Genomic DNA, 121,896 nt, shown 5'->3' with positions numbered 1-121,896 from the left:
TTTTTTGATAATGTGACACAAATTTTTCCAAACTGGTGTTATATCAGGTCAGGTCCTGTGCTCGTAACCAGCTGTTCACTGTCTATGCCCGACGTCTGTGTTGGGGAAATGTGTCTTTCTATTCGAATCTTCCGAGTTCTGCCTGGGTCATCCGAGCTGTGCAAGGCCAAGCATTGTCACGAAGGAAGAGAAATTTGCGAGACACAAGTCCAGGGCATTTTCTTTAGATAACAGCTCACAGATTCATCAACACATTACAGTACCTATCTGCATTCATTACGGTGCTGCAAGGCAGGTAGTGAAGAAGCGAAATCCTTGATAGATGCAAAAGAGGGTTGCCATTACTTTCCCTGCCAAGGGTGTGACCTTTACACTTTCATCGGCATTCTTCCACAATATGCACCAAACATTTTGTCTCAGAAAGTGTATGATGGATGCAGGTCTCATCCTTAGGGACAAGCTGCTTGAAGAGCACATCTTCCTCTCTCTGACATATTTCCAGAAACATTCTGACTGAATCCATTTGTTGCTGCTTGTGCACATCACTTAGCAACAATGACATCCATCTTGCAGAGACTGTGCTGTGATAAAGATGGTTCGCCAGGACCTTTGTAATGGATACACATCCAATTGTAGCCTCAGGAGGTAGCTACATTAGGATGCTGTCAACGGTAATGTGACACTCTTCCTCCACAGTATTGCAAATTACAATAATGGCAACATCTCATGTCATTATAGTGTAACCCCCCACTCTTTGTGCCATTCGTCATCCACATCTTCGTACCCATTCACAAAACCATTTAAATGGTCATGCAGCCTTCCTCGTAAATCGAAGTTAACTCCTGACGGATATCAACAGCAGATAGTTGTTGAGTGCAGATTACAAATGGACACGCTTTCCAGTGATAACTCCATGCTAGCTGGCAGCATACAGATAAGATGCTGCAGTATGCATCATAAGCAGGTATTTGTGTTCTCAAGACATACCAGGCAAACTCGCCAGCTGTTACATGTCAGGGGCAAGTTCATTTTGCAGAGAAATAATACAGGGGAACTTACTTATTGGACAACCCTTGTAGCTCTTGTGGCCAGTGCTGTAATTATCCTTAACACTCTTCTTATTCAGGTGTTAAATAATTACACTATTTGAAAATTATGCTTCCATAAAAATATATAATTGCAAATATTATTTTAGACAAAATATCAATACAAGTTTTTACTACAAAAGACACGACAAAACTGTTTCACGAAGCACTCTTTCTATACAAGACAATTTCTGACACGGTAAATAACTGACGGTAAAAATTTGTACTCTAGCAAATTAAACAGTTTCAGTGTTTCCGCTTGCCTCGGACAAACCTCTTAGCCTCCTTTTCCATTCTCTTCAAATCCTGCTCTTCTTCACCCTCGGATGCGGAGGCATCGGAACCGGAATCGGTAGGTTCGTAATCGTCTGAGCTGGCATCGTTCAAGAATGGGTCGTCATAGTCGTATTCATCTTCTTCTGAATTCTCATCAGCATCTTTTGGAGCTAAAAGTGGTATAATCTATGTAACTACTTTAGAGACAATATAATTAAATGATACTACAACTAAATTACATCTATAAAACAAGAGAACAGTTGCTGAAATATGGGAGGAGAAATAATCATGGAATTCATTGGCTTGATAACCTACTGAGAACCAACAATGCCCTTTCTATCTTACATAGACGTACTTAATTTCCTCATAAGCATTTAACACAAATACCTCATTTTGTTATCAGCAATCTGGAAATGTTAAGAGAGGAGGCATGGGGTTACAGGCAGGCACAATAAAAAATACTGCTAGAAATAGTCAGCTTTCAGATTAAGTCCTTCATCACACAAAGAGAACACACACAGATTCACACAAGCACAACTCACACACACTTGCTAAGTAACAATCTATCCTTTCCACATTGTTATTCCACCCTAGATTTCCATTGCTTCATTTTGTTATCAAACATGTAAATTTTCTTCTATTTATTACTTGTATTCAGCTCACTGCTAAAGTGCTAGAGTCATTTTATTTCATTACTACTGAGGATAATTTGTTTATTTCTGACAACAGTGCAATTTTCACTGGAAACTTGACTGTGTAGGGATATGAAGCCTTCAAGGGAGAGAAGCTAGAGGCAGGTATTTTCTTCAAAAATTCCTATCTGTTAACGGAGATATGAAATACAAAAGCCGAAACTTCAAGAGTCAAGATCGATAATTATAGTTTCAGTTACAATGACCAGTGTCGGCAAATCTAAGTTGCCATTATTGGATCTGTATAGCATGTAGACTGAAAATACAAGCATAATGATGTCAGGTATAACAGGGTGGGGTACACATTTGCACAACATGGACATATACAACTTATCTTGTGCAAATATATTTTAATAAAACTCCATCATGTGTGCAGTACATAGAGACAAGTCATAACACGGCATTGCAGGAACATGAAGAAAGTGATACATTAGAATGTCAAAAACACAACAAGATTTACATAAAATATTATCCATGTTGCAATGACTGCACATGCTCATATTCACACAACAGATGAAAGACAAGTGAGAATCAAAAGTCAAAGGCAAAGGCAAAAATGTTATAAACTATCAGCAGATGGCATTGCAGTAGTGAACATACAGAAATACAATCCTAACATATACAGCATAAGGAAGGAGTTACATCCAAGGAGCACACAAAAAAATGCAATATACAGAATTTTGTATGTAATTATATAAACCACGTAATCCAAACAAGAATGTACTGGAACAGCAAAACTCATTTTATAGTTTTTTAATTTTTTTAAACAAAAATACTTCATTCTTAAAATACCATATACAAATCATAGTATTGTAGATCAACAACTGTACAACACATGGTCAAGATGCTACAATAATGTGATGGTTGAGGTCTACTCTTGGTGCAATAAACTAATAGTAAGACTAGAAATTAAGTAATGAGTAAGTGTATACAAATAATTATATGGTATTTTAAGAATGCAATATTTGTTCCCTTTTATTACCTACATACAACATGCCATGTACTTTGTTCATTCTTTCTGTACCCTCATCATTTGAATGTTGATTGCACTTACCTTATGGATGTTTTGACTATATATGCAGTAGGGTAGTATAGTTGATGAACATTACCTCCTCTTAAATTGTTATAAAAATTGTAAATCTAAAATGAAAGCACTTTTTAAAACATTAACTTTTTTTATAAAACAAATTTTGTCATTCCAGTATACAACAGTCTGGATTATGCAGCTCATGTAACTCCATACAAAACTGTGTACACTATCAGTCAAGAGTTTTCAATCACCCATGGCAGAAACTTTGTATGATAAGTTTGTTCATTGAAATAAAGTAAATCAAACAGACCAACAAAATAAATGTTTTCTCTCTCTATCATTAAATACAATAAACATGTTTTAGAATTTAGCCTCTTCAAAGGATCCAGCCTTTGCATTCAGAACAGCTGCACAAATTCTTGGCATTCTGTAAGAGTTTGTAGTGTTTTTGCTCATATTGCAGACCAAAACCGTAAATTATTCCATACATCTTCAACATTAGATGACTTCAGTTTTCTGACATTCCTGTTGAGTTCACAGCGATTTAAATCAGATGACTGACTTGGCCAAATCACATTTCTTGGTTTGCCATATTTCTCTTTTCTACTGACACACCTTTTGCACAATTTAGAAGCATGTTTGAGATGATTGCCCTTCTGCAGAGCAAACCTACAATGAACATAAGCCTCCTGCCAGATGTAAGTGCACTGTTGATCAGTATCCTGTGACATCCTTCCTTCTTCTGGCACTGATGACCTTGCTGTTTGGTCCCCATCCCCCAAGCAGCCATCCTTTCTTCTTTAATGTTCCATTAATTCTCAACTGATCACCAACTTTATCACCCATGAACCACTACCACACCGTGGCTGGCAATCCAGCATGCTTCACCGTTGGTGTTACACATTGACTCTTCATATGTTCTCCACAGAGTCAACAATCAAACATATACGTGGCTTCCAAACACTTCAAACATAAGATTCATCTGTGAATAACATTTTCGACCATTGCTGCACACTACAATTTTTATATTGCTGTGTCCATCGCAATTTTTTCACTTTGTTTGTGTAATAAAGGTTTTTTGGCCGCTATTCACCTCTTTAAACCTTGTTCATGAAGACGGCATTGCATGTTGAGACAGAGATTGCACCAGCTCACATACTATTTACTTCCTCATGAGTTGCAGGCGGAGTACACATCCTCTGACATTTACTCAGTACACGTATGAACCTATCTTCCTGGTATGGTGTTACTCAGGTTCTTCCAAATCACAAAACACTTGCATTGGCACTCGTTTCCTCGAACTACTGCAATAGATACACCACTGTAGATGTGACTATGCAAACTTTTGTTGCTATTATCCCACTAGAATAACATTTCGATGAAGGACTACAATTACAGCAAGTTTTCCAATTCCAATCCCCTGCTTCTGTCCTGTTAGGAGGTAATATGGTATGAACCTGATCAGGTATACAAACACACTGCTAGACAATCACAATATACTGCAAACTGATGCAAACCGATTGACTACACAGACAGTCAAAAGTAATAGACATATTCAAATGCAACCATCTTATGTAAAGGCATGTCAGTGTTGTCGTGGACACTCATCAACACTCATCTATGTGAAAAACCAGCCAAATACAGAACAGAGGTGGTTAGTCTTTACATCTTTATACTTACTTCATTCCCAGACAGGGGATATGATAGAATATTCGGAACTAAATCTGCTTTAATCACAGATCCATTGTTGTGATGGGTGATCAAATGGCTTGGATCTAAGCACTATGGGACTTAACATCTGAGGTCATCAGTCCCTTATAGGTGATCAAAAACTTCTGACCAGTAGTGTATATTGCATTGTTTCGTGTACTCCGTAGATGTAACTTCTTCCTTATGCTTTATATGTTACGATTGTATTTCTGTATGTTTACTACCGCCATGCCACCTGCTGGTAGTTCATAAAATCTTTCTGTTTGACTTGTGATTCTGTCATCTTTAATCTGTTGTGTGAATATCAGCTTGTGCAATTGGTATAACGTGCATGATATTTTATGTGAATGTTATTGTATTACTGCCTGCTGATTTATCACTTTCTTCATGTTCCTGGAATGGTGTGTTACATCTTGACACTACATATTACACATATGATGGACATTTATTCAGCTGTATTTGCATAAAGTATGTTCTTTATACCCATCTTGGGTAAATTTGTGCCCCAGCCTATTATACCCAACCTGATTACGCTTGTATTTTTGACCTGTATGTTTTACAGAGCCAATGATGGCAACTTAGATTTACCAAAACTGGTCATCAAAAATAAAATTGCAGGGTGTTTCAACATGAACATACGGGTTTTAAAGTTTTGTAGCACATATTACATTCACCTCACAATTATAAATAATACACCAAATGAAAGAGAAACACAAACAGTTTTTCTTACAATTATTCAGTGTGAACACTAATGACACATAGTGTTGACAGGTGAGTTGTTCCAAAACCTTGCTCTTTTGTCAGAAGTAACTGTTGCAATAACATTGTTTCTAAAGTAGGATAGATCAGCTGGTATCGGAGGCCATTACACATGATCACGTCAGATCGTGTGTGAATGTGGAGGTCACAAATAAAATGCTGTGTCAACTGGCCCCCTTGCACCCAATCCACTGGTTGCATACAATGTTGTTTAACCAGTCACATACCGAGTTATGCCAGTGAGGCGCTGCACCATCTTGCTCTCAAATAAAGATGTGTTGTTCAGCTTCTTCCTATTGTGGCACGGGCCATAGCTGTAGCACATCAAAATAAGAAACATCAGTTACAGTTGATTCAGCAAAAAAGAAAGGCCCATACACTTTATACAGGTATATTTCTTGGGGCTAAGCGTGAAAGACTCACACTCATTCAACACGTTTTTTCAGTCACTCTTTGTCATTACATACTCTTCCCACTGCGCACAGGTATACAAACAAAACTGTTTGAGTTGCTCTTTCATTTGGTGTATTATTTACAATTGTAAGTTGAAGGTAATAAATGCTACAATGCCTTAAAACCAGTATGTTCATTTTGAAACACCCTGCATAATTAGTGATCTTGACTGCTGAAGTATGTATTTCTGCATTTCATATTACTCTAGATTGTCCCCATACTTGAGTGATGTCAAGCATATATAATATAAGAAAGCATAAGGATAGGACAGGCAACGGCCATGCCGCAGTGGATACACCAGTTCCCATGAGACCACCGAAGTTAAGCGCTGTTGGGGTGGTCGGCACTTGAACGGGTGACCATCCACGCCGCCATGCACTGTTGCCATTTTTCGGGGTGCACTCAGCCTCGTGATGCCAATTGAGGAGCTACTCGACCAAATAGTAGCAGCTTCGGTCAAGAATACCATCATAACAACCGGGAGAGTGGTGTGCTGATCCCACGCCCCTCCTATCTGCATCCTCCAGTGAGGATGACATGGCGGTCGGATGGTCCTGGTAGGCCACTCGTGGCCTGAAGATGGAGTGCTATAAGGATAGGACATTAAATAACAGAAATTTTACTAGAACTCTTGTACAAAGATACTTAAGCAAGTGATTGTTACTTTGCTTTACAGCATGTTTTTTTCCATCTGTACATGAGGGTGAGGATACCAGACAAGGGGGGACGGGGTGCAGAAAAGTGTGACACAGGTCACATCTATATTTTCACAGCTTTCATGAGCTTAAAAGAACATCTAACAACACAAATATTCTTAAAAAAGATCCAAGCAAACGACAATCTGATGGCACCAGTTCTAAGCTCTGCAACTGGTATTTTAACACATTAAGTTTCAAATAATGAGGTGTATTCTTCTTATACAGAGCTGTGTGGCAGTCTGTGTTGTCACAGAGCAGTAATATTTTATTTGAGAGAAGTGCCAAGTGCTTCGTTCATAGGAAAAGTTTGAGCTGCCTTCTGAATGTGTCACTGTAACAAGCATTATCCCATTTCAACTGCCTTCTTTTCTGGTTCATAACGGTGCACTCTCTCATTTCTACTGAAGAAAAGCACCAACATATAACAGCTGAACTGCTCCCAAGACACTGTCTGTTGCACAGGGTCATTAAACAGCAAGTTCCAGTAGTTAAGTCCGTTACAGATTTTACTATACATAGGTCCAAGATTAGTATAGAAATCCGCAGCAACACACTCGGTGGGCCATCCACTGTTTCACTGTCTCAATTTGCAGACATACCGCTTCTCCAATGTTCTTTGCTGACCTTGTGCATACCATGAATGACAGTAGTAGGCAGTCATATTCAGTTTAACACAACTCTACTTACACTGTGTATATGTGCGGTGTTCATTCTGTCTGTCAGAGATTACTTTGTGTTTCACAAAATACAACTGAGAAAATGTAAAGAATCAGCATTTTAAGCTGACTGCAGAATGATTCATCTGCTGTCAATGTACATTTCATGTAAAGATCGTGAAAATAAGATAAGAGAAATTAGGGCTCATACAGAGGTATGTCAACAGCTGTTTTTCCCTCGCTCTATTTGCGAGCGGAACAGGAAAGGAAGTGATTGGTAGTGGTACAAGGTACCCTTCTCCATGTACCTCAAGGTGGCTTGTGGAGTGAGTATGTGTGTATGTATATATGTATGTAGATGTAGGTGTGGATTATTGTAAAATTTGTAAACTACAAAGAGCCAAAACAAAGATAAAAGTAAACCTTCCAGTTTTTATTTTTTTTTCCTCCCCGGGTGCAAAATTTTTGTAAGTGGCTGAACCTCAGAGTCTTAAAAGAAGTTTCTAGTGTGATCAGAATGAAAGCAATTTCAAGCAACTATGTGCTATTTTATTTTTATAACAACTTTGACTACAGCACAAGTGAAACATTTGCGATACTCCAGCAGTCACATGAAGATAAAGGTTCATACAGTTCCAGTTTTCAGATGCTTGGATGTATTTTCATATGTTTATGAACCAGTAAGAAATAAAACTCTCAAAAGATGATAATCAAAATCAAAAGAAAGGAATACTAGAGTTTAACACCTACTGATGATGAGGTCATTATGACAGAGCACGATCTCTGACTGGGGAAGGAAATTGGCCATGCCCTTACTGAGAAATGGTGCTGACATTCCTTCAGTGTTTAAGGGAAGTTGCAGACCAGTGTCTTACTGCTATTCAACATCATTTGGTATCAATACACTGACAGAGGCAACAATCTTATATTGCCTAACAGCAAAAATGATGGGAAGAAGAAGGTGAAAGAAGATTAGGGTCTACGGCCAACAGTGAATGTGCAAGGGCGCACAGACAGATTCGGTGCAGTAAGTTATGGAGAAAGAAATCAGACGTGGCGTATTATAACAGTCCGTCATAATTTTTGCCACATTGGTTTATGGATAGCACAAGACACCTCAGCCTATACGGCTGGACTCCACTGACACTAATCCTATACCGCCATCTCAACCATTGCCTTTCATCTTACCATATAGTGGAGATGCTGAGTCACAGATAGGCACAACAAAAAGACTCTCACAATTATAGCTTTCAGCCATTAAGGCCTTCTTCAACAACACACACACACACACACACACACACACACACACACACACACACACACACACACACGACTGCCAGTCATTTGTGTGAGTTGCGCGCGCATATGTGTGTGTGTGTGTGTGTGTGTGTGTGTGTGTGTGTGTGTGTGTGTGTGTGTGTGTGTGTGGTGTTAAAGTTAAAGAAGGCCTTAATGGTCGAAAGCTATAATTGCGAGAGTCTTTTTGTTGTGCCTATCTGTGACTCAGCAACTTTTCTTCTCATAATACTTTTACATTCCATCCTGGCTTTTCCATTGTTTGATCATTTTCTTACATCTCTGGGTCAAAATCATTGCAGAGTGGATCAATTTAACCAACACTGCCACGAGTACATGAACTGCAAATGAGAAAAGATTGTGCAAAAATTGGTTGCAAAACACCTATCTCAGAGGCTGAATGACTGTAATGTGGAAGGGGTTCTCCTTTTTTCGAGACAACTTAAAGATGAACCTGACTGTTCTCTCAGGTTTTCTCAGTGCAATCAATTAATAGCGCACTTTCAGGTGTTCCGTCAAGCTTTTGATATCATTTCGATTACTGACCCAGCCAACAGAATAGAATCACACCGTTAATCAATCACGCCCAGAAAACCTGAGAAATCACATGAGATGTTCCACAATGCACCCAAATTGAACAATCTCCACCCAAAAGGTCAACTTCTCAGTGTGCTCAACTCATATTTTTAATATCTGAAGAAGATGACTGGGTCAGCCATCAAAATGGAATCAACGATTCAGCTGAACACCCGAAAGCAGACATTTAGTGAACCTTGTTTCCATAACATGTAATTGCTGGTAATAAAAAAGAAATTTTCAAAAAGGAGATCCTTTAATAAATTTCTGAGGGTGAGAAACATCTCCACACTACATCAGTGCCCTTTATTGTCCAGAACTTGTCCTTAAACTTTCCTTCTATTCCACAGACTGAAAGAGCAGCATTTTGAGAAAATAGAGAACAGTATAGAAGGTGTAACCAACCAACAGAGAGGTAGTCCATGGTCGAAGTACCGCCACTGCAATGAAGTGTGGTTTTCCAATGGCACTGCTTTAAAGGCTCTAATATGAATTTATGGCGCAGCTGGTCAACATCTTGTTTACATTCTGGGTTCCACAGTGGAGTAAAAGATTCCTGTACAAAGTCAGTCACATTAATTGTGATTCCACAGATGTACTGAGCAACTGGATGCAGCTAAGGGAGTGCTTACTGTGGAAGACATTGCTGACAAGAAGGAAAAATTTGTCACCAGAATGCATCACAAGTTATGAGCCAAGCTCTGTAAACAAATACAAAAAATTTAAAAGTAAATTAAAAGACACGCTGACGCAGTGTAATTACACACTGATTGGAACTACCAGGCTCTTCCATCTACATGCTGTTTGCTTTCGGCTAGACTACATCTATTCTCTTTCTTTTGTAACAAATAATTGTTCATTTGGTTCACTGGTAGGCTGCTGGGACTTCAGTCATTTATAAAGAACAGTTTAAGATTTAAAGTAAACATTGTGGTAATATCAGAATTACAGCCACAATGAACGCCAGTAAAACAGATGGGATTCTTGTTACTGGCATGTGGGAATTAGGAATTCACATAAATTTCCATTAGTTCCTAAAAACTTATACCTTTACAAGAATTATTCTCTCATTAAGGTTTGCACAGCTGCAAACCATAAACAAAAAGGTGATTAACAGCACTGTAGCAAAGCATCCAATATAAGAACTTTATAGTTCATAGTACCTACAAAGTGCTTTAAATAGCAACCATTTTTATGAGATGCACAAAAATTGGTGCAATACTGAAATCATCACTAATCCATTTAATTTTTTATAAGAAATAAAATATGATCTGAAACTGCCAATTAGGGTACCTATTCTGGAGAAGTAATTGTAGTTAAACACTATGTAAGTTTTAAAAAATATGCATATTTGTTAGAACAGACTTTAAGTACAATACCTTTTTAAAGAGGGCTTTCATAAATGCCTCCACTTTGTCTAAATACGTTTCTATTGCAACATTTTAAATGAAACTAAATACATAATTATAATTTAAAAAAATGGTGCTACAAAACTACCAGGCTACATTTTGACAATACTGAGTTTCAGAGAGTTTAAAATTTATGATGTATTACATGATAAAAGAAAAAGAAATTTGAATATGTCATTTCACTTAATATCAGGAGTGCTACCAGCATGCTACACTTCACACTGAACATTCCAATAGTAAAAAAGAAACAAATGACAGTTGTAACATACTCCGTACATTGTCATTAACCAACAAGAACCAGGCCCTATAACACAACAGTTTCTTAGCAAAGACAACAACTCTAGCAAGAAACTACGAGACTTGGGAAATGGAGAGCCGAAAATCTAAGGCCCATAGGCACATCATCTCACTAAAAAAGGGAATGACTCTGGATAAGCAGTGTGCAAAATGCTGAACCAATGTCAGACCAGAGTCTCATGTTGTGAGGCAATGCTACCTGAATGAGGAAAATGTCATACACTTCTGCAGAGGAACCCAGCAGTTGCCAATGTGTACAAATGTGCCCTTCAGAATAGAGGATCTCAGCTAAATACTGGATGAGCATAGACTTAATCTCCATTAACACGTCTTCCTCTCTCCTTTCTCACCCTGTTCTAATTCTTAACTGCACCATTCATCTCTCTTCCCCCTAATCTGTCTTTACTTTTCACTCTATCCTTGTCACCTCTGGACTGAAGCCCTTTTAGTGCTTACCAACGTGCCTCCGTTGACCTACCATCCCTGGTGGCTCCCCCTGCAGTTCTGTCTACCCTCATCCTCACTACAGGTGGCTCCCTCTCACACTGGGGCCGACAAGGAGAAGACTTCTTGAAACCATCTATACCGTTATGTAGCTTAAGATCCCAGGTATTGCGGTCATTCACCCTGGTGGGCCCACATTTGCATGTCACTGACGAAAAAAAATTTGGAATTTTGTGTGAGGCTCAATAGTGTTAAATAGTTGAACCAAGGAGTCTGGTTGCATGGTGTAATAGATTGGATACCAGCTTTGCATGTAAAAGATTGTGGGTTTGAATCTCACCAGGTGCAGTAATTATTTTTAATCATTATCAAAATGACTTTGATCATTATTTTTATTCAATCAATTGAGTCAAATGTAACTTTTTATTTCCATCCCTTTGTCACATCATTTTAATCATAATATCAACTTCTTCATTTGCTCTCATTTTTCTTCTTAACATTCTTTTCCCACTTGGAATATTCGTTCATGTGTTTTTAATTAATTTTATGTGTTCATTTTGATTTAATTTCTTTTCTTTCATCGCCCTGTTTTTTTCATACACATTATAGTGTTCGTTATATCTATTTCTCATTTTGTTTGAATTTCATTATATCTATAAACCCTTCCTTCATATAAATCTTCATCTATGTTATTTTGTACATAGTACAATAGGTATTTAGGGAATGACTTAAAATGTTTATATGAGATTACCATGCAAAACAATGCACATCTGTTAACAAAAGATACACACCATTACATGGTTAATATATGTAGGTTATTTGGTATTTTGTTTTTTCAGTGATAGATTGTAATTTTCAAATAAGTGAATATTATAAAAGATAAATATAATTGAATTCATATTCACAAAAAATCCTATTCAAAAAAGGATGAAATAAAGAAAAAATGAAACAAGTGAAAAAAGTTCATATGGTAATTAAAATAATGTGACAAAGGAATAGAAAGAAAAATTTATATTTAAATCAATTAACTGAATAAAAATAACTGTAAAAGTCATTTTGATAACGATTTAACAAAATACTGCACCTTGTGAGATTCGAACCCACAGTCTCTTGCATGCAAATCTCTTATCCTGTCTATTACACTACGTAACCAGATTATTTGGTTCAACTGTTTAATGCTATTGAGCCCCACATAAAATTCCAAATTTTTTTTTGGTCTATTAGTGCAACGAGGGCTCACTGGGGCGAACGGCTGCAAGGTGTGATACCTGGGATCTTAACCTACATCATCCAACGTTTGGTTTCAAAAAGTTGATCCCACCCTGAGGACCCTCTCCTTTGTGAGTGGCCTGCCATTCCTTTTCAAACTATCCCTCACTTTTGTCTAAGGAAGGAAGTAATAGTTCTGAAAACTAGGAATTGTGTCAGTTTTACTTTTTTGTGTGTCTATCAGCAGTATTAAACATTTCACCCCCTCCCCCTCCCTCCCGAGGTTAAGTACTGGAGAGTAACACTGTCTCATATTTATTAGACATTAGCGATCCACCCCGGCTTTGCACGGGTAGCACTGACGAGGAAACGACACCAACTTGATGTCATATTTTACGGAGACAAAAGCAAACATGCATGAGATCAGCACCAGCAATCACTCCTACGAGAATATTTGAGTCATAATTCTAACCGTACACAGTTATGACCTTCTTAAAGAACAGCTTCCGAACTTTTGCACGCAATAGTTTTCTGTCACTCGGTCCACCCCATTGCCGTCCCCTAACGCCAGAACATGTAGTACTGAACAATGGAGTGACAACCAAAGCCCTCCTATTTGTGGGGGTGTTGAAGGCGATAGAAAAGGAGTGATGAGGTAGATACATTTGCACAACGTGCTCTGAAATCTAGTTTGAGGACATGTTATTCTACACAGAAAATGTATGTCAGCGTCACATACATATTTGTTCAATAGTACTTTAAGAATTTTCTTGTACTGATATGCTGCAGCTTTATGCACACCTCAAAATAAAAATGAATAAAACTAAAGAATTATAACAAAATGAAATTAACAATTTACAATTTACAATTTAATCGTGCTAATCCCATTGAAGAATATCATATCTCCTCCAAATGTACTTCTTCAACAGTATCAGCTTTAAAAACCAAAGAAATAATGCACAACAGAGATGTTAATAACTTCATAGCACTACACTAGTTCTCTAATGGTACACTAATTTGTTTCATTCACTGTGAACAGCAACATAAAAGAGTTCAAAGTATAGTGATCTCTAACACCAGCTGCAGGTTAGAAACTGCACACTTTGGCAAAATGAATAAAGCATGTCAACAGTGTGAAAAGAGAATTCACACTCCAGACATTAGGCGGCTGCAGTGGGGTGAAGTGAGTGACAAACATCCGATGTGAACCAAAGTTTAAAAACTATATCTCCAGAATGTCTTGATTGCATTTTATTACAATTAGTAGTTCCAGAGAAAGAAAGAAAGAAAGAGAGAGAGAAGAAAGAGAAAGAGAGAGAGAGAGAGAGAGAGAGAGAGAGAGAGAGAGAGAGATAGATTCTGGTAATAATAATTTCATGTGGCTCAATGTCCTGGTGCAGGCGTTACAACCTATAGTTTAGCATGGAAACTGAAAGACTTTATAAAAAACAACAAAGACAACGATTCACTGCTAGATCATCAAACCCAACTTTGATTCTGCTCTGAGAAAATGAGACCTACAATTTAATCTCATTGAGAGGTGAATGCTAGGTTGGAAACACAGTGATCCTGTGCCCTTTCAGTTTTCAAGCACACACTAGACCATAAGGCATGAATAGGATTCTGCTCATGCTTCACAGCAGTTCAGAGTTGCGGTTACTGTACTGCTACACGGCTAGATGGTAATGCCATTGTTTACACAGTGGCGGTGGACTTAAGTTCATCATAGTTCAGCTAATTTCCGTGAAATAAATTATATACATGAACCTTCTTCTTCAATCATTCTGTCTATTAGTCAAAACCAGATAAAAATTCTTACAGTAGTTCCTGAGATTAGTCCGTAAATACGAAGAGTGTCTGGAGAATAAGTACCGTTTTGTTCTACCACCACCACAGCACTACTATTGCAGTTCCCACACATTTGCACTCCTCTCTCTGGCTCACTGTCTTTCCACTAATGCTATTACAGCCAGACTGCATTGTGTTAGCATTAATTCATGACTGTTCAAAACGTTTAAGACAATCTCTGAGTCTACTGAGTGTGAAATGTTTTCTGTAATACGGTTCTTGAACACAAAGAATGTTAAACCAGCTGAAATTCATTGTCAGCTTTTAGAAGTTAGTGGTGAAAATATAATGACTGATGAAACTGTGAGAAAGTGAGTGAGACAATTCAATGTCAGACGAATGAATGTTCTTAACGTTGCGAGTGGTCTTCCGATGTCAGTGATGGTTTAGTTGAGAAAGTAAATCAGAAAATTTGTGAAAACAGATGGTTCTCTGTAAGAATGCTTTGCAATGAGTTTCCACAAATTTCAAAATCTGTTTTGCATGAAATTGTCACACATCACAAATTTTCACATGTTTTCTCGTTGCAGTCCGAAAATGCCTACCAATGTCCACCAAACAAAGTAACTTGCCAGTGCTTTGGCATTTCTTACCTGGCATAGTCATGAGGGAGATGAATTCTTAAACAGAATTGTGACTGGTGATAAAACTTGGTTTGTCATGTCGCTCCACAATCAAAACAAAAGTCAATGGAGTGGAGGCACTGGCAATTTCCCCCAAAATAATGATAATGATAATAATAATAATTTCAAAATAACATTGTCAGCACAAAAAAATCATGTACACTGTGTTCTGGGACAGGCTGGGGATTCTGCTTAGAGTTCCTTCCCAGAGGTGAAGTGTCAATATGGTACAATATTGTGAAGCACTGATGAAACTTTAGCACGTAATTCAAAACAAAAGAAGTCCCCATTTTGCAGGGGGTCACTCAAAATCGTATCCAACAATTTGGTTGGGAGCAGTTCGAGCACTTCCTGTACAGCGCCAATCATGCACTTTCTGACTCCCACTTTTTCTTGAACTTGAAGTGTGATTTTGGAAGAAGGTTCTCTGACAGTGATGATGGAATTCATCAGTGGCTGCCTTAACTAATGACTTCTTCCTACAAAGAGGAATAGCAAAGTTGGTTTCCCAATATGACAAATGTCTGAACAATGGCAGCAGCTTTGTAGAAAAATAGTTTAAGAAATGCTCTTTCTTGTAAAAATAACTTTTGGTTTGGAAAAAATGCTTTTTATGGACTTTTTCAAAACAGTTCTTACTTTCCATACAAGCCTGGCTCAAACAAGAGCGAGCACGGAACGAGAGAGAGAGAGAGAGAGAGAGAGAGAGATTAGAGTGTAGAGTGGCAAATTTGAAAGTAAGCTATATGACTCACCGCCTTTCTTCACCCTCTGCCTCTTCTTTGGTGGCTTCTTTGTATGCTTGTAGGTCTGTCTGTGGAGTGGATTTTTTGTGTAGCATTCTGTTCCATAACGACATTCTGGTCGGTCATCTTTATAATCAGGATCGCCAGGGTGGCTGAACTCGGTGAAATGCTGAGGGTTTTTCCTAAACAATGATACAGATCTTTCAGTCTCCTAAGATGATGGAAAACTTATAAACAGCCTGCAAGAAGATACAGTTCTAGGTTTCATATTGCATGCTAACAACAACAAAATTGACAAAATTAACACACACACACACACACACACACACACACACACACACACACACAGATATGTTACAAGCTTACTGGACAAACTATTAGTCTCCCTTAATAGTGTGTGTCCATGTCTTCCGGCCCGACCTTTCTCTTCAGGTGGTGTGAGTTTTGCTGTTATGTGCACTTGCTACCTGGATTTCAATCAGAGTGTGAACTGTTGTTGATCCCACACCATTACTTATAGCTGAGTTCATATTGTGCACAAAATGGAAATAATGACCCAGCAGAACCCATGGAAGCACACTATTAACCAATTGTGCCGAGAGGAAATGAGAGATCATATTAGTTACTCTGTAAAAGAGCACAATGGTCACTTTGAAGTGCTGTAGAACTGGTACCAGGGGGGTCGTGTGACCCTCTACCACATACAGTGTCTGCAATAAAAGTATCGGGAACAAAATATTCCTGACGTGACTTAAGTCACACTGTGCACGCACCATGGATGCTTGATGGTGGGAGGGGGCTGGGGTGGGCCTTCAATGTGCAGAGAATGGTCAAACAGCAGTACACCATCAAATTTTGTGTTGGACTGGGAAAACCGGGTATGGAGACTTGAGTTGTGATTCAGTAACTGTTCGATGATGAATGCATGTCACAAACTGCAGTTTTTAAGTGATACACGTTTTCAAAGGGGGGCTGAGAAAGTGTGAAGAATGAGCCCTACACTGGACTGTGCTGCTGATGTTAAGAACCAATGACTACGTGAAACACATGCATGAAGTGTTGAATTCAGACTGTCTGTTACATGTGCACACGGTTGCAGATGCAACTGACATTGATAAGATAACACTGCACATCATTATCAGTGAACATTTGGCAATGCACATTATCTGCACTAAATCTATCCCGAGGATACAGACGAGCAACCTAAAGCAGAGGCGAGCATCTGCTTGCAAAGACCTTCTGCAACATGTTGAAGAAGACTACAGCTTTTTTGGCACCATCATCATGGGAGATGAAACTTGGATATTAGAATACAATCCAGAAACAAAGTGACAAAGTTCTGAACGATACAATGCAGCATCACCTTGTCCAAAAATGACTAAATGAGCAAGCCCACAGAGAAAGTCATCCTTCAACATCAAGAAGGAAATTTACAAATTTATACCTGAATGTTGCTTTTTATCTGGAAGTGCTAAGAAGACTGAAGAGAAGGGTCAATCGAGTGAGGCCAGCTATTGCTGGAAATCAGACATTATGATACGCCAGCCCCAAGTGCTCCAAGATCATCGACTACCTGATGATAAATGGCATCGCGATGATCCCCCCAACCCCCTTACAGTCTCAATTTGGCACCAGCAGGCTATTTGCTATTGCAAAAAATCCTTCCTCAAAGGATTCTACCATGGAACTGTAAGTGTTGTCATATAAGCTTGCATGTGTACCGTTAAGGTCCTTCCTGAATCCATCTACCACAGAGACTTCAAATTGTGGAAAAGCTTCCGGCGAAAGTGTGTTGATGCTCGAGTACTATACTTTGAAGAATTTCCCAAAATACTCTGTATGTAATTGGTAGCGGTGATGTTTTGCGGTGTATATGAGTCGCTTGGCTGTATGGAATCAGGGAAGTAAAATGGGTCAACATGGAGACATGACAGAATGGCAAAAATAAGCGGTCATGTGTGGACTTACATAAGGTCACACTGTGAATGAAGTTGTCCGATTTGCTGGTGCATCATCACTGACTGTACAGTGTGTCTATGAAGAGTGGTGTATCATCTGCAGCCATTTAATATGGCAAAAGAACAGTGGTTGTAAAAATATCCTAAGGGGGAACTGTAAAAAGTGTCACACTTTGTCATTGGTTTCAGACCCAACAGCAATTATTGATATTGTTGAATGTGGTTTTCAGTAGGCCAAACAATAACACAGAAACTAGGACAACAGATAACTGGAGGCACACAGCACAGTCTGACAAATCACAATTTTGCACCTTCTATAATTATGGACGCCGCTGAGTTGAAATGTAGCTGAATGTGGTCACACAAAAATAATCTATCGATGCCCCTTGCAATTGAAAATTACAATACCTGAAGCATGTATTTTGATTACTCATCCGAGATAACTTTTCTTTTCATTTATGACTTGTGCTTTTTAAGTAAGTACCATTCTGACATAAAAATGAAACAAGCAGGCTTTCCCTAGCAATTTTATATCTACTTTTCTACATAATTCTGATCAATATTTAGTGTTTTTACATTTGTTAGTAGTGTATGAAGTGCATCCTCTGGTTGAGAATCCCACCAACTATGAAATACGTGTTGTGATTTGTTTTCTTAGTGCTGAAGCCTTAAAGTGCTGAAATTCATCAGATCAGTGGCGAATGTGGAGAAAACATTATGAGTGATGAGATGGCATGGAAATGAGTGAGGGCTTTTAAAGATGGCTGTATAAATCAGCACAATGAGGAACAAACTGGGTGACCTTCAATCATTACTGACAATTTGGTGCACAAAGTTGATGAAAAAGTGAGAGATATCAAATGCTTTATGGTTTCGATGCTACGTGATGAGCTTTTACAAGTGTCTAGAAGTGCACTTAATTCAGCAGGCAGCAGATTTCTAAAACGATGGTATTCAAAAGTTGGTTGTATGGTACAATAAGTGCATTAACATTGGCGGGAATTGTGTTGACAAGTATATTACAGTACAGGCTTTCAAGCAAAAATAACTCTACTTGTTTTATTTTTATTTCAAAGTGGTTCTTACTTAAAAGGCATGCCTCATACATATGTATAGTTCACAGTAGAATGCCTATACTCATAAAAATTGTAATTAAACTATTTAGTGATGCAAATGATGAAATATTCATGAAAGCATCCAACTGAAAAATGTTTCATCACTGTCACAACATAAACAAATTGGAGACTCAATATATAATGATTTTTGTGAATAAAAATGTTTGGTTCAGTAAAAAGTATTCATTGTAAAATAGCAGAGAATATGTTGGCAATGTTTTGTTTACAGTGAAATCATTGTAATTCATATTTTTATACCTGTCATTATTGTACTTCATGTAATTATGTAATCAAGCATCACAACATCAATGCATACACGAAATTATCATCCTGCAAAGAACTTTGGAAACTATCAATTATTTCTTCATCTCGAAATTCATTAATTACCGATAATGTAATTTTTTTGATGTCTAATTCCATTGGGAACCGTGTGCACAAGGTCCGAATATTTCGCACTGAGGTGGTCATACAGTGACCGAATTTGATCTGTTAAATAAAGGTTTTCAGTATTTATGACCAATGCTGCCACTTATCCAAAATCCTTACTGTAATTGTATCTACATGAAAAGTATGAAATTTAAAAAATGTAAACATTTGTAAAGCATTACTTTAATATTATTTAAGAAATGCAGTTGATGCCACATCAGTGGCAGTATCAGTTCAGTTTCCAGAGGCGAAGTCTGTAACGTTTGGCTGAGTAAATTGTCTCAGAAAATATAACTATTCTCAGAATTCCAAGTCTTGTGTCCAGCCTGATTCTTTCACTAGATACGATCCTGCAGCAGCACAAAGAATCTGTGCAAATTGAGATTTCTGCAGCATAGAAAATGAGTAAATGCATAGTAAATGACTTACAGGCACATGTGTACATGATGAAATCCAGTCACAAAGTTAAGTGTGTCAATTGCGGTTGTTTTTTAAGAGTGCACAGGCAGCCCAATGAGGTGATTAACCTGGAGTGTGCAAAGGGTGTAGTTCGGGCTGGAGGTGATTCTGTGATGTTTTGGAGGTGGTTCTGAGAAGTTTTGGGAATATTTTTCCTGGAAGTGGTTCCATGAAGTTTTGGAGATGCTTTTCATGCCATGACTTGGACCTACTCATTCTCAACAGCCACGTCTTGAGTTTTATTTTACATCTTCATTACAATATGTTGTAGGCACAGCAATGTTCACCACACACACACTTCTAGGTGAAAACCACTGTGAAGTCCACAATAGAGAGTAAGTCCCATTGCACTAGTTATTAGGGCTTCTTCCCATTCCATTCCAGTATTAAGCATAGGAAAAATGATTGTCTAAATGCCTCTTTGTGCACTGTAATTAATCTAATCTTGTTCTCATGATCATTGTGTGAATGATATGTAGGAGTTATAGTATATCCCTACAATCATTATACAAAGTTGGTTCTTGAGATTTTGTAAGTAGAAGTTCTGAATATAGTTTATGTCTATCTTCAAGAGTCTGCCAGTTCAGTTTCTTCATTATCTCTGTGATGCACTATCATGGGTCAAACAAACCTGTGACCATACGTGCTGTCCTTCTCTGTACATGTTCAATATCTTATGTTAGTCCTATTTGGTACGGGTGGCACACATATGAGCAATATTCCAGATAGGATTGCACTAGTGATTCCTAATCAATTTCCTTTATACACTGATTGCATTTTCGCAGTATTCTACCAATAAATCGAAGTCTACCCTGCTTCGCGAACAAATAAGTCCATGTGATCACTGCTTCTCATATTCCTACAAAGTCTTGCACCCAGGTATTTGTAGGAACTGGTTGATTCCAACTGTGGTTCACTGATATTATGGCCATAGGATTCTATGGTTTTCTGTTTTGTGAAGTGCAAAATTGTACATTTCTGAATGTTTAAAGCACGTTGGCAATTTTTGTATCACTTTGAAATATTATCAAGATCTGATGTATGCAGCTTCTTTCAGACAGTACTTCACTATACATAACTGCAAAATTAGGAAAAAGTTCGAGGTCACTGTTAATATTGTCTGCAACATCATTAATGTACAACATGAACAGTAAGGGTCCTGACACTCTTCCCCGAGGCATATTCAAAGTTATTTCTACGTCTTGCAATGGCACTCCACTCAAGAAAACATGTTGCATTCTTCCTACCAGAAGGTCCTCAATCCAGTCACAAATTTCACTTGATACGCCATATGATAATACTTTTGACAGGAAGTGTAGGTGTGGTTCTGAGTCAAATACTTTTCGGAAATCAAGAAATGGGGTATCTACCTGATTGCCTTGATCCAAAGCTTACAGTATACCACATGAGAAAAATGCAAGTTGGATTTCACATCATCGACATTTTCAAAATCCGTGCTGATTAGCTTTGAGGAAGCCATTCTATTCAAGATACATCATTATGTTTGAGCTCAGAATATGTTCTAAGATTTTACAACAAATCAACATCAAGGATACTGGATGGTAGTTTTGTGCATCACTTCCACTACCCCTCTTGTAGAAAGTTGTGGCTCATGCTTTCTTCCAGCTACTGGGCACAGTTTTATGTTCGAGGGATCTATGATAGATTATAGTTAGAAGAAGAGCTAACTTGGCTGCAAAATCAGTATAAAATCTGAAATGGATTCCATTGGGCTCTGGAGCTTTGTTTATTTTTAACAATTTCAGCTATTTCTCCACACCACTGACACTAAAGCTTACTTCATTCATCTTTTCATTGGTTTGAGGATTAAACTTGGGCAATTCTCCTGGGTTTTCCTTTGTAGAGGAACATTTGAAAAAAGGAGTTAAGCATTACAGCTTCCACTGTGTTACCTTCAGTTTCAGTTCCTGTCTCATTCACTACGGACTGGACCGTATCTTTGGTGCCATTAACAGCCTTTACATATGAGCAGAATTCCTTTGGGTATTGTGACAGATCACTTGACAATATTATGCTACAGTAGTCATTGAAGGCATCACACAGCCAAAAGCATTTCATTCAGCATCTCTCTATCTATAGCCCTATGCTTTGTTTTACACCTATTATGCTGTGATCTCTGTTTCTTTAGAACTTTCTTCACAGTGACTGTATACCATGGAGTGTCCCTCACCAAGACTCGGTCACCCTATTGCACCTAGACTGGATCGGATGAAACATAGCAAATCAATATCCTCACGATTTGGTAGTTCTACTGGATCTAATAATTAATGAGGGGCATTAGCTGGTGATGGCATAACCAAAGATAATTGTGGATTCTCTTCCTCACCAAACTGAGGCCACTGCTCTGTCTAGATTGAATGTTACATGGTACTAGTGTCATGTCTCTCAGTATTTACTAATATTTTGCTTGGTGAGCTTATTGAGAGTGTAAATGATAACAGTTTCAATGTACCACAGTGGTGTATGAAACAAACAATTTGATATGGAACATTTGTAGTCTATCGAGCTGAGAAACAGTCCAAATTGATTTTATGTATATAGACTGCAGCTGCGAGTGAAAATTTGTACCAAGACTGGGAATCAAATCCTGGTCTCCTGCTTATTAGGCAGGTGCACTAGCCACTAAGTCACCTCAGCGCAGCGGTCACACAATTGCAAGGATTATGCAGGCATGCTCCCTCCTCGATCCAATTTCTCATTGCCGCCCCAGTCTACTTTCAGTTCCACCTTAAACATGAATATAATTGCCAATGCTCCCCATGTTCTGGAATAGCACCTCAGCATTGAATGTAAACGCGGGACTCAAGCTGAAATCCAGGTGGAGGTTCTTGTACAAATGAAATGACACAATTGCAGAAACTTGACTGGTCTGATACAGGTATAATTTTATTTATATATACAGCAGTGGTGAGTGAAAATTTATACCATTCTGGGAATAAAACCTGGGCCTCCTGCTTACTTGGCAGGTGTGCTAGACACTATACCACCCTGGCACAGCAGTTCACACAACTGCATCGATCGCCCCGGCACACCTCCCTCCTTGATCCAAATTCTCACTGCCGACCCGTCTACTTTAAATTCCCCCTTCAGTCCATATACATAAAATCATATCCGTATGAGACCAGTAAATTTTCTGTAGTTGTGTCATTTCATTTGTATAAGTCTCAAAATGGGCTACACAATTTGCCTAAGCTATAGCACATGGGACAGGCGAAATTCCCTCAGACTTCAAGAAGAATATAATAATTCCAATCCCAAAAAAAGGGGGCGTTGACAGGTGTGAAAATTACCGAACTATCAGTTTAATAAGTCACAGCTGCAAAATACTAATGCAAATTCTTTACAAACGAATGGAAAAACTGGTAGAAGCCGACCTCGGGGAAGATCAGTTTGGTTTCGTAGAAATGTTGGAACACGTGAGGCAATACTGACCCTACGACTTCATAGATTTAGATTAAGGAAGGGCAAACCTACATTTCTAGCATTTGTAGACTTAGAGAAAGCTTTTGACAATGTTGACTGGAATACTCTCTTTCAAATTCTGACGGTGGCAGGGGTAAAATACAGGGAGCGAAAGGCTATTTACAATTTGTACAGAAACCAGATGGCAGTTATAAGAGTCGAGGGGTATGAAAGGGAGTGAGACAGGATTGTAGCCTATCCCCGATGCTATTCAATCTGTACATTGAGCAAGTAGTAAAGGAAACAAATGAAAAATTCGGAGTAGGTATTAAAATCCATGGAAAAGAAATAAAAACTTTGAGGTTCGCCAATGACATTGTAATTCAGTCAGAGACAGCAAAGGACTTGGAAGAGCAGTTGAACGGAATGGACAGTGTCTTAAGAGGAGGGTATAAGATGAACATCAACAAAAGCAAAACGAGGATAATGGAATGTAGTCAAATTAAATCGGGTGATGCTGCGGGAATTAGATTAGGAAATGAGACACTTAACGAAGTAAAGGAGTTTCTGTTTGGGGAGCAAAATAACTGATGATGGTCAAAGTAGAGAGGATATAAAATGTAGACTGGCAACGGCAAGGAAAGCGTTTCTGAAGAAGAGAAATTTGTTAACATCGAGTACGGATTTAAGTGTCAGGAAGTTGTTTCTGAAAGTATTTGTACGGAGCGTAGCCATGTATGGAAGTGAAACGTGGATGATAAATAGCTTGGACAAGAAGAGAATAGAAGCTTTCCAAATGTGGTGCTACAAAAGAATGCTGAAGATTAGATGTGTAGATCACATAACTAATGAGGAGGTATTGAATAGAATTGGGGAGAAAGGAGTTTGTGGCACAACTTGACAAGAAGAAGGGATTGGTTGGTAGGACATGTTCTGAGGCATCAAGGTATCACCAATTTAGTACTGGGGGGTAAAAATCATAGAGGGAGACCAAGAGATGAATACACTAAGCAGATTCAGAAGAATGTAGGCTGCAGTAGGTACTGGGAGATGAAAAGGCTTGCACGGGATAGAGTAGCATGGAGAGCTGCATCAAACCAGTCTCAGGACTGAAGACCACCACAACAACAAAAACAACAACATAGCACATGGGCACCGTACTAGATATTCAATATTCTCTTGCTCTCTCACACTATCAGCTTTGTTAGCTATTTTATTAACATTATTAACTTAAACTTTCTTGTGAAGGTAATGAAAGAAAAAAAAAGGTTTTGTAAATGTGCACAATCTAATTATTTTTACTACTTAGTTTAATCTTAACCCTTACAGGCATAGTACTTTCACAGTAAGAAGGCCAGACAAATAGACTGATTTTACTGTTAATTCTATGCTGTTAAAATTCACAGTGTTTTGAGATAAATTTTGAACAAATGCCAATTTCATATTTTGTAAGTGCATGAACCCTGTAAGTGCATGAACCCTCCCCCCATGAACCATGGACCTTGCCGTTGGTGGGGAGGCTTGCGTGCCTCAGCGATACAGATAGCCGTACCATAGGTTCAACCACAACGGAGGGGTATCTGTTGAGAGGCCAGACAAATGTGTGGTTCCTGAAGAGGGGCAGCAGCCTTTTCAGTAGTTGCAGGGGCAACAGTCTGGATGATTGACTGATCTGGCCTTGTAACAATAACCAAAACGGACTTGCTGTGCTGGTACTGCGAACGGCTGAAAGCAAGGGGAAACTACGGCCGTAATTTTTCCCGAGGGCATGCAGCTTTACTGTATGATTAAATGATGATGGCGTCCTCTTGGGTAAAATATTCCGGAGGTAAAATAGTCCCCCGTTTGGATCTCCGGGCGGGGACTACTCAAGAGGATATCGTTATCAGGAGAAAGAAAACTGGCATTCTACGGATCAGAGCGTGGAATGTCAGATCCCTTAATCGGGCAGGTAGATTAGAAAATTTAAAAAGGGAAATGGATAGGTTAAAGTTAGATATAGTGGGAATTAGTGAAGTTTGGTGGCAGGAGGAACAAGACTTCTGGTCAGGTGACTACAGGGTTATAAACACAAAATCAAATAGGTGTAATGCAGGAGTAGGTTTAATAATGAATAGGAAAATAGGAATGCGGGTAAGCTACTACAAACAGCACAGTGAACGCATTATTGTGACCAAGATAGATACGAAGCCCACACCTACTACAGTAGTACAAGTTTATATGCCAACTAGCTCTGCAGATGATGAAGAAATTGATGAAATGTATGATCAAATCAAAGAAATTATTCAGATAGTGAAGGGAGATGAAAATTTAATAGTCATGGGTGACTGGAATTCGGTAGTAGGAAAAGGGAGAGAAGGAAACATAGTAGGTGAATATGGACTGGGGCAAAGAAATGAAAGAGGAAGCCGCCTGGTAGAATTTTGCACAGAGCGCAACTTAATCATACGTAACACTTGGTTCAAGAATCATAAAAGAAGGCTGTATACATGGAAGAAGACTGGAGATACTGACAGGTTTCAGATAGATTATATAATGGTAAGACAGAGATTTAGGAACCAGGTTTTAAATTGCAAGACATTTCCAGGGGCAGATGTGGACTCTGACCACAATCTATTGGTTATGACCTGTAGATTTAAACTGAAGAAACTGCAAAAAGGTGGAAATTTAAGGAGATGGGACCTGGATAAACTGAAAGAACCAGAGGTTGTACAGAGTTTCAGAGAGAGCATAAGGGAGCAATTGACAGGAATGGGGGAAAGAAATACAGTAGAAGAAGAATGGGTAGCTTTGAGGGATGAAGTAGTGAAGGCAGCAGAGGAACAAGTAGGTAAAAAGATGAGGGCTAGTAGAAATCCTTGGGTAACAGAAGAAATATTGAATTTAATTGAGAAAGGAGAAAATATAAAAATGCAGTAAATGAAGCAGTCAAAAAGGAATACAGACGTCTCAAAAATTAGATCGACAGGAAGTGCAAAATGGCTAAGCAGGGATGGCTAGAGGACAAGTGTAAGGATGTAGAGGCTTATCTCACTAGGAGTCAGATAGATACTGCCAACAGGAAAATTAAAGAGACCTTTGGAGATAAGAGAACCACTTGTATGAACATCAAGAGCTCAGATGGAAACCCAGTTCTAAGCAAAGAAGGGAAAGCAGAAAGGTGGAAGGAGTATATAGAGGGTCTATAGAAGGGCGATGTACTTGAGGACAATATTATGGAAATGGAAGAGGATGTAGATGAAAATGAAATGGGAGATACGATACTGCGTGAAGAGTTTGACAGAGCACTGAAAGACCTGAGTCGAAACAAGGCCCCCGGAGTAGACAACATTCCATTGGAACTACTGATGGCCTTGGGAGAGTCAGTCCTGACAAAACTCTACCATCTGGTGAGCAAGATGTATGAGACAGGTGAAAGACCCTCAGACTTCAAGAAGAATATAATAATTCCAATCCCGAAGAAAGCAGGTGTTGACAGATGTTGAAATAACCGAACTATCAGTTTAGTAAGTCACAGCTGCAAAATACTAACGTGAATTCTTTACAGACGAATGGAAAAACTAGTAGAATCCGACCTCGGGGAAGATCAGTTTGGATTCCGTAGAAATGTTGGAACACGTGAGGCAATACTGACCCTACGACTTCTCTTAGAAGCTAGATTAAGGAAGAGCAAACCTACGTTTCTAGCATTTGTAGACTTAGAGAAAGCTTTTGACAATGTTGACTGGAATACTCTCTTTCAAATTCTGAAGGAGGCAGGGGTAAAATACAGGGAGTGAAAGGCTATTTACAACTTGTACAGAAACTAGATGGCAGTTATAAGAGTCGAGGGACATGAAAGGGAAGCAGTGGTTGGGAAGGGAGTGAGACGGGGTTGTAGCCTCTCCCTGATGTTATTCAATCTGTATTTTGAGCAAGCAGTGATGGAAACGAAAGAAAAGTTCGGAGTAGGTATTAAAATCCATGGAGAAGAAATAAAAACTTTGAGGTTCGCCGATGACATTGTAATTCTGTCAGAGACAGCAAAGGACTTGGAAGAGCAGTTGAACGGAATGGATAGTGTCTTGAAAGGGGGATATAAGATGAACATCAACAAAAGCAAAATGAGGATAATGGAATGTAGTCAAATTAAGTCGGGTGATGTTGAGGGAATTAGATTAGGAAATGAGACTCTTAAAGAAGTAAAGGAGTTTTGCTATTTGGGGAGCAAAATAACTGATGATGGTTGAAGTAGGGAGGATATGAAATGTAGACTGGCAATGGCAAGGAAAGCCTTTCTGAAGAAGAGAAATTTGTTAACATCGAGTATAGATTTAAGTGTCAGGAAGTCATTTCTGAAGGTATTTGTATGGAGTGTAGCCATGTATGGAAGTGAAACATGGACGATAAATGGTTTGGACAAGAAGAGAATAGAAGCTTTCGAAATGTGGTGCTACAGAAGAATGCTGAAGATTAGATGGGTGGATCACATAACTAATGAGGCAGTATTGAATAGGATTGGGGAGAAGAGAAGTTTGTGACACAATTTGACGAGAAGAAGGGATCGGTTGGTAGGACATGTTCTGAGGTATCAAGGGATCACCAATTTAGTATTGGAGGGCAGTGTGGAGGGTAAAAATCATAGAGGGAGACCAAGAGATGACTACACTACGCAGATTCATAAGGATGTAGGTTGCAGTGGGTACTGGGAGATGAAGAGGCTTGCACAGGATAGAGTAGCATGGAGAGCTGCATCAAACCAGTCTCAGGACTGAAGACCACAACAAACACAAGTGCATGAACAAGAGGATATTTAATATTCAAAAAATTAGCAAACAATTTCATGCAGCACATGTGCGCTCTAGCTTCATCAGTTTTTGTAAACCCATCTGAAGCTTTTTCTCGGCTCAATACTCCTACATCAATTTGTTCATCTCAACTTCACAGACACCACTGTGGCATGTTGCAAACAGTTATTGTTTATTTCTGGTATACACACTTACTATAGGGAAATACTTGCCGATCACCTGGAAAAATTTCACATCAAATAGAAAAGAAACAAAATCTTCCCAAAGTATACCTATCTCTGCCTTCCCAACTCAAAGCCTAGTGATGCTAGCCATGTTTTAATCTTAGGGTTTCTCCAGATAGCAAACAGTATATCCTAGAAGCCGAAATAGTTCTCTTTGCTAATGGTCCAAGTACTAAAGTCAGGCCTAATGGAGAAACTTCAGCACATGAAAAGATTATAAGATGGATATCAACAAAAGTAAACAAGAGTAATGGAATGTAGTCAGATTAAATCAGGTAATGAGATATTAAAGGTAGTAGATGAGTTTTGCTATCTGGGTAGCAAAATGTAAGGGACAGTCGAAGGAAAATGAGACAGAGGAAAAAAGTTGGCCAGGTGCAAGTAGGACTTGCACTCTGAAGGTTCTGTAGACACTTAGTTACATATATAGACACCCCACCCATTCTGGGAATTTAGAATCTGTTATCTGATACTGAAAAGATATCAGTCCCAGGAATTACAAGACTTTTGAGAATGTTTGAAGTTTGAAGTTGGATAACAAATGACAAAAAACAAATTTTTTCATGTGATGTAATTACAAATTGACAACATTCAGATTTTTTCCTTTAATTGTATAGTGAAACTTTTGTTCTCCCAAATTTTATGATTCTAGATCAAAGGGAGTATCCTACAGGTTTTAATGAGTGAGACTGGGAGTATCAAAATATATGGCAGAAATGGCCATATCTTTTGATTGCATTGACTTAGAGGCTCAAATCATTTAGACCACCAAGAGACTATAGACTTTAGTATGTGACACAAATTTTAACTTGATTCGGCTACCTGTTCCTAAGGAAATAAGTTTTTAACAGACAAACAGACAGACAGACAGACAGACAGACAGACAACAAAGTGACCCAATAAGTTTTTACTGATTAATGTATTGAACCCTAAAAAGAATGTAAACTGTTAATATTTCAAAAGTAATTGCCATAACTGTTAATAGATTTATCCCACTGTGACACAAGATAATCAATGCCTTCATGGAAAAATGTTAGCTGTTGAGTACGTCACGATTGTCCTTAGGTGTGCATCTCTTTGTCCAAAGCAAATTGACAACCACAAATGTTGTTCTTCAGGACTCCAAAAATGAGGAAATTTCTTGGGAAAAGGTTGAGACTGTAAGGAGGCTGTGCAAGAGCTTCCCAGCACAACTCCTGAAGCGTAGTCTAAATGACCTCGGCAACACGTGGGCCTACCAGGTGGGAAGCACTTACACATCATACAGTCCCAATATCTCCCCATTTGATTTCCACATTTTGGAGCCATGAAGAAAGACATTTGTTGTTGCCAGTTTGCTTCAGACAAACAGTGCATGCCTACGTACAATTGTGGTTCCATGGACAACCACAAGCATTTTCCCATGATGGCACTGATCATCTTGTCTCACAGCAGGATAAATAAATTAACATTTATTCTTGAAATAATAAACAGTTTACTTACTTTTTTCCCCATCTGTCTCATTTTCATATGGCTGCCCCTTACAAGTCATGATAGCAGTGGAAGAGGAGATATAAAATGCAGACTGGCAATAGCGAGAACCAAATTTCGCAAAAGACAAATTTACTGTTGTCAAATGTAAAATTAAGTATTGGAAATTCAATTCTGTAGGTATCTGTCAGAAGTGCAGTCCTGTATGGAAATGAAAGGCAGATGGTACATTTATAGCAATTCGATTTTTGGGGAAAATTTAAGTGTACATCGAAAGGATAGGCAAATGTGAAATGTATTTGTTGCAGTAGACAAGAAACTCAAATGCACGGAGGTAGAAATTGAAGCTGCATGTGAGATTGTTTGGCTATGACTTAGTACCAGAGGTGGGCATAAAATTATATTGGATCCTTTTATCACTCACCAGACTCATCTCTTGACATAGCCGAAAACTTTAGAAGAAACCTCAGTTCTCATGCATGTAAGTTCCCAAATCATATTGTGATCATTGGTGGAGATGTTAATTATCTGACAATTACTTGGGAAAATTGCAGTTTTGTTGGTGGTGGGTGTGATAGGATATACTGTGAAACTTTACTAACTGCATTCTCTGAAAACTACCTAGAGCAGATAGTTACGAACCTCACTCATGATGGAAATATATTGGATCTAATGGCTACAAATAGACCTGATCTCTTTGAAGATGTCCACAGTGAAACTGGTATCAGTGACCATCACTCGATTGTGGCAACAATGAATGCCAAAATACAAAGGACAACTATAACAAGCAGAAAGACATATATGTTCAGTAAACTAGATAAAAACTTATTAGTGTTGTATCTCAATGAGTAACTTGAAACTTTCAGCACATGGCAGGAGCATGTAGAGGAACTCTGGCTGAAATTTAAAAGAATAGTTGACCATGCACTGGATAGAAATATACCCAGCAGAGCAGTTCATAATGAGTGGGAACCTCCATAGTTTACAGTAACTGTAAAGAACTTCTAAAGAAACAGAGATCACCGCATAATACGTGTAATACAAAGTGTGGGGCTGTAGATAGAGAGAAGGCGAATGAAACGCATTTGGCTGTCAAAGAGCAATGTGTGATGCCTTCAATGACTTCCATAGCAGAATACTGTCAAGGGATCTTTCACAGTACCCAATGAAATTCTGGTCATATGTTGAGGCTGTTCGTGGTACTAAAATTAGGGTCCAGTCCATAGTGAATGAGACAGGAACTGAAACTGAGGGTAGCGCAGCAAAAGATGAAATGCTTAACTACATTTTCAAATGTTTCTTTACAAAGAAAAACTCAGGACAATTGCCTCAGTCTATTCCTCATTCCACTAAAAAGATCAATGAAATGAGTTTTAGTGTCAGTGGTGTTCAGAAACAGCTGAAATAATTAAAACTGGACAAAGCTCCAGGGCCCGAAGGAATCCGTGTCATCTTTCATACCGAATTTGCAGCTGTGTTAGCCCCTCTTCTAACTATAGTTCATCATAGATCCCTCGAACAAAAAATGTGGCCAGTTCCTGGAAAAAGGCACAGGTCACACCTATCTACAAGATGGGTAGTTGAAGTGATCCACAAAACTACCATTCAATATCCTTGACATTGATTTGTTGTAGAATGTTAGAACATATTCTAAGCTCAAACAAAACGAGGTATCTTGAACCGAATGGCTTCCTCAATGCTAACCAGCACAGATTTCGAAAATATCGATCATGTGAAACCCAACTTGCACTTTTCTCACATGGCATACTGAAAGCTTTGGATCAAGGCAATCAGGCACATGCTACATTTCTTGATTTCTGAAATGTTTGACTCAGCATCACACTTACACTTACTGTCAAAAGTATGATCACATGGGGTATCAACTGAAATTTGTGACTGGATTGAGGATCTCTTTCTGTTCATTTTGTACATTAATGACCTAGCAGACAACATTAATAGCAAAATCAGGCTTTTTTGCAGATGATGCAGTTATCTATAATGAAGTACAATTTGAAAGAAGATCCATAAATATTCAATCAGATCTTGATACGATTTCAACATGGTACAGAGATTGGCAACTTGCTTTAAATGTTCAGAAATGTAAAATTTTGCACTCCACAAAACGAAAAAAATGTAGTATCCTATGACTGTAATATCAATGAGTAACTGTTGGAATCAGCAAAACAAATATCTGGATGTAACGCTCTGTAGGGATATGAAATAGAATGATCACACAGGTTCAGTTACGGGTAAAGCAGGTGGTAGACTTAGGTTTATTGGTAGATTACTAGGTAAAGTGCAGTCAATCTACATAGGAGATTGCTTACAATTCACTTGTGGGACCAGTTCTAGAGTATTGCTCAATTGTGTGGAACCCATACCAGATGGGACTAACAGGGAATACAGAACGTATACAGAAAAGGCGAATGGTCACAGTTTTGTTTAATCCATTGGAGAGTGTGACAGATACTGAAGGAACAGAAATGGCAGATTCTTGAAAACAGGTGTAAACTAAGCTATTAACAGTTTCAAGAACCAGCTTTAAACGATTACGCTAGAGATATACTACAACTCCCTATGTATTGCTCACTCTGGGATCGTGAGGATAAGATTAGAATAATTAGTGCATGCACAGAGGCATTCAGACAATCATTCTTCCCATGCTCCATGCCTGAAAGAAACAGGAAGGAACCATAATAACTGGTACAATGGGACATACCCTCTGCCACGCATCTCACAGTGATTTGCAGACTATAGATGTAGGTGCAGACGTAGATGTAGATAAACACTTCGGATATAACAAGCAAGGACGAAGAAATTTGAGGCACAACTTGACTAAATGAAGGGGGTAATTGATTGGACACATCCTGAGTCCTCAAGGAATCATCAGTTTGGCAACTAGAGAGAGAGAGAGAGAGAGAGAGAGAGAGAGAGAGAGAGAGAGAGAGAGAGAGTGAGTGTGTGTGTGTGTGGTGGGGGGAGGTAAATATTGAGGAGGAAGACCAAGGCTTGAATACAATAAGCAGTTTCAAAAGTTTATAGGTTACAGTAACTATTTCTTGATGTAGAGGCTTAGCACAGGATAGAATGAGTGGAGAGTTGCATCAATCCAGTCTTTGGGCACACAATCAAAAAACAACAATAGCAACTGAAAAATAAAAATATTGTGAAATTAGGATATCTCTGGCACTCTCGAGAATAGGGATTATGGTAAGGGTAGGTGAGAGAATTTAATGACACGCACGCAACACTGCCAACGCCTGGATATACTTCAACCAAATGTGGCACACATATCACTTACCATCTAGGAAAAAATATTGTGGGTGTAAATACGATATCTATCACTGTCAGCAGGCCTCTCAGTGGGAGGGAGAGAACATACAGGTTGGGATAAACAAGGTATTTGCTTGTTCTGGGTGATCGGCTGACTTAAGCCAAAAGTGTGATTTGTTATTCAATGCAAACCTGTAACAAGCACTCCCGTATTTGCAGGGGACTCGAACTGAGGTTCGGACAGGTGAAGGTTCACGAGTGTAGTTGGCAGTGGCACCCTGCCCATCTCCACTTTGCTGCTTCTCTTCTGCGCCTCCACTCACTCGTTCCAAATCCTTCACTGGCCTCGGTGATGGCTGCCTCTGTATAGGTTCCTCTTCCGACGGCATCTCTGTGGCAGGCCCTTCGGAATCGCCATCGTCGCTCATCTCGTGGATGGACGAGGTGGGTGCCACATCCTCATGAGCCCCTGTGTCCGCCACCCCGCTGTCCCTATCGACACTGGCATCGGTGTTCTGTGCCGGGCTCTTTTCTTCTGCCACCTCCACTCCACACATCTTCTCGGTCCCCGATTCTTCACCGGAGATCTCTCCTATCCTCCGCTTGGCCCGCTCGGTTGCCGCTAACAACCACTTTGGCACATACTTGCTAGCAGACATGGGAGATGCGTCTGTGGGGCCATTCTTCGTGTTGTCACTCAGTACATCCAGATCTGTCAATTCACCACTCAGGTCCGCAGTACTACTAACACCGGCAGGCACCACAGACATTTCTCCACCGGGATCGTCAGCTGCAGGTGTAACTCTAATGGTACACAACGATTCTTCATTTATAGATGACACACCTGTTTCTTCTACATTAAATGGCTTCTCCTCAGTGTTGGCACCATTATTTTTATTGTCACTACTAGAAGTGCCTTCTTCAGATGGGGAACCATTAGGTGAACTAACTTTTACACAGTAGCAGTAGCTGTCTGGTAGAAAGGAAAATCTGTCGCCTATCTTCAGCTCCACAGATGAAGATTTCGTTATCACTTTCTCATCGTTGTAATAACATGGATTGAGGCTTGTCTGAAAAATAAAAATCATGAAAAATTGCAACATCACAAGTTATCATATTTGCCAAATAATAAAGACATTAACATAGTGTTTAAATAAGACAAACTGGATTATGCAGTGCTTTACTCACAGAAGTAAGTTCGATTTTTCCATCCTCTGTAACTTTAATCTGGGCATGTGTTCGGGACACTCTTTTATCAGTGCACTGCAAATAAAAGTAACAAATAAAACACTGACCACACAATTAAGACTTCACAGTTGGTGTTTACATCCTCATCAATACTGGTTTTTTGAGGGATTAGTCTGTGGTCTAAGGCACAGGGACTCTTCAATCATTATCGTATTAGGATGCATACAGGGGTCACAGACATTCTTAAACATAAAAGAACCTTAACAGAAAAGAAGAAATGTAATTAGGAAAGTAGTGTACCTAAAAGCTAAACAAAGCAACAGCACCTGCTGGGCTCTTTTCTTCCGCCACCTCCACTGCTGGCTATACTAACACTATAACATCACATCTCAACATCTGTGAGGTTAAAAGTAGACAGTTTGACAAATTCAGAGAGGTGAGTAAGTTTACATTGAACAACAACCTCATTTCCAAAATCACAGAAGGAGATGAAATCGCAAGCAAAACAATATGCCTTAGACCACAGTTCATTCCTGAGAATCCTAACATCACCAAGGGTGAATGAAACAGACTCAGACTGGCACAGTAAAACATTTAATCAATACTGCACTGCTTGATAGTTGCTGAGGAACAACAGACACTTGCTAAGAACAAGTGACAAATGCTCAGAAAACCTCACCAATAATAGTAAAAGGAAAGGCTGAGGGCGAATGAATAAATTGCAGCAAAGGCTGTGCATGAATGCTTTATACGCATTCTACAGTTCAAGTATGGTGTTTGACGAAGGCTGTTGTGGAACCAATTAGTGCAACATTTCCCGTTGTAAGGTAACATTCTGCAAGACATTAGTTAAGCACTTAAGATTGTGGGTGAGCAGCCGGATGGCTTGAAGCCGATAAAAATGTCGTTAGTCTGGCTGCAGTAATGGGTGGTTCAAGAAGCATTATCTCCAATTAACAAAGGCCATTGAACGTGAAAATGCTATGAGGATGCATGCTGGTGATCGTAGATGGATCAACTTAGTGCACGAGGATCGATACATAGCCCTATTGGCGAAAAGGATCACACATCTCATTCCTGGGCAGATTGCTGCAGACCTGCCAACCGGTACTTCACGGCGATTACATCAGGCTGGTTTGTACACTCGGAAGCTCTGTTAAATGCATCCCGCTTCAACCACAACACCATCGAGAAAGAGCTTATTGGCATCTAGAGCATGTTGGTTGGGGTTAGCAACAGTGGTCCAGAGTGATGTCCTCTTATGATTCCTGCTTACTGTGGCATGTGATTCTCACCACCAGTTAATGTAGAGAGAGAGAGAGAGAGAGAGAGAGAGAGAATGCATTACACACTACAGACTGTGGATGAATGTCACTGGTATGGCCTAAGCATTATGGTGCGGGTAGGCATTATGTGCAATGGTTGAATACAGCTGCATATCTTTGCGTGAGATACCATTACAGCATAGGAGTACTGTAGGGAGATAATTATGTATCATGCTCATTTGTTTAGCAGTATAGTAGGTCGTAACTTTCTGTTTATGGATGAGAATTCCCATCCACACGGGACTGCTGAGGTCTCGGATGCAGTGGATAGTGAAGATATGGGATGGCCTGCATACTCCCCAATCCTAAACCCTACAAAGCATGTATCAGATGCTCTTAGCAGACAAATTTCTCAACGAGAACCGTGGAAGAACTGAAAATCACCTCGAGAGAGAAGTGGCAAAATATCCCCCAAGGGCTCCTCAACAGTTTGGTAACCAGCATGAATAACAGGTGCAAAATGTGGATTAGTGTCGCAGGAGAGCATATTCATTACTGATAGTCTGAGATTGACCTTTATGTTGAGAGTGTGACCTTTGTCAAACATGAATGTTGTTTATGTGTGTTATCCCGCCTTCCCATGGGGTGAAATCTGTACTATTTTTCTTTATAAATATATCACTCCATCTCTATTACGTATGTTCCATGTCATCCATAAATGCCTGAGATTATTCCTATTCAGCAAAGGCCCTGTTCCTTAGCAACTGCCAAGCAGTGTATGACATTAAATCCGCTCGGACAAAATTTCATATTGTGTTAGTAGAACTAGCAGGAGCAGAAGCAGCAGCTGCATCGCAATTAAAAAGATAACCGACTGACTGCAGGCAATATGTAATAGAGGCAACAAAAATAATCTAATAAAGTGTCATTTTAAGTGTCCTAACTTTAGATAGGAGAATAAACAGGACATGGAAAAGATAAATTAAACAGGCTACTTCTGTTGCTCTGTGTCAATTATTCAACTTGATAGACCTTGTGTTTTCCATTTGTTCAACTGCCCAATCTTTTGATTTAAAAACAAACACCAGCAATGGACTAGGCCCTAAACCTGTTCCGACTAGCCGACTGTGGCCTACGAGGCAGTATGGTGAGTGATCTACTGATTAAGAGACACATGATCAGCATGTCACCAATCTCTCCAGCCATTATCGCCAGTAGACGAATCCTGCTGGTGCTGTTACTTCTTTATTCAAGCATCTCCTCTTCTGGCATCACGAGTGAAACCAGTTATCTCAGAAAAATCCGACGAGGTGCCTTCTTATTTAAAGAGTTTCAAATTATGCCATTTGCATCCCTTGTGTGTTATTAATCTTCTCATTTAAACAGCTTCCCATTAATTATGCTCAAGGGATTATACACTGAGGTGAAAAATGTGTGATAGTGGTATGCACATATACAGGCAGCAGTAGCATCACGTCCACAGGGTATAAAAGGTCAGTGCATTGGCAAAACTGTCATTTATACTTAAGTGATTCACATGAAAAGGTTTCCAATGTGATTATGGCTGCACATTGGGAATTAACAGACTTTGAATGTAGAATGGTAGTGGAAGTTAGACAGATGGGATGTTCCATTTCATAAATCGTTATAGAATTCAGTATCCTGAATCTACCATATTTCAGGCATTACCTCTCATTATGGACAAAGTAGTGGCCGATGGCTTTCATTTAACAACTGAGAGCAGCAGCGTTTGTGTAGACTTGTCAGTCCTAACATATAAGAAACACTGAGTGAAATAACAACAGAAATTACTGTGGGATGTATCCATTGTGGCAATGCAGTAAAATTTGGCATTAATGGGCTATGACAGCAGATAACTGATGATAGTGCCTTTGCTAACAGCACCACATCACCTGCAGCACCGCTCCTGGGCTCTTGACTATATTGGATGGACCCTAGATGACCAGAAAACCTTGGCCTGGTCAGACGAATCTCGATTTCAATTGTGCTTGCAGACTCCATGAAGCCACGGACCCAAGTTGTCAACAGGGCACTGTGCAAACTGGTTAGGGCTCCTCAATGGTGTGGGTGTTAACATGCAATGGACTGGGTCCTCTGGTCCAACTGAGCCAATCACTGACTGGAAATTTGTTACTTTCGACTACTTGGAGGCCATTTGCAGCCATTCGTGGAATTTACGTTTCCAATCAATGATAGAATTTTTATGGATGACAATGCGCCAGGTCGCTGGGCCTCAGTTGTTCGCGACTGGTTTGAAGAACATTCTGGACAACTCAAATGAATGATTCAGCCACCAACATTGTTCGATATGTGCCACATCGAACATTCGTGGGACAGATTCGTGTCAGATTGGTCAATGATGAGGATGGAAATTAGCCTATGTCTTTTCACAGCCCCAATTCCAGATTCACATAAGGTGCTTTAAGAGACATATTTATGAAACTGACAGAAAATGTAAATTTTCACTTAATATTTTATCAGAAGAACACACCGACAATGACTTCCCAAAGTTTCAATGATGAAATCACATCCAAAGTGCCTGAAAAATAATTAAATATGTGACATGACCTACCTGCCACACCCACTTTTTGAAGAAACACTTCAATACCAGCTTGATAAACAACAGCTCTGTTGATGATATTCACTAGGAAAGGCTTCCAAATTGTTTCCTGGATGTTGTCAAGCCAACTTACAGGTTTCTGACTGATCCTGAACTTCTAAAGAAGTGTGTTAATGGCAAAACCCAGAATCCAAATGAGTCTCCAGATTCACTCGTGTGAAACCACATTTTCATCTGCTACAGTTGTCAGAATTGCAACTTATGATGCAGTTCTTGCATTTAATGATTGAAACATAGGGAAGATGTACATATTAGAGAGAATAGGCTTTAATATAGGAAACTTCACTCGAGACATACCGAGAAAAATAAATTACAGCACCTCCCTAAAGCTGAAAAGTCAGCTGAAGATGTGGTAAAGAAAAGAAGGTAGTAAAACAAGAAACCAGAATAGAAGCATTGAAGAGAAATTGAACCCTGAGTACAAATCAGGGACCTTCTGATGAGGTGACAATAAAAAATAAAAAATAAAAAAACATTCAGTTGAACCTCAATTCCATTACCTCAAAATTATGTTTTTTTTTAAGTTAAATGCACTTTCTTCTCAGAATCTATGATGGCTAGAATAATGAAATTTTGTACACTCATTTCTAAAAAACCCAATAAATGTTGTCTCAAGAGCAAATGTTGAAATCCCTAGTGTAAGCTGAGATGTGGTGCAAAGCACTTGGAATTTTGAACGAGTTTTATATTATACTTACAGAATTGAAATTAGATGAATTATTAAGCTTCGCATATTTGTTGTTGTTGTTGTTGTTGTCTTCAGTCCTGAGACTGGTTTGATGCAGCTCTCCATGCTACTCTATCCTGTGCAAGCTGCTTCATCTCCTAGTGCCTACTGCAACCTACATCCTTCTGCATCTGCTTATTGTATTCATCTCTTGGTCTTCCTCTACGATTTTTACCCTCCAATACTAAATTGGTGATACCTTGATGCCTCAGAACATGTAATACCAACCAGTCCCTTCTTCTAGTCAAGTTGTGCCACAAATTCCTCTTCTCCCCAATTCTATTCAATACCTCCTCATTAGTTGTGTGATCTACACATCTAATCTTCAGCATTCTTCTGCAGCACCACATTTTGAAAGCTTCTATTCTCTCCTTGTCCAAACTATTTATCATCCATGTTTCACTTCCATACATGGCTACACTCCATACAAATACCTTCAGAAATAACTTCCTGATACTTAAATCTATACTCGATGTTAACAAATTTCTCTTCTTCAGAAACGCTTTATTTGCCATTGCCAGTCTACATTTCATATCCTCCCTACTTCAACCATCATCAGTTATTTTGCTCCCCAAATAGCAAAACTCCTTTACTTCTTTAAGAGTCTCATTTCCTAATCTAATTCCCTCAGCATCACCCGACTTAAATCAACTACATTCCATTATCCTCGTTTTACTTTTATTGATGTTCATCTTATATCCTCCTTTCAAGACGCTGTCCATTCCGTTCAACTGCTCTTCCAAGTCCTTTGCTGTCTCTGACAGAATTACAATGTCATCGGCGAACCTCAAAGTTTTTATTTCTTCTCCATGGATTTTAATACCTACTCTGAACTTTTCTTTCGTTTCCTTCACTGCTTGCTCAAAATACAGATTGAATAACATCAGGGAGAGGCTACAACCCTGTCTCACTCCCTTCCCAACCACTGCTTCCCTTTCATGCCCCTCGACTCTTATAACTGCCATCTGGTTTCTGTAGAAATTGTACATAGCCTTTCACTCCCTTTATTTTACCCCTGCCTCCTTCAGAATTTGAAAGAGAGTATTCCAGTCAACATTGTCAAAAGCGTTCTCCAAGCCTACAAATGCTAGAAACGTAGGTTTGCCTTTTCCTAATCTATTTTCTAAGATAAGTCGTAGGGTCAGTATTGCCCCATGTGTTCCAACATTTCTACCGAATCCAAACTGATCTTCCCCGAGGTCGGCTTCTACCAGTTTTTCCATTCATCTGTAAAGAATTCGTGTTAGTATTTTGCAGCTGTGACTTATTAAACTGATAGTTAGGTAATTTTCACATCTGTCAACACCTGCTTTCTTCAGGATTGGAATGATTATATTCTTCTTGAAGTCTGAGGGTGTTTTGCCTGTGTCATACATTTGCTCAGCAGATGATAGAGTTTTGTCAGGACTGGCTCTCCCAAGTCTGTCAGTAGTTCTAATGGAATGTTGTCTACTCCTGGGATCTTGTTTCAACTTAGGTCTTTCAGAGCTCTATCAAACTCTTCACGCAGTGTCATATCTCCCATTTCATCATCATCTACATCCTCCGCCGTTTCTATAACACTGTCCTCAAGTACATCACCCTTGTATAGTATAGGCCCTCTACATACTCCTTCCACCTTTCTGCTTTCCCTTCTTTGCTTAGAACTGGTTTTCCATCTGAGCTCTTGATATTCATACAAGTGGTTCTCTTTTCTCCAAAGGTCTCTTTAATTTTCCTGTAGGCAGTATCTATCTTACCCCTAGTGATATAAGCCTCTACATCCTTACATTTGTCCTCTAGCCATGCCTGCTTAGCCATTTTGCAGTTCTCTCATTTGATACATTCAGAAAAACCTCATGAGAGAAGTTAAAGAGAAAATTTTGTAGTAATACATACATTATTTTTTTGAAAATAAAATTTTTAGATCACATAAAAAAGGTTAAATACACGTAATTCAAGAAACTTAACAGTAAATGTATTAATTTCATGTAAAATATGGAACAAAATTTCATTGCTGTATCTTCGAAATTGTGATTTGGCGCATCTTTTAAATAGTGTGTTTTTCATGAATGTCCCCCATTACGGAGATTCCAGAAAACTCTATTTGGGATGCCCATACACGGACTCAAACCTCATTCTGCCTGTATGTGCACACGGTGACTTAGCTGTTAAGCCACTTTGCTCAGTTAGCTATACAAGGAATATCTGGAAGAAAAAAACGACAGGCCACTGCAATCATCTCTTCAAATAGTGTAAACTACCATTCAGACTGGAAAACAATAACACAGGGTGTCCCGCAAGGTTCGATCCTCAGTCCAATTCTCTTTCTATTATGTGTCAACGACTTACCATTAAACATAAATTCACCATCCATTCTGTTTGCTGATGACATGTCTGTCTTGATAGAAAGCAAAGAAACAGAAACAATTCCTCAAAGAGTCATTGGTACATTAGACAGGCTAGAGTCATGGTCCCATGGTCTGAAGCTTAACATATCAAAAACAAACTTGATGGAATACAGAACCAAACAGTCAAGAGACCAGGAAATTAGTATAAATCATAAAAGTGAAGAATTAACAGAAGTGCATTCTGCCAAATTTCTAGGTCTACACCTCGATAACAATTTAAACTGTAGCACACATATTGAGTACCTGTGCAGCAAACTGGGTAGCTTTGCATAAGCCATGCATAGATTATCAAGTGCTACTAACATGTAGCATATCTAAGTTACTTTGAATCAGTGATAAGATATGGCATTATTTTCTGGGGGTGCTCCAACAATATATCTTGTGTACTGAAGCCCCAGAAGAAAATTATCAGAAATGTGTGCACTGCACAGCAAAGGGAATCATGTTATCCATTATTACAGAAACTAAACATTTTGACTGTCCTCTTCCTATACAAATACGAGCTAATGATATTTTTACACAACAAACTGGAATTGTTCATTAGAAACCAATTTGATCATCCATACAGTACAAGGAATAAAGATAATTTTATGCTTCCTGCCCATAGATTGAAATTATATGCTCAGTCCCCACAATATATGGGCATGAAAGTCTACAACAAACTTAAAGGCAAAAACATTCTTATACACAAATTTGATTACTCATTAGTAGAGTTCACGGAAGATGAACTGATAATTTGAGCAGAATACAACTGCAAATTTGCATTATATTGTGAAAAAAAATTGTCCATTATCAAGAAAGATATTTACCTATGCTGGAAAATAAGAAAATATAGATACTTTAAAACAAAGCTTCCAAGACTTACCAAGCGGGAAAGTGCCGGTAGACAGGCACAATAAAAAATAACACACAAACACACACACAAAATTTCTAGCTTTCGCAACCAACGGTTGCTTCTTCAGGAAAGAGGGAAGGAGAGGGAAAGACGAAAGGATGTGGGTTTTTAAGGGAGAGGGTAAGGAGTCATTCCAATCCCGGGAGCAGAAAGACTTATCGTGGGGAAAAAAAGGACAGGTGTACACTCGCACACACACACACATATCCATCTGGACATACACAGACACAAGCAGAAATTTGTGTCTTTCCACTCCCAGGATTGGAATGACTCCTTACCCTCTCCCTTAAAACCCACATCCTTTTGTCTTTCCCTCTCCTTCCCTCTTTCCTGAAGAAGCAACCGTTGGTTGCGAAAGCTAGAAATTTTGTGTGTATGTTTGTGTGTTATTTTACTGTGCCTGTCTACCAGCGCTTTCCCGCTTGGTAAGTCTTGGAATCTTTGTTTTAATATATTTTTTCCATGTGGAAGTTTCTTTCTATTTTATTTACATCATCAAAATATAGACACTGTTATATAGACTAAATATAGTTTTAAAAATTAATATTAGATTCCAGTTTGTAATTTTTGATGTGTCTCCTGTACCATAATCACATGATTTGTAAGTGTATGTTATAAGACTAATAAATCACAATTCATAATACCTTCTGGAGGCAAAATTCCAAGTACTGCCAATGGACGCAATCAAAATCATAGGAAACAAAATTAGGAAAAAAGACTCCATTACCAGTAGTTTTGAACGACATTTAAGTGTTATGGAAATTCCTCGAGAACTCAAAAGGGAATCTCTAGAGGAAAGGCGATGTTCTTTTCGAGAAATACTATTGGCAAAATTTAGAGAAACTTCATTTGAAGCAGACTACCAAATGATTCTACTGCCGCCAACATAGACAGGACCACAAAGATAATATAGACAGTCACTTTTCCCTCACTCTATTTGCAAGCAGAACAGGAAAGGAAATGACTAACAGTGGTACAGGGTGCCCTCTGCCATGCACCATACGGTGACTTGAGGAGTATCTATGTAGATGTAGATTTCTGGTATTACCAAAGGAGGCAATGTGGAAATGAATTAGGCAGTCATTTACTGAAAGACAATGGTTGGACACTCCACTGTGGATTCAAATATAATGGCTGTTTCATAAGTAACACACCTTTTGAAATCTATCACTCCTATTCTAATACGTTGGTAGCATTGACAAATACACAATTTTATTTTGTTTTCTTTGTGGTTAGTAATGAAGTGCTCCACCAGGGAACAGCATGTTGTCACAGTGAAAATCTAGTACAAATGTGATGAATGTTGTGGAGATCATTCACAAACTTCATGGAAAGTTTGCTCAATTTAATTCACCGAATACATTGACCGTGACAGACTCATTGCTAAATTTGAGGAAGCAAGTTTGATTGTAGACATTAAACACTCAATGCAGCCTTGTGTTAAACATTCTGTGGAAAACATTGTTCATCATAAATAATTATTTTACTGAATGTCTGGTGAAACACATTACCCAAATTCACAACCACTGGGTGTTTCCAGAACCAGGATGAAACGAATTCTGAAAGAATATGTACACATTTGGGCCTATGTAATAAAACTGACAAAAAATGAAGCCAAACAATCACGAAAAGGGTTGAGTTGTTACAGGGAGGAGACCAGACAGCGAGGTCATCGGTCTCATCAGATCAGGGAAGGGTGGGGAAGGAAATCGGCCGTGCCCTTTCAGAGGAACCATCCCGACATTTGCCTGAAGCAATTTATAGAAATCATGGAAAAACCTAAATCAGGATGGCCAGACGTGGGATTGAACCATCGTCCTCCTGAATTCGAGTCCAGTGTGCTAGCCACTGCGCCACCATGCTCGTCAATCACAAAAAGCACTATGCATTTGCCCACTGGATGCTTGTGAAACAAAGAGTAGACAACAGTTTCATAGAGAAAATAATGTTCTCATATGTTGCACTTTGTGAACGAGCAAAATTTCAGAATTTGGGGCAAGAACATGCTCCAATAATTATGGAGGAATGATTACATCCACAATGGGAGACTGTGTCCTGTGGCATTAGGATGGAGGGTGTAATTGGGTAATACTTCTTCAAAGATGGCACCAGACAGTGGACTGCAAACAATACTGCAATATGTTATGATAATTTTTATTTCTGAGCTGGATCATGTGAATGCTGTGGAGGTTTGGTTTCAACAAGATGGTGCAATCTGTCACATATTGACTGCAAATATGGACTCATTAAGGGAGAATCTCCGTGACTGGGTGATGTTTTTGCACTGGTGACATAAAATGGACACTTAGATCTTGTAATTTGACATTGTGTGTACACCAACATACCATCATCACTTCCAGAGCTCAAGGCCATGATTCAGGGTGTAATTTCAGAACCAAATGTGCAAGTATGCTGAAAAGTTATCAAAATTCATCAAAAGAACAACAGTAAGCCAGAAAAGTCATGGAGAGCATTTGAATAATATCATATTTCATGTACAGGGTGTCCCATTTATCTTGACCACCCTAAATAACTGTTTGTCCTGATGAAAATTACAAAATTGAAAAGCAAATGTTCTTTAGCCATCACAGGACATCAATCACCATGATTGCCTTTGTTGTAGCTTTGTTTTTTTACAAAGATATGAATAGCAATGTGACTTTTTTAAATGACACCCTGTATTTTTTATTCGGTAATTCATTTCCTCTCCTATAGACCTATTCAAAAATGTATCACAGTGTACCATTCACTGAAAAACAACGTTATTAATTATATAACACAACATTGACTTTGAGCCCGGAATCACAAACTTGTCCACTTGATGGAGTTGTCAGAAAACAAATGAAAACCAAGTAAAAACATAACACAAAACTGACTTTGACTCTCCTGTATCATTGCCCAGGAGTAGAATATTCAAAGGTGCTCAAAGTGGTGACCCTGGACACCAATACAATGGTGAACTCTTTGAATGAAAGAATTATTTAATGCTTCCAGTGTTGCCTGCTGAAGAGAATTACAAACAAGCACGATATGTTCCTGTGTGTCCTCTGGAGTTGGAATATTGTGATAGACAATGTTGTTAATGCAGCCCCAAAGAAAAAAAGTCAAGAGGATTTAAATCAGGAGACCTATCAGGCCAAGTAACTGTTCCTCCTCGACCAGTCCATTTGGCAGGATACCTTTGGTTCAGAACAAGACATGCACACAAGGTATTACTTGCTGGACATCCATCCTGTTGATACCACATAAGCATTCTGGTTCTTAGCAGCACTTCATCCAGAAGAGGAGGAAGAATTCACCTAAGGAAGTTTGCATACTCTGTGCTGTTTAGACTACTATTGATGAAATAAGGGCCAATAATTGTAGTACCAAGCATCTCACACTAGACGTTAACTCTCCATTGACACTTATGTTCCACCTGTCTAAGCCATCATCGGTTATCACTGGACCAATAATGCATGTTCCTTGTATTCACCTGTCCTTTGTTTGAGAAGGAACATTCATCGATAAATAGAACACTGGAGAAGATGTTCGGGTTGGCGAGGATTTGCTGCTGTGCCCACTGACAGAACTGCGCATGACTCTGGAATCATTCACATGCAATTCTTGATGTAGCTGTACATGGTAAGCATGGAACCCATGACATGTAATAATACGATATACACTGGTCTGAGGAATGCCAATCTTGTGTTCAAGCTGTTGTGTGCTCACATGTGAATTCATAGCAACGGAAGCGAGAATAGTAACTTCGGCAGCTTCGTTTGTGCAACTGCTACGATGATTGCATTGTCGTGGGTTTAAACTTCCCATTTCTGGAAGTGCAGCAACAAGATGAGAAAACATTCATCAGGAAGGTGAGTTCTTGTCAACATATCACTCTCTGTACAGTTCCGCTGCCTGCATAGCAATTCGCCTACCTTCAACAACAACAATAAAAGAAATGTTATGTCTACATAGTTTGTAGAAAGGACAGCCTTTACTGTGTGCCTACTCTACACAACAGCATTTAAAAGGACTAAACTACTGTAGTAAATGTACCCATACATAAGAGAACAGTATTGCAATTCTGTTCTGCTAACTTACATTCCCCATAGATGAGTAGCACTTCTACCTTATCTTCGTTGGTGTACATTCTACTCACACAACTCTTCAACTGATGATTGGTTGACAGAATGACGGGTGTGCATTCTACTTATGTTTACATTTGTCCTCTGTCAACATCAGCAAGTGGATGTGTTCCATTACCCCGAGTACCTGCACTAAGCACTGGAAGTGTCAATGTCAATGTTGTGTTTCGTAATTAATAACATTGTGTTTCAGTGAACGGTACACTGTGATACATTTTTGAATAGGTCTTTAGGAAAGAAAAGAATTACCGAACAAAAAATACAGTGTGCCATTTAAAAAAGTCATGCTGCTGTTCATATCTTTGTAAAAAACAAAGCTACAATGAAGACTATCATGCTGATTGATGTCCCCCTGATGGCTAAAGAACACTTGCTTGAAACATTTTGTAATTTGCATCTGGACAAACAGTTATTTAGGGTGGTGCAAGTACACAGGACACCCTGTATAATCACGTATAGCATACACTGAAATAATACGTAAAATTCTTGATTTCATCAGTAATATTTGGAAAAGGATATACTGCTACTCACAGCACAGGTGATCCATTGAATTGCAGACATGCACCATGAAGAGACTGTTAACATTATAGTGATCATGTGTGCAAGAGGTGAGCTCACTTGTGTAAATATGTGTGTGTTTGTTTTCTCTGCTGAAGAAGGCTTTGGCCAAAAGCTATAATGTGTAACAGTCTTTTTTTGTGCCTGTCTGCAGCTCAACTGATCATCTTGTCGAAGATAGCAACCTATTCTTTCACTAATATTGTTTATATTCCAACCTGGGTAGGAGACTCCATACTTTATGTCTGACACAGCTACACTGCTCTCACAAAAATGTTGTATTTCACAACATTAAACACTGGCTGCATCGTCCTGTAAGACATTCTGCAGAAAACTTTGTCGTGATAATCAAAAACAGTTTTTAGAAAAAGTATTCTTATTCAAATCTTATTTTATTTCCATCCCACAGTATCCACCTACAACTTCTGCACACAGCCATCAAATAAATGTGGTGATAACCATCTTCACAGTAAACGGAAATCATTACCTCGTCTCGAAATATTGATGACCTGCTAACTTCTTTGGTAATGGGAGAGATGTACGGCACTCAATGGCAAACCATGGCTGTAGGAGATGACAAGGATACTCTTCACATTTAAATGACTCTGTATCTCCTTTACCCCCTTCCCCTCTTATTTTTTACAACCCACCATTGTCGTTTCAACCTTTGTCGAGGTTTCAAACCTGTTTGGTACCATTCCATATCACTCATTATCTTGACAGATCCCATACAGGTATTAGTTCCTTATATTCAGGAGGTACTCTAATTCATCTTCAGAGGGTCAAGTAATTTCCTTGGAGATTTTAAAACATACAAAATTTTTGTGATCACAATTGGATTTTCTTCACCTTTCCTAGTACATTACTAGGCCAAAGAAATCAAGAAGACCAGCAACTATATATGATGTCATAATTGCAGCATCACAATAGAACTTCTCTTCCAGATGTACCTCATGGGTTGGGTTGTTTTGGGGAAGGAGACCAGACAGCGAGGTCATTGGTCTCATCGGATTAGGGAAGGATGGGGAAGGAAGTCGGCCGTGCCCTTTGAAAGGAACCATCCCGGCATTGACCTGGAGCGATTTAGGGAAATCATGGAAAACCTAAATCAGGATGGCCGAATGCGGGATTGAACTGTTGTCCTCCCGAATGCGAGTCCAGTGTCTAACCACTGCGCTACCTTGCTCGATGTGTACCTCATGCTAAACAGGAACATACATGAAGGCAAGGAAATGATTTACTAAGAGAAATTCCACACTGACTGATAAACTTGTCTGTTGACAAAAAGCTTCTACTGCTGCTCTACTGCTGTCAATGACCAGGTCATTAGAAATGACGTAGAAGTGTAGGATAGAAATCTTCTATGTCCTTTAGAAAGGAACTGTCCCAGCACTGAGCTTGACTAATTAGGAGACACGTAACTCCAGGTCAGCAGATGGGGTTTGAACTGCCGTCTTCTGTTAGTGACTAGAGCCCAGATTTTATGTAATGACATATTCTTTTCCTTTACATGTAGCTATAAGAAAAAGTAAAATGTCAACTAATTACAATGAAAGGACTCTCATTCCAAAGCTTTAAAGTACACATTTTTACATATTTTGAGGTATAATAAGTATTTCACACTATACTAAATAATTTTACATGTTTTAATATTATTGCAGAATTATTATACATTTTTGTAAGTCCCATACATTTTTTTACATAGCAAGAAAGGCAAAAATTAAGATTAACTGTTGTGTTCCTCATACTATCATCAGTCCGATTACACTCAAAGCTAAACCGCACAGGTTTGATGCAGACAACAGTGACTTGTTTTACACACTTTCTTTTGTTGTTCTCAAATGCCTCACAATGTGGGACAGTCAGTTGCCTTTAAGTTAACCACGGTACCAGTTGCATCTTCATTGTCATCAACGCTAAAAACACTGATTTATACTAAAAATGTTTTAGACACTGATGGTAACATTGTCCTCTGTCAAGCATGAGAAACATATAGGCTGTACAATGAGGTCTCAAACTGAACAACATTTATGAAGCAATACACATATTAGGAATAAATATCGGATTTCTTCAAAGAAATACATTCTAGTTACATAGTTGCACAGACAGCATACATCTTCTAATAATGAATTTTCATTGGTTGCAGTGAACATACCAAGGAACAAGCATCAGGTACTTGAATTCAAACATTTCTTACAGAAATATTGCAACTGAAACAATCACAACGACATCACTCTCAGGAAGGTTTGCCTGATTTATTGTTACATTAACATATCAGAAGAAATTGTGGCTGACATTGGCAAATCACCTACATCGACTTCTACTTCTACTTATGAGAGAACAGATTCTGTAGGCCATTTCACCACCAGTTGGATTCAGAGGCTACATCTAGACCCATTTAAACAATGGAAAATCCAGGTTGGAATAATGACGATATTACGAAAAGGATAGAGTGCTACTTGCCGTATAGAGGAGAAAATGAGTTGCAAACAGGAAGAACAAAAAGACTGCTAGACATGTGAGCTTTTGGCCAAAATGCCTTCTTCTAAAGTAGATAACACATACACATTCGTGCAAGCACAACTCATACACAAGCAACCACCGTCTCTGGCCATGAGGCTGACTGTGAACAACTTCACCTGATGGGAGAATCACTTTGGATGGGGGTGGAGAATGAGGAGGAGACTAATGTGGGGAGGAGGAGGGTTAGCAGAGTATGGTATAGTATAGGGCTACTTGTGGAAACATGCAGAGACAGAGTAAAGCTACTAGGCACAGACAGGAGGGAGGAGGGGGGAGGGGGGAGGGGAGAGTGAAGGGGGGAAGGGGGGGAGTAGTGCTGAAGTGGGAACAGGGAAGGGGTTAAGCATGCGAAGGACAGGGACTAGTGAAGGTTGAGACTGGGGGAGGGGGGGAATGTGGACATATTGCTGGGAGAGTTCTCATCCGTGCAATTCAAAACAGCTGGTTTTGGTAGGATGGACCCAGATGGCACAATCTGTGAAACAATCATTGAAATGAAGTACGCCATGTTGGGCAGCATGTTCAACAACTATTTGGTCCAGCTGTCTCTCTACCGCAGTTTGTCAGTGGTTCATTCTTGTGGACAGACATTTTGGCTGTCATGCCCACACAGGAAGCAGCACCGAAGTTGCAGCTTAGTTTGTAAATCCCATGACTGCTTTCACAGGTAGCCCTGGCACTGATGGGATAGGTGGTGCCTCTGAGTCGAGTGGAGTAGGTGGTGGTGGAAGGGTGTATGGGACAGGACTTACATCTAGATCTATTACATGGATATGAGCCATGAGGCAAGGGGTTGGGAGCAGGGGTGGAGTAGGGACGGGCAAGGATATTGCATAGGTTTGGTAAGTGGTGGTAAATCACTGTGGAAGGGGTGGGAAGGATAGAGGGTAGTATATTTCTTATTTCAGTCTTTGACAAGAGGTAGCAGAAACCCCGGTGGAGAATGTGATTCATTTTTTCCAGCCTTGGGCAGCACTGAGTCTCCAGGGGAGTGATCCATTGTGGTCAAACGGTCGGAATATGGGAGGTAGTAAGTGACTGGAGAGATATGGTACAGGAGATCTGTTTCTATACAAGATTGGGAGGGCAATTTCGATCCGTGGAGGCCTCAGTGAGACCCTAGTCATATTTGGAGATGGCTGCACATCATACAGATGGAATGGGTATGGGTGGGTAGGCTGCTTGGAAGGGGCATATTAGTACGAAATGGTGGCAGGTATATTTGGAGAGGGCTGCTCATCACTATAGATGCAATGGCTATGGGTGGGTAGGCTGCTTAGAAGAGGATTCTTAGTATACAATGGGTGGCAGCTGTTGAAGTGGAGATATTGGTGGTGGTTGGTACTACTGACACAGCCAGAGGCACTGATATAGCCATCTTTGAGGTGGAGGTGAACATCGAGGAAGGTAGCTGGTTCAGTTGAGGAGGACCAGGTTAAGTGAATAAGGGAAAGGATCTTGAGGTTCTGGAGAAATGTGGATGGTGTGTCCTCACTCTTGGTTGAGATCACAAAGAGATCACAAGGGTGACTCTGTGGCTGGTGATGGCTTTGGGATTCTGGGTAGTTAGGAAGGATTAATCCAAATGATCTATGAATAGCTTGGCATAGGACAGTGCCATGTGGGTGCCCATTGCTGTACTACAGATCTGTTTGTACATGATGCCCCAGAGGTGTAGTAATTGTGGGTGAGAATGCAGGTGGTCATGGTGACCAAGAAGGGTGCTGTAGATTTAGAATCAGTCAGCCTTTGGGAAAGGTAGTTTTTAATCACAGCAAAGCCATTGGCATTAGTAATGTTAGTGTAGAGAAGGGTGGCATCAGTAGTGATAAGCAGGGCACTGTGTGGCAAAGGAACAGGAAATGTGGAGAGTTGATGAAGGAAATGGTTGGTGTCTTTGATATAGGACAACAGGTTGTGGTTGATAGGCTCAAAGTGTTGGCCCACGAGAGCAGAGATTCTCTCCCTCTTTTTGGGGACATCCTGGGTGGATAGGTTTATAGATTTTAGGATGCATGTAGCAAGTGGGAGTGCCACGAGTGGTAGAGGTGAGGAGAGAGAAAGACTCGGGAGACAGGTTCTGTGAAGCACCTACAGATTTGAGGAGAGACTGGAGATCCTGTTGAATTTGTGGAAATGACCCCCCCCCCCCCCCCTAATCACCCAGAATCTCAAACCCTTCATTCATGATTTGGATTGAGGGTGAGGACACCCTACCAAGATTCCCTCAGAAAGTTAACACCTTCTCCCCCATTTGTTTCACCTGGTCCTCCTCAATCCAATAAGCCACCTTCCTCAATGTTGACCTCCACCTCAAAGATGGCTATGTCAGTACCTCCGTCCATTCAAACCTACCAACCACCAGCAATACCTGCACTTTGACAGATGCCACCCACTCTATGCCAAAAAGTCCCTCCCATATGCCCTATCTAAGCATGGCTGCTGCAACTATAGTGATGAGCAGTCCATCTTCAAATATACAAAAGGTTTCATTGATGCCTTCACAGACAATAATTACCTTCCCAACCTTGTACAGAAACTGATCTCCCATGCCTTATCTCTCCAGTCTCCCATCACCTCCCAGAGTAACACTGTGCCTCAGTACCACCCAGGACTGGAGCAATTGAACCACACTCTGCATCAGGTTTTTGACTACATCTCATTGTGCCCTGAAATGAGGAACATCCTACCCATTATCCTTCCCACCCCTCCCACAGTGGTATTCCACTGCCCAGTGAACCTATGTAATAGCCTCGTGCATTGTTACTACAGCCCTGCTCCCAAGCCCTTGCCTCACGGCTCGTATCCTTGTAATAGACCAAGATGCTTGACCTGCCCCATACATCCACTCCCACCATCTACTCCACTTTAGTCACAGCATCACCTATCCCATCAAAGGCAGATCTATCTATAAAAGCAGCCACATGCTCTACTGACTAAGCTGAAACCAATGTGCTGCATTCTATCTGGGCATGACAACCTTCAAATGTGCTTCACTTCATTCCTATCCTTCATCCACCTAACCTCCTTCCCTGCTCCCACTCCAGCACTACAGTGTCCTCTATTCCACCAATGCAGACACAGTCTTTCTACTTCTCTCCTTTCCCACTGCACCCCCTCCCCCTCCAGCCTTCTGTGCAAGCTTCTGACAGCACCCAGGTGCCCTGCCCTCCCTCCACCTTGTCCCGGCATGCTCCCACAAGCAGTACTTAACCGTCACCAATCCCTACCCTGCTATCCCTCGGCCTGCCACCTCGCCCTCCTCCTTACTCCCACCACCCAGATTGCTTCTCCAATCATGTGCATGTGATCGCAGTCTGGCCTCAGTGGCCAGAGACAGTGGTCATGTGCATGTGACTTATTCTTACATGAACTGTGTGTGTTGCCTACTTTGAAAGAAGGCCTTTTGGCCACAAGCTTACATCTCTCGCAGCCTTTCTGTTGTGCCTATTTGCAACTCAGTACCTAATGTATTCAGTGAGTAGCAATCTATCCTTTTCATAGTACTGTCACTGTTCCACCCGGGATTTCCTATTGTTTAATGTACACTATCAGAATTTTTAAGATTAACTTTTTCTATGGTGTACAACTTATTTCCTGTAATGTCAGCTGTAGGCAGGTAGTTGAATTTCTGTGATGCTCTTGCACAGCACACATTTCAAATTGTGAGACACTACTTGGTCATGGAATGAAATTTTCATAAGTAGCCTCCTTTGTGGCTAAATTATAACTTTTTTTAGTACCCTTTGAGTGAATTGTAGTCTCCACTGGCTTTTCCCTCAACAGGATTTATAGAGTTGTTCAATCAAGGAAAAGGAGGATTTCCTTACTCATAAAAACAGCACGGTGATATGAGATGGCAGACAGGGAGCAGACTCTTCTGGTAATCACTTTGTACAAGAATGTGACAACAGCCTACGCGCAAAAATGGTATATGGTATGTTTGCTGTCTGTGTGCTGCAGAAATCTGAATCATGAAGGAAATGAAAAGTGTATGGTGCCTGCATGTGAAAAGACAATTCTGTGAAGTTAGAGAGGCATAACAAAATTGAAAAAATGAGAAATGGCATTGTTAACAGAAAAAAATGTGAGGAATTCTTACAAGAGAAGACTGAGGACAAAAGACTGAAATGCTTTGGGCATGTGAAGATAATGGATGAGAAGAGGACTGCATGAGATGGAGGGGAAGAATCTGAGGGGAAGGCCAAGAGCCAAGTGGCTAAAAGGAATGGAAAGAAGCATTTGAAAGCAAGATGCAGATTGGATCAGAGTAGCACCAGAGAAGCAGTGGGAAGGTCAGAGAAGATGGAAAGGCTTGTGTTCCAAGCATACCCTCACAGTGGTGGGACACTGTATGACGCAATCATGATGACGATGATGATGATGACTGCTCGAACTTTGTAAAGGCTCTTGAGATAAAGAAACAGTCTTCACCAGCAATCCTGCCATGACCCCACTCCAGAAGAATTCCCAACAATGCCTACATAAATCTTTAAATCCATACAAAAAAACTCTCACCTTAATGCATACATCTCCCCCCCCCCCCTCCCCCTCCAATCTGTTGAACTCCACAGTCATGCTGTGATGTTCCATTCTATAAATAATTTAAGCACACTGTTCAGAGTGAAGGTTTTAATAAATAATTAAGTTATCTTTTAAATGCTTATTCTCACCATCAACTAGTCTTTTGAACAAGAATGTTTCCCAGATCGATTAAAATATGCTGAAAGTTGTATTGTATTCAATTCTCATAACAGATTCTTTTTACAAAAACTTTTTCGGTTGAATGACGCTTATAAAAAGGCAGCAATTGGAGCAAATTAAATGAAATACAGCTGAAAAACGAGAGTTCAGAAAATGCAAAATGGCTAAGTTGGGTTGGTTAGAGGATAAAAATAAGGCCATAGAAATATGTGTGACTAGAAGATGGATGCTACCTATACGAAGGTTAAAGACCCCTTCAAAGAAAAGAGAAGCACTGCAAATTTCAAGAGCTCCGGTGGCAAAGCAATACTTAGCAAAGAAGAGAAGGCTGAAAAGTGTAAGAAATATATAGAAGGGCTGTACGCAGGAGATAAACTTGAAGGCAACAATGAGTGATAAACAGTTCAGCCAGTAAAATGTGTGATAAACAGTTCAGAAAGGATAGAACAGACACATTAAAATGTGGTGCTGAATATTAGAGAGGTAGATTGAATAACTAATGAGGAGGTACTGAAATGAACTGTGAAAAATACAGTTATGGTACAATTTTACCAAAAGAAGCAATCAGTTTAAAGGAGGCATTAAGTATGGAAAGGGGGAGGGGGGGGGGGGGGAAATCTAGACAAGAATAAGGTAAACAGCTTCAAATGGATGCAGGTTGCAGTAGTTCTATAGAGATGGAGAGGCTTGCAAAGGGTACATTACCATGGAGGGCTGCTTCAAACCATCCCTAGAACTGAACACTACAACAACAATAATCAAACTCACATGTATAAAACAGCCTCTAATGTCTGTTGTTGTTGTTGTTGTGGTCTTCAGTCCTGAGACTGGTTTGATGCCACTCCATCCTGTGCAAGCTTCTTCATCTCCCAGTAACTACTGCAACCTACATCCTTCTGAATCTGCTTAGTGTGTTCATGTGTTATACATTTTCCATTAAGTAAGTAAGTGAGAAAAAGTTTAGAAAGGGTTTGAAATCATGTGTAAACATTGCTGGAAGTCGCTAAGTGTTCTCATTCTTAAATACTGGATGAATGAAGGCTGTATATTTGCACGAATCAGTTACAATGCCTCAAGACAAACACACAGTTTCTAACTGCAACACATGACTTAGTGTCCTCAACATAAGATTATACCTCTTAACAAGTAGATTGTGAAAGCATCTTAAATTTTTAAATTCTGTTACTAATTACACAAAATATTGAAGACTGAATTTTTGTTTCTCCTAAGGTGCAACTGACACCAGGGAGAGCATTTCAGTAATATACACCGACAAAAAAAATTTGCAACACCAGGGAGGAGTTGTGCGACATACACAAAAGTTGCTAGGCATGTTTCTACATCTGAAAGATGATGTCTTTTCAAACTTTTCGCCAGTTGCATGAGAGTGGCACTATTAGCACCACTATGTGGATGCAAATCAGGTGTGCTTTAAATACACAGTGTAATGGTTGTGAGTGTTAGTTACATTTGAGGTTAGATGTGGTGAGTTGATGTTAGTCAATAATGCCTTTAAAGCAGTGAAGATGCTATTATCAATACCTCACTGAGTTTGAACAAGATCACGTAATAGGGCTATGAAAAGCTGGATGTTGCTCCTGCAGTATTGCAGAAAGGCTTGGTAGGAATGTAGTCACTGTAGGCGATTGCCAGCAGCAGTGGACACGAGAATGTACGGTCGCAAACAGACCGGACTTGGCAACAGCCGTGTGGCACTACTGATAGGGAAGACCACTGTGTTTGGTGTATGACTCTACTGCATAGTACTGCATCTGCAGCATCAATCTGAGCAGCAGTTGGCACCACAGTGGCACAACGAACTGTTACAAATCGATTAATTCGAGGACAGTTCTGAGCCAGAAGCCCCACAGTGTGCATTCTATTGTATCTAAACACCACCATTGCAACTTCAGTGGTGTCAAGCAAGAGATTGGAGGGCAGGATTGAGGCCTGTTATGTTTTCCAATGAAATCTGCTTATGCCTCAGTGCCAGTGATGGCATTGTGCTAATTTGGAGAGAGGCCAGCTGAGGGCCTGCAGCCAACCTGTCTGCAGCTGGATTTACTGGACCTCCACCTGGAATTACGGTATGGGGTGGGATGTCGTATGATAGCAGGAGCACTCTCACAGTTATCACACACACCTTGGCTGCAGATTTGTACATTAATCTGGTGATTCGACCTGCTGTGCTGCCGTTCATGAACAGCATTTCAGGGGGTGTTTTCCAACAGGATAACATTTGCCCACACACACTGTAACCCCACATACTGTACAGTGTGTCAACTTGTTGCCTTGGCCAGATCACCAGATCTGTCTAGCACATACGGGACATCATCGGACAACAACTCCTGCGTCATCCACAAACAAGTGCTCATCAAGTGCAACAGGCGTGGAACGCCTGCCCACAAACTGACATCTGGCATCTATACAACACATGTATGCATGTTTGCATGCTTGCATTCAACATCCTGGCAGTTACCCCCTTTATTAATGTAGGCTACTAGCATTTCACAATTGCAAGAACTTACCTCACACTTACATTTACCCGTGATCTTGCAATGTCAATCACTGCAATATGTTTCCAAAATTTCATTACTCTACATTAATTATTTTTTGGTGTTATGATTTTTGTCCCGTCAGTGTAGATAGATAATTACAAGCCCACCAAGGGATTAGTACTTTATATGCATAATGCTCCTCACAGATACATACATTGATAATGTGGTTTTCCCAAAGCGCATGGAAGTGAAATATTGCTTCCTTCCTACAGTCTGATATCACTGTATTTTTCACATGGCAATTTTGGGGTAATCCATGTAACTCCACTTTTGTCTTTTAAACCTATCAGCATTATGGTCTATCTTTGACGTCTGAAGATGGCTAAAACCGTAATTTCTTATTGAAATTATGTGTGATTGTTCTGGAAAATACACTAATTTTAGAAACTTAAAGATTTAATTTCTTTTGCCTGAACATTATTGATGTTTAAGTGGAGTCACTAATAACTAAAATAAGCCTTACTGCATTTTGTAGTGAACCTTTCCTTCATTTGCACTCAGAATTCTGACATTCAACACGCTTGGAGCTGCTCACAATTTTCTGTCTCCAGGAGCACCTAATCTGCCTGTTGGCTAATCTCTTCTGTCAATGTCTTTAAATGGGAGATATCTCTGTTGAAGACTGTCTTCAGGAGTGATTTCTTGTACCTGGAAGTCTTCTTCAGTGCTTATAAAATAAGGCTTTATGGTTGTGAATAAAATTCTTCTCAACCCGCTGTGGTGTCAAAATTTTAATATAAGACTATACCTATTAATGAGTAGATCATAACAGCAGTTAAATTTGGTCAATAATTATGTAAAATATTTACATGTTATTGCTATTATGTAACTTTTATTTGTTCAAGGTAATCATAAAATTACCCCGCCCTTATATGTGATTTCATGTGTTTTGCTGTAAATATTTTTTCTGGATCACCGTTCATAAATGACATTCTTTTAACTGACTTTAATACTCGTCTAATAATTTTCTACCCTTTTTTCCTCCAGTTCTTAGTTGGGATTGAGGAATATATTTAAACTGCATACACAGCTACTGACCTAAAATAGTTTTAAAGTGATTTATTTTGATGTAGTCTCATCCATCCATAGATCTCTTTTACAAGTATTGTGGCATTACAAGTTAAAAACAATAAAAATAAAGTAATTCACATACAGACATTTACATACTTAAAGGTCTAGTATAACAATGTTGGGGCAGGTAGCCAGCCATGGTCATATAGTAGGAACCATCCTGACATTAGCCTGAAGTAATTTAGGGAAATCACAGAAAACCTAAGTCAGGATAGCTGAATGATTACAAGGCCATTCTGTTTAAAATAGTGCTGCCCCTGTTGTGACCTGCCGATCTTCGAAAGTGCCGCCGCGCAGTTACGCGCGTCCTCTACATGTGGCGCTATCTGCCAGCCATGCAGCAACAGCGCCACCTAAGCGGCCAGCCAGGCAGCGGTCACTAGACTTGGACTCAGTTATGAATTGACTGTTAAAGTGTACACACGCCTTACTCTGTTTACTTGTTCTGTGACTTTCATGTATTGCGTCTTCCTTGAAATATATTTGTTCACCTTGAAGTTATAACAATTGCCGATGATGTAGTGATTTTTCTTTTACATCATTGACCCCACATGTTTCCATAGCTACTTTAGAGCAACTATTGCAAGGTCTCATAGAACAGCAAACGCTTCTCACAAATGTGATTCACGATTTTGTTGCGGCATCAAATGCGGGGCGTCTCTCGCAGTTGTCTCTACCTACTTTTCCTCCTCACGACGAGATGGCGGAAGACTGGTCTGATTACAAAAAACGTTTTCGACAGCACTTCTTGTAAGTCTCCGTTCCTTTCATGGATTTCACCTCAAATGTATCGGTTGTTGTCACAATTGGCGCCTTTGAAAGAAGCTGCGTCTTTGTCCTTTGCTGAAATGTGCTCACTTCTGTCCGTATATTTTCAAAATCATACACATGTGGTAGCCTCTTCTGTTGCCTTTTATCGTTGTCAAAAACAACCGAATCAATCGTATCGCACTTGGGCTGCTCAACTTCACGGCCTCAGTAGAAAGCGTCAATTTGTTACTGAAGTTCACAAAGAATCCTACGACAATTCCATGGTATGGGATGCTATTATCCGATTGGCAACGTGACCTTCAGTTGGCAAATCCAACTCTAGATGAAGTCCTATCCGTCGCTCAGTCATTCAAAATTTCTCGCGCCACTGGAGTGCAAATAGAGGCGTGGGGCGAAGTCGGGGAAATACAACCTCTGTGCGATGTTGCTGAAGTGTGTGGTGTGTCCCCACCGGCCAATGTGGCCGCAGTACGCTCCCAAGCACGGCCTCGGCCTAACCGTAAACAAATCTCTAAGAAACTGCAGCAAAACCCACGGCAACTACCTTCACGTCCGCGGTGTTTTACGAAACATTCATGAGATAATTGTCCACAACGTTGGGCCTTGTGTCACAAATGAAGGAAAAAAAAAAAAAGGGGGGGGGGGGGGTCATCTTTCATCCATTTGCAAATCCGACCGCATACGTGATGTTCATGAACATGACGCTGTTTCTGATTCTGTGTTGTCTGTCAATTGTACTTCTTCCCTTTCAGGGAAGTTATTCCTCACTGTCCAAATACTTGGTCAAGATATTCGCATGCAGGTGGATACTGGTTCTGCTGCCACTATCATCAATTCTCAGAAGTATCTTCAGTTGGGTTCTCCAATCCTGTCACCTGTCACTAGGCAATTACGGACTTACAATAAACAGAAGATTTCTCTCTTGGGACAATTTGATACTGGGGTATCTTACAAATCTGTCGTTTGCACTGTTCCCATATTTGTGGTCGACCGTAGTAATGTGGAAAATCTTTTTGGTTTCGATGCCTTTCGCATTTTTGGGTTCTCCGTAGATGACTCTGTCAATATCGTCTCTGATGCTATTCCTTGTCGACAACATTTTCATCCCTTTTTTCTCCTGGTTTCGGCCGTGCAAATGACTTCGAAGCTCATATCACGCTCAACTCACTGCTCGCCCTAAGTTTTTTCGGGCTCGGCCCATTCCTATAGCCCTTCGTGATCAGGTCAAGAGGGAGGTGGATCGTCTCACTGCTTCAGGGGTCTTGCTTCCTGTCACTTCTAGTGAGTGGTCCTCTTCTGTCGTTGTCGTTGCTAAGCCAAATGGTGATATTTGTCTCTGTGGCAATTTCAAAGCGACTGTAAATGCTCAATGCCTCATCAACTCTTACCCTATGCCTCGACCTGAAGAATTGTTCACTAAACTTGATGGAGGCCAGTATTTTTCTAAACTTGACCTGTCAGAAGCTTATCATCAACTTCCTCTCGACACTACTTCCTGGCAGTTTCTGGTACTTAACACGCCTTTAGGCCTCTATCAATACCAACGATTGCCATTCGGGGTTGCCAGCGTCCCTGCTCTCTTTCAGCGATTCTTGGAACAATTATGGCTCACTGTCCCTGGGTGTATAAATTACCAGGACGACATTGATGTCACTGGTTCCACCACTGATGAACATCTTCAAAATCTCCGCACAGTTTTTCATGTCTGACAGACTGCCGATCTTAAGTGTAATCTTTAGAAATCATAATTTTTTCAGGCATCCATCACGTACTTGAGGTTTCAACTCTATCGGGATGGTATTCATCCGCTTCAGCAAACAGTCGCTGCGACCGATGCCCTTCCTCGTCCTACATCTGTTAAGGAACTGCAAGCCTTCTTGGGGAAAATAGCATACTGTCACAGGTTTTTACCATCTGCTGCTTCAGTGGCTGAGCCGTTGCATCACCTGTTGCACATAAACGTGCCTTTTCACTGGACCGCGATGCGGCTTCCCAGAAGCTGAAGACTATGCTGAAACAGGCCCCATGCCTGGCTACTTATCGACTTGGCCAACATCTTGTTCTTGCCACGGACACCTCTCAATACGGGGTTGGTGCAGTCCTTGCGCACAGTTTTTCTGTTGGTTCTGAACAACTCATTGCTTATGCCTCCAAAACGCTCACGGATGCCCAACAAAAGTATTCTCAAATTGAAAAAGAAGTTTGGCCATTATTTATGCTCTTCGTAAGTTTGGTGTTTTTTGCTATGGATCCAAATTTCATCTTGTTACGGATCACAAACCACTTGGTTTCTTGTTACATCCATCATCGTCACTTCCTGAGAAGGCTGCACACCGCCTCCAGCTCTGGGCTCTTTACTTTTCTCGTTTCAATTATGAGATTCATTTCTGGCCGACGGCTCAACATGTGAATGCTGATGCACTGTCTCGCCTTCCCATGAGTCCTGATCTGGCACTCAATAGGGATGAACTTTTGTGTTTCCACCTGGATGTTGCCGAGCAGTGGGTTGTGGACACGTTCCCCATCACCGGGGACCAGCTGGCGGCTGCTACGGGTTCTGAACCTACCTTCTCCCGGGTTTTACACTGAGTTCAGAAGAGTTAGCCAGATCGTATGTCCACTAAGACTTCTGATCCATTACGGAACTGCTACGCTTTGCGTTACCGCCTCACGGTTAGGGATGGTGTTATCCTCCCTTCCACCAAAAATGCTTCGCCGCATGTTGTGGTACCTGTGTTTTTGCGTGCTTTGGTCTTGCGCCTCCTTCACCGAGGGCACTGCGGTGTCTCTCACACAAAATCTCTGGTGTGCCATCATGTGTACTGGCCCGGCATCGACTCTGAAATCATGATCGCTGCCTGCGGCCCTTAAATGTCACAGGCCGCCGCCCCGAAGTCATCTTTGTCACCGTGGCCTTTGCCTGAGAAGCCCTGTGAGCGTATTCATGCTGACTTCGCAGGACCTTTTTTAGGTAGTTATTGGCTTCTCATTATTGATGCCTACTCTAACTTTCCTTTCATTGAGCGTTGCACATCGCCTACCACTGTGGCAACCACCAATGCTCTAGATCGCATTTTCTCTTTGGAAGGCCTTCCCTCTACTCTTTTTACTGATAATGGTCTGCAATTTTGCTGATTTTTGTGCCCGTCATGATGTCGTGCATGTCACGGCCCCTCCATTCCATCCACAAGTCAAACGGTGAGGCTGAACGACTGGTCCGCACATTTAAGGCTCAGATGAGGAAACTCCTGACTTCTTCTGCTGCTGATGATGCGCTTCTCCAATTTCTGGCTTCTTACCGTTTCACCCCCATGGGCGACCACAGCCCGGCTGAGCTCTTACATGGCCGACAGCCCCGCACGCTACTTCATCTTCTGCGGCCTTCCACCTCACGGCCGTGGGTGCCTTCGCTTGGCCGGTTCAGCGCCGATGAACTTCTAAGGGTACAGGGATATGGCAGGTGGCCAAAATGGAGTCCTGGCTGCATCTTACGACACCGTGGCTGACGCCTATATGAAATCTAGAGGGACACGGGTGTTGCAGTGCGTCATTCGGACCAGCTTCAGCCTCGAGTGCCGGAAACACCTGTTCCGGATGCCGCTACGCCACCTTCGGCTCTACCAGACGCTCGGGATACTAGAATCTCTCATTACTCACAACGCAGTCCTCTCACCATCATATCGGTGCCAGCACAAGAACTGATGCCACCAGGAGACATGCCCATGCAGGAACCAGATGACCATCATCTGTCAGAGCAACTCTACTCGCCTCCTCCTACGGACACGGACACATCGCCCATGTCTCCTGTTATAACAACCGGTCTTGCCGCAACGGGCAGATTGGTGCATGGGACCCCAGCAGATTCGACCCCCACGTCTCCTGTCATCACAACCCGTTATCATCGGGGACACTTCCATCCGTACGGGAAGCCTCCTCCTCGAGACTTTACGGCCTGTCAAACAACACCTATGGACGTTAGCAATCTACAGGCCACCTCCATCGAGACCTGTGCAAAAAATTAAAAGTGCCGCAGCACAGTTACACGCGTCATCTACATGTGGCGCTGTCTGCCAGCCATGCAGCAGCAGTGCCACCTAAGCAGCCAGCCAGCCAGCGGCCGCTAGACTCGGACTCAGTTATGATTTGACTGTTAAAGTGTACACACGTCTTACTCGGTTTACTTGATCTGTGACTTTCATGTATTGTGTCTTCCTTGAATTATATTTGTTCACCTTGATAACAGCCCCATTTGGTTTACTGCTAGCATACAATACTGTTTTGCAAATAAGTTATTTAATAATTTAAAGGGTTAATGCTACATTATTCATCCACTTCTTACACCCAATCATAGCACACACTGTATTTGCTACACACACATTGTTTCATAACACAAAACACACTATCAGTGTACCACAACTTCCCAGTTCCTTGCCTGAAAAAGCCTGTCAGATACCCCATCTAACAAGTGAGAGCTTGAACTCAGAAACAGCATAATGTGTTAGTACTATACGTTGCATAGCTTTGGCAGTAAGTTTTCCCAAAAAAGAAAAAAAAGATGGAAAAATACAGTGTAAAAGTGTTATGTGGAATGATAGATGTTTTATTATTATTATTATGAGTAGTAGTAGTAGTAGTAGTAGTAGTAGTAGTAGTAGCAGCAGCAGCAATACTAGGAGTGGTAATAATAATAATAATTATTATTATTTATTTTTTACCAACCTCTGCTCTGTGTTATCTAAGTAATCCTTACTGTATAGAATTTGCTGCTTAACAGATACTTTTTTACTGCCTTTTTAATTAGGTTTCTTTCAACAATTTTTTAAATCTATTTCGGTAATTTATTCCTTGGCAGAAAATGCTGTTTTGATTTTTATGTTTAGTCTTTCTTAATAAATGTAAGTTCAGTCCAGGTCTTGTACCATGATCATGGACAGAGCTGTTGGTGCAGTAATTAACTATCAGTTTTATTTTTGATGTGTACAACTGACGGGTAAATGCACTCACTCACACATTGCAGTTTAAATCTCCAGTGTTCTGAACTGACCTTCACAATGAGCTCAATTACAATTCTGTCATTATCCTTATTGCCCTTTTCTGCAGTTTTGAAAATTGTGTTCATATTTTGTGCATTTGTTCACAAGAAAAAAATGCAATAGATAAGAGTTGAGTGTACAGATAAACAGTATGTAAGTAAAGACACTGGCTGTTATACACTGATGACAGGACTCCAAGGGCATAATATGCTGCTGATATTCTGTTTGCAGGTATCTACGTGTGTTCACACCACTTCAGCTGCAAATAAATATTCATTCCCAGAAATTCTGCATTTGTTACACAGTCTATAGAGGTGCTATCTACATTTAACATTTAATTTAACAATTTCATTTTCCCCTCTTCAAATCGATTTTCATGGCATTACTTTCCTTTATGTTCAATGTCACTTATCGCTTACTGACCAACTGTAAACTTCTTTGAGGGTTTTATTTGCTTTCTCTGCATGGACCCCCCCCCCCCTCACTCCCCCCCCCCCCTCTCTCTCTCTCTCTCTCTCTCTCTCTCTCTCTCTCTCTCTCTCTCTCTCGCCCCCCACCCCCTGGGTGATTAGAATACTGCTGTCAATACCAAAGAGAATTAATTGCACATGTCTAACACTACTGTGAAGGTGATGCACATCAGGAACACTACTGAAAATGAAATGATCATATGGCATTTATTGGCCGGGATATCCCCTTCGGGTCTTTTTAGTCAATGCCATATGGGTGACTTGCGTGTCAATGATGATGAAAATGGTAATGAAGGACACACAGCACCCAGTCCCCTGCCAGGAATCGAACTCGGGCCGCCTTGCGTGGTAGGTGGTAAACACTGTGCTACGGAGGCGGACAGGAACAGTACTAGTCATAATAAACTACTCTGAGGAACAGCCATTTTAATGTGTTTTGGTTCTGATAAGTGTTTTAGTAAAAGTTTGGAGTTATTTGAGGTATGTGTCCTCTCTACTCTTTGTAGCCTACCTGCTAGGTATGATTGAAACTAGTCATTAGCTATTACTTCCACTGCTTCTAGCTTATTTAGTAGAGCATGTTACAGTCAACAATTAGCAAAAGCCTTAGAATGCAAAGCCTGATCACTTTCTGCACTATCAACAGTCATTTATTCATTCATCCATCCATTCATTTAAACATTGTGTTGTGCAAAAATGGAGGTGAAAGATAGCCTTAGGCGATGTGGAATGATTCAAGTTATATAACAGGCAGAAGCACACACGCTGCTGAATCATGATAAGCATTCCTGAAACTTTACTAATTTCTCACAGCACTATTAGCTATCTGTTAGCAAACAAAGTTTAAATCTGTTTAATATGAGCATTAGTGTCACTGGGAATTTATACCCTAATAATAAAACTGGATTAATTACAATGTGTAAAGAGGCATCTGAACTGTCATTTTTCCCACACTCCAAATACAAATGGAATGAGAAGAAACCTTAATATGGGGCAAAATGGGAAGTACCCAATGTCACCCACTTCAAAGGGTTTGAAGGTTATGTATGTAGATGAAAATGTATATATCTTTTGTGTGTGTGTGTGTGTGTGTGTGTGTGTGTGTGTGTGTGTGTGCAGCTAACACACAGTTTGACTGTACTGCTCCTTGCAAACATGACTAACTTTGAAACATATGGGCACTTTTCTGGATGCATTTTTTCTTTAAAGAAATTAGCACCATTCAGAATTACACTGAAGCACCAAAGGAACTGGTATAGGCATGAGTATTCCAACACAGAGATATGTAAACAGACACAATTCGGTACTGCAGTTGGCAATGCCTGTATAAGACAACAAGCATCTGGCACAGTTGTTAGATCAATTACTGCTGCTACAATGGCATGTTATCAAGATTTAAGTGAGTTTCAACAAGGTGTTATAGTCGGCACACAAGCAATGGGACACAGCATCTCTGAGGTGCCGATGAACTGGGGACTTTCCCGAACGACCATTTTACAAGTATACCGTGAACATCAGGAATCTGATAAAACATCAAATCTTCGACATTGCTGCGGATGGAAAAATATCCTGCAAGAACAAGGAAAACGACAACTGAAGAGAATCATTCAAAGTGACACAAGTGCAACCCTTCCGCCAATTGCTGCAGATTTCAATGCTGGACCTTCAACACATGTCAGTGTGCGAGCCATTCAACAAAACATCATCAATATGGGCTTCCGGAGGTGAGGCACACTCGTGTACCTTTGATGACTTCACGACACACAGCTTCACACATTGCCTGGGCCCCTCAACACCAACATTGGACTGTTGATGGTCAGATGAGTCTTGTTTCAAAATGTATATAGTGAATGGATGTGTATGGGTATGGAAACAATAACATGAATCCATGGACCCTGCATGGTAGCATGGGACTGTTCAAGGTGGTGGAGGCTCTGTAATGGTATGGAGTGTGTGCAGTTGGAGTGATATGGGACCTCTGATACGTCTACATACGACTCGGACAGGTGACATGTACGTTAGCATCCTGTCCATTGTGCATTCTGGTGGACTTGGGCGATTCCAGCAGGACAAGGCAAAACCCCACATGTCCCGAATTACTACAGAATGGTTCCAGGAACACTCTTCCAAGTTTAAACACTTACGCTCAGTAATGTTCCTGTCTGAGGAGTTTGGTGACCAGCAAATCTGGGATGCCTTACAACATGCAGTTCAGAAGGGATCTCCAGCCTCTCATACTCTTATGGATTTATGGACAGCCCTTCAGGATCCATATAGTCAAATTCTCTCCATACTACTTCAGACATTATTCGAGTCCATGCCACAACATGTTGCGGCACTTCTTCATGTTCACAGGGACCCTACTGATATTAGGCAGGTGTACCAGTTTCTTTGGTTCTCCAGTGTAGCACATCAACCTACACACAGACATCAGTTTACTGGTTAATTCATTACTAAAATGAAACGTAATATCTGTCTGACACAAAACTAAAATCATTTGATCATTAGCCTATACTGAGTGAATGAATGAATAATGCTAAGTACTTTCTTAAACATTTAACTACTGTGTACAAGACAAATGTGACAATCGTAAAGTTACTTAACACTTTCAAATTTTTTTAGATTTGTATACAAACAGAATTATTGTGTTTTTCAATACAATGCTACAAGTCACTATGCCATCTGATATCACCACAATCAGATATGAAGTCAATCTCTAAAGTCTCTCCTGAGAAAATGAGGTACTGGCAGAAGTAAAAGTGGTCATGAGTTGTGTGTTCTTGGATAGCTCAGTTGGTAGAGTGCTTGTTTGCAGAAGGTAAAAGGTCTTGAGTTAGAGTCCTGGTCAAGCATACAGTTTTAATCTACCAAGAAGTTTCACCACTTACTTTATACATAATGTTGCCAAGGAACCACACGTGCACAGATTACCACTGCACAGCCACCATCTGTTGAGTATAGCGCCTTCTGTCAATTAATTATTGCTCCACATGAGAAGCACAGGCCTATGTGTAACAGGGATATTGCACACATGCCATCTGTCATATTATGGGCCTGCGAATTTACAATCCTGTGGCCAAGATAATAAAATTAACTATATCTAGATATCTAATCGGTTGTACAATGTTTGTCTTTCTGAAGGTACACCTTACCAAGTTAAAGCAGTAATCACAATTAAGAAGATCTTCTGCCTAATGTATTTTATCAGGTTCTTTAATAATTGAATCTCAGAAGGCTCTCATCATGGGCAGTGTTTCTGTGGCTGAATAATCCAAAGAATGCCCTGTGGAGATACAGTGCTCATTTATGGATTACCTACTGGCCTGCAAAAGGCAAGTGTGGTGAGCATGTTCCATGTACCTTTTGTGCACGGTTTGATCAATGTAGGCTTTATAATATTGATGTGGTGTCCTGTAGACACCAACCTTTTGCAAATCCAAATCATTCTTTACAGTGTCAAGAACAGAGTTCTTTGTAGGTGGCTGGAAGATTATTTTAACAATTTTTCTTTAAGATTTTACCTAATTTAGACAAAATATTGCCGACATACGAGAGGAACACTCTGGGCTTTGAGAGGCCCATGTTTTCTTTACCTTGTGACTTGTATGTTTACTCCTGATTGAAGCTGTGCTAATATGACGTGAAGAATATCTCTTTTTCTTTCAATACAAGTTGTAGGTTTCCCAGCTGTCTCTATCATATAAAATATGTACTGAGTTCCTACTGTCCAAAGGACAGCCATAAATCGCAAAACTGTGGTGGCAACTAGATGCCTGCACATACAGATCTGTATACATGGGACCTTGGTAAACAGAACATCCTGATGACCCATCAGCTTTGTGACTGAGTAAGACATATAGAAATTGTAGATGGCCACCTTTATCCATTCCCACTGTACATTGTATATTCTTGTGGATTGAATTTAGACGACATAAAAATCGTAAAATAATCCCTGGAAATCCATGTACATGGATCTGTTAAAGGATACTGAATGTGTAAGTAGTACTGCTGTGTATATAGAGCTTCCAAACAATCTCTATTAGATGATGTCCACAAAGCAAAACCTTTTTAATTGCTGCCTTCAACAAGTTGCCTCTTGAATCCTCACTGAAAGTGGCTAAGGAACTGAACTGAATTCTAGATCCAGACAGAGTGGCAAAGTCTTTCCCACACAACTGGTGACAGCAATAATACGACAGCTGCTTGGGTCTGCACAGTTTAAGGAGGGCATTAAGGCAGCTGTCTTCCTGTGCATCAGGAAATTATCCAGTTACCCATATAAACTTAATATTAGCAATCCCACAAGGTTCCCCAACACGTTTCAATGAATTTTCTTGCAACCTCGTGCCATGCGATGTGCCACAGGCAAAGCTGACTGCACCTTCCATATGGAGAAGGGACAATTACACACTTCATTTAACGTTAATGTATTATGACATTTTTTGGAAGCCGAGTGTCACCTCTTTAGGTATCAATATCAGTTCTGCAAACAGAAATCTTGTGAAATTCAGCTCACTATACATCTACATCAACATTTTGCAAGCCACCTTACAGTATGTAATAGGGAGTACATTGTTACCACTGGCATTTCCCCCTTTTCTTGTTCGCCATGTACAGTTTGTTGGAAGAACGACTCCCAGTAAGTCTCCACGTGAATTCAAATCTTTCTAATTTTATCTTCATGCTCTTTTCACAAGCTATATGTACAAGGAAGCAATATACTGATTGAATCTTTTAGCAATATATACTCTTGAAACTCTAACTGTAGACAATACTGGAGTTCACCGAGCATCTTACGGCTTTCACGCTTACTAAATGAACCTGTAATAAAACACACTGCTCTTCTTGGGATCTTTTCTATTTCCTCTACAAATCCTATCTGGTACTGATTATGCAACTGATGAGCAATATTCAAGTATTGGTCAAATGAGTGCTTTGTAAGCTACTTTCTTTGTCGATGGGCTACATTTCCTGAGAGTTCTTCCAATGAATCTCAGTCAGGCATCTGCCTTACTCACGGTTCATTTTATGTGGTTGTTCCACTTCAAACTGCTCCATATGCATAATCTCAGATATTTTACGGAAGTAACTGCTTCCAGTAATTTTTCTCCAATTGTGCAATCATACAATAAAGTGTCTTCCTGTAGAGATACTTATAATTGTTACATTTTATAAAATGGAGAATCAATGGCCACTTCTCTGTATACAACAGCATCATACACGAAAAGCCTCATGGAACTTCCGACAGTATCTACTAGTTCATTCATATGTATTGTGGAATGTAACAGTTCTATAATACACTCTTGGTGACATGCCAGATGTCACTTTTAGGTCAGAAGTTTTCCCTCTGTGTGGAATGACTACTATGTTTTGTTTGCTACAAAATCTTCAATGCACTCACACAGCTGGCCATACAATGACTATACATTTGTATTTTTTTCATTAGGTGGCTCTGCGGAACTGTACTGAATGCCTTCCTGCAGCCAAGAACCACACATATACCTGGCCACCTGTATCCACTACTGCTTTCTGCATCTCATGGACAGACAGAGCAAGAGAGCCGGGCTTCACATTATCACCGTTTATGATAATTGTTTTCAGAAGACACACATTGATTCCTACAGGAGAGGTTTTCAGTCTCTAGAAATGTCATAATATGTGAGCATAAAACATGTTCTGAAATTCTACAACAGGTTGACATAACAGATACAGACCTATAGTTTTGCAAGTGTGTCTGATGGCCATTCTTGAAAATGGGTATGAGCCCCCCGCCCCGAATCATTAAGAATGCTTCATTCCTGTAAGTGTAAGACACTTACAGTACACTGCTGCTAAAGTGGGGTGCATGTAAGAAGACAGCAACACAATGGTTTCTCTCTCTCCCTCCCCCTCTCTCTCTCTCTCTCTCTCTCTCTCTCTCTCTCTCTCTCTCTCTCTCTCTCTCTCTCCCCCTCCCTCTCCCCCCCCCCCCCCCCCCATGTTTCTGCTTCTGACTCTGCCTAGCAGAATTTATATGCTTGGGGAAACTACTGCTATCATTTCTTAATGTAAAACTCGTCATGTTTGTTTTACATCACCCGTAATTAACACTATAGTCATTAAGTAATGTTGCTATATCTAAACTATACATTGGGACAACGAAAGTCATGGGACACTAATTCGCACAGATACAGATGGCAGTAATATCACATACAGAACATATAAATCAGTTGGGAATCCAATTTTGAGGTCAGTGTGGGAAGTGAAAGCACTGCAACAAAACAGATTGAAAAATTACTTATTATAATGATATAATTTTAAAAACCAGTTTGTATTAAAACAAGGAAAAAGCCTGTAAAGCTATCAATGCTCCTCATTAGATAAGAGCAGAATGATCACAAGAATATTCTGTTGTTTGATCCAGTGAACCACTCCTTACTTCTACAAAAATTACAGATGCACGGAATCTGAGACACTGCTATACAATGGTTCAACTATTACTAAACAGATAGGAAACAAAGAGTAATTCTGACTTCAAATTCAAGCAGTTACTCCTCTAATAGGAAAACTATTTCCCAAGAGGTCTTGTATGGTTTGATAGTGGATACCTACCTGTTTACAAATCACTTGCATGATTCTTACTGAGATACTGTTCAGGTGTGTTGGACAATACCAAACAGAGCTAACGGGGGATACTGAATGTATACAGAAAATGGTAGTATGAATGGTCACAGGTTTGATTTCCCACTGAAAAGTGTCACAGATATTCTAAAGGAACTAAACTGGCAGAAGCTTGACAACAGATGCAAACTATCCCATCTTTAAACAAAGAATCTAGGAACACACTTCAATCCCCTATGTATTGCTTCCATAAGGATCACGAGGGCAAGATTATACTAATTACAGTGTGCACATAGGCACTTAAATAATCATTCTTCCTGTGATTTATGCGTAAATGGAATGGAAGAAGCCCTAGTAACTGGCACAGTGAGAAGTAGCCTCTGGATTTTAGAGTACGACTGTAGATGTAGAAGGCTCAGACAATGATAATTAAGTTTAAATACGTAAATGGGACATATTTGGTAATCCTCTAATCATTTATAAAGATGGTGAAACCCACATTTAGTCTTCTGCCCCTTCAAGAAATTATAGTTTGCCAACAATGGGTGTCTGAGTCTAAAATGGATCTCTTTCTTGCAGAGGCATTGTGCTAAATGTAAGAGTGTAAGGAGACCGACATCCATCACGAATGACAGAATGTAAATCATAATCTTCTTCTTATTTCTCTTATGCCTTTGCTCTGCATTGGCACAGAGTTGGCAATGTTATTATTAAAATATTTGGTACGGTTAATATAAGGGGTGGCAGGATGCCCTTGCTGTCACCACTCCATTACTCCCGCCCCCTCCCCCACCTCCAGTATGATATAAGTGTACTCCAACTCAACTGTCTGCATGTAGTGTTATTCATGTGAAAATAAGAAAAAAATTTCTAAATGTCGCAAATTGTGTAACTGAGATGACACCTGGTAACAGCCTGTTATTCAGTTCATCAGACGTGGGAAACCACCTAAAAACTACATCCAGGCTCACTGGCACACCGATCCTCGTCGTTAATCTGCTGACAGATTCGATCCGAGGCTGGTGCACCTTCCCATCCTAGAAGCGGTATTTGTACACACACGGCTATCTGGATGGGCTACACTCAGAGTCAACAACAAAGATTACCCTGTTGGCATTTTTTGTGATCTTGGCAAGGCCTCTTGCTGTGTTGACCAGAAAATTCTGCTACAAAAACTGAGGTCGTATGGCATTAAAGGTCTTCCCACTGCACGGATGGAGTCATATCTTAAATATTAAATATAGTGCACAGCATGTTTAGGTGCTTGGCCCGGTCCTGTTCTTGATCTACATAAATCATTTACTGGGGGCACGGGAGGAGTCTGCAAAAACCGAAATGTTTGCCGATGACACAAGTGTTATCAACAAGGGGTCCCGCCCACCATCTTCTGTGGCACTGCAACTAAAGAGGGTGTCACATACTCAATATTTATTGCCTGATAATATTGTGTCAATATACGAGGTGCATTCAATAAGTATAGCAACAAATTTACATTGGGAAAAAAAAGGCAGAATTGGTTGTGGGACACTGTGGAATATTCCCACTTCAGCTCCTATACTTTCTTGAAGTACTAACAGGTGGCAGCACTATATACAGTCTTCAAATGGTTCAAATGGCTCTAAGCACAATGGGACTTAACATGTGTCATCATCAGTCCCCTAGACGTAGAACTACTTACACCTAACTAACCTAAGGACATCACACACACCCATGCCCAAGGCAGGATTCAAAACTGCGACTGTAGCAGCGGCACGGTTCTCGACTTAAGTGCCTAGAACCACTCGGCCACAGCGGCCAGCCCACAGTCTTCAAAATGGTGTCTGTGATGGAGGCACGTTCCCACCAGGTAGCTAGGTAGCTGTCATTGAGTCCCTTTCGGCAGAAAACCAGAGTTTTAAAGATATTCGCAAGTGCCTGCAGAATACCTACAGAGACCTGGCAGTGAACAAAGCATGGTGGGCCATTGGGCAAGGCCTCTGCCATCATTGCAACAAGGTTGCACAATCCCATCTGATCTCCTCTATGCTGGCCAGCCAAACACAGCTGTGGCTCCTGCAATGTTAGAGTCTGCGGACACTCTCATTTGATGCTGCCTTCAGAGTGAGTGTGTCATCACTTGACAATGTGGATGTATTGCAACTGCTGTTGCTATGTGCTTGCTTCAAACACCTCACTGCACCACTGTACGATTCTGTTGGTAGTACTGACACACACACATCCACCAGTCGGCGTACTCAGAAGTGCCCTTGTCACCTAAAAGAAGACCACAAAGAGCAAAGAAGGACAATCTGTCCAGGATTCCTTGCATGTTACGAGACTGACGATGACAATTGTTTGCCAAACATCATCACAGGCAATGAACCATGGGTTCATCACTTCGAACCTAAAACAAAACAGTGATCCGCGGAGTGGCGCCACACCACCTCCCCTCCAAAGAAAGTTCAAAGTCACACCCTCAGCTGGCAACAGTCTTCTGGGACTCTGAAGGTGCTATTCTGCTTGAAGTCCTCCCTCATGGTGCAAGTGTACAGTGCTACCCTTGGGACATTGAAGAAATGACTTCAGCATGTTTGTCACCACAAAAATGGAAACGAATTTTTCCTTCTCCACGGCAACACAAGACCTCACGCAATTCTACACACCTGAGAGGAGCTAGCAAAAATCCTCATGCACCATACACCCTGTATCTTGCACCTTCCGACTTCAATCTGTTTGGCCCAATGAAGGAGGCACTTCCACAGGACGCAGTTCGTGGATGATGCGGAGGTTATTTATCCAGCAAGATATTGGCTCCAGCCAACCAGTAAAGTGATAGCAGGCATACAAGCCCTCTGAGTAATGTGGTGTAAGGCCATTGCATTGAACAGAGATTACACTGAAAAATAGGATTTGTAGCCAAAAGAGTGAGGAATAATACAGCAATGGGAATCCTGAATAAAACAAAGCTGCCTTCAGACACAAGTGTGTTGCATTATTTATTGACCATACATCATATTTTGCCAAAAGTCCTGAGGCCAAGAATGGCAGAATATTATTGCACAATATTTATGCATGGGATGGGTCAGAACTCTGCCTTCGCAGTGAATGTGTCATCGCTTGACGGTGTGGAAGTTGCGTTTATTGCAATTGCTGTTGCTATGTGCTTGCAAAAAGAAAAACAAGAGGAAGTGGTGGTGGTTAAAAAAAGTGGCCTGGAAAGCACTCTACACACAGCCATAATAAAATGCCAAGAGAAAATGCAGCAGATATGGGTGACTATGGGAATTCACAGGTGTACAATACTGATAAATGCATTCTGAGTACATTAATGCCTGTACTGTTAGCCACAGGGTTTACATCACAAGTATACTTCTGTCACAGGCCTCTTTTGTTTGGCTGGAGCTCAAGTGGGAGCCACTGGCAAGTTGCAAAGACTTGTCTGCAGAGGGAGTTGGTGGACAGCCAGTTCGTGAGTGACACAGAGAGAACAGTAGGCAGAGGACCAGTGGGCATCGGTAGAGCATCGTAGGTGAGGGTGCACCCGGGTGGAAGTGGTGACTTCGGAGTGTGTAGTGGCTGTTCCAAAGCTTCACGGGAGCTGTGCATTGTGTGGCAGAACTGGGTTTTGTTGGGGCAATAATATGTGTCATCTCAGTGAATAGTTTGCAGCATTCAGTCCATGTGAGCTGCTCTGCTGATTGCTATCCTTCTTAATGACTCGTTATTTTAAAGGTTCTGTTTGGAAGTTGTTCAGTTTTCACCATTAATGGTTACTGTCAAAGCTCTCCTATCCGCAACATACTGAGCTCAACACCATGTCAGCATAGTTGTTATTTAACTTGGCTCAGTTGTGCCTGTCTTCTTAGGCCCCTGCAGCACCTCACGTTCTACGAAACTTCCGGCTTGCTAATTGGTCACTGGCACTGTAATTCTGGAAGTTCTTCGCCTGACCTGAAGGGAGGATCTAGAAGATAAAGTCTCAGCATATCAGGGTAGGTCAGTGTCCTATCTTTCCCTTACATTGCTGTTTTCAGTGAATGTGTTTCATAGCAGTTTTTGGTTCTCCAGGGGCAGATGGAGCAAACTATGTTAAAGAGACCCCTCTCCAACAGTTTGTGTTTACATAGGAAGCCAACAATATTTCCACCTTTTTAACATCGAGCCAGCATTGTGAATAGTAATAAGAACCACAAATATACATTTCACATGGTAGAAAGGAAAGAAATTTCAGATTTTAATGGATGGTGGTTGGATTTCTGTCTACGGCCTTGCCACAGTGGTAACACCAGTCCCCGCCAGATCACTGAAGCTAAGTGTTGTCAGGTTTGGCTAACATTTGGTTGGGTCAACTGCCCGGGTCTGCCAAATTCTGTTGGCAAGTGGGGTGCACTCAGCCCTTGTGAGGCCAACTGAGGAGTTACTTGATTGATAATCTGTAGAAAGCCAGTGTTCTTTCTCCTGATAACGATGTTGTCCTGAGTAGTCCCTGCCCTGCTATCCAAATGGGGGACTATTTTACCTCTGAAATATCTTACACAAGAGGATGTCATCATCACATAGCCACACAGTAGAGCTGCATGCCCTCAGGAAAAATTATGGCTGTACTTTCGCCTTGCTTTCAGCCTTTCACAGTACTAGCACAGAATAGCTATTTTGGTTTATGTTACAAGGCCAGATCAGTCAATCATTCAGACTATTGGTCCTGCAACTATTGAAAAGGCTGCTGTCCCTCTTCAGGAACAACATGTTTGTCTGACCTCTCAACAGATACTCCTTCATTTTGGTTGCATCTATGGTACAGTTATCTGCCTCCCCCTCAATGGCAAGGTCCATGGTTCGTGGGGGGGGGGGGAGTGGGGGGGGGAGTGGCGGGGGGGGGGGGGGGGGTAGGGGGAGTATCATCATAGTGCCCAGAAATGAGGAATATCCTACGCACAATCAACCCACCCCTCTTAATGTAGTATTCCGTCACCCATTCAACCTATCTGACATCCTGGTCCATCCATATGCCACACCCACTCCCAACACCTTGCCACATGTCACGTCCCTGTGGAAGACTCATGTGCGAAACCTACCTAATTTACACAGCTGTCGCATCCTGCTAAAGACCTATAACAGGTGTATCCTATCCCATCACAGGCAGGATCAGCTGCGAAAGCAGCCACATCATATACCAGCCCCACTCCAATTTCTAAGCAGCATTTGATGTGGTATGACCACCAACCAGCTGTCCATCTGAATGAATGGCCACCACCAAACCGTGGCCCAGAACAGTGTTGACCACCTAGTGGCAGAACAGTCTACTGACCACAGCATGCTCAATTTCAATGGCTGTGTCACACCTCATTTCTTCTAGGCCCTTCCCCCAACACTAGCTTTTCTGAACTATGGGAGAAGTTATCCTTGCAACACATCCTTTGTTCCAGTGGCCTCAGTATCTGCTGGCCCCTGTTCTGCACCCACTTCCACCCTACCCAGTACTCTACCTTCTCTCATCCTGCACCCACAACCTCTTCTCTCTCCTCTTTCTACACTACTGGCCATTAAAATTGCTACACCAAGAAGAAATGCAGATGATAAACGGGTATTCATTAGACAAATATATTATACTAGAACTGACATGTGATTACACTTTCACGCAATTTGGGTGTATAGATCCTGAGAAATCAGTACCCAGAACAACCACCTCTGGCCATAATAACGGCCTTGATACGACTGGGCATCGAGTCAAACAGAGCTTGGATGGCTTGTACAGCTACAGCTGCCCATTCAACTTCAATACGATACCACAGTTTATCAAGAGTAGTGACTGGCGTATTGTGACGAGCCAGTTGCTCGGCTATCACTGACCAGACGTTTTCAATTGGTGAGAGATCTGGAGAATGTGCTGGCCAGGGCAGCAGTCGAACATTTTCTGTATCCAGAAAGGCCAGTACAGGACTTGCAACATGAGCTCGTGCATTATCCTGCTGAAATGTAGTGTTTCACAGGGATCGAATGAAGGGTAGAGCCACGAGTCATAACACATCTGAAATGTAATGTCCACTCCTCAAAGTGCCGTCAGTGCGAACAAGAGGTGACCGAGACGTGTAACCAGTGGCACCCCATACCATCACACCGGGTGACACGCCAGTATGGCGATGACGGATACACGCTTCCAATGTGAATACATGCTTCCAATGTGCATTCACCGCGATGTCGCCAAACACAGATGCGACCATTATGATGCTGTAAACAGAATCTGGATTCATCCGAAATATGACGTTTTGCCATTCGTGCACCCAGGTTCGTCGTCGAGTACACCATCGCAGGCACTCCTGTCTGTGATGCAGCGTCAAGGGTAACCGCAGCTGTGGTCTCCGAGCTGATAGTCCATGCTGCTGCAAACATTATCGAACTGTTCGTGCAGATGGTTGTTGTCTTGAAAACGACCCCATCTGTTGACTCAGGGATCGAGACATGGCTGCACAATCCGTTACAGCCATGTGGATAAGATGCCCGTCATCTCGACTGCTAGTGATACGAGGCACTTAGGATAGAGCATGGTGTTCCGTATTACCTTCCTGAACCCACCGATTGCAAATTCTACAAACAGTCACTGGATCTCGAGCAACGCAAGCAGCAATGTTACGATACAATAAACCGCAATTGTGATAGGCTACAATCCAACCTTTATCAAAGTTGGAAACGTGATGATACGCATTTCTCCTCCTTACACAAGGCAACACAACAACGTTTCACCAGGCAACGCCGGCCAACTGCTGTGTGTGTAGGAGAAATCGGTTGGAAACGTTCCTCATGTCAGCACATTGTAGGTGTTGCCACCGGCGCCAACCTTGTGTGAAAGCTCTGAAAAGCTATAATATGCATATCACAGCATCTTTTTCCTGTCGGTTAAATTTCGCGTCAGTAGCACGTCATCTTTGTGGTGTAGCAATTTTAATAGCCAGTAGTGTGTGTTCTGTTTCCCACTCCCCAACATCATCACCATCATGTGCTGCACTACCTCACCCACTCTGGCGCCCATGTGTTGCATACCTATCCTGCGCAGCTCCTACTCCCCCTCTCCCCCAGGTTCCAGCCATCTCTCCCCAACCCTCCCTCCTGCTCGTCACCTTTCTCATCTCCCTACAACCCCTCACTACAAGTCAAGTTGCAGAACTGCAATCCCAGAATTGTGTATTCAGCAGGCACAATTTAGATTTACAGGTATGAATTGTGTCTGATGGGGGGAGGAGGGGGTTTGAAATTAGTCCTTTCGAAAGATGTGAAATTTTCAGTTCTGTTTCTGTGACAGTCTATGGTTCAACACACAGACTATATGGCCAGTTGTTACCTTTACACATAATTATTTACATTCTGTGAGAACCTTTCAGAGCACATTTGATTGGGAATACTGAGAAACCCTACAAGTTCATTTTTTGGCAAAACTGAGCCACATATGATTTTGTAATTTAAACAAATTGGCTGATTATTATACAGCTACATCCCATATTTTCTGGCATTTTCTGTGTTGTTATGCAGTATCGAGTATACCCCACATGTACAAAATATTTTATGTTGTCAGCACTGTTTTAAACACAGAGAATAATCTACGTGTGCTTATCGATGACCAGAAAATGGACAACCTAAGGTGGTTTCTACCATTACTACCAAAAGAAGTGCCAAAGAATGAACATTGCACGGAATATAATTTCAAAGAGAATGGAAATTAGGCATAATCTCTTTGATTTTTATCCATATTAGCAATAACGTAATTTTAAGCGATCATTTATGCTTATTTATGACAAAATTTTGAATAAGCCTACATGTTCACTAAATAAATTTTAAGTAAATGTCAAGAAAATCTCATTACAACTGTCTACAGTCCATTGGCATTCTTCCTTCTACTTTCATTTTAATGTTGGGGAGAAGAAAATCTAAATTTCAGCATAATTTTATAACCTGGAATGTTTTTGTATCTCCTGTATAAAGTTTACTTTTTCAACAAGTTAAGTTTCTCAATATTCCCATTCATTTATAGTATTATAAAGAAATACCAACAGTCCCTATAATAGAACAGTACTAGTGTCATAGACTAGAACATAAGTGGATACATTATACACTGCAGTGTCAGTAGGCCTAATATATGCTTGTTGTAAAGCCAACGCATAATAAAAAGATAATCAGTGTTCTTTCCACACCTTAGAATATATGTCTCTTTTTTAACATATAACTCCTTAAACATTAAATAAAAAAATAGCAGACATCTTAAGTCATCGCTAAAAGGTTCTTATTCCACAGAATTCAGAAGTTATAAGTTTCTTCCTACTGAAGGTAAAAACTGATTTTGTTTTACAATATATTCAGTGATGTAAAACAACATTGTTTTGGGACCAACTGTTTGGTTTCAAGACACAATTTACAATGGGCGTTCAGTAAGTAATGCAACACATTTTATTTATTTTGAAAGCAGGTTGGTTTTATTCGGGATTCTGATACACCATATTATCCCCCCACTCTTCCGGGTGAAAAACCAAATTTTTCATCATTTAAGGAGGCAATTTACAATAGGCGTCCACAGTGGCGGGTGTTGTGTGAAACACAAGAGGACGTGAACACCCTAACTTTCGACACCTTGTGAATTTATAGGTTATTTTTGTTTGAATACTGTGAACATAACACAGATGCTGGAATCTGAAAGATGCGGCACTTACATCTACTGCCTCTCTAGACTCCGTGAAACTTGGCATCAGGGTCTCGAGCACATCTTCAGTTGTGCAAGTTTTAAGGAGCTTGTGCGCATGTGCAACTCGTGTGACATAATTGCCTTATGGGCCAAATACATGCGGATTTCACAAACAATGTGTATAATTCACGATGAGCACAGCTACCCCTTGCCGCTAAGCTAGAAGTTTATATCAGTGCCATTAGATGGTAGCACACTGCAATAGAGTTATATCCCTGTTCACTCAACATAAACTCTGCTACATGGCAGCACTCTCCTCAATATGTTAATTCTCTCACTATAGTATATAGTAAAATCACATCGGACTTCAGTATATGTTAAAATTGCACTGACAGTAAACCTATTTTGTAGATTTCTAAATGAGTTACAGTATACTAAGTTATGAATTTTATGATACAGTAATCCATTTGAGGCACTGAGAATCATAAGGGCCTATAGCACATCATCGTCGATTGTAGCATTTATTCATTCTTCTGGACTCTGTTGATCTTATGGTGCATCAGGTTTATCTGTGCTGTAGTCCCACACTGTACACATGAAACTTAACAAAAAGCTGTATCACTGGTTTCTGATACTCTCTTAAAAGTGGAATTGACAGTGTTGTTCTTTAGGTCCTTATGGATCTCAGCACCTCATCTGCATTCTAGTCAAGTATCATGTTGATACACATTACTACTCGGGTTTAATCATTTCCACAAACAGCACATTGTGTTTAGAGTTGGTTGTTTACTGTGTGGGAACTGGCTTTCGCGCGCAATGTAAATGTGAAGTATGTTGCATATATTTTAACTGCTAACAGAAAAGTAAAGCTGTGAGAAGGGGTCGTGAGTCATGCTTGGGTAGCTCAGTCAGTAGAGCACTTGCCCGTGAAATGCAAAGGACCCGAGAGTTCGAATCTTGGTCAAACACACAACTTTAATCTGCCAGGGAGTTTCATATCAGCCTGCACATCACTGCAGAATCAAAATCTCATTCTGCAAACAGAAAAGGTAAATCACCAGGAAAAGTTAGCCGCAAAGGAACTAGGGCCTCCGAGAACAGATTCCTTGATTGAGAGAGTGATGAAATCAAATAAGTGTGACTACAAGCGAACATTTAACAAGAAAATGTACAGTTTGCACAAATTGTTGTGTGAGCGCAGCGTAAGAATATCAGATTTTCAGGCCAGAAGTAAATTCATGAACTAATACATCTCTTAGGGATCCTATACATTTGTCCGAAAGACTGGAAAAGCACAAAAACTCCCACAAACACAAAAATGCACAGTGGAGAGCTGCGAAAGCTTACATGTTACTTCATAACTGCCCTATACTGTAATCAATTATCTACAAAACAACAAAATTCCACAACAATAATTCTTTCTTTTGTCAGACAAGTTATGAATCTTTATTATTATTATTATTATTACCACCACCACTGTTATTATTACTGGCAGTGGTTGTAGTTGTATAAACTTGTTGATAGGCATAACTGTTATACTGCAGACACTATTAATTTCAGACATTCAAATTTATCTGAATCTAAAAATGTGTATGAATGTATACGCACAAGCCACCACCGGGCATTCGATAAGTAATGTGACAAATTTCTTTTTTGAAAGCAGGTTTGTTTTATTCTGGCTTCCAATACACCATATCCCCCCCCCCCCCTCTTCTGACTAATAAACCCTATTTTTCAACATAATCTCCATATGCAATGTGATGGCTTTACTGGGAGGGCTGTATGCCCACATGGTATTGCTCTACTGGTCAACACTCAAGCCAACATCTTGTTGCATCAGTAACCTTCCCATCATCCACATACTGCTTCCCACAGAGTGCATTCTTCACTGGACCAATCAGATGAAAGTCAGAAGGTGCGAGATCCGGGCTGTAGGGTGGATGAGGAAGAATGATCCAATGAAGTTCCATTAGCTCCTCTCCGATGTGCAGAATTGTGTGAGGTCTTGCATTGTCATGGAGAAGGAAAAGATTGTCTGAAGTTTTGTGGCAATGAAATGCTTATGTCATTTATTCAATCTCCTGAGTGTAGCGCTGTATACTTCAGGGCTGATCTTTGCGCCGTGACAGAAGACATCAAACAGAATAATCCCTTCAGAGTCCCAGAAGACCATTGCCATTACTGTACCAGGTGAGGGTTCATCCTTTAACTTTTTCTTCAGAGGAGAGATGAGGTAGCTGCCACTAAAGGGATTGCCGTTTTGTTTCCGGTTCAAGATGTTTGACAAAAAACTGTCACAATTAGCCTCTTTAATGCACAAGCAATTCCACATCTATGGTCCCTAATCACTCTTTGTGGTCTTCTGTTAGGCAGCCAAGAATCTAGCAGATGCATATATTTCATTACCCCGACTGGTGGAGAAGTGTGTTAGCAGTACCAACAGAGACATCCACATGCGTAGCATGGTGTTTGATTATGACCCATCAATCTTGCATGAAATTATAGGGACTGAAACGACAATATTCCTTGACATCTCACAACAAATTCTTCATTTTTCAACCAAAATCAGCTGAGAAAAAAAGGGTTGTATCTCTCGTTGAATGCTTCTCGTGTGTGTTTCTCAAAACCTAGCCTACGTTAATATGGGGTCTGTCAAGACAGTAACCTCCCCCCCCCCCCCCCCTGACTCACTCTCTCTCTCTCTCTCTCTCACACACACACACACACACACACAAAACTTCAATTCCTCTCAACTGCTTTCTTAGGGAAATACAGCAATGAAGGGTATATGGAAGGGGGCACAATTGAACATGAGGGGCTTAGGGATGTTCTACATGCCTGTTCTGAAGAAGAATGTAACTCCAGAAGCTGATCTACAGTACTGAACACCTCACCTGTTGGGCTATTTGTTGCCCAATGCCTCACTGAATGGTGAGCAGTTCTCTTCTTCCACTCAACACTGATTTTTCCAAATTACCATTCACAGTAGCACCTACTTTTAAAATCGGTAAATTTTCAGCACTTTTTTTAACTGATTCATTTTCATTTTATTGTCCATTTCCTTAAAACAATCACTTTGACATTTTGTCTAAAACTTCAGTATGTGCACTTGTCAGGCAAAGGAACAATACAATTAGCACTAAGCAAAGGGTGGTAAAAAGACTACTCAGTCACCAAGGATTTGAACTGTTATCACAGGCATAATGAATCAGATGTATAAAGAGGAATATATACAATAATTACCTTATTCCATTTAAAAGATGGAATGAGAGTAGCTCAAACAACAAATTTTGCTGAATACGAAAGTTACTGATACAACAGAGAGCTAAAAATACAAAGAAAAAATAAAGTAAGAAATTCCCCAGCATGCTGATGTACAAAAATGAAAGATGAACATGTGAGCTACCTACGACACAACAGCATTCCACTGATAGTTAAGAATGGAGATTATTAACTGAAACATACTATTACAAGGAATGAATATAAGCACATATTCAGTCCTTAACATGGCAGCTCAGTCTGTACTACATTATTCCATAAACTCACCAAAAAGGTAATGAAAGTATCACACAAATGAGAAAACAACGTGTAATGTAATTATAAGAGACATGACGGGACATGCAGGATAAGAAAAAAATTCAATTAGTAAACCAGACATCACCGTTCCCTCTGTTGTGTGTAAAATTTTATTTGTGCATGTACAGAACAGAATACTGACAATATTTATTCTGCATGTCTTAATATTTTGGAATGTAGGTTGTGATGACTGACTTATCTAAAGCATATCCCAAGGTATATGTAGGTTTGGAGATGACTGTTGTATTTTGAATTGGCAAAGCCAAAAAATAGGAAAACTTATTTGTGGTGACATTCTAACCTGGATCATAACCTTAGATGTGGGTTGTGCAAAGAATGCAATGACACATGCATATCCATAATTGTTATAGAACAAATTTTATACATATATATTGCATTTCAATGAGTGATTTATGTCTGCAATTTTACGATGATTGCAAGTCAAACCAAATGAGTAGTATTGGTTAATCCGATGTACCCTACACCACAGGCACCTTTTGTAATGCTCAACCTGCACATGAATATCAAACATGCTTGTGTGTTCTGAGTATTGAAAAGAAAGAAAGGTGCCTGGATACAAACTGAAAAGCAGTAAAACTTTACAAAGGGCCATCAGAGAAATCTAAGACTGTGGAACAGCTAAACTGTGAATCAATGTTCATATGACTTTTTTAAAATGAAATCATGGGGATAGCGAGCTGGATCGGTGAAGATAAGTGATCAGTTTTTACTATTACAAAAAGTAATATCACATTTGCTCTTAATCATACAAGCATAGGTAGTGCAACATCTGTGCATGGGTGGCCCATTGTATACTCTAGCCATAATATTAATTCAAGTGTTCACTTGCAATAGAGCTAGAAATGTGAGTAGTAATATATACTTCACCAATAATTAAAAAGAGGTCAACTTTCCAAAATTCCTTACCCTGTGGAAAAAAAAAAATCTGCTCGTGTTTGTAAAACATGGATGGGAATAAACTAAAAGGGAACACAACTAACAATTTAGAACAATGGATAAGAAAATCGAATCTCTGAGCTACACTTTTTCCATCACAGAATATATTAAGAGTCAGGGATCGCACCATGAAACATTTTGAGAGTATGTAACTTAAATGTCTAATTTTTTTGTGCCATATTTACATTATGAACAAGGCGTATTTCATCTCAGTGCAGACTCAACAAGCTACCGAGTCGCAGTGTTTACAAATATCCACTGAAATAGGAGTAGGGTAAATTTTAAGTAGTGAGTTCCACAAAGGACTCAATCCTTCAGTTTAAATCTTTATTTATCCACAAACGTACATACTGTATAAACTTGCTCATCTTTTCCTTAAAACTCAAACACTTAACCAAAACAAACAAAAAAAAATTGGAGCTGCGAGCACCATATTCAATAAACGCACATTATTTATTACAAAGCGTAGGCTCAGAAGTGTAAACGTACTGGCGAACTACATATATCAACCAGCTCTGAGAGTTAGTGTTGTCGTAACATGTGTATTTACAAGTATATTTTGGGAGCTAAATGTCAATATATCTGTTCTTATTTATCGGCACTCACTTGCATCACTGGTCCGCGACCGATTATAGTCTCACCAACCGGAATATCAACTTCATGTTTCGCGTCTCCATCTAACCGCACGAGTGTAATCTTGCTCATTATACGAAATTATTATTAAAATGTAATCGGATTTAATCAAACAGAAGACGAAAGGAAGTAAAAGCATAACAAATTTTCTTTTGCGCCTGAATAAAACCAGTTACCATGACAACCAAAGATCACCTACATGATACGTGTTACACTGTTACTGAAAGTCTGGTTTCCTTTCTGTGAAATTATTCGTAATTTCAATAGATTCAATTTAATTACTTAAAACTTGAGGCTTCACCATTGATTTTGATACATTTTTCATTTTGATTTATAATAATAACTGGGTTAATCATCTTACCTACTCGTTCTACAATCACTCAGAAAAAAGTTCCATATCCTTTCACTATCAATTAAGAATTTACAAATTAACATAAAACAGCAAAACTGAATGAGTATTATTGTGACTGACATCGCAATAACAATTTTGCTAGTTCGACACATTGTGGAACAATAGTAAGCAAAACATGTACACAGAATTAGTAGGAGCATAACATTTCCGAATTACTTTTTTATTAGATGTTCACTTAATTATTAATTTTCCTTTTTACTTAGCTGCGAAAGACATATTTTTGTCCTCCCTCGCGCAGGAGTGTCTCCCGACATTACGTACAAATGGAATATCTCTGAATGTAAGCTCTGAGATGCCTTCTACAACTTTGGCATACACATCTCTTTCCTGTTGATCGTAGAGGATTGGGAAGGTAGGAACGCTTGTAATGATTATTGTATCGGGTTGTAAATTCACAATCTGTTGACCAATGGCGATTTTCTTAACTATTATTAATGTAATGTGTGTTTGTTAACAGTTCCGTATGCTACTGTAATAGTTTAAAGAAATTACTACCCTAAATATTTATCTAGATTTCGGTGATCATGGCTGCAACGTGTTCACATAAATTTTATAACCCTCTTATATTTTAGTCAAGCGTTGCTTATATTAATGATCATTTTATTATACCATTTTCGTGGTTTTAATATTAATCGCTTTATTACAGATTGGTACCCCATTCCATAGTCGGCCATGGGGGCCTATAAGTATATTCAGGAATTGTATAGAAAGAAGCAAAGTGATGTTATGAAATTTTTGCTTCGTATAAGATGTTGGCAATACAGACAGCTGACGAAAATGCATAGGGCTCCTAGACCCTCACGACCAGATAAAGCTCGAAGATTAGGGTACAGAGCCAAACAAGGTTTGTTGACTACTTTGTGTGTTACCCTACAATTACCAGTGATGATGATTTGTACATGCACCACGCTTACATTTTGTGTGGGGATATACTGTACCACTGATAATTTCCGATAGGTTTTGTAAACTGATCCATATGAACATCGAGATACTAACGTCTTCATATTTCAGGATTTGTCATCTACCGCATTCGTGTTCGGCGAGGTGGTCGCAAGCGCCCTGTACCAAAGGGTGCTACTTACGGAAAGCCTAAAAGCCATGGAGTTAACCAGCTGAAGCCCACACGTAACTTGCAGTCCATTGCTGAGGTCAGTTTCCGAAAATCTGCTAAATAAAACTGCATTGAAATGCTACTTGTGATATTTGTAATTTGACTACGCCGTGAAAAATTCTTTGGGGTTATTTTCTTCTACTTTTCTGCAAAAGACCTCGGAAGGAGCGATGTATATGATGAAATATCTAGTGGACTGAGAGCTATGATTGAGTGATCTTCCTTGGATGTCTGATACCACATAAACCATTCATAAAATTCGTTTTTATCTTTCGAATTTGACTAATTGTATGAAATACTTCCTGCAGGAACGAGTTGGAAGGCGTTGTGGTGGTCTGCGAGTGCTTAACTCTTATTGGGTTGCACAGGATTCCACATACAAGTACTATGAAGTAATATTGGTGGATCCGGCTCACAAGGTTAGTTTTCTAAAATTCAAGCAGTGTATTCTTGAACATATGTTTCTCTACAAAAAGTTTATTATTTGTGTAATATGATTTGTACAATTGCTTCTGTGACCTATGTTTTGTTATTGAGGAAAGTATTGAAATGCAAATTGCTGTGGTAGAATCTTCTGTTGATGTATGTCACATTGTCTAGGATACACCCAGGTCATTTCCTTGTAGCTTTTGTTATTAACTTGTCCTCTGACCTTGGTTGTAGAACAGAACTTGTATCACTCATCTACAATGAGTTGACTGTTCCATCAATGTTACTGAATAGACATGATATTTGAACACATTCCTTGGATTTTGACTATTAACAAACTGTTGTGAAATTTGTGTGTGTTGCATGAAGCCAATTTGAAACTGCAACATAACAAAAGGGTTGATGCCCTGACTTTTCCTTGGGTGTTGACTTGACACAGATTTACATTGTGTATCATGCTGTCAGTTATTACATGCTTATTGGCTAGATGAAGTTGTACATTTTACTCTGAAATATTTGTGTGGGTTCTTTTTAAGAGTTCTGGCCTGCTGACATTGTTTCTCCTTTTCAATATATGGGTATGTTTGAGAAAGAACATGAATGCTGTCTAGGTCAACGGCTGTTCATTGCAATTGAGTTCAACATTGAATTAGACAAATTTGCTACCAAGAAATAGACTTAAGCAGTTTAGTATATTGTAAATATATTTTACTCTACATAAGTGAGGAAGTCTTTCCCAATTGATACCTCATTGGGTTTTGGGATTCCTGGCTCCACATCTAGTGCAGATTCCTGCTGGAAACCAATCTCGTAGGGCCATTGCATTTGTTTTTATTTCCTTTTGTGGGATATGTTGCTCTGTCCAATAACACTTACATTCACTTTGATCTGTACATAAAACTGATGGTGCCTCTATAAACCAGTACTTTTTTACTACTGGCAGTGGCATTGGACAAGTGTTTTTTCATGTGCACAACTTTAACTATGTGTTTCAGAATGTATGTGGTTGAAGTGACTGGACTGCTCAACTTGAAATGTTGGTTGAGATAATACTGATCCATAGAGTAGCCACAAGTCTAGATTAGGTTGTAAGGTGAGAATTTGGTTGAAGAGTTGAAGCCAACAAATGTAAATGCAAGTAATGGTTATGGTGACAGATTGTCCTGTAGTACAGCCTATTGACATCCACACCATAATGAAAGGCACTTTCCCATACTTAAAGTATTTTCCATCATAAAAGTAAAATTGCAGGGTATGCACATATTGTAAATACTCTATGAAGAATGCAAGGGTATCTATTATGTAACTTTCACCCATACACGTGGTAAGTTTTCAGCTGCTGCAATTGTATTTGTTGGACTTGACTTTCAACAACTAACTTTCAACAACTAACACTTGTGCAAAAACCACGCACAGAACAGTGAAAGTGTACAGAAAATAGTAAATATGAATACTTCTAGCTGTAGGTGCCTAAGTGTGTGTCAATTGTAAAGCTGTTTCAAAAGTTCTAATCATTTGAGTATGTGAATATGTTCATGGCAAATGAGTGGAATAATTGTCATGAGAAGCACGCAAATTTTAAGTTGTCCTATCAAAGGCTCCCACTTGTCTTTCATGTATTGAAGCAGCATTTGATTAGTTGCAGTCCTATCAAAGGCTCCCACTTGTCTTTCATGTATTGAAGCAGCATTTGATTAGTTGCAGTCCTATCAAAGGCTCCCACTTGTCTTTCATGCATTGAAGCAGCATTTGATTAGTTGCAACATTTAAAGTATATGTTGGCAGGAGAACACACCAGTGCAGTGTTGGAGTTGTAACATGTAATGAACATCAGCAGGAGAGTGCTGAATATCAGTGTAGTGAGTTTTTTCAGAAATATATTGGGCCATGCAACAAAGCAGCTGCACAAGTAGTAATTGGGGTTTGAAGGAGTGGTGAAATGTTGCCAACTGTAGCCATACTTAAGTTTTCTTCTAAATGTGCTTGTGTCTGTGTATGTGCGGATGGATATGTGTGTGTGTGAGTGTACATCTGTCCTTTTTTTCCCCCTAAGGGAAGTCTTTCCGCTCCCGGGATTGGAATGACTCCTTACCCTCTCCCTTAAGATCCCACATCCTTTCGTCTTTCCCTCTCCTTCCTGAAGAAGCAACCATCGGTTGCGAAAGCTAGTAATTCTGTGTGTGTGTTTTGTTCATGTGCCTGTCTGCCGGCGCTTTCCTGCTTGGTAAGTCTTGGAACCTTTGTTTTTAATATATTATTCTGAATTATGGCATATTAGCTTAAGTATTAATGAAGTTTTACTTGTCCAGAGGGGCACATAAATGATATTCTTTGTCACAAATATTTGGCTATTCTATGAATACGTAACACTTTCTGGGTGTGCCATTGCGCCATTTTTCCGAATGTCTTGTGATTTTAGTGTGTGTGGTTAGGCTGGAACCTGAATACAGTTTGAATTGACACAAAACACTTGGTTGTGGTGACACTGATCTGTAGCATAGTCTAAGGTCTAGGTTAAGTAAGGTTAACAATTTGGTTGCAAATTGGTGAAGTGTAGAAATGTGAGAGCAAAAGACCTGATTGTGGTGACAGGCTTACCTATATCACAGTAGTGAAAATGTAACCTTGCTTTTCAGGAACAATAGGCATTGTCTCAAGTACATTGAAATTCTGTAGGATGTTGCTATAGGACAAAGCCTCAATTGATGGAATCATTAATGACATTACAAATTTCCTATTTCATGAAACTATTAATTTTTAAGCAATTGTAGCTTATTGCAGCTAGTTTGTAGCATGCTCACATTGATTGTTGCAGAAGGGCTACATGTGACATTGTTCCACCAGTATCGAGAACTGTGATGTATTAAGAAATTTGAACTTCGTAAACTCTGTAAGATCTTACTGTTCACGCACAGAATGTGGAGAGAATTAAGGTGGTTATTTCGTGGGTTACCTAGCTGAGTGAACACTGAAGTTGATAAGTCATAATACCTCAGACCACATTTTGCCCAATATAGTTCAAAAGCTTTATGTGACATAGGCTCAGCACGTCATTGGAATTCCCTTGCAGAAATACTGAGCGATGCTACCATTATGGCCATCTATACTGAGCCATGCTACCTTTATTGCCACCTATAATTGCGAAAGTGTTGCTGGTACAGGATTTTGTGCACAAACTATCTCCCAATTATGTCCTGTAAATGTTTGATGGATAGCCATCATTGGCCTGAACTGTCCAAATTGTTCTTCAAACCAGCCACAAACAGTTGTGACCCAATGACATGTTTGGAAAGATGAAATCTATGAATGGCTGCAAATGGTCTAAGTAACTGTATGTAACCATTTCGTCAGTGATGGGATCACTTGGACTAGAGGACCAAGTCTGTTCCACGTAAACACAGTCCACACTATTATGGAGCCACCATTAGTGTGCAGTGTGTGTTATCTGCAGATAGGGTCCATGGTGTCTGTGCTGCACTTGAATTGTATCCTCAGGTCTTACCAATTGAAATTAGTATTCAATTGACCAGGCCAGTTCTGCAGTCTACAAGGCCCAAGCAATATAGTGATAGTCCCAGCAGAAGCACTACAGGTGATATTATGCATTTAGCAAAGGCATGTGTCAGTTGTCTGCAGTCATATCCCATTAACACCAAATTCTGCAACACAGTCCTAACATACGTGCTTGTCACACATCCCACTTCATTTGTGTGGTTGTTTCAGTAAGTGTTGCTTGTCTGTAAGTGCAAACAGCTCTAAGCAAAGGCGACTGCTGTCGGTCATTGCGTTGATGCCATTGGCCACTGCATTGTCTGGTGAAAGGTAATGTCTGAAATTTTGTATTCTCAGCATGCTCTTGATGTATTAGATCATGGAATATTGAATTCTGAAACAATGTCTGGAATGAAGTACCCCATGTGTCCAGCTTCAACTACCATTCCATGTTCAGTCTGTTAATTTCCATTGTGCAGCCATAATTGTCGGAAACCTTTTCATGTGAATCACCTGGGTACAAATGACAGTTCCACCAATGCATTGCACTTAATACCTCGTGTACACTATTGTTACACCATGAATTTTGTCACCTCAGTGTATGTTCTGTTGAGGATATTGCTTGAAACAGACATTACTTTCCCCCCCTGTTGAAGTGAGTAAACTTCTGTCTGTCTGGCAGAACTGTAGTGCAGGAATTCTTTCAAAAATGCTGCAAGCATCCCTTTTGAGGAAACCAGCATGTTAACTTTCCTCAACACTAAGGTTGTGGTATGGCATCAGTTTACTTGGTTCTATACACTCTGTAAATTACTTTAGGACATACATTTTGTTCCTGTTTCATGCTAAATATTTTTTATTGTTTGTGTATAAGTGCATTGAAAATATGGATAATGTGAATGGCTGACATGTCACATACAGTGTGCTCGGATTCTGTGATGTGATTGGTTGGTCATGTCTTGCTCTGTGATCCTCACAAAAGCACAGCACAATCTTGGTTTCAGTTCCTGAAGCTATTGTGCCTTTTTTTGCTGGATTCGTATTTATGCTTGTGTGTTTCAAAAGTAAGCAGTTTGTGGTCCATTGCATTAGTGATATATCCAAGCCACTTTTTTGTTCTTCAGTTTATGCTCAAGTGCCAGGTGACAGTGATATGTAAAAATAGTACATTTAGTGTTCGTACTGCCATTAGGATATCTTTAGTTGTTCGATCTGGCATTTTATGCCAAAGGCGATCAAGGTTGCAGATTTAAAGTCTCTGTTGTTAGCAATAGTTTAACCTGTAAGGCAGTGTCAAAGTAGCACACTCACAGTGGCAAAGTGATAGATTTTGGAATTGGTTGTTTTATTTCTGTGGGTTTCTTAAATTAGGCAGTATAACATTTGATGTTCCTTTTAATTTGGAGGTGGTGGTTGTACTTTTACCGGTGACACTGAATCACTTCTCCCTTGTGATTTAGCAATACACTTAAGAAGTTAACCAAAGCTTCTATACACTTGGAAATACTTTTCTTCATGAGAGGAGAGGAGGGGGAGCAGGCAGTAGCAGTCAAAAGTATACAATGCATTCTTTTGCTGATTCATTGATTCACAGAACTTAGGTATTCATTTCTGCGTGACTTTATATTTTTGCAGGATGTTTTGCCTCGTGTGCACCAGAGTTTTAAGTATCATTTGCATTCCCTGATGCTTTGAACTGATTTTTTCAAGATCAGTACTAGTTGCTACATGTTTGAGGTGTAGTTTGTGATCCAGAACAATACTAGAACTGTTAGTTAACTTATAAGATTACTTCTGTGGCAAATTTTTTTGTTGCTGTGGCAGTTGACATCAGTTTGTGTGTCAGCATTAATATATATGAACTTAATAGTATAATATTGCAGCTGTTTAAGATTGTTTAAGGGAATTAAACACCTGGAAAAAAATTGTCTGTTTCTTGCAGGCAATTCGCCGAGATGCTAAGATAAACTGGATATGCAAACCAGTGATGAAGCATCGGGAGCTGCGCGGACTTACCTCTGCTGGCCGCAAGTCTCGTGGCCTTGGCAAGGGTCATCGCTACAGCCAGACCAAGGGAGGATCCAGGCGAGCCAACTGGCTCAGGAGAAACTCTCTGCAACTCAGAAGAAAACGTTGATTGTGTTTTGTTGGTGGAAAACAATAAAGTTCTTTTCGTGGTCTTCTATTTTTCAGACTTCTCCCTCTTATTCATAATCCATTTCCCATGCTATGAGTTACTTTTGCCCTTTTGTACATTCAAAGTTCTAAAACTTTTTGATGCTGATTGAATATTAACGCTTGCTGCCAAGAAATACAGTGACCACTGGTGCACAATAAACAGCAATCAGTAATATCAAAAGTCCACCATGGAATTACCTTTGTTGTGAATAGGTTTTTAAGCAATCTATCCAGAAGTTGACTCACATTACAGTTGATAAATTGTAATAATCATTTTTGCTATTAGTTATTTTGGGTTCCCTTTGGATAGAAAGTGGTGGGTGGACAGATGTAACAGGAAATAAGGTACTTTACAGGGCGCAGTAGTAATGTGATTTCTTCATTGATCCTCAAGGGAAATGGTCAAAATCTCTTGAAACATCTTGAGAAAGGTGGAACTGTATTGCTCTCTTCTGGTTCAACTGTAAATGGACACTTTCGGGTTTCTGGAATATTTGTTAGTATGGGAATAGTACATTTAGACTTGAAGAAATCACAGAGCTAAACTCATCTTGAATGGTATTAAGAAACATGCTTGTGTTTTCTATCAATAGACTGATTCAGTTGCAAAGGGAATATTGCTGTGTTTTTTCTTCTAAACTTTGTATTCAAATTTTCTAATGCCAAGTGAAACATTGCATTGATTAAAAACATTGTCTCTAGGAAATAGCTTATTTGGCTATTGATGAAAGCAGTACATATATATGTTGATAGTTTACTAATTTCACTTGTATTGACACAGCTGGAGTACGAGTCTCATTTTGTTGGGAAATACATTGATATACAGGCAGCAAATAGTGTGTGAATGTGAAAAATTATATTTGGATTGGAACCTGTGGTACTTGTATTGTCACACTATGGCTTCTTGATCAGTATAGATGTAGATGGGAAAAGACTGTATCTGCCAAACAGTGATGCTAAGAATACTGCCACAAATTGTGTGGTTGCTGTACATTCCAAGGTGGTTAGGGACAAACACGTTTTTAGGTCATAATTACAGATTCACTGTGCATTTACTCAATTCTAGCAAGAGAATTTGACCACTGAAAACATAAAAAGAAAATCCCAAATATTTACATGTGCTCCTTAAATGGATGGCTGCTTAAAATTTAGAGGCCATTTTTCATTTCATATGTAAAATAATTATTACATTTGTAATATGTGACACATTCTTATGACACTCGGGTCTCATAATCAAATTTCTAAATAAAAATGTCTGGATATATTTTACAGTTGGTGTACTGAAAGTAGAGAGGAAGTGGTTACTGGATACAGAGAGATCAAATCTTATACATTCATACCATTATTGAATGACACTAATTTTTGTCCCTGACATACATAGAAACAAAATTCACAACCCCAGAAGATTAACAATGTGCCATTATACCTGCACTAGTAATTTAGAGATCAGATATTAGTTGAGGCCTGACTGCCTTGCATCTTTGTCATCAGTACACTCTATTAGTATTAAACTGAGTAAAGCTCTCTTGTTGCTATGTGTCCTACACAGCAAGTATCACTTGGCATTATAATGCACGGTCCAGTCTGTCCAAAGTCTGATAAATGATCTTTTTCAGCTTGGATATAAAGGAAGTCAGTGAGGTCCTGGAAGGTACCAACAGGGATTTGGAACCGTGCTGACTCCAGTGCAGTTGACAGCTGCACTAGGTTTCTTATTGTTAGTTGAAGATTTATGGCGTGAACAGCCCAATCGAGGTGGTCCCCACAGATCCTGGATTGGGCTTAAATCCAGCAACTTTGATGGCGAGGGGAGTACTGTATACTCATATTGGTGCCCTTTGAACCAAACATGTATACAGTGACCTGTGACATGCTGCATTGACCTGCTGGTAGATGCCATTTCTCTTAGGAAAAACACGTTGCATACAGGGGTGGACATGGTTCACAAGGATAGACACGTAATTGCGTAGATCCATTATGCCCTCAAGAATGAAGAGATTGCCAAGGGAATTCCACATAAATATACCCAGACGTAGTGCTTCCTCCTTCACTCTGGACCATCATTGCTGCAGGATTATACATGCTAAGTCATCTGGCTGTTGGAGCGTAAAGTGATTCACCTGTCACCACTCAGGGGATGTCAAATCCCAGTACTGATGTGCAAATTCCAGCATTGGTGCATGTACCAGGTAGCTGCTGCAGAGGCCCATATTCAGCAACATTCGATGAATGGGGGTTGAAGAGATACTGTTGGCAGCCGCTCGGTTCATCTGGGCGGTCACTTGCTCAACAGCAGTGTGCCTATTTGCCCGATGCATCTCCACAGCTGTCATTCACCCCTGTCATCTACAGCCCATGGTGCACCACAGTTGCCTTGGTGCCATATTTCAATGTGTGGTGTACTTTAACCATGGCAGCACATGAAACAAAGCCATTTTGGAAATGCTACCACCCTTGGCCTGAAAGGCAATGATTATGCTCATTCCACATTATGACTGCACTGGTTTCCTCATCCCCCGATGTGCGTTAGATAACATCCACTGCAAGTGCTGACATCTGTGTGTGGCTGTTGCGCATTGATTTCGACAATGGCCACATTAGTGCGACTGAAGTGTGTAGATGCAGGTTCGTAGTAGCCAGATGTGAGGGATCTTGTAATGTCACTAAATTTTCTGATGTGGCAAATGAGGGAGTTTTGCTACTGTGTGGTGGTAACTTTCAGCTGAAGGCATTCCCTTAAGTAATCTGGGCTGGGCAGCAGGATGTAATGACTACACATTGGAAACAACATATCATTGATGTTCACATTAATACAGTTCTGATTGCTACCACCACCAACACTATTTTCTTCACTTATTAATTTGCTTCCAAACTGACTGTGCGACTATGAGGGTGTGCTGGAAAGTAGTGCCTCTGAAATTATGTGAAAACTTTTACCTCTTTTTAAATAAAACAAATATTCTTAACACCTTACATGTTTTTTGCTATGTCTACACATTTGCAGCACTCTGCCTCTGGAGGACTAATTGTAGCATTAACATGGAAGTGTGTAATGTAAATGAAAGTGTGTGAGAAATGGAAAACTGTAATAGAGTTTAAAAGTCGAAGAGTTTGTCCATGCATGGAGCACCCTCTCGTTCAGCATGACAATGCCATACCACACATTAGCACTGTGACATCTGCAACAGTCTGATGCCTTTGATTCAATATCATCGATCATCCTCCATACAATCTCAACTTGGCCCATCTAATTTTCATGTGTTTCCAGAACACCCCAAAGACATCACTTTGATAGTGATGGAGTGGCGCAAGCAGAAGTGAGGTTGTGACTATGTCAACAAGGTTGATGATCCTACAGTGATGGTATCAAGAAAGTGGTCTCTCATTGCAAGAAATGTATTAGTCACCAGTGTGACTATACTGGGAAATAAATATGTAGACATGATGTTTAAAGATATGTGAAAGAGTTTGTGAGATTTCACATAAAAATGCAGAGGCATTACTTTTCAGCATGTCCTCGGATTTTGTTTCATCCACTATTGGGTACAGCCCTTCTTGTAGACTTCGAAGTACATTTTAGTTTCCAGCTGAACTACACCATGCTGCTTCTGAATATTTTTCCTTGTCGTTTACCCACCTCTAATCAGGTCATTGTATCTTTTATTACTTCTTGCAAATGAGCAAAAAAATTTATCAGTCCATTTACCTCTTGTTCATTGGGCTTTATGTCCTATCCACGGTTATTTCTTTGTCATTGCCATCACAATTATGTCTTCCATTGTATTTTGTTCCCCAGTCAGTGTGTTTTTTGTGTATCTCATATTAATTCCTGCCATGCGTCTAGTATTTGAATGGTGTACACATTGGAGGTATATGCCTCACTGCTGGAAGTCAGAACTGATAACACCTGACTGTAAAATTTTGTTTTCAGAAACATAGGAAGTTCAATTTTGAAACTGTAGGTAGTTTGTCAAAAGCATGGCAAGTCATGTTTGCTCATGTGTTTGCTTTCTTGCTGTTATCCAGTCATGTTCAATTGCCTCAAATTAAAAATGATTACCTAATTAATTTGCATATTTTCTTTTGTTTGTATTCGTTACACATTTTAGGCATAAATCACATTCATTCTGTTGAATTGTTCCATTCATTTACCAGCAGCAAATGGAAACACTACAGTCTCATCAGCAAAATGACAGTGATTCAGGTGTGTTCCTTAAACATGTAATCCTTCGTTTACCCAACTTCTCTTTTAATTTTGTATTTCCTGCAGTCCTGACGCTGCATAATGGAAACTATAGCATTGGCAGATGTATGATTAAGTATACTTAGATAGATTGTGACAGTGCCCCGGTTACTGCCCCCCCCCCCCCCCTGTTTCCAATGCTTACCTTCACTAATAATAAATGCACGTTGTACTGCCACACCCTGTAATTAACATTGCAGTACGATGGGTTAATGTAAACACAAGAGTAGCCATTGCGAATATGAAATTCTGATACATTAATAACTGGTGTAACTGCCAGAATGTTATATCCAAACATGGAAATGTACACATTGTGTCATGAAGGTACTGGATGTCAGCTTGTGGGGTGGATTTCCATGCCTGTTGCACTTAGTCACTCAATACAGGGACAGTTAATGCTGCCTGTGGATGACGCTGGTGTCGTCTGATGATGTCCAGTATGTGCTCGATTGGAGATGGATCTGGGGTTGGAGGAATGCATGCTACACAGTATGTGGCTCGGAGTTGTCCTTGAAGTAACCAATTTGTAACAGTTAATTGTGCCACTCCGGTGCCAACAGCTGCTCGGATTGCTGCTGCAGACACTGTATGAGGTGCCAGAACCGTATGCTGATATGATGGTTTTTTTTTTTTTTTTTTTTTCCTTGGTAGTGCCAGACAGTCATCCAGAGCCCGCTCTTCTTACGACCTTACACTCTCGTGACCAGTGCTGCCAGCATTCGTATACAGTGGGTACATTCCTGCCAAATCTTTCTTCCGTGTTGGCAAAGGAACATCCAGCTAATTGTAGCCCTCTTACACGACCGCGTTCAAACTCAGTGAGGTGTTGATAATTATATCTTTGTCACCTTAAAGGCATTCTTGATTTACATCTTCATAGTGAAGACCACAATAACAACAGTGGCATTACTAGCACAACAGGTGCAAAATGTGAGTAGACATCATCTTTCAGATGTAGAAACATGCTTACCATATTTCATTTATGTTGCACAGCTCTTTTTTGGTGTTGCCATTTTTTCCCATCGTTGTATATCAGAGACAAATGTGATTTTACAATTTTGTGGAAAATCGAGCTACATTCTGAAGTGCATGATTTTATCCACCTTGCTATCAAAACACATTGCAAATATTAAATTTAGTACTGCTTTCTTGTGATGCCGCTATACCTGTCCTACACAGCAAATATCACCTGGCAACATACTAGCTGCAGGTATGTACTAACTAGACACCACCTGTAAAGTCATGAAATTTGTCTGAGGATGCAAATAATGGAGTTGGGTTTCCGTGTGGTGGCAACTTGCAACTCCAATAATCCCGTGTCAAGTTATCTGGGCTTCGCTTTACAAAGCAGCATATGTAGTTAGACTTCGTACCACAAGAAATCAACATGAAATGGGGATACAATCAATGATTTTTCATAAAGAGTAAGTCAAACAATGGAAAATCCAGGATGGAATATAACAATATGAGAGAAGGAAAGTTGCTACTCACCATATAGGGGAGATGCTGAACCGCGATAGGCACCGTAAAAAGATTCACACAATCATAGCTGTCTGCAATTAAGACCTTTGTGAGCAGTAGACACGCGCACACACCCTCACTTACGCAAGTGCAACTTGCACACACATCTGCAGTCTCAGAGAGCTGAAACTACACTATACACATCAAAAGTAACCATTTTCTACACAGAAAATAGAGAGACCTCTTTTCAAAAATGAATATAAACTGCATTGTTAGACAATGCAAATGATCAACACTTGGACAGTGATAAAAACATTGTCATGAAGCTAGGATAAAAGTTCGTCTAACACTTTTTAAGGCTAACATCACTATTAGGTATCACTTAACACAAAACAGCCACTCTGCACTCGATTATTTTAACTGTAGTTACACCTGGTGTCTTGATTTGGAATATCAGACCTTCGAAGATGTCTTTCAAAGCTCCACATACAGTCTATGGGGAAAATGTGGAGACCTGGATCACGTTATTCAGTGTGCTTTGTGTAATGTTCATACCTCAATGTTTTATAAAGAATGCAAAAGAACAGTGGTTGGAAAATTTTTAGACAAAATATATGAAGAAAAAGTATGAGAACTGCATATTAAAAAACTGACTGAATATCAGACTCTCGAGAAAAAAAACCATTACAAAGAAAGTAGATCAGTGTAAACGCCAAGCCTTAGTGGTTCTGTGAAGTTTCTGCAATATTTGTGACAGTGAAAGTTATATTTGCTGGTCGTCTTAGTTAATGCATTCTCCACTTGAGTTTCTCTATACAAGTGTGTTTTGAGAGGTCAGGTAAATTTCCATGAATGACTGGAATATTTTTCCTGCACCTTCATAGTTGGTAAGCTCGATTATTCCAAAGAGCATACAGTTCATTGTTGATAGCCGTCTGAACTGGTCAGTCTGTTGACTGCAAATGAAAATGGAGAAAACCGACTTTCATGCTGTTGTCAAACATTTTCAATCAAAGGATTTCACTGCCACACGAATCAAAACAGAATTGGTTGAATTTGAAGTGGGCTCTGCACCATCACTGAAGACCATTTACTTTCGGATTAACGAATTTAAATCTGGTCGGTCATGCACTGAAGATGAAGCGTGCTCCGGCTGTCCTGTTTTGGTCACCACAAAGGGAACCATTGACAAAATCCATGCTATGGTAATGGAGGTTGCTGAGACCAAAACCATACCCAGCTCAACATCTCGACACAATGTCTGGTGATGTTTGATCACAATCCACAAGACTTTTTGCATTGATTTGTGACTTGTTTAAAAGTGGATCTGTCGTTACACACCAGAGTCGAAACAGTGAACAAAGGCTGCTGAAAATGCACCAAAGGAGGCAAAGATTACTTTGTCAGCTGGTAAGATGATAGTCACTGTTTTTTGGGGTTCCCAAGGTATAATTCTCACATATTACTTGTAAAAGGGCAGAACTGTAACTGGATCCTACTATGCTTCATTGTATGAGTGTTTGAAACTTGCTTTGGGTTAAGAAAGAGCAAGTTTAACATGCAAAAAAGGATAATGCACCATCCTACATTTTAGCGATAATTGCAGATTTGTATGAATTGGGCTTGGGATTGGTTCCGCATCCACCCTATTCACCAGACTTAGCTCCAAGTGATTTCTTCCTGTTACGTAACTTAAGACTTTGGCTTTCTGGGAAGAAATTTTCATCCACTGAGAAAGTGATAGTTGCAGTCAACGAGTATTTTGCAGAGTTTGACGCAAGTTATTTTTCCATTCAGATGAAAAAGCCGGAGGATCACTGAACCAAGTGTATAGCCTTCAATGGAGGCTATGTTGAGAAGTAAAATGAGTTATTTACAAAATAAACTACTTTTATTTATTTATTTTTTTAACCAGACCTAACAATCCAACCTCAGGTAGGGTGAACCAGAACTTTGCTGGCAAAAATTCTAATGTTGTTCATAGATATTTTCTGAGAATTTTGCTATAAGAGGACCAGTGGTCTCTGGTGGCTTGTCACAGTGTAATGATGGGATCAAGTTTCATTCAGTTTGTCACATCAGTTAACTTTATTCATGGAAGCATACCTCCACAACAGTGAAATAGCCTGTAATATGACAACATGAACCACAGAATAATGCAACAACTATCAGACAGATGCAAAAGTGATATAATGACATTGCCACCGACGGGTAGAACATCTCAGCATAGTCCATTGCATTTGGTGAATCCAAACACGAAGTGTATTTTGGTAACCTCTCCATCAGTAAACTTACCTGTACTGCATTGTATCACAATTAGCTCATCCAGAAAAAAAGGGTCAGAACTGAACAGTATTTGGAGCGAAGAGTAAAGTGGCGGTTACTGTTGTCAACGACAAGTATCAGGAGTAAATGGAACAAGTGTTTTCAAACAAGGTACACAGTACACATTGCTAACATTTCAATACAATACAAAATTTCATGAGGGCATGGTTGACTGTGAGAAATCGAAAGAAGAGTGATTATACTTTAAGGAGCCACTAGAGACCATGGATCCCTTGTTTCAAAATATTGGAAAATATGCCTGAACAATCTCAGAATTTTTGCCAGCAGAGTTCTGGTTCACCCTGTATAAGTGTTATATAACAATACCCATTCTCTTGAAGGTGCTCGATTTAGTTTCTAAAAATTCTGGTATTTTGATTTAGTTTCATTGTATTGCCAGATTTGAAATTGGAAGCACACAGTTTCCATCAACACTTCCTTGGAATTCTTAAGAATACCAGGCTACAAATGTTACTACTGTCTTGGTTACTATAAATGAGTACCAATTTTTTCAGGACGTTCACAATTGTAAAAGAAACATTTTCTATACTGACAAGCGTATTTTTGATTAAACTTAAAAAAGTCCTAAGGAATAAATAGCTAAAAGTGATTCCTGTTTCTTAAGTTTTTTTTAGTTATGAGTCATCTGACTGGTTGGATGCAGCCCACCGTGAATTCCTATGCTGTGCCAACCTTTTCGTCTCAGAGTAGCAGTTACAACCTACATTCTCAATTATTTGCTGGATTTATTCCTATCTCTCTCTTCCTCCGCAGTTTTTACCCTCTACAGCTCCCTCTAGTACCATGGAAGTTATTATGTGACATATTCAGAAATGTCCCATCACCCTGTCCCCTATTCTTGTCAGTGTTTTCTGCATGTTCATTTCCTCAGAGACTCTACAGAAAACTTCCTTATCTTATCAGTCAATCTAATTTTCATCTGCAGTGCCACATTGAAATGCTTCGATTGCATTCTGTTCCAGTTTTCCCGTAGCCCGTGTTCCACTACCAAGTAGAATGCTCTTGGCCAGGAATACCCTTTTTTCCAGTACTAGTCTGCTTTCTATGTCATCCTTGCTCCATTCACCATAGGTTAGTTTCCTGCCTAGGAAGTAGAATTCCTCAACTTTGTTTACTTTGTGATTCTCAATTCTGATATTAGGTTTCTCAATGTTCTCATTTCTGCTACTTCTCAATCCATACATATTCTGTACCATAAGACTGTTCATTCCCTTCAGCATATCTTATAATTCTTCTTCACTTTCATAGAGGATATCAATGTCATCAGTGAATTTTAATCACACTCTTAAACCTTACTTTTATTTCCATCATTGCTTCTTTAATGTATAGACCTAATAGTAGAGGTGAGAGACTACATCTCTGTCTTACACCGTTTTTAATCTGAGCACTTCATTCTTGGTCTTCCGGTCTTATTGTTCCCGTTAGTTCCTATACAGATTGCATCTTACCCGTCTTTGCTTCAGAATTTTGAGCATCATGCACTATTTTAAATTGTCGAACGCTTTTTCCATGTCAACAAATCCTAAGAACAAATCTCGATTTTTCTGCAGCTTTGCTTCCGTTCAACCACAATGTCAGAACTGGCTCTCTCTTGTCTATACCTTCCCTAATGCCAAACTGACCATTGTCTCATGGATCCTCAATTTTCTTTTCCATTCTTCTGTACATTATTCTTGTCAACAACTTGGCTGCATGGGCTGTTAAGTTGGTTGTGCAATAATTCTCGGACTTGTCGGCTCTGGAAGTCATCGGATTTGTGTGGATGATGCTTTTCGGAAAGTCTGATGGTATACTACCAGTCTCATACGTCTACACACCAACACTAAAAGTCATTTTGTTGCCACTTTCGCGAATGATTTAAGAAATTCTGATGGAATTTTATTTACCCCTCTGCCTAATTTGATCTTTAGTTGTTCAAAAGTCTTTTAAATTCTGGTTCTAATGTTGGAGGCCCTGTTTCTTCCCTGTCAAATCCTGTTTCACCTTACATCACGTCATCGGACAAATCCTACATGCTTAAAAGCAAGGGTAGTAGCATTAAGAGTATGATGGGAATTCCATTGTTAAATGCAGAGGACAGAGCAGATAGGTGAATGCCTCTATGAGGAGGATTTGTCTGATGATCTGATAGAAGAAGGCTGTTTTGACTCTCCTACATGCTAAGTTGGCCCTTCGGACCATCAATGCTTTTTCTATTTCTTCACATTTTTCATGCAGCCATTTCACCTTGGCTTCCCTCCACTTCCTATTTATGTCATTCCAACTGACTTTTATTTCTGTATTCCTCCCCCCATGAACCATGGACCTTGCCGTTGGTGGGGAGGATTGCGTGCCTCAGCGATACAGATGGCCGTACCGTAGGTGCAACCACAACGGAGGGGTATCTGTTGAGAGGCCAGACAAACGTGTGGTTCCTGAAGAGGGGCAGCAGCCTTTTCAGTAGTTGCAGGGGCAACAGTCTGGATGATTGACTGATCTGGCCTTGCAACATTAACCAAAACGGCCTTGCTGTGCTGGTACTGCGAACGGCTGAAAGCAAGGGGAAACTACAGCCGTAATTTTTCCCGAGGACATGCAGCTTTACTGTATGATTAAATGATGATGGCATCCTCTTGGGTAAAATATTCCGGAGGTAAAATAGTCCCCCATTCGGATCTCCGGGCAGGGACTACTCAGGAGGATGTCGTTATCAGGAGAAAGAAAACTGGCGTTCTACGGATCGGAGCGTGGAATGTCAGATCCCTTAATCGGGCAGGTAGGTTAGAAAATTTAAAAAGGGAAATGGATAGGTTAAAGTTAGATATAGTGGGAATTAGTGAAGTTCGGTGGCAGGAGGAACAAGACTTCTGGTCAGGTGACTACAGGGTTATAAACACAAAATCAAATAGGGGTAATGCAGGAGTAGGTTTAATAATGAATAGGAAAATAGGAATGCGGGTAAGCTACTACAAACAGCATAGTGAACGCATTATTGTGGCCAAGATAGATACGAAGCCCACACCTACTACAGTAGTACAAGTTTATATGCCAACTAGCTGTGCAGATGATGAAGAAATTGAAGAAATGTATGATGAAATAAAATAAATTATTCAGATAGTGAAGGGAGACGAAAATTTAATAGTAATGGGTGACTGGAATTCGAGTGTAGGAAAAGGGAGAGAAGGAAACATAGTAGGTGAATATGGATTGGGGCTAAGAAATGAAAGAGGAAGCCGTCTAGTAGAATTTTGCACAGAGCACAACTTAATCATAGCTAACACTTGGTTTAAGAATCATGAAAGAAGGTTGTATACGTGGAAGAACCCTGGAGATACCAAAAGGTATCAGATAGATTATATAATGGTAAGACAGAGATTTAGGAACCAGGTTTTAAGTTGTAAGACATTTCCAGGGGCAGATGTGGACTCCGACCACAATCTATTGGTTTTGACCTGTAGATTAAAACTGAAGAAACTGCAAAAATGTGGGAAATTAAGGAGATGGGACCTGGATAAACTGAAAGAACCAGAGGTTGTACAGAGTTTCAGGGAGAGCATAAGGGAACAATTGACAGGAATAGGGGAAAGAAATACAGTAGAAGAAGAATGGGTAGCTCTGAGGGATGTAGTAGTGAAGGCAGCAGAGGATAAAGTAGGTACAAAGACGAGGGTTGCTAGAAATCCTTGGGTAACAGAAGAAATATTGAATTTAATTGATGAAAGGAGAAAATATAAAAATGCAGTAAATGAAGCAGGCAAAAAGGAATACAAACGTCTCAAAAATGAGATCGACAGGAAGTGCAAAATTGCTAAACAGGGATGGCTAGAGGACAAATGTAAGGATGTAGAAGCTTATCTCACTAGGGGTAAGATAGATACTGCCTACAGGAAAATTAAAGAGACCTTTGGAGAGAAGAGAACCACGTGTATGAATATCAAGAGCTCAGATGGCAGCCCAGTTCTAAGCAAAGAAGGGAAGGCAGAAAGGTGGAAGGAGTATATAGAAGGTTTATACAAGGGCGATGTACTTGAGGACAATATTATGGAAATGGAAGAGGATGTAGATGAAGACGAAATGGGAGATACGATACTGCGTGAAGAGTTTGACAGAGCACTGAAAGACCTGAGTCGAAACAAGGCCCCCGGAGTAGACAACATTCCATTAGAACTACTGACAGCCTTGGGACAACCAGTCCTGACAAAACTCTACCAGCTGGTGAGCAAGATGTATGAGACAGGCGAAATACCCTCAGACTTCAAGAAGAATATAATAATTCCAATCCCAAAGAAAGCAGGTGCTGACAGATGTGAAAATTACCGAACTATCAGTTTAATAAGCCACGGCTGCAAAATACTAACGCGAATTCTTTACAGACGAATGGAAAAACTGGTAGATGCAGACCTCAGGGAGGATCAGTTTGGATTCCGTCGAAATGTTGGGACACGTGAGGCAATACTGACCTTACGACTTATCTTAGAAGAAAGATTAAGAAAAGGCAAACCTACGTTTCTAGCATTTGTAGACTTAGAGAAAGCTTTTGACAATGTTGACTGGAATACTCTTTTTCAAATTCTAAAGGTGGCAGGGGTAAGATACAGGGAGCGAAAGGCTATTTATAATTTGTACAGAAACCAGATGGCAGTCATAAGAGTCGAGGGGCATGAAAGGGAAGCAGTGGTTGGGAAAGGAGTGAGACAGGGTTGTAGCCTCTCCCCGATGTTATTCAATCTGTATATTGAGCAAGCAGTAAAGGAAACAAAAGAAAAATTTGGAGTAGGTATTAAAATTCATGGAGACGAAGTAAAAACTTTGAGGTTCGCCGATGACATTGTAATTCTGTCAGAGACGGCAAAGGACTTGGAAGTGCAGTTGAACGGAATGGACAGTGTCTTGAAAGGAGGATATAAGATGAACATTAACAAAAGCAAAACGAGGATAATGGAATGTAGTCAAATTAAATCGGGTGATGCTGAGGGAATTAGATTAGGAAATGAGACACTTAAAGTAGTAAAGGAGTTTTGCTATTTAGGAAGTAAAATAACTGATGATGGTCGAAGTAGAGAGGATATAAAATGTAGACTGGCAATGGCAAGGAAAGCGTTTCTGAAGAAGAGAAATTTGTTAACATCGAATATAGATTTATGTATCAGGAAGTCGTTTCTGAAAGTATTTGTTTGGAGTGTAGCCATGTATGGAAGTGAAACATGGACGATAACTAGTTTGGACAAGAAGAGAATAGAAGCTTTCGAAATGTGGTGCTACAGAAGAATACTGAAGATAAGGTGGATAGAGCACGTAACTAATGAGGAGGTATTGAATAGGATTGGGGAGAAGAGAAGTTTGTGGCACAACTTGACTAGAAGAAGGGATCGGTTGGTAGGACATGTTTTGAGGCATCAAGAGATCACAAATTTAGCATTGGAGGGCAGCGTGGAGGGTAAAAATCGTAGAGGGAGACCGAGAGATGAGTACACTAAGCAGATTCAGAAGGATGTAGGTTGCAGTAGGTACTGGGAGATGAAGCAGCTTGCACAGGATAGAGTAGCATGGAGAGCTGCATCAAACCAGTTTCAGGACTGAAGACAACAACAACAACAACAACAACATTCCTGAATTTCCCTTGTACAATTTTGAACTTCTTTTGTCAATGAATTGAAGTATTTCTTCTTTTACCCAAGGTTTTTTCGCAACTACCTTCCTTGTACCCACATTTTTCTTTCCAACTTCTGTGACTTAATGTTAGAGATGTTCATTCCTCTTTAACTGAGCTGCCTACTGAGCTATTCATTAGAGCAGTATTTAAAGCCTCAGAAAACTTGTAGCACATTCCTTCATTCATTAGTATTTCTGCATCCCACTCCTTTGTGCACTGATTCTTCCTGACTAGTTTCTTAGACTTCAATCTACCCTTCACCCATACTAAATTTTGATCAAGGTCTATATCAGCTCCTGGGTAGGCCTTACAATCCAATATTTGATTTTGGAATTTCTGCCTGACCATGATGTAATCTGACTGGAATCTTCCATACTCCAAGTACACCTCCTCCTCTTGTGATTCTTGAACAGAGTATTCACTATTCCTAGCTGAAATTTGTTGCAGAATTCATTTAGTATTTCTGCTGTCTCATCCATACTACCAAGCCCATGTTATCCTGTAACACTTTCTTCTACTCATTCCCGTGCAACTGCATTCCAGTCCCCCCTGACCGTTAGATTTTCATCCCCCTTATGCACTGAATTGTCCATTCAATATCCTCATAGTCTTTCTCTTCATCTTCTGCCTGTGATGTTGGCATGTATATCTGAACTATTGTTGTCACTATTGGTTTGCTGTTGATTCTGATCAGAACAAATCTATGACTGAACTGCTCACAGTAACCCATTTCCTATTCGTAACGAATCCTACTCCTGGTATACCATTTTCTGCTGCTCTTGATACTACCCTATACTCACCTGACCAGAAGTCCTTGTCTTCTTTTCATTTCACTTCACTGACTCTTACTATATCCAGATTGAGCCTTTGCATTTCCCTTTTCAGATTTTCTAGGTTCCCTACCATGTTAAAACTTCTGACATTTGATGCCCTGTCTAGTAGAATGTTATCCTTTCGTTGATTATTCAGTCTTTTTCTCATGACCACCTCCCAATTAGTAGTCAGTCCCCCAGAATTCTGAATAGGGGACTAGTCTGGAATCTTTTGCCAATGGAAAGATCATCATGACATTTTTTCAGTTACAGGTGGCATGTCCTGTGGATACAAATTATGTGTCTTTAATGCAGTGGTTTCTATTGCCTTCTGCATCCTCATGCCATTGACCATTGCTGGTGCTTCTGCCATTTTGGGGCAGCTTCCCACCCCGAGGAGAAGATAGTGCCGTGAACCTCTTTCCGCTCTTTTGCCCTCTTTGACAAGGCCATTGGCGTAATGTGGGTGACCTCTCACGCCAGAAGTGTTTGGCTATCATTGCTGATGATTTTTATTCATAATTGAAGCAGTGGTGGGGTTGGACCCGGCACTGAGGATGTTTCGATTATTAGTCAAAGACACTACCCCTAGACCGAGGTTTTCCAGATTAGAACCAATTTTAGAGCTCAAGGAATTTCCACATCACTTCAATACTCATTAACAGGTAAAGCAGTTACCATTTCCTAATGTGGAGGGAGTTTGTTGCAGATGGCCAAAGGTTGTTTTGACTTTTCTATATGCTGAATGAGTTCTTTCAACAATCATTTATTTTTCGATTTCATGCAGCCATTTCATCTTAGCTATCTTGGATTTTCTGTTTGTTTTAGTGGTTTTTACTTTTGTATTCCGGAATTTCCTGAACATTTTTGTACTTTCTTGTTTTGTCACTCAGCTGAAGTATATGTTCTGTTACCCATGGTTTCTTTGGAGTTACCTTTCTTGACCTACTTTTTCTTTCCAACTTCTGTGATTGCCTTTTTTAGATACTTCTGTTGCTCATGAACTGAACTGCCTACTAAGCTATTCACTATCACAGTATCTATAGCCTCAGAGAACTTGTGTATCTCTCCATTTGTTAGTACTTTCGTACGCCATTTCTTTGTGAATTGATTCCTGGCTAGTATCTTACACTTCCAACAACTGTCATTACTAAATTGTGAACACAGTCCATATTTACCCTTGGGTATACCTTACATTGCAATATCTGATTTTGGAATCTCTGTGTGACTATAAATCCTTGTCGTCTTCCCATTTCACTTCACTGATCCCAACTATATCTTGATTAAACTTTTGTATTTCCCTTTTCAGATTTTCTAGCTTCCCTTCCACATTCCGACTTCTGACATTCCATGCCCTGCTGATATCCCATACTCCACTGACATTCCATGCCCCAGCTGGTAGAACGTTATCCCTCTGCTGATTATTCAAGCTTATTCTCAAGGCCAACTCCCCTTTGGCAGTGCCTTCCTGGAGATCCGAATGAGAGACTAGTCCAGAATATTTCACCAATGGATAGGTAGGTCATTATGACAATTTTGAATTACAGGCTACATGTCCTATGGATACACATTTAAGGCAGTTGTTTCCACTGCATTCTGCATTGTCATGCCGTTGATCAAAGCTGATTCTTCTGCCTTTTAGGAGCAGTTTCCCACTTAAAGGACAAGAAAGTCTGAATGCCTTTCCACTCCTGTGCCCTATTTGACAAGGCTGTTGGCTGAATGAAGATGACTTCTTTTGCCAGAACTCTTTGGCTGCCATAGCTGATGAATTTTATTCAAAATTTAAGCAGTGGAGGGATTTGAACCCTGGACAAAGAATGTTTTGATTACTAGTCAAAGTCGCTACCTCTAGACCATGGGTTTGTCGGGTTAGGACCAATAAAAGCTCAGTTCCAAAAATCCAAATAAATGGTAGATGAGAAGATATCAGCTATTACTTACAAATAAGCTTTTATAATTCTACAGTTCTCTGTGTATGGCGTAATATGTCCAGATGTGGCATAATATATTGCCAGTGGTACTCAATAATTCTTATTATAGAGCTAAAGGAATTTCCACAACACTTCAATAGCCCATTAAAAGGTAAAGCAGTTATCCTCTCCCACAGGTGCTGACTCCATGGGACCTGGGGAGCCTGAGCACCCTCAAAAATTCGTTTGGAGGTTTTAATAAAATTATTAGCTGTATTATGCTTTGTAAAATCACAAAATCATGTTGGAATTTTTTATTTTCCTTGTTTGACAATAGTTACCTTTTAAAATACATTCAGTAATGAGTTAAAACAAATAATTATTACAGTAGTAAGCAGGCTAACTGAACACAGGTCTTGTGAATCATGATAGTGTTATGGAGCTGCGGGCACACTTATAATTTGTCCCGGTGCACAACCCTTTGGGTAAAGTCTGGCGCCAGTGGGTTCAATGCTGCAACTGCGGTGACATCAAAAGGACTGGAGCAGAAGCGCATGGAACCCTCTGCCTAGCATCGCCTTGACGCTTCGAGACGTTACGACGTTGTGGATATATAAAGCCCACCCTGCTGTCACAGTCATTCAGTGTGGATAGTTTCGTTCAGTGCATGCTGCAGACGTGTTTAGTGTTCCAACTTTAATGTCTAGTGGACTATTTTATATGACTATATCTTATTTGTTTACATTAGTCTCTTTGTATATTGTGAATTAAGTTTGCAATGGATAAATTTGTAACCAAAAAGGCGCTCTTGGAAGATGATGATACTGCAAGTCAGTCTCCAACTATTACTGTGTCATCAATTTCTTCATTGTCTTGAGACTAGAACCCTTCACAGCCAAAACCTGGACAATCCAGTAGGGGTAGATCATTCCAGAAGTCTTGGTTGATCAAATACAGGGTGCATTCCATATGTAATGCAACCAATTTTTTTCTGGTACAACAGTACACCATAGTGTGTTGTAACTGGCTGGGATAACTAGAGGTGGGTATTAGCTTCAAAACACTCTTTGTCTCATTTGGCTGCGAGCTGCCGGAGAGTCAGGATGTCCTTTTCCGTCAACCCCGTTTTAAGTTTATGCAACACGGCACAATGGTTCATTCTGTAGAGCAATGGTACGCTATCAAATTTTGCGTTAAACTTGGGAAGTCCGCCACTGAAACGTTTCCATTACTTCAGCATGCTTGTGGGAATGATTGCTTGTCCAAATCTCCAGTTTTCTGATGGCACAAGTCATTCATGGAGGGCTGAGAGGAGATCACCGACAAACCTCACAGTGGACGGCTATAAACCGCATGGGTCGGCGAAAATGTGACATGTGTGCACAATTGTTTGAACTCTGACAGATGGCTGAACCTTCAATTGATAGCACAAACTCCAAACATGTCAAAAACAACTGTTTTTCGCATTGTGATCCAATATTTGAACATGAGAAAGGTGTGTGCCAAACTAGTCCCAAAAGTGTCGACCGACGAACACAAGCCAAGAAATGTTGGAAATGTGTGAAAATGATTCTCACTTTTTAAACTCAGTTATCAATGGTGATGAGTCATGGATTTCTGAGTACGATCCTGAGACAAAAAGACAGAGTTCAGAGTGGCACACCCCATCGTCATCCCGTCCCAAGAAGGCACGCATGAGCAAGTCCAGGATCAAAACCATGCTCATTGTCTTCTTTGACGTCAGAGGAGTTGTCCACCAAGAATTCGTACCTACCGGGACTACAGTGAACTCAGATTTTTACTTGGAAGTGCTCAAAAGTCTGAAAAGGAGGGTTTTGCACTGCCGAAGGAACATCAAGGACACGTGGAAAGTTCACCACGACAATGCGCCAAGTCACAACGCCTTCACTGTCAACGACTTCCTGGCCAGGACCAAGGTCCCATTGGTTCCCCAGCCTCCCTGCAGTCCTGACCTGGTTCCCACTGTCTTTTCTTTGTTTCCTCGGTTAAAAAGAGTCATGAAAGGAAAACATTGGTACAGGATTGAAAGCATCCAGGTGCATGTTACATCAGCTCTAAAGGACATTCCGGAAAAGGCATTCCAGGATGCCTTCCAGGCATGGAAACATCACCTCGAGAAGTGTATTGATGCAAGAGGGTGTTTGCTATGTTGAAAATTTTTGATTATTTGTATGAATATATTCAATAAACGATTTTTTACAAATTTGGTTGCATTACTTATGGAACGCACCTTGTATGCATGGCTAGAATATGAAACATCTACCGAAAATGTTTTTTGCAAAACCTGCAAAGAGGCAGATGCCAAAAATCTATTACAATTTTCTTCAAAAAAAGAAGATGCATTTCTTCCATAGGGTTTTCTAATTGGGGAAAGGCTTTGGGAAAATTCCATCTTCATAAAAATACATTTACGCATAAAGAAGGTGTTCTGAAACTAAATTCTATCAATAACCAAAGTGTGGCCTCCCAATTGAATGAACAGTTAGATAGTGATATGAAGAAAGGCTGTTTAGCTCTTGAGACAAATTTTACTACTGTACAATTTCAATGCTGACAAGGACTAGCAATTAGAGGGCACGAAGATAAAAACTCAATTATTTTTTCATTTGTTGGCACTCTGAAAGAATGACATACCTGAGTTTAAAGATTGGTTAGGGCATTCGAGGTATAAGGGGATGTCCCACAATATTCAAAACGAGATAATTGATCTACTAGGAAAGCCTGTGATGAGAAAGTTATTGGCTATAATCAAGAAAACTGAACATTTTTCTGCTATGGTTGACGAAACAAGAGATTCCTTGAATCACGAACAAGTGTCATTTTGTATTTGTACTGTCGATGATTCCTTAATCATCAATGAAGACTTTATTGGTTTATGTGAGAACCCCAACGCTGAATCACAAACACTGTTTAGTATTTTAAAGACGTTTTTGCTTGTCTTGATTTGTCAATGGATAACTTAAGAGGACAGTGCCTCGAATGTGAGAGGTAAGTTCAAAGGACTAAAAAAGTTTCAGATATACAACCAAAAGCTCGTTATGTGCACTGCACTGCTCACAGTTTAAACTTGGCAGTTATAGACAGTCTCCGCCATCTTACATCTATGAGGGACATTATGGCTTTAGTCAAGGACTTAATAAACACTGTAAGGGAATCCAACAAAAGGATGGAACTTTTCAGAAGCATACGCTATGAGAGTGCCAACGATCAAGCTGGTCTACAACCCTTTTGCCTGACTCAATGGACTATGCAAACTTCTAGTATCTTGAGAATGTTGAAAAACTTTGAAGAACTTCTAGAGTTTTTTGAAACATTTTCTGCATCGGACAAAACAGAGGCGGCTTACAAATGTGCAGGCTATCTTGAGTCAATGTTTCAATTCAAGACTTATTTCTTTTTACATCTTTATTGCCATGCAGTGAACCAAGTAAAGGATATCAATGAAAAAAATCAATGTCCTCATCTAACTGTTGCTGATCTGGAAAAAAAAATATATATGAGGTTGATTTGTGAAAGGTGTGTGAGTTTTAAAAACTTCTGGGAATTGTGTTTAAAAGAAAAACCTTCACAAGTTGATGAACCTTCGCTTCCTCAGAATTGAAGTATACCAAAGAAGTATGAAAACCTTAAAGCCAGCTCACCGCACACTTTCAAAACCCCAAAGGAATGCTACAAATCTATTTTCATTGAAGTTTGTGAAATGCAATCTTGCATTACTGAGCAGTTTGTTTCAACCGGACTCTCACAGGTCATTGCAGCTGAACAAGAGTGCTTGCGTTTAGTAAACAGAAGTGAAACAAACTGGGAAAAATCAACTAAGTTTTTCAAAAATGACCTAATCATTGAGATACTGTGCTTACACTTGAATATGTTAGCTGATAGTGCTAATAAAAAACACTGGTCTAAAAAAACATGTGTGATGTAAGAAAGTACACTACACAAGAGCCTGAAATTGGAGAAATGTTATGTGAAGTAGTGAAGTGCATTAAGATTCTCCAAGTAGTTCCAACCATGACAGCAACAGCAGAACAGTCATTTAGTGCCCTCAGACGTCTCCAATCATCAATGGGATAGAAACGATTGAACAATTTGACTGTTCTTCATGCATACCAAGGTGTTTTGGATGAATTGGATATCTGACCAGTCATCAACGACTTCATATTCAGTAATCCAGTCAGACGGTCAACATTTGCACCTTTCTAAAGACACTCCAGCCTTTATAATGGCATTTAGAGCAATATTAAAAATCTTTATATAATAGAGAATTAAATACATACCGTACATAATGTTAAATTTTCATTTTTGAAATATTAGTACTAGTTTATTACTGAATTAGTTATTTTCAAATACTTGAATGTTTTTAGGGTGTAAGACCCAATTAAAACCCGCTATTTACATACTTTTTGACTGAAAGTGTTAGGCATACTGTATTAACTTTATTAAAGCATTAACTTTGTGATATTGTTTTTATTTAATGAACCCTGAGCCTTGTTCAAAGTAAGATTAGATTAACTATTTCACTTATTAATGAAAGTGCTATTACTGTGGAACAGCAATATTTTATGTTGTATTCTTTTAATGATAGTTTAAGATTTATTTAAATATAATTTCAGTCTTTTCAGAGCTATATAATAATTGCTCTGAAATAGTCTATAAGCATGATTATTACTGTAAATTAGATTAGCTTTTTACAAAATATCGTGCATGTTTATGTTTTGTTTCTTCTTTCAAAGCCAAAAAATGTGTCAGACTCGTTGAGTTCCCTGGAGTGTCAAGTTATCAAGAGTCCAGTTTTCAGTGTTCTAATGTTGATCATATGACTCCAAAATGTTTAAAAACCTTTAAAACTCACTATTTTTCATCTAACATTTAGAAAATTTCCCGGGGCAAGTCTCCCGGTATGACCCCCCCCCTCCCCTTTCCTCCAAATATTTTTTATAAGTTGGCACCTCTGTCTTCTCCTAATGTGGAGGGAGTTTGTTGCAAATGGCCAACAACGTATTGTAGTTGCACAACACGTATGAAACACAACTGTCACAATTTCTCAAGGTAATAGAACAATGTTTCATAATTGTATTACATTAATTATATGGGACTGTTACACAGTTCCTGAGGAGAAGGAACAGCTCAACAGCAATGTTAATTTACAGAAAAAATATTTATTTGCTTTTTTATTTATTGTATTTTTTGCATGGAGCCACCAACTGATGACTTTTGCAAATGTTGTAGCAATTTTTTACAAGTTTCATACAAACATGATTAAACATATGCCAACATGATACATGTGTATGTAAACGTGGTAAGACAACAGAGTTTACAAGTTTTGTACAGACAGAGAGCACATACATTTTATATATGCATAAGTAATAACATATATATATGGTACAAATACCAGTGTAATTATTAAAGACAATAGATATGGATATTACATCACAATTATTACAAATGTTCAGATTTTACATAGCAAAATATGGAGATTTCAATTCAGTTTAATGTTAATGTTCACTCGAAGAGTATAAGCACGTATAGATCAAGACTGATTTCAGTTTCACTTTGAATAAGTTCCCTTTGTGACACCTTATAGAACTCAATAGCTTGTTATACTATATCTGGCCATTAATGCATGGACTATGGTGTTTTGTTTTTAGTTTAGTTCTTTGTCTGTAGTAGCATTCTTTCTTTCTTTTATTATAGGCATGCATATCAGGGCACTTGGTTGATTTGTTTTATGTGTCACAAAACATGTAATAAATGTTTAATGATACAGTATGAAGATGGTGAGGGATTTATTATGGACAAAGATTTCTCTGAAAGAGACACTGTACTTTGTTCTGTGAATAATTTTGTCTGAAAGAAGAGACACCACACTTTCATAAAATTGATTCACCTTGATGGGCAATTAATCCACCCTCTTCAGTGCATATGCTCCATTACATCTGACCTCCTGTGGGAATGTCCAAGTAGTGAGTGTGGATGACAGTGCATTGCCCTCTTGGAATCTGCAGCTTGGTTTTGGTTCTCAAAAACCATGTTTTTATGGGATTTCTCGATAGTGGATAAACATTTTTGAAAATGGAAAATTGGCACTTCTATATAAATGCCTAGATAATATATTGTTAAAATTTGAGCAATTTGTTGTGAGGTATTTAGATATCTGAAAATAATGGTGAAAAAAATGGTGTTTATTTGTTGTTGCTTTAGAGCACAAAACAGCTGAGGTCATAAGTGCCTGTAAAAAGAATGTGGAAAACACTTTTTTGGGGTTGTCTCAGGAGCCACCCATGAACCAAATTACATGGTGTTTCCATAAGCCCTTTAAGGTGCACCATAGACCACATCTAATGCAAACAGAACCAACCAATCTGCTCCATGTGCCAAAGTTGGAGAATGTGAGTAATATTAAAAAACTGACCATGTACTGTAGAACAGTTACAGTAAGATTATTCTTCCATTGGGTATACAAGTCTCCACTAGCCCAAGGGCTGTCCAAAGTACTTGACCCAACGTTTCTGTTGGCATTAGAACCAGAGGTATGAGCCCCAGAAAAATCCTGTTTTTATGCACGGCATTTTGCAATGTATTAGTAGAGTCTGTGTGGAATATGGTGGACAATGCAGTTTCTTCAGAAGGAGGGCTGACAGTGTTTGCCACCTTTCGCCCGGTCGGCGATGCGCTGCGATGACAGAGTTGAGGCATGCACCCTCCAATCATTCTCAAACGATTTTACAGAAAGTGTTTGAAAAAAAAATCATTTTTGTGTTATTTATAGCTTTATATGACAGATTCATGATTACATGCCCATCATTACGTTAACGGTCATAGTAGTAGTGATATTTCCATTTAAGTAAGGCACTGTGTGAAATTCAAAAAAGTTTGCAGTGGAAAATAGGGTTGCTATGATTTTGCATTTGATGCATTTTCATAATATGTTGCTATACATGAAATTTAGCTAAGATATTTAATTTTTCATTAACCTTGAGTGGAGGTCTCATATCTGTCACCAATCTCGAGAAAATTGATCTGATGTGTTGTTGTTGTGGTCTTCAGTCCTCAGACTGGTTTGATGCAGCTCTCCATGCTACTCTATCCTGTGCAAGCTTCTTCATCTCCCAGTACTTACTGCAACCTACATCCTTCTGAATCTGCTTAGTGTATTCATCTCTTGGTCTCCCTCTATGATTTTTACCCTCCACGCTGCCCTCCAATGCTAAATTTGTGATCCCTTGATGCCCCAAACATGTCCTACCAACCGGTCCCTTCTTTTTGTCAAGTTGTGCCACAAACTACTCTTCTCCCCAATTCCATTCAATACCTCCTCATTAGTTATGTGATCTACCCATCTAATCTTCAGCATTCTTCTGTAGCACCACATTTCGAAAGCTTCTATTCTCTTCTTGTCCAAACTAGTTATCGTCCATGTTTCACTTCCATACATGTCTACACTCCATACAAATACTTTCAGAAACGACTTCCTGACATTTAAATCTATACTCGATGTTAACAAATTTCTCTTCTTCAGAAACGCTTTTCTTGTCATTGCCAGTCTACATTTTATATCCTCTCTACTTCGACCATCATCAGTTATTTTGCTCCCCAAATAGCAAAACTCCTTTACTACTTTAAGTGTCTCATTTCCTAATCTAATTCCCTCAGCATCACCCGATTTAATTTGACTACATTCCATTATCCTTGTTTTGCTTTTGTTGATGTTCATCTTATATACTCCTCTCAAGACACTATCCATTCCGTTCAACTGCTCTTCCAAGTCCTTTGCTGTCTCTGACAGAATTACAATGTCATCGGCGAACCTCAAAGTTTTATTTCTTCTCCATGAATTTTAATACCTACTCCAAATTTTTCTTTTGTTTCCTTTACTGCCTGCTCAATATACAGATTGAATAACCCTGTCTCACTCCCTTCCCGACCACTGCTTCCCTTTCATGCCCCTCGACTCTTATAATTGCCATCAGGTTTCTGTACAAATTGTAAATAGCCTTACGCTCCCTGTATTTTACCCCTGCCACCTTTAGAATTTGAAAGAGAGTATACCAGTCAACATTGTCAAAAGCTTTTTTCAAGTCTACAAATGCTAGAAACGTAGGTTTGCCTTTTCTTAATCTTTCTTCTAAGATAAGTCGTAAGGTCAGTATTGCCTCACGTGTCCCAACATTTCTACGGAATCCAAACTGATCTTCCCCGAGGTCGGCTTCTACTAGTTTTTCCATTCGTCTGTAAAGAACTCGCGTTAGTATTTTGCAGCTGTGACTTATTAAACTGATATTTTGGTAATTTTCACATCTGTCAACACCTGCTTTCTTTCGGATTGGAATTATTATATTCTTCTTGAAGTCTGAGGGTATTTCGCCTGTCTCATACATCTTGCTCACCAGATGGTATAGTTTTGTCATGACTGGCTCTCCCAAGGCCATCAGTAGTTCTAATGGAATGTTGTCTACTCCCGGGGCCTTGTTTCGACTCAGATCTTTCAGTGCTCTGTCAAACTCTTCCCGCAGTATCGTATCTCCCATTTCATCTTCATCTGCATCCTCTTCCATTTCCAGTACATCGCCCTTGTATAAACCTTCTATATACTCCTTCCACCTTTCCGCCTTCTCTTCTTTGCTTAGAACTGGGTTTCCATCTGAGCTCTTGATATTCATACAAGTGGCTCTCTTTTCTCCAAAGGTCTCTTTAATTTTCCTGTAGGCAGTATCTATCTTACCCCTAGTGAGATAAGCCTGTACATCCTTACATTTGTCCTCTAGCCATCCCTGCTTAGCCATTTTGCAGTTCCTGTCGATCTCATTTTTGAGACGTTTGTATTCCTTTTTGCCTGCTTCATTTACTGCATTTTTATATTTTCTGCTTTCATCAATTAAATTCAATATTTCTTCTGTTACCCATGGATTTCTATTAGCCCTTGTCTTTTTACCTACTTTATCTTCTGCTGCCTTCACTACTTCATCCCTCAGAGCTACCCATTCTTCTTCTACTGTATTTCTTTCCTCCATTCCTGTCAATTGTTCCCTTATGTTCTCCCTGAAACTCTCTACAACATCTGGTTCTTTCAGTTTTTCCAGGTCCCATCTCCTTAAATTAGCACCTTTTTGTAGTTTCTTCAGTTTTAATCTACAGTTTCTCAATTTCTTTATCATCTGCAGAGCTAGTTGGCATCTAAACTTGTACTACTGTAGTAGGCATGGGCTTTGTGTCTCTCTTGGCCACAATAATGCGTTCACTATGCTGTTTGTAGTAGCTTACCTGCACCTCAATTTTTTTATTCACTATTAAACCTACTCCTGCATTACCCCTATTTGATTTTGTATTTATAACCCTGTATTCACATGATCAAAAGTCTTGTTCCTCCTGCCACTGAACTTCACTAATTCCCACTATGTCTAACTTTAACCTATCCATTTCCCTTTTTAAATTTTCTATCCTACCTGCCCGATTAAGGGATCTGACATTCCACACTCCGATCCGTAGAACGCCAGTTTTCTTTCTCCTGATAACGAAGTCCTCTTGAGTAGTCCCCGCCCGGAGATCCGAATGGGGGACTATTTTACCTCCATAATATTTTGCCCAAGAGGACGACATCATCATTTAATCATACTTTAAAACTGCATGCCCTAGGGAAAAATTACGGCTGTAGTTTCCCCTTACTTTCAGCCGTTCGCAGTACAAGCATAGCAAGGCCGTTTTGGTTAATGTTACAAGGCCAGATCAGTCAATCATCCAGATTGTTGCCCCTGCAACTACTGAAAAGGCTGCTGCCCCTCTTCAGGAACCACACGTTTGTCTGGCCTCTGAACAGATACCCCTCCGTTGTGGTTGCACCTACGGTACGGCCATCTGTATCGCTGAGGCACGCAAGCCTCCCCACCAACGGCAAGGTCCATGGTTCATAGGGGGGGGGGGTGATCTGATGTAGCCCACTCATTTGTAACTGTCAGTAATAAAGCCAGAATGAAATATCCACAACACCTCATATGTCATAAACGGTTGGAGATATTGAAACGATATGTTGGCAAATAATAGCGTGCAAAAACAATAGTACTTTGTCATACGGTTATTATGCAGATCAGCACCATCTACCTTTATCCCACTAATTACATACATTCTTGATGAATGTAGTTTCTAAGGGCCCTTGACAGCTGCTGAAATGAGAAATGTTGTGGGTTTTGGAACAGCACAAGTGAATACATTACACGTTTATTTTTGTACCAGTGATGTGCTTTTTTATAAGCTAATGACCTTACTTTTCCTCAGTTCCTCGCTTATAAACTTACTAAGCCATGGTTTCAGAATTCTCTCAAATTGTGTTTGCACAACATATCATGTGACACTCTGTGAACTCTGCTTTGTTTTTGGCAAAAGACACCAATTTAAACATGGCAGCAATAAATGTAAGTTTCACTCAAAATTTGCCACTCATGATGCCTCTCTTAAAATTACAAACTTTTAAAAGGCCAGGAAAAAATAAAATTTGAATTTGCTGCATTTATGATGGAATTCTTTCTACACTCTAACCTAAGCAGAGGTGACAGTAGATCCTTTTGAATGGGTGTGGAGAGGGTGCACTCAACATTTACAAAAAATGTGGGCATAAGATTCAGTTTCAAATGGTACCTCCCCTCCAGCACTCCGAATTTCCCCCGTAGTGCCTGCCCGCAACCCCCAGACCTACCCTCTCCCCTTATGCCCCATGCCATTTGGGTATCTGCTGCCCACATTACTTTGTGCAGACTCTAGCTCATGCTGTTGCATATGTACCAATATGAACTTTTTTCTTGTTTTCATGTAAGGAACTTGATCCCCAAAGTTTTTAAAAGAAATTTTGAAGCACCTTGTATTCATGTACGGAGCACGGGGACAATGTTTATTTAAATGCCTCTGTGCACACTGTAATTAATCTTAACCTTGTCTCTGTGATTATCATGAGAAAGATACACTATGCGATCAAAAGTATCCAGACACCAGGCTGAAAATGACTTACAACTTTGTGGCGCCCTCCATCGGTAATGCTGGATTCAATATGGTGTTGGCCCACCCTTAGCCTTGATGCCAGCTTACACTCTCACAGGCACACATTCAACAGGTGCTGGAAGGTTTCTTGGGGAGTGGCAGCCCATTTTTCACGGAGTGCTGCACTAAGGAGAGGTATTAATGTCTGTTGGTGAGGCCTGGCGTGAAGTCAGATTTTCCAAAACATCCCAAAGCTGTTCTATAGGATTCAGGTCAGGACTCTGTGCAGGCCAGTCCATTACAGGGATGTTATTGTCGTGTAACCACTCCACCACTGGCTATACATTATGAACAGGTGCTTGATCATGTTGAGAGATGCAATTGCCATCCCTGAATTGCTCTTCAACAGTGAGAAACAAGAAGGAGCTTAAAACATCAATGTAGGCCTGTGCTGTGATAGTGCCATGCAAAACAACAAGGGGTGCAAGCCCCCTCCATGAAAAACACGACCACACCATGACACCAATGCCTCCTAATTTTACTGTTGACACTACATGTGTTGGCAGATGACGTTCACCGGGCATTCTCCATACCCACACTCTTGCCATCGGATCGCCAAATTGCGTACTGTGATTCATCACCCCACACAGAGTTTTTCCACTGTGTAATCGTCAAATGTTTATGCTCCTTCCACCAAGTGAGGCATCATTTGGAATTTACCAGTATGATGTGCGGCTAATGAGCAGACACTCGACTGTGAAATCCAAGTTTTCTCACCTCCCGCCTAATGGTCATAGTACCTGCAGTGGGTTCTGATGCAGTTTGGAATTCCTGTGTGATGTTCTTGACAATTGTCTGCCTATTACACATTACAACTCTCTTCAAGTGTCGGTGGGATCTGTCAATCAACAGACGAGGTTGGTCTGTATGCTTTTATGCTGGACGTGTCCCTTCACATTTCCACGTCACTATCACATCATATTGGAAACAGTGGTCATATGGATGTCTAGGAGTGTGGAAATCTCGTGTACAGACATATGACACAAGTGACACTCAATTACCTTACCATGTTTGAAGTCTGTGAGTTCTACAGAGTGCCCCATTCTGTTCTCTCGCGATGTCTAATGACTATTGAGGTCGCTGAAATGGAATACCTGGCAGTAGGTGGCAGCACAATGCACCTAATATGAAAAACGTTTGTTTTTGGGGTTGTCTGGATACTTTTGATCACATAGTGGGTTGTGGTATATTCCTACAGTCATCACTTAATGCTGGATCTCGAAATTTTCCGACTAGGCTTTAAGAGGATACTTTACAGCTGTCTTCGAGGGTCAGCCAGTTCTATTCTTTCAGTGTCTCTGTGGCACTCTCCCACTCCCCACAAACCTGTGACCATTCGTGCTGCATATGTTTAATATCCACTGTTAATCGTGTCTGGTACTCGTCCGACACAATTGAGCAATATTCTAGGATGGGTCGCACACATCTTTAGTAAGCAATCTCCTTTGCAGACTGTCTGCATTTCCCTGGTATGCTGTCAATGAACCAAAGCCTGCACCTGCCTTACCTTCGATTACCGTTAACTGTAGCGGATGTGATTGTTCCATTTTATATCCCTACAAATTTTTATGTCCAGATATTTGCATTAGTTTGACCGATTCCAGGTGTGACTCACTGATGTAGTCATAACATACTACAGTTTTGCGTTTAGTGATGTAGAAACTTTTACATTTCCAAACATTTAAAGCAAGTTGCCAATCTTCGCATCACTTTGAAATCTTATCAGGATATGACTGAATAGACAGTACTTCATTATCGACAACTGCAGCACCAACGAAAAGTCTGAGATTACTATTAAATATTGGGTCGTATGAATAAAATGGAGGATGTATTTTCACAGAATTTCGGAGAACATTCTCATGTTAGCACTAATAAAGAGAGTCGTAGAATGTACTTCGTAGAGTACTCTCAACACGAGTAAAAGGGTGGGCGACGTTGCACAACGCGAATAACGTTCTCCTGTTTTGTATGAACAAAACTAGCTAAGTTTTTCACAAGCGCAAAATAATCTTCGTTTTCTAAATCGATCTCTGGAGCATACGTCAAGCTGCGGAAATTCTTTTGAGGTTAAGTTTTATCGTTTTTTTTAATTTTTTTATTTTTTGAAAAAAAAAAAAACAGGATTTATGTTGCTCAGAAGGCCAAAAAGGTAACACGGTACGTAACCCTAGAAATACTGATGAGAGAAAATGTAAAAGGTTTTACAGGTTCCACAATAAAAACATTATTTGGCTGGCGAACTTCCTTCGTGAAAATCACGAAAGAAGGAAGGGCGATGTTTCAAATGAACTGAAATAAAAAAAAAAAAAAACACGTGTTTTCGCTATTTAGCAAACAAGTTTTCATACTGTTGCAGGAAAAGGCTTAGGAATACGAGTACAGACGTTCTTCAGTAGGTTTTTCACGGCAGAAGCCTTATATTATATTATCTTAGAAATAAGCAGACGGATCGAAAAATTAATAGGCCTAAATGTTTTATTACAGACCTAGCGACATCGTGACGAAACCGCACGGGCAAAAAAGTTTCCCGCTTGTCGAAAATTCG

At 40.0% G+C, this 121,896-nt stretch overlaps 2 protein-coding genes across 2 annotated transcripts; one reads left to right on the top strand and one right to left on the bottom strand.

Annotated features, from left to right (window-relative positions):
- Positions 1–1,153: 1,153 nt before the first annotated feature.
- Positions 1,154–84,506, bottom strand: LOC126293412 (aprataxin and PNK-like factor). The gene is made up of 5 exons (XM_049986635.1): positions 84,250–84,506; positions 34,131–34,205; positions 33,135–34,012; positions 15,817–15,989; positions 1,154–1,531 (listed from the first exon to the last, which is right to left on the bottom strand). The coding sequence occupies exons 1-5, from the start codon at positions 84,346–84,348 to the stop codon at positions 1,332–1,334; spliced, it is 1,425 nt and encodes a 474-aa protein (XP_049842592.1). The 5' UTR covers positions 84,349–84,506; the 3' UTR covers positions 1,154–1,331.
- A 431-nt stretch (positions 84,507–84,937) lies between these two features.
- On the top strand, positions 84,938–91,905 carry LOC126293411 (60S ribosomal protein L15). Its single transcript, XM_049986634.1, has 5 exons — positions 84,938–85,040; positions 85,335–85,532; positions 85,700–85,836; positions 86,108–86,218; positions 91,663–91,905. Exons 2-5 carry the CDS (start codon positions 85,361–85,363, stop codon positions 91,855–91,857), a joined length of 615 nt encoding a protein of 204 aa, XP_049842591.1. The 5' UTR covers positions 84,938–85,040; positions 85,335–85,360; the 3' UTR covers positions 91,858–91,905.
- The last annotated feature ends 29,991 nt before the right edge of the window (positions 91,906–121,896 follow it).

The sequence above is a fragment of the Schistocerca gregaria genome, chromosome 10 (genome assembly GCF_023897955.1).
Source record: "Schistocerca gregaria isolate iqSchGreg1 chromosome 10, iqSchGreg1.2, whole genome shotgun sequence".
Lineage (NCBI taxonomy): Eukaryota > Metazoa > Arthropoda > Insecta > Orthoptera > Acrididae > Schistocerca > Schistocerca gregaria.
Note: the sequence above shows the minus strand (reverse complement) of the source record. Positions and strands in the feature narration are given on the sequence as shown.

Bases quoted from the DNA above. Each gene is read 5' to 3' on its own strand.
- LOC126293412 (XM_049986635.1), bottom strand. From the start codon at position 84,348: ATGAGCAAGATTACACTCGTGCGGTTAGATGGAGACGCGAAACATGAA. The intron at 34,206-84,249 runs GTGAGTGCCGAT...TTTTATTTGCAG, and splicing joins GTCGCGGACCAGTGATGCAA to TGCACTGATAAAAGAGTGTC. The intron at 1,532-15,816 runs GTGAGTCATATA...TACCACTTTTAG, and splicing joins GCAGAGGGTGAAGAAAGGCG to CTCCAAAAGATGCTGATGAG.
- LOC126293411 (XM_049986634.1), top strand. From the start codon at position 85,361: ATGGGGGCCTATAAGTATATTCAGGAATTGTATAGAAAGAAGCAAAGT. The intron at 85,837-86,107 runs GTCAGTTTCCGA...TACTTCCTGCAG, and splicing joins ACTTGCAGTCCATTGCTGAG to GAACGAGTTGGAAGGCGTTG. The intron at 86,219-91,662 runs GTTAGTTTTCTA...TGTTTCTTGCAG, and splicing joins TGGTGGATCCGGCTCACAAG to GCAATTCGCCGAGATGCTAA.